Source organism: Coregonus lavaretus (genome assembly GCF_964263955.1).
Source record: "Coregonus lavaretus genome assembly, contig: HAP1_SCAFFOLD_540, whole genome shotgun sequence".
Classification (NCBI taxonomy): Eukaryota; Metazoa; Chordata; class Actinopteri; order Salmoniformes; family Salmonidae; genus Coregonus; species Coregonus lavaretus.
Genome location: NW_028158566.1, coordinates 142,660 through 267,500, shown reverse-complemented (window position 1 = coordinate 267,500; position 124,841 = coordinate 142,660). Strand labels below are relative to the sequence as shown.

Sequence of the window (124,841 nt, the reverse complement as noted above, 5' to 3'; positions counted from 1 at the left end):
CTGTGACTTTTGAAAAATGTTACGTGATTTCCTCACTCTTTCTTAACTGTAAACTATTGCTTACAACATCCAGTGTGGTAGCCGAACAGGACAGAAGAAGATAAAGTTCCTATTTTCTGAAAGAATGCTGTCGGAGTGGTTTTGTTGCTACTTAAGCATTCAGGAAGAAAAAGTCACAATGCTTTCCTTTCAGAGGGGAGCGAGAGAGCAAAACAAGAGGGTCACACAAACCCAAATATGTCTGGGGGCTTTAATGCCACTGAGCATGTCTCCTCGAAAAAAACATACAGAGAATGCACCTCTTTATAGAAGACCAAACACCCCACTTAAACAAATCCCATCCCAAGTCCCAGGGGTGTCCAAAGTCCACCACAACCCTGCCTGAACTACACAATTTCATGTGCAATTTAGGTGAGCGTGTAACAACAGCTGATACTGTATTGTTTTTTGTCTCTAAACTTCTAAAGAACATTTGAAAGAGCACAACTTGGTTATGATTCTATTGCATTTATGGAACTTTAAAAGGCCTGATTGGTGTCATTATATTATACATGTAGGCCTAAATATGTTGTCATTATATGGTAAAATGTCATAGCCCTTAAAAAAGAAGTAGCACGAGCAATATGTCCTCATATTCTCCCAAGACCGTTCTAACACATATTCCTGTAACCCTCTAAAGTTCAAACTGACTTAGTGTGGAGCCTCATTCGGCCTCAGGCACCACCAACAGTCCCTCATTTCAGAAACAGAGTTAGCTATTGTCATGTCTTGTGACATTCTTCCCAAATATGTTTTTATTAAGTTAACCCATACCAAAAGGAAAGAGGAAAAGAGATCACAAGACCTGTTTGAGAGAAAAAAAAGTTTCAGAAACTTTTCAAAAAAGTTAACCCAGTTTATTTACATAGAGAGTAGGCTACTGAGTCAGGCAGAGACACAGTCAAGCAGGAACTTAGTCTGAGAGATACATAAATTACCCAAAACACACATAACAAACACAGTAGTATTTTTGTTTGCAGGCTACATTAGCTACTCTTCTCACTGTGTATGAGAAATAAAAAAGTTATTACAGAAACCATTATACAGTAGGTAGTAAAAATCAAATCTACCTGCATTTTGCCAGTTGAAGCCGTCAGCAGAAGGAAGGAAGAAGTGGAAGACTGCAGTGATTTCCCTTAGCAACCAGACCGAGGAGTCTACCTGACATTTCCATAAGCAAACAGACAGAGGAGTCTACCTGACATTTCCCTTAGCAACCAGACCGAGGAGTCTACCTGACATTCAAATATAAGGTGATGTGGTAAGACCTGTTTACGTGTGCACAATTCTCATTTCCCTACATTTAAATATAAAAGAGCATTGTAAATGACATGTTCTGTGAAAGCCATTGAGTAGCAATATGCTATATTGAAGGCAATGGAATAACAATGGCCTACAATTCTGTGTAACACTAATCTAATTAGACTGCTATGATCTCCATCAAGCAAACTAAAGTGTGTTAAGAACTAAGCTACCCATTGAAGGCTAAATATATCCCAAGCCAAAACAAATCTACAAATTATTTGGAATATCAACAATTTACAGTAAATAGAGTGGCTCAACTGGTTTCTAGAAAGCTCACAGCTACTGACCATCAGTAAATGCCTGCCCTCTTGTGGGAATGAGAACACCATGCAGAACCTGGAAATGGGGAACAAGCACAACAAATTAGTGTTTCTGCTTTGCAATAATCAAAGTCAACGCAACTGATGCTCAGAGTTTCCCCTATATTCATTTAGCAGGGTTGGCCCACTAATGCAAATAATATCATGTAATTTTTTGAAAATATATATATATATATTTGTGCTGAGACGCACTTTTAAATGGATAGTCGTTGGCTCAATGACTGGAAGTCTATGGGAACAGCTAGCATGTCATTATGCTAACGCTAGTAGCAATGCAACCCCCCCCCCCCCCCCCCCCCCCCCCCCCCTATCTGGCACAGGAACAAAGTCATAAAATCTGTGTTTTTTTTACCCTTGCCACCACTGCTGAAAAGAATCCTAGGGGCAACACTGATGCTGTTTTGTTTCTGTTTGGAAAAATAACACTGTCCCCCCTTACAAAGTAATAACTACGTAACATAAAGTACAATCTCATTAGTGGTAGAACTAGAAGTAATAGCCTTGTATCTCTATCAATTTCACAATCTAACTTCCCAAATCTCACCCCAAAAAATCTGATAAGCATATTTAGAATTGAGCAGAATGAGGCAAGACCTGATGTAATAACTTCAGAGTGAGCTATTTCTGAACTTCATCTACACAGTAGGCCTAGCAGATCGTATAGCCATTAGCCCATAGTAAAACTCTTTACAGGTTATGATGCCAAACTGTGTATAGTATGAATGGATGGTAGACCTATGGACAGATTCAGACATGACGTTGTCAAAAAACGTAAAGGTGATAACTGGTGTGTAGGAGAGTAGGCCTCAGTAATAATAACAAAGCCAAATGTTTATGTTTCCCCCCTTCATCTAAACTGTTGCACGTTTAAGCAATAAGGCCCGAGGAGGTGTGGTATATGGCCAATATACCACGGCTAAGGGCTGTTCTTAGGCATGTCTGAATCCGGGCGGCAGGTAGCTTAGTGGTTAAGAGCGTTGTGCCAGTAACCGAAAGGGCGCTGGTTCTAATCCCCGAGCCGACTAGGTGAAAAATCTGCCGATGTGCCCTTGAGCAAGGCACTTAACCCTAATTGCTCTGGATAAGAGCGTCTGCTAAATGACTCAAATGTAAATGTCACAACGCAGAGTCCCTGGATGCAGCCTTTAGCCGTGGTATATTGGCCATATACCACAAACCCCTGAGGTGCCTTATTGCTATAATAAACTGGTTACCAATGTAATTAGAGCAGTAAAAATAAATGTTTTGTCATACCCGTGGTATACGGTCTGATATACCACGGCTGTCAGCCAATAAGCATTCAGGGTTTGAACCAGTTTATAATAAACTGGGTGGTTCGAGCCCTGAATGCTGATTGGCTGAAAGCCGTGGTATGCCATGGGTATGACAAAATATTTATTTTTACTGTTCTAATTACATTGTAACCAGTTTATAATAGCAATAAGGCACCTTGGGGGTTTGTGGTATATGACCAATATGCCACAGCTAAGGGCTATATCCAGGCACTCATGACTAAGAACAGCCCTTAGCCATGGAATATTGGTCAAATACCACACCTCCTCAGGCCTTATTGCTTAATTATAAGACGATGGAGGACGGGTGTTCAGAGAAGGTTGACTCCCTTTCACTATAGTATTCCTATTGGTAAGTGTCTATGCACCTGTTAAACCCGTCCGCCAATCACACGTCCATGTCAATGTACTTCAAGATGGCGACCTCCATCGTTCTGTATTATACGGTATCGGTAATTGCAACAAAATAACATTATTGACACACGTCAAAACTTTGTTGTTGGTCGCTGAAAAGACAATCCGGTTTGGTATATCGAATCTGAAACGCTGAAATCTTCTCCAATGCTTTGTACATTTGTAGAACTGCGCGCGGTGTTAGACTGAGTGGATTTGCATTATCCGAGCATGGCCACCGACAACATAATTAATTTCTGGAGGAAAAACGCAAAGGTTCCAGGAAGGTATGTTTCAGTTCTCCCTCTCGTTAATGATGAAGAATCTCTCGTGATTCTTAAGATTATAAATGTGTATTCTGATAATGAGTTAACTCTGTATTTTATTGGGCATAATAGCGTTGATTTTGCGTAATTACAGTGTCATTAAAATGTTTATAAAACATATGGATAACCTTGTTTGATAGATAGCTAGTTTATGAAGCCTTTATGCGCAGGTTAGCGTTTTTTGTCATGAATCTTGTTCTGGAGGCAGCTGTGCACACTGGTCACTAGCTGGCACAGCCACAAAGTCATAAAATCGGATTTGAAACCTAACCGTAGCCACACTAATACTTAACCCTAAACTTAAATTGTTTGTTTTCATGAATTTTTACAGTATAGCCAATTTTGACTTTGCAGCTGGCCTAAGGGGAAATCGCTCAGTTCTGCCACCAGGACAAGACTCATGACAATAAACGTACACCTTGTCTTTAGGCAATACGGAAGTGGTGGTCTTTGTTGCACATTGGAGCTCATTATGAGGTAATCTTCATGCCTTTGTCTTGGCTACCGCTATGTCCATACAACATGTCAGGTGGTCTGTAATGGGTGAATGTTGACATGTTGAATACGCAGGAAAGACTGAGAAAAGACTTCAGAAACGTCCCCAATACAGTATTACCAAATAGATTGGCATATGGCGTTTCTTTATGGCTGGGAAAATTTACACAAATTGACACAATGTGTCATATCTCTGGAGGCAGGAGCCAAGGTAATGTGAGTGGTCTATAAGGATTGGGTGTTGTCTTCCGTAAGACTCATCTTTTCAATGTATGTATGGTGGGTGGGTGGTAGCCACAATGCAAACACTAGGGCCTAGAACAGGAAGTAACACTGTTCCTAATCCTGACAGAACAAGTTATGTAATGAGCTCTGATGAGATACCAACCAGACATGATAGGGTATTACCATTGTACATATTAATACAGTGTACTAAAAGGTTACTAGATCGTGTCAAGATCCTACACTATCCTCCTAAGATCCAGCTGATGAGCAACTTTACTACAACATGAGCTATTACTGTGTTAAAGAGGCAATCTGCAGTTTTTATTTTTATTTTTTTACTTATACTGTATAGCATTACATTGTATTGCCTCATGGTTAAAATTATAATGTTGATATCATGGATGGTCAGTCCTTGCATCCATAGCGCTGTCTATGAATTTAAGAGTGGTTACATTTCTCCAGCCCCATCCCTCAGCTTTATACCGAAACAGTGGCGGGGAAAGGCTTTGTTCTTGTTTCAACTGCTGATTTTCCCTTTAAAGACCCAGTAACTTGACTAATTTAGTCACCTACAATGTAGTCTTAGATAACATTAGGCTATTTCCTCTCCACCGAGCTTGGTTCACGTCAGAACACAAAGGGAGACAGACACACAGGGGGGCCTTTGGACTGTGTTGCAGGTCACAGCTCTTGTAGCGTCATCAGATCGGTGGTGAGTGCTCAACACGCGTGCCTCCGCTGAACAGGATACTCTCCATGGGGTGGCAGTAAGGCTGTCGTCTCACTCGCCCTGGCAAGCGGTTCACAGAATGTGTTTAAAGCTATACGCCTACTTAACTAACAACCGTTTTCCAAAACCAAAACAAAATATCTTAGGGGTGAGATAGGAATGAAATGAAGTCCTCTGTCTGCCCATAATGGTTGCTCTGGAGAGTCTATGCTTTATGAACCTGTAGAATCCACTGTAATGGCCGACATTGTCAATGAAACATGAAAAGAGGCCTCAATGAGCCCACATGCTCCCAGTGACGCACCAGGTAGGCTACTGCTCTTTGTCTTCTACAGTATACAGCCAGTTTATGGAGCGCAGCATCCTCCACTCGACCCCAGAATACACCGCACGTAAGTGCTCCGCATAGCCAATCTGCATGCAGCCCACAGGGATAATTTTTCACCCTACATTCAACATTGATTTTTGTATGCTTACTTTAGATCGTAGATGTTCGTGTCTTGTCTATATTGCCAAGCCCTTGAACATGTGTGGTATTGTTGGTTTGATTGTTCCACGTCTTTCTTCTTTCACTATTATTTTATTGGACTTTGGGCCAGCTGTTCCTTTTTATATTGTATGTTGCCAATGTATCATCTTGTCTTTACCATGAGAGTGCTGTAGCTAGTCAATGGTATCTTCTTTGTATCAGTGACACGTAGATTACATTTTTTCCCCCCATTTTCTCTCTGCAGGTTTCCTAAAGACACTCCTAAGGGAAACAATCTCAAGTCTAAAAAGGCGTCTAGTTTCCACGAATTTGCCCGTAGCACCAACGATGCCTGGGACATTGATGAGGAGGAGGATGAGGACTTCTTAGCTCCCATTCACCCTTCATCTCTCCCGCCCACCCTGCACTCCCCGCACCAGGTGCCTCCTCTTCCTTCACAACAACCCAGTGACACCACCAGGGAGCCAGACACAGGGCCAGGGCCTGCAGACCAGCTGGCTCCCCCAACAGCAGAGGTCTGTCTTCAGCAGGAGGAGAACACAGACTGTGGACAGATCAATGGCAGAGTGGTGGTGAAGTCCAGCAGTGAGGCCCTGCTCAATACCAATACAGGTAATGTGGACACTGGACACTAACGACAGGGGTGGGGTGGATTTTAGGGAACATGTCTTTGCATTTAGTGTTAATATCCCATGTGGATGTATTAAAGATATTGCTCATTATCAACTCAAAACTGCCTGATATTGTTGATAATCTGCTCTCTGCGATTTGTTCCATGATCCTTCACTCTGGGTCAGTTTCCTCCACAGTGCGCTCCACCCTGCAGAAGCAACAGTCTCTCCCAGTTCGTCCTATCATCCCGTTAGTCGCCAGAATCTCTGACCAAAATTCCTCGGGGGCCCCAATCATGACAGTGCGAGACAAGAGCCGATTGGACAAATTCAAATACCTTCTGTCCTGTCCTAACACCGACCTCGGTGAGAATAAACACCACCTTTATAGATTGAAATAGCTAATACAAGAAGGCCAATGTTGTGTTTACAATGTATGTATTGTCATTCTATCTCCTGGGCCTTGTGATTCACAGAGGCACTCCGGAAGCACAGCTGGTCAGGCATTCCACGAGAAGTGAGGCCCATCACATGGAGGCTCCTCTCTGTAAGTACCATGATGACCTTTGACCTTTGGCTGGAGATCACACACAAAGAGTATGACGATAGACACTGAGTGTACAAAACATTAAGAACACCCCCCCCCCTCCACCCACCTTTTGCCCTCAGAACAGCCTCAATTTGTCAGGGCATGGACTCTACAAGGTGTCGAAAGCATTCCACAGCGATGCTGGCCCCATGTTGACTCCAATGCTTCACACAGTTGTGTCAAGTTGGCTGGATGTCCTTTGGGTGGTGGACCATTTTTGATACACACGGGAAACTGTTGAGCGTAAAAAACCCAGCAGCGTTGCAGTTCTTGACACAAACCGGTGCGCCTGGCACCTACTACCATACCCAAAGGCAGTTCACTTTTCTCTTGCCCATTCACCCTCTGAATGGCACACATACACAATCCATGTCTCAATTGTCTCAAGGCTTAAAAATCATTATTTAACCTGTCTCCTCCCCTTCATCTACACTGATTGAAGTGGATTTAAAACATAATTAATGGATCATAGCTTTCACCTGGTCAGTCTATGCCATGGAAAGAGAGTTCTTAATGTTTCGTACACTCACTGTATTTATATATGACAACTGCAACACACGTTGGTGATATGATCAACATAATCTTGACTGTAGGGTTGACCCTTGACCCTTGGCATATATCACTCTTCTACCCTGCTGTTCCGCTACAGTATCCTCTTTTCTTTACATTGTCGTCCTCTCTGTCATGGCAGGGTTACCTCCCAGCCAACATGGAGCGCAGAGATCTGGTGCTGATGAGGAAGAGAGATGAGTACTTTGGCTTCATTGAACAGTATTACCACTCCAGGACAGACGAGACTTACAAAGACACATATAGACAGGTAATACATGAGTCACCAACGCAATAAATCCTAACAACCAATGCTACCCACTCTGGTGAGTCAGTGTTTTAAGTAGACCTGCCTACTGTAGTGAATCAGTGTTTAAGTAGCCCTGCCTACTGTAGTGAATCAGTGTTTAAGTAGCCCTGCCTACTGTAGTGAGTCAGTGTTTAAGTAGCACATGTCTATTGTAGTGAGTCAGTGATTAAGTAGCCCTGCCTACTGTAGTGAGTCAGTGTTTTAAGTAGCCCTGCCTACTGTAGTGAGTCAGTGTTTAAGTAGCACATGTCTATTGTAGTGAGTCAGTGATTAAGTAGCCCTGCCTACTGTAGTGAGTCAGTGTTTTAAGTAGCCCTGCCTACAGTAGTGAGTCAGTGTTTAAGTAGCACATGTCTATTGTAGTGAGTCAGTGATTAAGTAGCCCTGTCTACTGTAGTGAGTCAGTGTTTTAAGTAGCCCTGCCTACTGTAGTGAGTCGGTGATTAAGTAGCCCTGCCTACTGTAGTGAGTCAGTGATTAAGTAGCTTATGCTTTGTTTCCACAGATCCACATTGATATTCCGAGGACAAACCCGCTAATTCCACTTTTCCAGCAGCCCACGGTGCAAGAGGTGAGCTTCTCTCTCAGCTCTTCATACTAGTTGCCTGGCTTGGATGGACAGTCGCCAATTCCACTTTTTAATATTGTGGAGAGGAGTTTTGTTAGACATGGCATATCACTTTGGATTGAATTCTGTTCTGTCTGTGCCTTCATGTGTTCATTAGGTGTTTGAACGGATCCTCTTCATCTGGGCTATCCGCCATCCAGCCAGTGGCTATGTCCAGGGAATCAACGACTTGGTCACTCCATTCTTTGTGGTCTTCCTCTCCGAATTTGTGGGTAGGTTGGCTGGAGGATAATGTGTGGGTAGGTTGGGTGGAGGATAATGTTTGGGTAGGTTGAATGGAGGATATTTGTGGGTAGGTTGGCTGGAGGATAATGTGTGGGTAGGTTGGCTGGAGGATAATGTGTGGGTAGGTTGGCTGGAGGATAATGTGTTGGTAGGTTGGCTGGAGGATAATGTGTTGGTAGGTTGGCTGGAGGATAATGTGTGGGTAGGTTGGCTGGAGGATAATGTTTGGGTAGGTTGGATGGAGGATATTTGTGGGTAGGTTGGCTGGAGGATAATGTGTGGGTAGGTTGGGTGGAGGATAATGTTTGGGTAGGTTGAATGGAGGATATTTGTGGGTAGGTTGGCTGGAGGATAATGTGTGGGTAGGTTGGGTGGAGGATAATGTTTGGGTAGGTTGGCTGGAGGATAATGTGTGGGTAGGTTGGCTGGAGGATAATGTGTGGGTAGGTTGGCTGGAGGATAATGTGTGGGTAGGTTGGCTGGAGGATAATGTGTTGGTAGGTTGGCTGGAGGATAATGTGTGGGTAGGTTGGCTGGAGGATAATGTGTGGGTAGGTTGGCTGGAGGATAATGTGTTGGTAGGTTGGCTGGAGGATAATGTGTGGGTAGGTTGGCTGGAGGATAATGTGTGGGTAGGTTGGCTGGAGGATAATGTGTGGGTAGGTTGGCTGGAGGATAATGTGTGGGTAGGTTGGCTGGAGGATAATGTGTGGGTAGGTTGGCTGGAGGATAATGTGTGGGTAGGTTGGCTGGAGGATAATGTGTGGGTAGGTCAGCTGGAGGATAATGTGTGGGTAGGTTGGCTGGAGGATAATGTGTGTGTGTGTCAGAGGAGGCTGGTGGGAGGAGCTACAGATGTAGGATCTTAATTTGAGCCAGTTTGCTACAGCAGGAAAATAATTCTGCAGCAACAGGAAATGGGAATTATTATGTGGATTACAATTAATGGGCTTTTTTTGTAGGGGTTGAAAAAAATTTTGTTAGGGCAAATTAGGTCTGACATTTTAAAGTGGAAATTACAAACTTTAGAAGCCATTTTAAACCTCGAATACACTACAAGTTTGCATTTCCTCCTGTGCAGTAAACAATTCTCAGCAACAAAAGTGATCAAATTAAGATCCTACACCTGTAGAGGAGGACGGGCTCATTGTAATGGCTGGAATGGAATGGTATCAAACACATCAAACCCATGGAAACCACGTTTGACTTTGTTTCATTTATTCCATTCCAGCCATTACACTGAGCCTGTCCTCCTATAGCTCCTCCAACCAGCCTCCTCTGGTGTCTGTGTCATAGATTTCTGTCCAACCAGATGAGGCTTGTCCATATGAAAGGAAAATGTCCTCTGAATCCTCTGACAGGGTGTCCAATAATCTTGTCTTATATTACATGCAGAAGGATTAATATACACTACCGTTCAAAAGTTTGGGGTCACTTAGAAATGTCCTTGTTTTCCATGAAAACACACATGAAATGAGTTTGAATAGGAAATATAGCAAAATGCATAGAAAATGTAGTCATTGACAAGGTTAGAAATAATGATTTTTAATATTAATTATGTCCTTCAAACTTCGTCAAAGAATCCTCCATTTGCAGCGATTACAGTCTTGCAGACCTTTGGCATTCTAGTTGTCAATTTGTTGAGGTAATCTGAAGAGATTTCACCCCATGCTTCCTGAAGCACCTCCCACAAGTTGGATTGGCTTGATGGGCATTTCTTACGTACCATACGGTCAAGCTGCTCCCACAACAGCTCAATAGGGTTGAGATCCGGTGACTGTGCTGGCCACTCCATTATAGACAGAATACCAGCTGACTGCTTCTTCCCTAAATAGTTATTGCATAGTTTGGAGCTGTGCTTTGGGTCATTGTCCTGTTGTAGGAGCGCCGTCCACAGGGTATGGCATGGCATTGCAAAATGGAGTGATAGCCTTCCTTCTTCAAGATCCCTTTACCCTGTACAAATCTCCCACTTTACCACTACCAAAGCACCCCCAGACCATCACATTGCCTCCACCATGCTTGATAGATGGCATCAAGCACTCCTCCAGCATCTTTTCATTTCGTCTGCGTCTCACAAATGTTCTTCTTTGTGATCCGAACACCTCAAACTTCGATTCATCTGTCCATAACACTTTTTTCCAATCTTCCTCTGTCCAGTGTCTGTTCTTTTGCCCATCTTAATCTTTTATTTTTATTGGCCAGTCTGAGATATGGCTTTTTCTTTGCAACTCTGCCTAGAAGGTCAGCATCTCGGAGTCGCCTCTTCACTGTTGATGTTGAGACTGGTGTTTTGCGGGTACTATTTAATGAAGCTGCCAGTTGAGGACCTGTGAGGCGTTTCTCAAACTAGTCACTAATGTATTTGTCCTTTTGCTCAGTTGTGCACTGGGGCCTCCCACTCCTCTTTCTATTCTGGTTAGAGCCAGTTTGCACTTTTTTGTGAAGGGAGTAGTACACAGCGTTGTACGAGATCTTCAGTTTCTTGGCAATTTCTCGCATGGAATAGCCTTCATTTCTCAGAACAAGAATAGACTGACGAGTTTCAGAAGAAAGTTATTTGTTTCTGGCCATTTTGAGCCTGTAATCGAACCCACAATTGCTGATGCTCCAGATACTCAACTAGTCTCAAGAAGGCCAGTTTTATTGCTTCTTTAATCAGTACAACAGTTTTCAGCTGTGCTAACATAATTGCAAAAGGGTTTTCTAATGATCAATTAGCCTTTAAAAATAATAAACTTGGATTAGCAAACACAACGTGCCATTGGAACACAGGACTGATGGTTGCTGATATTGGGCCTCTGTACGCCCATGTAGATATTACATTAAAAATCAGCCGTTTCCAGCTACAATAGCCATTTACAACATTAACAATGTCTACACTGTATTTCTGATCAATTTTATGTTATTTTAATGGACAAAAAATGTGCTTTTCTTTCGAAAACAAGGACATTTCTAAGTGACCCCTAACTTTTGAACGGTAGTGTACATGCATTCATTTTTCCTGTCTGGTTATTTGTCAGCATTACAAACCGGCAAGTCTGCTTCCCTTAGTGCAAATGTCAAACAATTTTTTCAAATGTTTAATCAAACCACCCACGGGCTGAATTTAATCAGGTTTGCGTAATACTTTATTTATTTAATTTTTTTCTCCTGGGAAAACGATCTCAATCGACATTGAAATGACTGAAACCAAATGGAAACTGTGTAGAAATAATGGACCTACATGTACAGTCTCTTCACTCTGTCCAGCTTGCTAACAGTGATCGAAACGAAAGCTAGGCAGTCAGGGGAGCATCGAAAATGGCAAAAGCGATGCACATTTTGACGACGAGGAAAAATAATCAACTTGTAAGTGCGGCCCTCAGGACCTCGGTGAAGACCGAATACGGCCCGCAGGGGAAATGAGACACCCCTGCTTTAGTGAACTGGAAGGAGGGTTGTGTTTCGCTGACTGCGCACTGATCGTTTGGGTTTACATCCACAGAGGAGGATGTGGAGAATTTTGACGTAGCGTCCCTGCCTCTTGACACCCAGAGGAACATTGAGGCAGACAGCTTCTGGTGCATGACCAAGCTGCTGGATGGAATACAGGTTGGTATTGTCATTCAGTTCTTTTCTCCATCTGCTCCGATGGTCTTCATTCTGTCACTGTTGTCTCCAGCAGCCCCCCCCCCCCCCCTACAATCACAAATCAAATCCTCCTCATGATGTGTCGTTAATATTAGTGTGGTTTTATCTTTGCAGGACAACTACACCTTTGCTCAGCCAGGGATTCAGAACAAAGTGAAAGCTTTGGAAGAATTGGTCAGCAGAATCGATGGTGAGATATGATCTCCTCATGTTGTTACATTATCTGAGGTAAGACCTTACCTCAAGACACCCTTTTAATTAATATGAAAATAGATATCCATTATTTCAGATGGCCTCAGTGTCAGTTTTCATCTCTCTTGTCTTTTCTCTACTCACTGTGTGGCTGCGTCCTTTTTGTCTCAGAGGACATACACAACTACTTTAAGAGGTATGAGGTGGAGTACCTGCAGTTTGCTTTCCGCTGGATGAACAACCTGCTGATGAGAGAACTGCCTCTGCGCTGCACCATCCGCCTCTGGGACACCTATCAGGTCACACACAAACACATAGATATTTGCATTAAAACCTTTGTGTTTTCGATCTGAATGTTTGTGTGATTTAGAGATGATGTATGTGTTCTTCACGTGCTCACCTGTCATGTATCCCTGCAGGCTGAGCAAGAGGGCTTCTCCCACTTCCACCTGTACGTCTGTGCTGCTTTCCTGATCGAGTGGCGCAAAGAGATCCTCTCCATGGTCGATTTTCAGGTACAATTAATTATATCCTTTCTTTGATTTGTTTGAGTGAACAGTACTCGAGTACTCTGTATTTGGAAATGTGCTACTTTCTTTGTATGACCTGACCCCTCCAGTGAAAAGCTCTCATTAAAAACAAATCTGCATATTTCAGTCTTCATGACACTGCAGATTGTGACTGAGGCCCACGAGGGATTATTCACACACTTCCACCCATCCAGTTCCAAAATGGTGTTCATGTCATAAAATCTGCCTTTCCAGGGTCTTCTCATGTTACTCCAAAACCTTCCCACAATCCACTGGGGGAACGAGGAAGTGGGCCTTCTCCTGGCTGAAGCATACAGACTCAAGTACATGTTTGCTGATGCGCCCAATCACTACAAGAGATAGGCCTCTATGCAACGGTGTAAAACTGATTCTGATATACTGTTAGGAGGAATGTAGGGGTTTATTTCCCTCTCTGATATGACTGACAGACATATAGCTTGCACACAGGTACAGAATAATTCACTCAAAATGGGAACCCTGAACCCTATTTCTATAATATTTTTCTTGTTAAGACTTTGTATTGCCAAGTTTCATTCCACTGAGACTACAGCGTATTATCTCAGAGCCACTGGCTTCGACATCTTAATAGTAGTCTGTTACAATTCATCGAGTAGGGTCTGGACATAAAACACAGCTAACCCTTTAACCTAAGTCCTAAACTTAACCATAACCTTATGTGAGTTCTGGTATTGGAACTCTATACTGTTCTGGTATTGGAACTCTATACTGTTCTGGTATTGGAACTCTATACTGTTCTGGTATTGGAACTCTATACTGTTCTGGTATTGGAACTCTATACTGTTCTGGTATTGGAACTCTATACTGTTCTGGTATTGGAACTCTATACTGTTCTGGTATTGGAACTCTATACTGTTCTGGTATTGGAACTCTATACTGTTCTGGTATTGGAACTCTATACTGTACTACATAAATTAATGGTATTTTAATCTGGAGGGGATAAATACTTGGCCATGGCCTTTTAAATTCAAATTCATACTGGCATTAATCAGCATTGAATGTCTCAGAAGTTTTAACAAACACTGGAAAGCACTCTGAATGGATGATTAATGTTTACGTGATCATCGTTCAAGTTTCAGAGCGAATATATTTGAGTTATGTTGTTTATCCTTTTTATCTAACAGAGTTCTGTGGTAAAGCTAGCCCACATATTTTACTGCTTATTTCCCCCCATATGTTCTCTTCATGGATATATAGAGTCCACTAAAAGGCCAGTCTGAATATCTACTGAAGAAATGGTACAATGTAGTACAACATGGTACAGGATGTGCCACAGCTGTTACTAATAGCCACTCTGTATACCAGGAATAGGTACTCTATTTCAGGGCTTATCTATAGTGGTGCCATATTGAATCCCAAGGCCTCAATGAGAATAGGATGAGAATGGGGACCTTCTATTTTTTTGATGGTGTATTATTGTGAAGTTTCCCCCCTTCTTTAAGTTTGCACTTGTGCAGTTAATCTGGATCTAGGTTAACGTGTATCTCAACTGATTACTAGCTATTTTGCTTTGTAATTCTCAAGCTTAATTTTCACATTCAGATTAGTCACACTTTCTTTTTAGATTATTTAAAACTGTGGCACATATGAAAGTTACTAAATTGGTCCAAAATGAAGTTGTAATTTGCAACTGATGAGACTTGTTTACCCTTCAAGTAGTGTACATCTAAAGGTATCTGACACTTTACCAAATGTATATTTTGTATGTTTGCGGTGTCCATAACATGCGCTGAAGATTTTGCTTAGTCTATTTCCTCTTTCTGAAGAAATATACAAAGCAGCCAGTGCAATCTAAATCAACAGTCTGCAGCACAATGTAACAACCATCCAGGAAGTTATTCAAATAATAGAGAAAATGCCTGAAGAATTGTTGCACTTCCCTGTCTGTTGTTTGCAACATCATCTACTCTTATTCAGTATGGTTAACTTAAACAGTTGTCTGTAAACTTGTGAAAATTGTGTATATTAAGAATTCAAATGTTAAGATTAGTTTTTCAGTAAATGAATGTGTTTTGCCTTGCCTCTGAGGGTTGTCTCCTGATGTTGATATTCAAAGGCAACTTTTAGTAGCCCTCCCGAGTCCCTATACAGTTACTTGGTCTATTGGAAACTGTGACATCAACACAGCTGTATTTCAAGTCTGTAATGATGCCTTTGTTATAAGCATTTGTAATGCACTTTGACTAAGCATAGAAAGCTGAAATGTTATCATTTGCCCTGTTTTGTTTGTACATCATTTGTGTTTCAATTTAAATATTGGGGTAATGTAGTATCCTACCTGCTGTCACCTCAGGTGACGTAAAGCAGGAATAGTAATTACATTTAAGCAATGGAGTGTGAATATTGATGTTATTTCACCAACCTTCATAACCATTTCTCTGCTATGGTACGAAAGATTTGCCAATCATTCATTTAGATTTCACAATTCTTGTATTGGCATTGAGGTTCAGTTTGTGAAATTGACATGTGGATATGGCATTGAACAATATGGAGTAAATTTGTTTTGTCAGGTTTTAGTGACCCAATGACAACCTATCTTTTTGTTAACTGAAGTTCAGTTTTTCAATAATCAGTGCTAGGACAGTGCACCCGGTGGTATTGGACCTGTAATGATATGAATTACCTTCATGATACTGAGGAAACTGAAGTGCCATAACTTCCGTACCAGTATTATTCTCATATTGGTTTTCAAGAACACCATGTCGTTCAATTAGGATTTTTCTGCAATTTAATCATCTAATTGAATCATTCTACTTTTGATTTCTGCTTGTTCCAGGTGCACATTTTACCATGTCTTCTCAATTCAGTTCTCAATTCAGTGTTTTTGTAGAACAAATTCAGATGTCTGTTCTTAGTTGGCATTTGCAAATATATAATGATTTGTTTGTGTATTTGAATATTTGCCTTTCAGCCTTAAAGTAAACTCTCCTCTGTCCTCATTTGCTTATTTGCTCTAAAAAATGTATGACTGTATAATTTCAATTTAATTATACGATTGTATTATTCACTCCATGCCCTGTGTTGTTTTATGGTCATTCAAAGGTTCACTGCATTTTGGTTTTAAAAACAGGATATACAGTAACAGCACTATGAAACCTGAATTCATTGTCTAAATTCATTTACAATCATTCATTTTATTTTCCTTATCTTCAATGCCAAACTATCCGGCCAATAATGTTTTCATTCAGTTCAATGCTTCTGTAGTCAATACTGGTTTTAACCTTAAATGGAGGAAATATTACAGTAATCTGCTGTATATAAATGCTTTGTTTATATTAAACGATTGCTACCCTTTGTTTTGACTGAGTCATGGTGTTGTGCATAAGGGGGGTTAGTGGGAGAGGATGCATACCTCACCTCATTGAAATACACGTGATAAACTCAGATGGATGGAGGCAAGTGGCCAGATAATTTTTTGCATTAAATGCCCACATTGATTTCCACACACAGATCAGAGTTCATTTGAATTTTCATGCTAAATCGGATCCCTTACACTTTGAAACATTTTGAATGTCCATGCTAAATCAGGTGTTTTTATATGCTCCTCTCTGGATAAATCGAATATTTTACTTTCCACTTCATTCTCTAATCATAAACCATGGTGTTCATCTCTACGGTTATCACCAACTTTCGTGAAATAATTTGTGTTCGCGAATGACTCGTTGTCCGAAAAGGAAGTACCAGAATGCAATGTGTTGTAGTCCTTCCAAAGCTCAAAGTACACAAACAACTTGGCTTCACTTTGGAACACATGGCTACGGTGCTGCAGGGAATGAAAACAACGTTTAGGTAGCCAAGTATTTATCTTTTATAAATTGCTTCCATTAACTTGTTGGAAACTGATGTTTCGCCAGTATTCAAATTTGTTTGGCAAAAAAAGGTAGGCTAATTTCGTTGCATGAGTAGCACGTTTAACAGTCTTGTCTTGTTTAGCTAGCTAGCCTAGCCGACTAAACTCCACAATTTACGATGGAGTTGAGACGCTACTAGTGTGGGCGGACTGGAGCTCCGACGTCACAAAATGTTTTTATAAAAAACGACTGATTTCAGCACCTAAAGAATAGCCCGCAATTACGAAGAACAATGTCGTGTGTAATTGCGGGCTATTCTTTTTGCGCTCAAATCAGTCGTTGAATTTTTTTTATTTATATATAACGTCATTTTATGTGACATAGTAAATCGTGGAGTTGAGGTTAATCGGCTATAGTTAGCCTAGTTAACGCAGCTAGTTAGTTACCCATTAGCGATTTTATGCATAATGTTTCATGCTATTTGCTTTATTACTATTTATCACTGCATGTAGCCTGTTTTGCTATTCAGGCAGTAAAGCTTTTCTGTCGTTTTAGAAGTAGGGAAATGCCTACACTCACCTACCACACAGTTAGCCATTGATCATGACTCCGTTCCATGACATTACACATAAGTAATTGGACGAAGGCGTCTTCTGTGCGGGGGGCTTTTTTGTTAAGAGCCCAGACGCTCGGTCTGAACATTAAAACGCATAACTTGCGGTACGGTTTCGGAAGCATAAGGCCCTCATCTTTCATTGCAGCGAGAAATACTTTTCTAAAAACAAAAAGGTTTAATTGATACACACCTTTTTATAGGGTTCCCACACGGCCATATTTCCAGTTTACGGAAACTGACTATCTGCATCTCGAACACCAGTGTGTTAACAGAAGATGGACTTCACAAAGGTGCTGTCGGCTGCAACTGTGTTAAAACAGTGTATAATAAGTGTGTATTTTACGATTGTGAAATTATTTTGATTGGATATGAAAGTAGAAGGATTTATGTTTCTAGAACCGTACCCCAATTGACAAATAGATTGAGTATTTTGAGTAAATTCTCCTTTAAACAAAACAAAACGGCCCTACACTATCAGGAGCAATGTTAGCCTCCTTTAGTCCATTATTGGGCTACAACACAGCTAGCCACATTTGCAGTACATGCTGGGATTCAATTTTACCTTATGACAAACAAAAAAGGTCAGTAGCTACACAACAAATTATTGCTCACTTATACCCTTTAATCATATCTCATTGGAAAGCTTAGATTCAGTTATCAGACACATTTCCAGAATGTTCATGTCAACAGAAATGTGGCCTTTGACCTCTAGGGTACATATCAGAATTACAAGTATAAATGGCTTTAAAACGGAAACCCTGATACATTTTAACTTTGTTTTAGAGGTGGTTCTAACTTCTGAAATTTCATGAAATTACTTTTCAAATGATATATAATATAACCAACTTTGAAAGCACCAGCTACAATTATTGGTTAAAAATCGCCCATGTTGTGACATTAGAATGTTGGAAGCTTAGCCATAGAATTCCATGTAATGGGGTAGCTATGTTTTTGGATTTTAACTTTGGTGATAGAGGCACCAAATTGCACACACGGCTAGGACAGGGTTTTTAAAACGATTTGTAGATAAAGGACCATCACAGAATTCACCCATTAATCCCACAGAAGCCTTTTTCCAATATGGCCGCCAAACAACTCAATGGGGTCTTATTGGACAATTTCGCATGACCATATCTGTATGAAATATAATTGGTTTAATGCCCAGAAATGTCTTAATGTTAATAGTGATGTAGAATTCACAACCACATGGGCCAGGTGTGCCAGATATATAACGTTGTTAAATTATTCACATAATTTGGTTTTCTTTATGAGGACTATAAACCATGCCTTGTACATTCAATTGCAATGTACATAAGTAAAATCCTATGTTGGGCCTGTTGAGGCCAATTATATTACTTTTAGTATTCTAGTAACAGACCAAGCTGCTATGTCCCCATAGTAAGAATACATTTTAATTTAGACTATGTGTAAGGGTTTGCTGCTCTTACAATCAGGTGAAAACGTATTGGCATTACTATGTAATTTTACATTGTAATGTATGCGGCAAGTTTCTAGTCCTCTGCTTTACGAAAACAGTTAATAGGATAACGTATATAATTTTAAATTGGCTGACATCATGAGTATTCACATGTACATATCCATTTGACATGTTTGAAGATGAAATATTGCAATTATTCGTCGTATCTTCAGAAATCAGCGATTCAGACAGCTTTTTGGGCACATTCTTACCCCAATTCTGTGAATAATTTAACATCCTGATATATCTGGCACACCTGGCTCATTTGATTGTGTATTTTACATCACTATTAACATTTTAAAGATATTTCTGGGCACACTACAATTATATTTCATACAGGTATCGCATGTGAAATTATCCAATGAGACCCCATTGAGTTGTTTGGCAGCCATATTGGGAAAAGGCTTCTGTGGGGTTAAGGAGTGAATTCTGTGATGGCCCTATATCTAAAAATATTTTTAAAACCCTGTTCTAGCCGTGTGTGCAATTTGGTACCGATATCACCAAAGTTGATATCCAAAAACATAGCTACCCCATTACATGGAATTCTATGGCTAAGCATCCAACATTCTAATGTCAATGGCACAAAATTGGTGATTTTTAATCAATAGTTGTATCTGGTGCTTTCAAAGTTGGTTATATTATATATCATTTGAAAGGTAATTTCATGACCTTTCAGAACCACTTGTCAAACCAAAATTTAAAATGTATCATGGTTTCCGCTTTAAAGCCATGTACACATGTAATTCTAATATGTACCCTAGAGGTCAAAGTTCTGTTGACCTGAACTTTCTGAAAATGTGTCTGACGGATAACTGTGAATCTAAGCTTTCCAATGAGATATGATTACATAAAAAAAAAAATGTTTGTCATTTAGCAGACGCTTTTATCCAGAGCGACTTACAGTATGTGAGTGCATAAAAAATTGTTCATACTGGCCCCCGTGGGAATCGAACCCACAACCTTGGCGTTGCAAGCGCCATACTCTACCAACATGAGCTACAGGGTATAAGCGAGCAATACCTTTTCATATAATGACATCGTTTGTCATATGGGGAATATTAACAGGATGGAGGGATTAAATAAATAATAATACCACACAAAGCTGCCATCGCTGCACTGCTATCACACATTCCAACTCTAGGGACATACACCTTGAAAAAAGTCACTGAGACAACATTCGTTGGTAGGCACCCGTCAAGGGGAATTTACCATTTAGCAGACGCTTTTATCCAGAACGACTTAGTCGTGCGTGCATAGATTTTACGTATGGGTGGTCCCGGGAATCGAAACCCACTATCCTGTCGTTGCAATAGCAACCGAGCTACAGAGAGTGACAGATATACAGGCAACCATTGTGCTATAAAAAGAGAGACCAAGGAAATGTTTTGTAGGCTATAGCTAAGTTTTCCCTCATCAGGATGAGGAATGTAATATATTTCCTTTATCCATGAACGTGTCTAATAGACTGTCCTCTGTACCTCCAACTAGGTGCCTTGGTTGAAGATGGATGCAGTTCCTTGCACTTGGAACACTACAAGAGTCCAGGAGTCGTTTGCTCGGACTAAGCCTGCATCAGACGCTCTAACAAAGCTGGCAAAACTTGTGGCACAAAAGCAAGAGAGTGAAAGCCAAAACCAACTACTGCCTGATGTGTCCCCATGTGTGTGCGCAGAGTGCGGCCAGGGATTCTCTGACATGGCCGAGTTATTGCACCACCAGCAGGGAGAACATGCCTTACGTAAGCGTCACCGATGCCTTTCCTGTGGCAAGGAGTTTTCTCTCCTATCCTCTCTGCAGTTGCACAAGTGCATTCATGATGCAGCCCCTTGTCAGCTCTGTTGTGGTAAATCTCAGCTAGGTGCTCCATGCAGTGCATGCAAGGCTTCAACCTCAGACTCTCAGAGTGTCCAGAATAAATCCCTTCATCACCAGTCCCACCATCATGAAAGCAGATTATATGCCTGTGCTCCGTGTGGTAAAAGCTTTAGCCAAAAGCAAGCTTTGCTTCACCATCAGCAGGCTGGCTGCAGTAAATCTGCCTCACGAACTTCGAAGGTTGTCAGCCCTCCCGCTGACTCTCCCTCGCCTGAATCTGCCGTCTCAGACTCTCCCCCACCTGACTCTCCCCCACCTGACTCTCCCCCACCTGACTCTCCCCCACCTGACTCTCCCCCACCTGACTCTCCCCCACCTGACTCTCCCCCACCTGACTCTCCCCGACCTGACTCTTCTCCACCTGACTCTCCCCCACCTGATGCCACTAGTTCCCCAGATCCTGACAGGCCAAGCCAATGCCCACTTTGCGTCAAGAGCTTTCGCTCTGGGGCTGGCCTTGCCTGCCATCAGCGATCCACCCATCAGAAGGAGTGGAGCATCTCTAAGTATCTCCCACCAAAAGGAGGATGCACAAATGGGGTCGATAGAATATCCCAGCAGAAGTCTGGGCCATCCCAACCCAAAGGAAGAGGGAGAAAGCAGGTAAATGGAAAATCCAAGCAGAAGAGCCAGCTTCTCTCCTGTCGTTCCTGTGATAGGGTCTTCCTAAGCACTGCCAAGCTGTACTTGCACAGACAAGAGTCTCACAGCAGAGAGAAGGATATCAGAAGAGATCCAAGGCCGCTGATTAGCAAGCGGAGGAAAAGAGAGACTTACCCCTGTGAAGTTTGTGGTAAAGTGTTCTTGCACCACTTGTCACTTAAGGCACACGTCAAGAACCATAGTCAAGAACCACCAAGCCAAGTTCAGCAGGTTGGGAAAGCAGCCAAGGAGCCCAAGTTAGCTGAGAAGACGCCAAAAAAGCCTAAAATCAATCTAGCGCGGAAGGTGGGAAGAACACTGGTCAAGGCTGGCAGAGGGAGACCAAAGAAAATTCCAGAGGAAGAGGGAGAGTTTCCTTGCCCGTCTTGTGCTGAGGTGTTTTCTTTGCAGTCTGCCCTGAAGGAGCATGAGGAGCTGCATCAGCCTACAGGGAGTATGAGACACTGCAGCGTGTGCAGTCAGGGCATGGGCATCTCTAAGAAGCCTGGGGCCAAGCTTCGGAGGGCCTACCACTGTGTGCCCTGCCTGAAGGCTTTTGTAACACTGGACACTTTCTTACAACACTGCCAAGATCACCTCATTGTCAGTGGCGATGAGGAGGGGAGCGATTATGACCCTGACAGCAAAATCTGAGATGATGTACTCCTTCGTTTTTTTTTAACAAGCTGTACTGAGTTCCCGAGATATTATGTGTTCATGTACATTTAAAGTGTGATATATTTAGACCACTCACCAGAATAGCTGTTTGAATGTAATTCATATCAACATGCGATTCAAGTTGCAACCATTTAGTGTTCTATTTTGTTTTTGTTTGGTGTGCTGTCTGATACAATTCATTTTGTGACTGGCCAACAGTGGTATGCTGTGAAAGCAGTGCAGAAACAATCTTAACAGGCCTAAATCCTCGTCATTGTTGATTCTTGATTTAGATATTTTATATTCCATTACAAATGTTGATCGGATCCAACCATCCATTTGTCGATTTTGGTTGAAATGAAATGAATATATGCGAGAACTAATTTAGCATGTTGCTGGAGCATTAAAGGTCCAAAGCAGCTGTTATCTCAATATCAAATCATTTCTGGGTAACAAATTAAGTACCTCACTGTGATTGTTTTAAATTTAAATGGTCAAAAAGAAACAAAAATAGCTTCTTAGCAAAGAGCAATTTCTCTAGCAAGAATTTTGCTAGGACTGTCTGGGGGGCTGAGTGGGGAGGGGAAAACTGAAAGCTGTTATTGGGATCGAGGTTTGGAACTCTTATTTGCTATTAACTGATTTACCCAAAATGTACTCCATCCCACCAAAACAAGCTGAAATCTCAGTCAGTCTTTTCAAACAGCTCTTACACTAAAAGGGCATTATCATCATTTTCACCATTTCACAGTATTATTCCAACCTCATAGTGTGGAAAGATACACTGAGTATACCAAACATTATGAACACCTTCCTAATATTGAGTTGCACCCCCCCCTCCCCTTTTTCCCTCAGAACAGCCTCAATTCATCGGGCCATGGACTGTACAAGGTGTTGAAAGCGTTCCACAGGGATGCTGGCCCATGTTGACTCCAATGCTTCCCACAGTTGTGTCAAGTTGGCTGGATGTCCTTTGGGTGGTGGACCATTCTTGAAACACATGGGAAACTGTTGAGCGTGAAAAACCCAGCAGCGTTGCAGTTCTTGACACAAACCGGTGTGCCTGGCATCTACTACCATTTTGTGACAAAACTATCGGTAGAGTTGAAAATGCGATGGAAACACATTGAACTTTTTAGATGTTTTATTCGGTACGGGAAAATGTGCGTGAAAAAAAGTACATGGTCAGGTTTTGATGACTCATGATGACCATATTTCCATTTAATGGGATTTGTTTTTAGTCTTGATGGCATTGGACTTATATGTAAGTGTGACACTGATTTAGCATTAATTTCATGATTATTTACCTATGCGTCTGCCTTTCTGTCTGTGTGATGCATACTCATGGAGCCAGTTAAGGCCATCTTTAACAATGTGACATAACATAACATTTTCTCTGGAAGAAGATTTGTCTTGGATATTATGCAAAACAAGCAGTGATTGCAACCTTCCTGCTACTGTTGGTTAGAAATTGGTTTACCAGGTTTATTCATTTTCTGCAGTTTTGTAAAAAAAAGACTTAAAGGTAGACGTCGCGCTTCAACACTCTTAGTTGTTTCGGAAATTGACCCACTATGCTGTTTACTTTCTGCATCTACGTCATCGCTGATTCTACCTTTCAAAGAAAGTCATATTTTATTTGAATTTTTTTATTTATTTTTCTACTTCGGAAAAGTGCCTTTTTGTGTTCGAGTTAGCAACCTTTTCTTAGAACATACCTCATTAAAAGGATTCTCCCATTAAGATGTTTTGTGTTTACTCCATTGATCTTGTTACAGAATAAAATATTGCTACATTATTCAATAGACACAATACTATACTATCTATATATACGATATCCATTACAACATAAGAAAGGATCTTGGGCTTGCAGAGTTGTTCAGATGTGGCACTGCCCTGCATTCTAAAATGTGATTTGTTGATTTACATGGCACATTTTTACACTGATGCAGATTGTGAAACTACCCTCAAATCAACAAATAATGTTGATTTATGGAGAGTGAGAAATTTTATATGGCACAGTAAATATGCACACATTTCGAACAAAACTTTTCTGTCAAGGTAGTTCTGCAATTTATGTGAAGAGAGAAAAAAAGCAAGATGCAGTACATCCACTGTTCAATGATCTACTCCCATACAGTAGAGCGGTGACATGCCCGTTTATGTTAGAGGAAGTTGGGGGGGGTCTTTTTGAAATTAATTGGGCTCTTTAATTTTGTAATTTTTTTTAGAAGTACGGAGTTGGGTAGGAGGATTTAGAAATGTGGAGCTAATGGATTACATTGACCACAACCTCCAGCACAGTAGGTGGCGGCATCCACCTTTAACGTTTGTTTGCGGACCGCTATTATATCATAGAAGAAGACGTTTTCCGGCTCTGCTCTTGCATGCTTTCCGCTTTTTTCACAGAAGCAAGTCTTACGAACTGAAGGTCCACAACAAAAAGAAGAAACATGAGTAAAGCACACCCACCAGAGTTGAAAAAGTGAGTTGAAAAAAATTATATATATAGAGATATTTAATCTTCGATCCAGTTTAATCGCTAATATTTCGCTGTTCATTGTATATACTGTGGCTAGCAAGCTAGCATAGGTAATTACGCGCTAGCACAAAGCCACCCGTAGTCGGTAGCTAGCTAACGCTGTTGTGGCTAGTAAAATGTCTAGCTAGCTATTGAATTAAACGGTTAGATATCTAAACCATGCAATCATTGACATTGAATTGATGCACGAATATCATTAAAAGTGTCAGTATTATGAACGAAAGCGATTTGAACAGTTGGGTTCTCAGGTTGACCAAGCTTGTGGCGGGCTAGCTCTGGTCCATCGCTCGACAACAACGAGTTGCCTCTGCGCTCTGTCGCATTAAAATGACCGAGGTAAAGACAGATTGAGGTTGGATATTCGCCTGTAGTTTTCCTTACGTCCACCAACAGCAGTAGGGACCGTCAACATAGTGACAAATCTAATTTTTCAAATTGTAAAAGCTCTTTAACCATTACTCCTAAAACTTTAAAAACGTGTTCTAGTTAACCAGATGGCAGAGACACATATTGCACACTTTTTTTGTTGATTTACATCTCGCACTATTTTAAATTATGTATTATAATTTTTAAAATTCAATAGAGCCTTGGTCATGTGAACCATACACCTCAAACAAGGTTCATAATGTACACTCAGTGGATCTACACATTACACACCCTTTTGTTTGAAAAGTTTCAAATTTCAATAGCTCCTTAGTCATATGACTTACAACCCTCAAACTACTTTCAGAATCTCAACTGAGTAGCCTTATATGTAGCACAACCCTTTGTTTGTCCATTTTCATCTCAGGTGATTTTACATGAATTTTCCTGTTTTTCATTCTTCAATAGCTCTCTGGTCATGTGACCTACTGACCTTTACTTTTACATTTTTAGTCATTTAGCAGACGCTCTTATCCAGAGCGACTTACAGTTAGTGAGTGCATACATTTTCAAACAAGGTTCAGAATGTCCACTGACTACCCTTCTATATTGCACATTTTTGTTTGTCCATTTTCATCTCATGCGGTGTTACGTACATTTTTCATAGTTTTGAATTTCAATAGCTCCTTGGTCATGTCAGTTACACACCTAAGAAGTGTGTAGTGGATATATACCCACATTGCATAACCTAGTTATGTATCTTCTATATTGTTGTACATATTAGAATATTAGTTTGACAATTAGGGGGTTCAGTCCAGTGTTGTGTTTACTCTCTTTTCTTTAATGTTTATCTATAATAATTGGTAGTTCTGAGTACTTATTTTCCCTTTCCTTAAGTCTTCATTTTGCTAAAGTATTTAACAGCGGAACACAATAGGAGAGACAAAGAGAATATCTCCTTTCGTCGTTAATATCAACCATAAAGGAAAAGGGCAAAGTACGAGAGTCACTTTATTCATTGTCCAAAGCAGGGATGGAGAGTGAACTGCACGGATAGGAAGGCAGGCTGCAGTGGGTTCGCTGGTCAATACATACACTGAACATGTAACCACAATAATGGTGGCCAGATAATCAATGAATTAAAATGGAATATTGACAAATTAAACACAAATTGTAGACCTTTAATCTTTTCCAACATGTCAACAGACAGTTTACTTCAAATAATTACAAAACATTTCAGTGTTAACTTTCTCTTTATCCCTGGTTGATGTAAATTTCAGAGCCTCTTCAGCGTGGATGGGGTTTAGCAAAGACAGCACTTCCAGTTTGTGTTCTTCACTCTGTTGAACTATTTTGTATTCATCCCTAGGCACAGCACATGGAACAACTGTTGGCATGCAAAACATTCAATCTAAAACGGAACAAAGCGTAACACATTATAAATATCAATGCAGTATGACAAATTAGCCATCCATTGTGTTATATCATAAATTGTCTTACATGCCGTCACTGTTGTCAAAAGATTATAAACATGTTACATAAAGTTACTAACCCAGTCAGTATCTGGGCCACATCCAGGTTCTTTATCAGTGGCACACATGAAGCAGTTGTTGGCTTTGTTGAACTCGGAAATCATAGGCATGAACTGAACATATGGTTGTCCCACACAACTACATAAAAAAATAAAGAACTGACATTTACTTTGAATAAAATGTCATTTACATACCAGACATTTTTAGTATATCCTCAGCCATTTTATTTTCGCAGTTGCTCCATGTGTTTTTGTGAAGGTTCTATATCCATTTGGGAGGGGATGTTGGAAGTTCTGTGCAACTTCCTTGGCCCTCTACACCAAAAAATCAAATGGAGTTTTTGACCTAATTGTCACATAACAGCTAACCATTCATTATTGAAAATATAACTATCAAACCTGCATTACAAAGACCCCTCAGCTGAAGGTGTCCTGCTGCATGGTGGGAGTTATTTCTCCTCCTTTCCACTCTATGTCCTCCCAGTCGTCTTTTCCATGGCAGGATCTTCTCATTTTGAAGTAGTCTCTTTTTTTAAATGTAAACATAATGGAATTCTGATTTAGTTATAGGCAAATGAATACACAGGCCAAAACTGTATGCTGTTTTCCTTATCAGCATAATCTAGTAGCGGTAATTTCCTTTATGCCCCATTCTACACCATTTACAGGAGAATAATACAAGTAGCATATACTCTCTTTTTTCCCCCCAAATGACTTCTGAGTGTGGGTGTCCACTGTGCAGCAATGTCCACACCTACTGGGTCCCACGCTTACATATTTAAGTCTAATAGCGTTAGATGAAAGTAGACAAACAACAGTGTGTGATATGAAGGCATAGTGAACGGACAATCTAGAGCATGTTTTTTAGGGTGGTAGGTCACATGACCAGGGAACTATTGAAATAAATAAAAGCCATTTTAAAATATTCATGTAAAACCGTGTGAGATGAAAAATGGACAAACCTAAAGGGTGTGCAATATAGAAGGGTAGCCAGTGTACATTCTGTCCCCAACGTGCTATATGGATCTCTTGTGTAAAAAGGGTAATTTCAACAAACTTTTGATGCTTTACCGACAAAACTAGTTCTGGTCCAGGTCCACGCGCATGCAGCTCGTAGTGCAAATCAGACGTATGCGCGTGGACCAGAGCTAGCCTGGTACACACATGCACAGCCAAACCCTCTCTGGTATAGCCATACAATTTGTGGTGTAGCAATCTTTATTTAGCAACTAATAATAACATGTTTTTTTTTTTCATTTCAGGTTCATGGACAAGAAGCTTTCGTGTGAGTACTGATTCTGAATATCCATGGTTCTGCTGAGTTGAATGGACAAACCTCATCTCTTTGGGTGCAGAGACTCTGATTGCATAATGTTGACAAACCCAATTAGGGCTGGATGATGTGGCCTAAAAATCATATCTAGATTTTTTTTCTCAACTTATGGGGCAACTCACGATATACACTACATGACCAAACGTATGTGGACACCTGCTTGTCCAACATCTCATTCCAACATCATGGGCATTAATATAGAGTTGGTCCCCCCCTTTGCTGCTATAACAGCCTCCACTCTTCTGGGAAGGCTTTCCACTAGATGTTGGAACATTGCTGCAGGGGACTTGCTTCCATTCAGCCACAAGAGCATTAGTGATGTTGGGCACTGATGTTGGACGATTACGCCTGGCTCGCAGTCGGCATTCCAATTCATCCCAAAAGTGTTCGATGGGGTTGAGGTCAGGGCTCTGTGCAGGCCAGTCAAGTTCTTCCACACCGATCTTGACAAACCATTTCTGTATGGACCTCGCTTTGTGCACGGGGGCATTGTCATGCTGAAACAGGAAAGGGACGTCCCCAAACAGTGGCCACAAAGTTGGAAGCACAGAATCGTCTAGAATGTCATTGTATGCTGTAGCGCTAAGATATCCCTTCACTGGAACTAAGGGACCTAGCTCGAACCATGAAAAACATCCCAGACAATTATTACTCCTCCACCAAACTTTACAGTAACTACGCATTGGGCAGGTAGAGTTCTCCTGGCATCCGCCAATCCCAGATTCTTACGTCGGAGTGCCAAATGGTGAAGCGTGAGCTTTTGTTGTAGGCACAACGCATCGGAGTAGGATTCTACACAGACCAGTGGGGCATAACCAATCAGAGCTGCAGTAGGCCTATATGCAAATAGACCGTTGCCATATATGGTAGGGCGGCAGGTAGCTTAGTGGGTAAGAGCGTTGTGCCAGTAACCGAAAGGTCGCTGGTTCTAATCCCCGAGCCAACTAGGTGAAAAATCTGTCGATGTGCCCTTGAGCAAGGCACTTAACCCTAATTGCTCCTGTAAGTCGCTCTGGATAAGAGCGTCTGCTAAATGACCAAAAAAAAAAAAAAATAATAATAATAATATGGATCTGTGCCATTCACTCTGAACTGGACTGTGTTTACACCATGAGCGGTCGTGAGTAGAAGCGCTTGTTTTGAGATCAAAGCGAGAGCTGCGTGTAGCCACGTGTGAACATTTTGTTCATATCCTTTGCTAGTAGTGAGTTACTAGACCCAGTTATAGATCATTTGTAGTCAGTAATGGGGGAGTGATAGCTTCCTACAAGAGCACAAAACATGTACGTTTCTAGACCTCTTTGAAAAGCCAGTCAGGTGAAGTGCTTTTCTTATCTTAAAGGGGCAGTGATTTATTTTGAGACAGGCTTGAATAAGCTAAAAATAGGCAGAGGGTACCATAATTTGTCTGATTCTCTGTAATAATGCTATGGGAATAATAATGGATTTTATTTTGTAAAGTGGTTTCTTGCATCAAACACAACATTTTCAGTCACCTCCTTGTCTGAAGGACAAGTGGATAAACAGGTTAATGTCAAGCCCTGCATTCAAAAGTCTCATGGAATGTAGGCCCACATTGAATACCACACATTGGCTGCTACTGTAGGCTGAATGATAGAACAGCCATTTCCATGTTAATGTTATGGGATGCATTTTCTCCATTGTTTTTGATTGAAGTTTGCGCTCAGCAGATCTGAAATCTGCTCAGTGCCGGAAAAAAACTAAAGGGAACAGGCCGTCATATTTCTATTGTTTATCACAGAAAGAATGTAGCCAGCTACATTTCCTAATGTTTTGCTACCGGAGGAAAGTACTGGAGAAAAGATTGCCTACACATCAGTCTGGTGATCCAATGATAAGAGCAAGGATAAGATATTTCATCCGAGTGGAGAGGTGCAACTGAAGAACTAAATGTGTCCTTTTACATTCATGATTTGGAGCGAACCCTGACTGAACCCGAGCAGAATGTACAATAAGAAGCATTTTAGATCTGCCTTTTCTGGTTGGAAAACGCAAAATCCTGTGTTAACGCAACCCCAGGTTTAACCTGCTTTTTGCAATCACTGATCTGGCTTTCAAGTCTATGAAAATGCCCTTTTTGTTACACATTTTACCAGAACTATAACAATGACTAATTTCTGGTACCAGGCATTATAGAACATTAACACTTCTCATAAACAATCTCTCTAGCACAAGTCCACATGCTAGTGAGTAGCCAGCTAATCTTTTATATTTGAAGTCTAGCCTACTTGGATCTATTTGCTTGCTAACAAGGTAGAACAGTTGAACTGTAATGAATCAACATAGCCTGTTCACTTTGTTTAGATGTTGAAATCAAGTGGCCTACCTGGATAAGATGCTTATTGATCAGAATGAGAACGAGTTGTCAATTTCTTATATAAATTAGTCTTTTTATGCTCATTGCACATTTATAAAACACAAACAAGACAGCTAGCACAACAGCATGTGGCTAAAATGCTGCTAGCCGCAATGCCGTGCGCGACAAACTGAACATTAATTTAACACAATCATTTTAATTGATACTCACGTTAAGTGTCTGCTCTGTTAAAAATGTTGGCAGTTGAGACATATGGGTATCGTTAGAAGGAGAATCTAACGATACCAAGTAGCAAGTTGAAACTGCTTGTCAGAGAGGAAGAAGTGATCTTTGTAGTTGTGAGGAGCATGGTGTCTGTGTGCGAGTGGGAAGGTGCACAGAAGGAGCAAAGGAGACCAGAGAAACAAACGCTCATAAAAACATTTTGAAAAACTAGATTCTTGCGATACAGGCATTTGGAACATCGCGCTAAATAATAATAAATAATATGCCATTTAGCAGACGCTTTTATCCAAAGCGACTTAGTCGCTAAAACGTTAATTTGATGCAGTGCATTCAAAGTATTCAGACCCCTTGACTTTCCACATTTTGTTAAGTTAAAGCCTTATTCTAAAATAGATTAAATTGTTTTTTTCTCATCAATCTACACACAATACCCCATAATAACAAAGCAAAAACAGGTTTTAGAAATTCTTGCAAATGTATAAAAAAAAAAAAAAAAAAAACATACCAGACCCTTTGCTATGAGACTTGAAATTGAGCTCCGGTGCATCCTGTTTCCTTTGATCATCCTTGATGTTTCTACAACTTGATTGGAGTCCACCTGTGGTAATTCAATTGATTGGACATGATTTGGAAAGGCACACACCTGTCTATATAAGGTCCCACAGTTGACAGTGCATGTCAGAGCAAAAACCAAGCCATGAGGTCGAAGGAATTGTCTGTAGAGCTCCGAGACAGCATTGTGTCGAGGCACAGAACTGGGGAAGGGTACCAAAAAATGTCTGCAGCATTGAAGGTCCCCAAGAACACAGTGGACTCAATCATTCTTAAATGGAATAAGTTTGGAACCACCAAGACACTTCCTAGAGCTGGCCGCACGGCCAAACTGAGCAATCGGGGGAGAAGGCCTTGGTCAGGGAGGTGAAGGACTGAAATGAAAAGTGTCCAACTTGTTTTGCGTTATTGCAGGGATAATCTTTTATTTTTCTTGAGTGGATGGTCGGGGGGCCGGAACATAATTAAGCAATAAGGCCCGAGAGGTGTGGTATATGGCCAATATACCGCGGCTAAGGGCTGTTCTTATGCGCAACGCGGAGGGCTTGGATTCAGCCCTTAGCTGTGGTATATTGGCCATATACCACAAACCCCTGAGGTGCCTTATTGCTATTATAAACTGGTTACCCACGTAATTAGAGCAGTAAAAATAAATGTTTTGTCATACCCGTGGTATACGGTCTGATATACCACGGCTGTCAACCAATCAGCATTCAGGGCTCGAGCCACCCAGTTTATAATTAAAAATCATTTGTAGACTGCAAGAAGCCCAAACAGATGTTTGACTAAAATATAATTCCAAGCCTTGCTTACATTGGTATACCATTACGCGTCTCATATGCATGGGAATACTTGGGAACAGATTTCTTAAAATTAAAATCACTGAGCTCATTCCCTGGTGTTTTTAGTCTTGTGGCTAACAATGAAAATCGGGGAACCCTGTCTTATTGTTCTTACAGTTGTACATCTTGTCCCTCAGTGAAGCTGAACGGTGGCAGGCAGGTCCAAGGAGTCCTGCGAGGGTTTGACCCCTTCATGAACTTGGTGATGGATGACTGCTTGGAGATGGCCCCAGGGGGGCTACAGAACACGATAGGCATGGTGGTCAGTATCTACAGCGTTGTTAACTACATCCACACTACCTCTGGGGACAGACACATTTAGCTTTTATTCATTTTTTTATTTTATTTTTTTGGTCATTTAGCAGACGCTCTTATCCAGAGCGACTTACAGGAGCAATTAGGGTTAAGTGCCTTGCTCAAGGGCACATCGACAGATTTTTCACCTAGTCGGCTCGGGGATTAGAACCAGCGACCTTTCGGTTACTGGCACAACGCTCTTACCCACTAAGCTACCTGCCGCCCTTCATCAATGTCACCACATACCTTTTTTTTTGTTGTTGTTGCACGTAAATCAATGAATTATGCTATTTCTTTTTATTTTATTTTAACTATCTGTAGGTAATCCGAGGAAACAGTATCATCATGTTGGAGGCCCTTGAGAGAGTATGAGGGGTTGGGATGGCAGAATCGGCTTCAAGAAAGTGGAATAATGGACCGTTTTTTTCTGATACATTTAAACAGATGTTTCATTTGGAAATGTTTTGAATTGTGAAATCTTGTGAATAAACTTGGATATTTGTTTTCTTTATTTTTGCGTAATTGTGTTTTTAGCTCTACATGTTTCAAGCACTTGATTGATTTATTCTTGACAAGGTGTGCATACATAGCCTTTTATTAGAAGTTACATTTAAAAGGGATACTTTGGGATGTTGGCTATGAGGCCCTTTATCTACTTCCCCAGAGTCAGATGAACTCGTGGATACCATTTTTATGTCTCTGTCTCCAGTATGAAGGAAGTTAGAGTACGTTTCGCGAGCCAATGCTAACTAGTGTTCGAGCAATGACTGGAAGTCTATTGTATGTACTAGCATGCTAGCAGTTACCATAGACTTCCAGTCATTGCGCTAACACTAGTTAGCAACTTCCTCCAAACTGCACGCAGAGACATACAAATGGTATCCACAAGTAGAGCTCTGTTACTCGAACCGAGCCCGACATTATGCATTGGGTAGGGGACGTTTTTTCATCAATAATTAGTGTATGGGCAGAGCTCGGGTATCACTAAATTGTTTACTAACATTTTGAAGCTGAGCCATTTGCGGCTCAGCTGCGCAATACAGTTATATCTGACTAAGATAAATCTCAGACGGGAAGTCAAATATAAAACGGGAGAGATAATTACACAGAAAATAACGTTCCTTGATGACGAAAAGTAGCAAACTGCTCTCATGTCTCGTCATTGAGCAGAGGAGCCCAAGCGGAGCCAGCATTGCTATATACATACTCACAGACCCAGAGCCGCCGTAATGGATTTACTAACGGAGTAAATTATTTCTGGTTTCGGGCCGGGCCTTAAATTCGGCAGATGCAATCGGGCCTGGGCCTGAACGTCATGGTAGGGCTCGGGTTTAACATTCATGCCGTGCAGGGCCCTATCCATACGTTCATCTGCCTGGGGAAATATATAAGAAGTATCCCTCTAAAGGCAATTTATAGTTAGGTAGATTATCCACTAGTAAATAACTGCCCTAATTCAACACACACACAGCTAGATAGTGTACACGAGATTGAATGGACACGGAATGGTTTATCAACAGTCAACACAAGGCGTCGCCCTCTCGCCTCACACAGGCTTTCTATGAAATAGGACTTTTATTTTGACAGGTTGATCACGTTGGTGTTGCTTACGCACAGTCGGTGTATTGAGGGTATGTGGAAAGTAGGAATGTCGGAGGAGGTTGGAAAAGCGTTGCAAGCGGTGGTAGACAGGGTAAATCAAGCCGCGGCACGTCGCCTCAAGGTAAATCAAGTGCAGTATTATCTTGGGAAGAACCAGTGTATCTACTTTAGATAGTCTTGTCGTGCGAAATGGTCTTATCGTTTGAGTGTCGGTGGACCAGTTATGAAAGGCAAAACACCAACCTTTGGATTGAGACAGCACACCATAACATGCACATTACATTTTGATACATACTAATTATCTTACGGCAAACTCTCTTTAAAGGCGCACGCTGCATGCAACCAGTTTGCGCGTGGATGGTTCTAGACGATTTGCTAATCTGCTGGTGCTTTAATAATTTTGATGGTAACGTCAACAATGTTTCATAAACGTTGCCAAAAAATGTTTCCATCAACTTCCGTTCACTCCTGATTCGTAAGTGAATTAACGTTTTGATTGGTTCAATTGAAACCATCCCACCACCATTGAAAACAGTAGGTATACTAGAAATTGATAGACTCCAGTTGACATATCAGACCACACATACACAGAAATTAGATGGAGCAACTGTCAATTCCAGACAGGATTCATTCAATTAATCTGGCAAATTCACTGTTGCGCACATCATAATATGGGGACAGACAAAGAAAACCCTTTCAGATTTCTGTCATATTGGTTGTAAGGAAATGCCAGCAGGCTAAAATAATTCCATTTGGACCACTGATTTGGACAGCATATCTGGGTTGTGTTAAGGAGAGCACAATGTTCTAAACGTTGCCAAAAGAGCTAACACAATTCAGTTCTCTACATGACAGAGGCATACCTGCTCTACACAAAATATTTATGTTCTGTATTGTGTCCCCAATATGCCTTCCTGAATGAGCCTCAGATGTCGGCTGGGTTCAGGTTTATCCAAGATGTGACACACTTTTATCATTCATTTATTTACAATATATTTTATTGCTCTTCGTTAACCCACCGCCTCTTCCATCCAAGACGTTGCCTGCGGTGCCGCCCCGCCTGGTAGCTGTAAGTAAGACGAAACCACCTGACATGGTGATCGAGGCTTACCGAAAAGGACATCGCAACTTTGGTGAAAACTATGTGAGTGTTGTACTGAGTATTGTACACTGGTCATCTGTAGTTCAGTTAGTAGAGCATGGTCCCCTGTAGTTCAGTTGGTAGAGCATGGTCCTCTGTAGTTCAGTTGGTAGAGCATGGTCCTCTGTAGTTCAGTTGGTAGAGCATGGTCCTCTGTAGTTCAGTTGGTAGAGCATGGTCCTCTGTAGCTCAGTCAATAATCATCACTCGAAACATATGGCCCTTATCTTTCATCAGCGAGATAGAATCCTTCAAATAATAAAGATACTTACTGTAGCAGTTACAGATCCATACAGCTATGGGTGCCTCCATCCGATGAAACTACACTTCCTCTACACTTCCTGAGTTACACTTCCACACAGGTGTCCGGAGCATGCTAGATAGCTAATTAGCACAGGTGGTCGCCTCTTGTCTTCCGTCTTTTTCCGTAAACAAGCGCTGTAACATGGATATGTAGCCAAGTGGGAACCCTATCAAGGTGTGTATCAATTTAACCTTTTTGATTTTAGAAAATTATTTATTGTTGATATGTAAGATAAGGTCCTTATGCTTCCAGTACAGCAAGCAACGCGTGTTAATGTTCAGATTGAGCGTCGGGGCTCTTTACAAAACACCCTCCTGTACAGAAGACGTCTTCGTTCAATGAGTCTTGTGTAATGTAATGGAACTGAGAGTCGTGATCAAGGGCAAGGAGCTCAGTTGGTAGAGAATGGCGCTTTTAATGCCAGGATAGTGGGTTTGATTTCCGGGACCACCCGTACGTATAATCAATGCACGCGTGATTAAGTCGCTTTGGATAAAATACATCTGCTAAATGATATATATTATTATTATGATAGGAACATGTACAGTATCACATAAAACCTTTACTAGTAGTGGTAAGATCTTTGCGGCTTGACTTTTTTTTGTCATTTTACCCCTCACTTGTAGGTGAATGAACTTGTGGATAAAGCTTCAAATCCTCAGGTTTGTTGAAAGGTTTAAAGTCACATTAATCTTTACTTTATGTAATGTGTCTCTCTATCCAGCAACCAATAAAAATAATATTTCTGTCCTAATCTAGATTTTAGAATCATGCCCAGAAATTGAGTGGCATTTTATTGGCCATTTACAGAAGAACAATGTCAACAAACTTTTGGGTGAGTAACATGTCACTTCTTGTGCAACATGTTATGCCTCCATATCTAAAGCTGTCAACATCAACTTGCATGTCTCCCTATACCCATTGGTCTTTGTCAAAGCTTTGTCAAAAAGCAAGCTTTGAACACCATTCCATAGAAGCCTTTAGTAGCACCGGCAAATCTTAACTCTACTCACACACTTCCCACAGGTGTACCAAACCTGTTCATGGTGGAGACAGTGGACTCTGTCAAGTTGGCCGACAAGGTAAACAGCTCCTGGCAGCGGTTGAGAACAGTTAGCACGCAGACGTTAAAGATCATGGTTCAGATCAACACCAGTGGGGAGGAAAGTAAGTGTTTATTTTCCAATCGTTTTGTTCTGAACAGAACTATAATTTTTTTCATTCCGTTCCACTGTTCCGACCAGCAAAATAAAGTTCTGAACCGGTTCAAACCCCAAAAAAGTACAGGTTTATAAAATTCCTTTCTGTTCCTTTTTAAACCTCTGAAATATACATTTATTTTTACATTAAGCTCGACATTAAATTAAATTACCAATCAGTGCGGATAGAGCAGTTTGCTATGGAGCGGATAACCAATTGAATCTGTATAGGAAAGTCATTAAGATTTTTTCTTGCCATAACAGCATTGTTTAATCCTATAGAAAGACAAACGCACACACTGTGCTGCCAGTCACAGTGTAGGGCGCAAGATGCAACTGAAATTTTGAGGGTGAGGATGGAGGAAGCTTGCCTTGAAGCGCTGGGCATCTTGTTATTACCTGCATTATGTGAATTAGGCCCACTATCTGAATTAGGCCCAAATAATTATACAGTGAGGGGGAATAAAGTATTTGATCCCCTGCTGTTTTTGTACGTTTGCCCACTGACAAAGAAATGATCAGTCTATAATTTTAATGGTAGGTTTATTTGAACAGTGAGAGACAGAATAACAACAAAAAAATCCAGAAAAACACATGTCAAAAATGTTATAAATTGATTTGCATTTTAATGAGGGAAATAAGTATTTGACCCCCTCTCAATCAGAAATATTTCTGGCTCCCAGGTGTCTTTTATACAGGTAATGAGCTGAGATTAGGAGCACACTCTTAAAGGGAGTGCTCCTAATCTCAGTTTGTTACCTGTATAAAAGACACCTGTCCACAGAAGCAATCAATCAATCAGATTCCAAACTCTCCAACATGGCCAAGACCAAAGAGCTCTCCAAGGATGTCAGGGACAAGATTGTAGACCTACACAAGGCTGGAATGGGCTACAAGACCATCGCCAAGCAGCTTGGTGAGAGGGTGACAACAGTTGGTGTGATTATTCGCAAATGGAAGAAACACAAAATAACTGTCAATCTCCCTCGGCCTGGGGCTCCATGCAAGATCTCACCTCGTGGAGTTGCAATGATCATGAGAACGGTGAAGAATCAGCCCAGAACTACACAGGAGGATCTTGTCAATGATCTCAAGGCAGCTGGGACCATAGTCACCAAGAAAACAATTGGTAACACACTACGCCGTGAAGGACTGAAATCCTGTAGCGCCCGCAAGGTCCCCCTGCTCAAGAAAGCACATATACATGCCCGTCTGAAGTTTGCCAATGAACATCTGAATGATTCAGAGGAGAACTGGGTGAAAGTGTTGTGGTCAGATGAGACCAAAATGGAGCTCTTTGGCATCAACTCAACTCGCCGTGTTTGGAGGAGGAGGAATGCTGCCTATGACCCCAAGAACACCATCTCCACCGTCAAACATGGGGGTGTTTTTCTGCTAAGGGGACAGGACAACTTCACCGCATCAAAGGGACGATGGACGGGGCCATGTACCATCAAATCTTGGGTGAGAACCTCCTTCCCTCAGCCAGGGCATTGAAAATGGGTCGTGGATGGGTATTTCAGCATGACAATGACCCAAAACACACGGCCAAGGCAACAAAGGAGTGGCTCAAGAAGAAGCACATTAAGGTCCTGGAGTGGCCTAGCCAGTCTCCAGACCTTAATCCCATAGAAAATCTGTGGAGGGAGCTGAAGGTTCGAGTTGCCAAACGTCAGCCTCGAAACCTTAATGACTTGGAGAAGATCTGCAAAGAGGAGTGGGACAAAATCCCTGCTGAGATGTGTGCAAACCTGGTGGCCAACTACAAGAAACGTCTGACCTCTGTGATTGCCAACAAGGGTTTTGCCACCAAGTACTAAGTCATGTTTTGCAGAGGGGTCAAATACTTATTTCCCTCATTAAAATGCAAATCAATTTATAACATTTTTGACATGCGTTTTTCTGGATTTTTTTGTTGTTATTCTGTCTCTCACTGTTCAAATAAACCTACCATTAAAATTATAAAAGTAAAAATTTTTATAAATTGATTCCTCACCGTTCTCATGATCATTGCAACTCCATGAGGTGAGATCTTGCATGGAGCCCCAGGCCGAGAAAGATTGACAGTTATTTTGTGTGTCTTCCATTTGTGAATAATCGCACCAACTGTTGTCACCTTCTCACCAAGCTGCTTGGCGATGGTCTTGTAGCCCATTCCAGCCTTGTGTAGGTCTACAATCTTGTCCCTGACATCCTTGGAGAGCTCTTTAGTCTTGGCCATGGTGGAGAGTTTGGAATCTGATTGATTGATTGCTTCTGTGGACAGGTGTCTTTTATACAGGTAACAAACTGAGATTAGGAGCACTCCCTTTAAGAGTGTGCTCCTAATCTCAGCTCGTTACCTGTATAAAAGACACCTGGGAGCCAGAAATCTTTCTGATTGAGAGGGGTCAAATACTTATTTCCCTCATTAAAATGCAAATCAATTTATAAAATTTTTGACATGCGTATTTCTGGATTTTGTTGTTGTTATTCTGTCTCTCACTGTTCAAACAAACCTACCATTAAAATTATAGACTGATCATGTCTTTGTCAGTGGGAAAACGTACACAATCAGCAGGGGATCAAATACTTTTTTCCCTCACTGTATGTGTATATACAGTGGGGAAAAATAGTATTTAGTCAGCCACCAATTGTGCAAGTTCTACCACTTAAAAAGAAGAGGCCTGTAATTTTCATCATAGGTACACGTCAACTATGACAGACAAATTGAGATTTTCTTCTCTCCAGAAAATCACATTGTAGGATTTTTAATGAATTTATTTGCAAATTATGGTGGAAAATAAGTATTTGATCAATAACAAAAGTTTCTCAATACTTTGTTATATACCCTTTGTTGGCAATGACACAGGTCAAACGTTTTCTGTAAGTCTTCACAAGGTTTTCACACACTGTTGCTGGTATTTTGGCCCATTCCTCCATGCAGATCTCCTCTAGAGCAGTGATGTTTTGGGGCTGTCGCTGGGCAACACAGACTTTCAACTCCCTCCAAAGATTTTCTATGGGGTTGAGATCTGGAGACTGGCTAGGCCACTCCAGGACTTTGAAATGCTTCTTACGAAGCCACTCCTTCGTTGCCCGGGCGGTGTGTTTGGGATCATTGTCATGCTGAAAGACCCAGCCACGTTTCATCTTCAATGCCCTTGCTGATGGAAGGAGGTTGTCACTCAAAATCTCACGATACATGGCCCCATTCATTCTTTCCTTTACACGGATCAGTCGTCCTGGTCCCTTTGCAGACAAACAGCCCCAAAGCATGATGTTTCCACCCCCATGCTTCACAGTAGGTATGGTGTTCTTTGGATGCAACTCAGCATTCTTTGTCCTCCAAACACGACGAGTTGAGTTTTTACCAAAAAGTTATATTTTGGTTTCATCTGACCATATGACATTCTCCCAATCCTCTTCTGGATCATCCAAATGCACTCTAGCAAACTTCAGACGGGCCTGGACATGTACTGGCTTAAGCAGGGGGACACGTCTGGCACTGCAGGATTTGAGTCCCTGGCGGCGTAGTGTGTTACTGATGGTAGGCTTTGTTACTTTGGTCCCAGCTCTCTGCAGGACATTCACTAGGTCCCCCTGTGTGGTTCTGGGATTTTTGCTCACCGTTCTTGTGGTCATTTTGACCCCACGGGGTGAGATCTTGCGTGGAGCCCCAGATCGAGGGAGATTATCAGTGGTCTTGTATGTCTTCCATTTCCTAATAATTGCTCCCACAGTTGATTTCTTCAAACCAAGCTGCTTACCTATTGCAGATTCAGTCTTCCCAGCCTGGTGCAGGTCTACAATTTTGTTTCTGGTGTCCTTTGACAGCTCTTTGGTCTTGGCCATAGTGGAGTTTGGAGTGTGACTGTTTGAGGTTGTGGACAGGTGTCTTTTATACTGATAACAAGTTCAAACAGGTGCCATTAATATAGGTAACGAGTGGAGGGCAGAGGAGCCTCTTAAAGAAGAAGTTACAGGTCTGTGAGAGCCAGAAATCTTGCTTGTTTGTAGGTGACCAAATACTTATTTTCCACCATAATTTGCAAATAAATTCATAAAAAATCCTACAATGTGATTTTCTGGGAAAAAAATTCTCAATTTGTCTGTCATAGTTGACGTGTACCTATGATGAAAATGACAGGCCTCTCATCTTTTTAAGTGGGAGAACTTGCACAATTGGTGGCTGACTAAATACTTTTTTTCCCCACTGTGTGTATATATATATATATATATATATATACACACACTACCAGTCAAAAGTCTTAGAACACCTACTCATTCAAGGGTTTTTCTTTATTTTTACTATTTTCTACATTGTAGAATAATAGTGAAAACCTCAAAACTATGAAATAAAGCATATGGAATCATGTAGTAACCAAGAAAGTGTTAAACAAATCAAAATATATCTTATATTTGAGATTCTTCAAATAGCCACCCTTTGCCTTGATGACAGCTTTGCACACTCTTGGCATTCTCTCAACCAGCTTCGTGAGGTAGTCACCTGGAAGGCATTTCAATTAACAGGTGTGCCTTCTTAAAAGTTAATTTGTGGAATTTCTTTCCTTCTTAATGGGTTTGAGCCAATCAGTTGTGTTGTGACAAGGTATACAGAAGATAGCCCTATTTGGTAAAAGACTAAGTCCATATTATGGCAAGAACAGCTCAATTAAGCAAAGAGAAACGACAGTCCATCATTACTTTAATACGGAACATTTCAAGAACTTTGAAAGTTTCTTCATTAGAGTTAACAGCCTCAGAAATTGCAGCCCAAATAAATGCTTCACAGAGTTCAAGTAACAGACACATCTCAACATCAACTGTTCAGAGGAGACTGTGTGAATCAGGCCTTCATGGTCGAATTGCTGCAAAAAAAAACACTACTAAAGGACACCAATAATAAGAAGAGACTTGCTTGGGCCAAGAAACACGAGCAATGGATGTTAGACCGGTGGAAATTTGTCCTTTGGTCTGGAGTCCAAATTGGAGATTTTTGGTTCCAACCGCCGTGTCTTTGTGAGACGCGGTGTGGGTGAACGGATGATCTCCACATGTGTATTTCCCACCGTAAAGCATGGAGGAGGAGGTGTTATGGTGTGGGGGTGCTTTGCTGGTGACAGTGTCTGTGATTTATTTAGAATTCAAGGCACACTTAACCAGCATGTCTACCACAGCATTCTGCAGCAATATGCCATCCCATCTGGTTTGGGCTTAGTGGGACTATCATTTGTTTTTCAACAGGACAATGACCCAACACACCTCCAGGCTGTGTAAGGGCTATTTTACCAAGAAGGAGAGTGATGGAGTGCTGCATCAGATGACCTGGCCTCCACAATCCCCCGACCTCAACCAAATTGAGACGTTTGGGATGAGTCGGACCACAGAGTGAGGGAAAAGCAGCCAACAAGTGCTCAGCATATGTGAGAATTCCTTCAAGACTGTTGGAAAAGCATTCCAGCTGAAGCTGGTTGAGAGAATGCCAAGAGTGTGCAAAGCTGTCATCAAGGCAAAGGGTGGCTATTTGAAGAATCTCAAATATTTATTTATTTATTATTTGTTTAACACTTTTTTGGTTACTACATGATTCCATATTTGTTATGTCATAGTTTTGATGTCTTCACTATTATTCTACAATGTAGAAAATAGTAAAAATATAGAAAAAACTTGAATGTTCTAAAACTTTTGACCGGTAGTGTATATTTTTGTATATCTAGCCAATTTCGACTTTGCAGCTGGCCCATCTAGCGGAAATCGCTCAGTTCTGCATCCAGGGCAAGACTTATGACAATAAAGTCAGCCTGCTTCTCTCACACACACACACACACACACACACACACACAGACAGAACATTGCCGTTCTTGACACAAACTGGTGCGCCTGGCACTTACTACCACACCCAAAGGCAGTTAAATATTTTGTCTTGCCCATTCACCCTCTGAATGGCACACATACACAATCCATGTCTCAAGGCTTACAAATCCTTCTTTAACCGGTCTCCTCCCCTTCATCTACACTGATTTGAAGTGGATTTAGCAATTGACATCAATAAGGGATCATAGCTTTCACCTGGATTGGCCTGGTCAGTCTGTCATGGAAAGAGCATGTGTTCTTAATGTTTTGTACACTGTGTATATTGCCTCTAGGTAAACATGGACTGCCTCCTGGTGAGACCGTGACCACAGTGAAACACATTTTATCCAAATGCTCCGCCCTACACTTCTCCGGACTCATGACCATTGGTCGCTATGGCTACGACCTAGCTGATGGTCCTAACCCAGATTTTCAGGTATTTTTCTGTTATGATTACCCTCATTTTTTATTTTACAGATTTTGGTAAAGCTCTATAGGTGTGTGTGTGTGTGTGTGTGTGTGTGTGTGTGTGTGTTACGTCTGTTGTGCATCACCAACCAGGCTTTGCTGAGTCGGCGACAGGAAGTGTGTACCAGTCTACAGCTCCCGCTTGAGGATGTTGAGCTTAGTATGGGCATGTCCACTGACTTTGAACACGCGGTAAGTTCCACTGTCTCAGCCTTGTTAATTGCTAACACAATATGTTCTTAACATATTGAATGATCAGATATTGATTAGGCTACCCATTACTACTCGAATGCTCATGCTGTTTCTATAAGTTTATACCCTTCTGAGGTATATCTCCTCTTTCATTTCCTCCTTTAGATTGAGGTGGGTTCAACCAACGTGCGAGTGGGTAGTACTATTTTTGGTAATAGGGATTATCCCAACACTCCCAGTCCAGAGAAAAAGTCAAAGGTTCGGACAGAAGAGGCAGCTAAGAAGATGGAGCGTCTCACTCTGACAGAACAGTGATGTTTCTCCTTCCTACACTCACACAGGCTGAAAAGGATTTAGTATTTTATGAGATTTTCTGGAAAAAACAACAGCAAGCTTCCACAGTATGTCTTAATGATGTCTTTGGTTGATATAGTACTTTTCTACAGAGCCCGTTCATTTATTTGAGCATTTTTGGATGGCGTTCGATCTTTAAGTTGACATTACAAACTTCTTCTCACATTAGACATAGATTCTCATTAATCAATTGATGATATTGGATATAAGACGTTCCAGACCTCCCATCTTGATCTTGTGCCAACCCTAGGTTCAATAGATACCGTTTAACACGATAACGTAAATAGAGATCATTCGGAGAGTCAAGCGGAGATCGAGTTTATATCTAAACAAGCAAATGTTTTGATGATTTGATATTTTTACAACCTAGAATGAACATGTTCAATATCCCAGTGATTGGGAATCTTACATTGGTAAAATGTCCTATTTTTCTTGCAAAATACTTATGTTTATTAAATCATATCTCACCCCCCCCTCATCATGACATATTTTACATTTTAGTCATTTAGCAGACGCTCTTATCCAGAGCGACTTAGTTAGTGAGTGCATACATATGGTATTGTGAGTAAATTAAATTGTTTTGTATGGTGTCAAATATTTGACGTTTTTTTATAATTGATAAACAAAATTACAAAACGGCAGGTAAAGATCGATTCATACCATATGTTTACGTTGCAGTATTTCATTTTGTGTGATGTCCGTGATTCATTTGGTCTGAATTATTTGTTGGTGCACTAAAAGATTGAACAATTAACCTATGCAAAGAGGAAATAGTTTAGTTTGTTCTGTTATGAGAATTTCTACCCTATAGTTATTATGGAACAATGATGCTGTAGTTACCATCAATGTAAAACTAAATCCATAACTAAAGGTGATAATGCTTACATTGTGAATTGTATTGCTAAACATTCACTTAAACAAGATACAGGGTTATAGTTGATATTAAGGAAGCTGACGAGCAATAAAATATTTATTGAAAATAACTGTTGTTATATTTTTTCCCTATTCAGGAAATGTAAATGATTGTTATATAAACAAAGAACCACAGATGTGAATCAAATCCTTTTTCAATTTTTATTGAGTACATTGAAATGACAGCCAACCAAAAGTAAAACCCTTAATAATGACAAATGAAGACCTTGTGACTTTATTCCTCATCATACCACTACAGTATTGTCATTAAACATTGTATTCGCAGCTTACTGATATCTAGATTGTAACCTAAACCTTGTTCAGTTTTGAATAACTTCATGGTATTTTATCATGGGCATTAATTTCACAACATTCAAATGTAATTTACACCTGATTTAATGATTTAGTTGGTCTTTTAAAAAAAACGTGTCTGTTTGGACCTCTAGAAACAAATAATGATGTTTCCTGGAATGGTACTCTTCAACAGAAACTAAGGATGTGGATGCCATTCGGCTTGTGAACTGCTGTTTGGGAGTGAACAAGTTAGTCATTAAGATATCCCTATTATTAGCTATGTTACAATCATGTTAGTAGACTAAATCACAATCTAGTCCAAATACAAGTGTGTAAACCAAAAGTGTACAGTTTGCAGAAAGACCAAGATCTACAAAATACTAGTCATGCGGATCTGTGACTGCTTAGTCCAAAGTGACAAATGAAAGTTAACTTGGGTACATTTGCCACTGCTTATATGTACAGTCCAACAAAGTTTATAAAACAAAAACTATACAACAGTAGACATAATAAAACAAAATGGACACAGGTGCTGCTTACTCCTTATCACAATAATTCAAATCACTGAATAATAATGGACAATACATAACACACTGGATGGTCTCAATTAATTTGCTTCCCAGGTTTAAAGGGGCAATCTGCAGTTGCTACATACATTTTTAGACTTAGAACTAATATGTACCCATTGATTCTTGAAGAATATAACTTTTATAAATGCCTCATGAGTTTAGTTTCTGTCGTACCCCATCAGAACCCAAAATAGAAGCTTATTTTACTCCAGTGTTTGTAAACAAAGTAAATGTAAACAAACACTAGCCTCAGAACATGGTTAAAACTATCATTTTGATCTCATAGTTGGTCAGGCCTTGAATTTATAGCTGTCTAAAAATGTGAGTTTTTTTTTTTTTTTTTTTTTTTAAACGGCCCCATCCCTCAGCTGCAGATTACCCCTTTAAAGGGCAATTCTACCACTTGTCAACCTCATTCATTATCTCCAGCACAATACCAGTGTCAACATATGTGAAACGGCACATTTCTACATTTTGTAGAAAAAAAATTAAGTAAAGTTCTACCCGATGACATCAAAAGTTAAAACATTTTAAAAACAGTGATTTTCAAACTATGAGATTTGCGGTGACATGGGGAGCAAGAAAATACCCTCCCTTGGGCTAGAAACTCGTTGCAGGTTTGGAAAATCACTTTTTTACTTTTAATCCTAGTCACAGAGAAGCGTTATTATAGGACCTTATCTTTTTAACTACAAATGCACTGTTTTTGAATAATTGACGTTGAAAGTGGCGGAATTGCCCTTTTAAGCATCTCTACTAATCACATCAACACCATGTCTCTCTGCCAGTCAGCTCTGTATGGCTGTGACGTCTGTCTTGAACTCAATCAGTGATGTCCTGTGGGCACTACACCAACTTCTTGGCCTCAAAGAAGCTCTTGAGGTGCTTCATCTGCCATATGCCAGTGGTGAGGAGAATAAGTGTCTGAGCTATAGACCACCAAAGCACACGCTGGTTAGTGCTCTCACTCGTCATGCGGAACCGCTCCTCACGATACTGTGAAGAGACAGACAGTCACTAGAACACTGAAAGACAAGGTGAAGTCCTCACGATACTGTGAAGAGACAGACAGTCACTAGAACACTGAAAGACAAGGTGAAGTCCTCACTATACTGTGAAGAGAGACAGACAGTCACTAGAACACTGAAAGACAAGGTGAAGTCCTCACGATACTGTGAAGAGACAGACATTCTACAACACTGCTTTGTATGACATGTTTAAATACATTTCAATATTTATTATCACATATGTTGTGGCTTTAGTTATTCAACTGAAAATGTAGACTTTATCTTTCAACTCACCCGCTGATAGTTTTGCTCTTTCTGGATTTGTTCTACTTGGTCCAGTAATTGTCGAGCTCTTAATTGCAGCTCTGTGAGCTTGTCTTTTGCTGCGATTTCGGGGTAGTTGTTGGTATGCTCACCGACCTGAATATCTAGGTGCACTCTCTGTAAGATAGAACACAAGGATAGAATGCCAGACTTGTGTATGTGTGCCATTCAGAGGGTGAATGGGCAAGACAAAAGATGTAAGTGCCTTTGAACGGGGCATGGTAGTAGGTGCCAGGCGCACCGGTTTGAGTGAAGAACGGCAACGCTGCTGGGTTTTTCATGCTCAACAGTTTCCCATGTGTATCAAGAATGGTCCACCACCCAAATGACATCCTGCTAACTTGACACAACTATGGGAAGCATTGGAGTCAACATAGGCCAGCATCACAGTGGAACGCTTTCGACACCATGTAGAGTCCATGCCCTGATGAATTGAGGCTGTTCTAAGGGCAAAGGGAGGGGGGGGGGGGGGGTGCAACTCAATATTAGGAAGGTGTTCTTAAAGTTTGGTATACTCAGTGTATTTTGTACTTTATGGAAGGTTTTTGTGAGCAGAATATTTTCTGAACAACCCATTCTGTATGAACAACAACATCCCACTCATACCAGTTTGCCACCAGCAAAGAGGGCCATCTTGGTGGAGTTGGAGTGCAGGCAGATCTGATGCTCGCCTGGTGTATGGGACGTAAAGGTGAACCGTCCATCAGACCCATACTGACGAGACAGGATTATCTAGAATAGAGGGTTGGAAAGCAATAAGAGACATGCCGATGAAACACTTGGAGGCGTGTGCATGAAAGATGTGATTTTAGATTTTGTCTATGTATTGTGTGATGCAAAATGAATTGCCTCATTGAGGTCATTCAGGTTTTCTGAACATACAAACTGTAGTGACTGTACACATTTGAGTGTGTGTTAACTTTATATCTTAATCTCTCATGGACTGACAACGTAAATTACGCATTTTTGTTCTGGGTTAACCGAGATTATTTTACATCTAATCTCTTTTCTCATTGATGGACTGACCTTAGTATCCGGATCCTTGATCTCCACATGCATTCCAAGGCCAGGGGTGGCTGGGAGGAAGGATCCGGTCTGCTTGTCCCACAGCTGGGTCCTGTATTTCCCTAATGATAGAGAGGTATAAATAATCTTATGAAAGGCTATTCCTCATATCGTCAATAGATGGCATAATTTACTCCATCTCAAATAACAATACACTACACTGGCTCACCCCATATTAGCGTTTATCATCTTCTCATCTTTTGAAGCTAGCTAGAAAACATTTATTTATTAAGACCCATGTGATAGATATTTTTCATCCATCAAATCTACATCAGTCAGGAAATAAAAGACATGCATGCACTGACTGACTGGCTTAATAAAAATAGCCTATGGGCCAGAAGCAGCTAGCTAACTAGGTAGCTAACGTTAACCAGCAATAGCTAACGCTAAAACCATAGCTAACTAACTTACCAATAACCATAGTCTCATCTGGAATTTCCTCTATAAAGCATTTTTTCTCTGTCTCCCCAATGTGAAAATAGAGAGAGTAACTTGGAGAGAGCCAAGCAAATAATATGATAATTCCGGCGCCAGGTACAGTGAGCATCATGTTAAATCAGCTTTGTTGTCACCATCAGCAGAGTCAGTGCAGTAGATGCTAGTGATGGGTCGTTCGCGAACAAACGGCTCTTTTTGAACGGATCTTTTTGGTGAACGTTGGGAACCGAATCGCATCGGTGAAAGAGCCGTTCATTTGGTTCCCTGATTTGCATACGGCTACTACTGCTTTCTGAGCTCAAAACAACGTTTTTCTGCAGATAAGTTACAAAATAATGATCTAAAGAGGATGAATCCTCACTGCAGAAACAATAAAAGTGGGGAGAGCGCGTCAATCTGGTCCGTTTGGGAGCCAAATGAGCCGGCTCTTTTACTTGAACTGAGCTAAATGAACCGGCTCATCGAAAAGAGTCCGAATGTCCATCACTAGGAGATGCAAGCAGCTGCTGCTGTACTTTTATTTTGAAACCCCGTCGGAAGTGTTTTTTTTGTTACAGGATCGCACACTGCCCAGAATGCACTTCACCGGGACCGTTTTTGGTGGTGTTGTGATGCTAGGGTATCTCAGCATCTACAATAGCGGTTCGCTGTAAACTGTTAGCGGTTCGCTCTACACTGTTATAAAACGGTGTTTGGTTGTTGTGAAGACAATTTGTCTGTGGCATTTAGCTACTTTTTCAGATTATCGCTGTTTGATTCTCAAAGATATCGTCATGGCGCAGTACAAAGGAGCAGCAAGCGAAGCTGGAAGAGCCATGCAGCTGATAAAAAAGCGTGAAAAGGAAAGAGAACAACTTTCACAGCTAAAGGAGAAAATTGCTCAGGTCAGTTAACTTGTTAGTTAGCAAGCTAAGTAATATTATTGCATATTCTATGCTTTCCAGTTACTGAAAGCCTTCAACGTTACAGCATTACCTATTTCCCCCCTCTTAACTATCTGAATGTCTCCTGCAGGACAACATGGTCAAGTCCAACATCGATAAGAAGTTCTCAGCTCATTATGATGCGGTGGAAGCAGAGCTCAAATCCAGCACTGTTGGTAAGTATTGTAGCTAGCTAGGCAAGTTATAAGAAAATAATGGTATTTTTGCATGTCAGGCACTTCTTTATTACTAGGATGAATGTTTCAATACGTAATTGTTAAGAACACAATCTTACTGCGATACTGTGTTACCTTGTCAGGTCTGGTGACACTCAATGATATGAAGGCCAGGCAGGAGGCACTTGTGAAAGAACGAGAAAAGCAACTGGCCAAGAAGGAGCAATCAAAGGAGTTGATGCTGTGAGTTACTGTATTCCCTGAGTTACTGTATTCCCTGACACTTTTGTCTGCTATGATCTCTCAATGACTCATGATTATGGACGAAGTCTTCTGGTCTTCTGTCGAAAGCTGTTGTCAGTGTCTCTCTTTCTGTCTACCTTCAGGAAGCTGTTGTCAGTGTCTCGTCTCTTTCTGTCTACCTTCAGGAAGCTGTTGTCAGTGTCTCGTCTCTCTTTCTGTCTACCTTCAGGAAGCTGTTGTCAGTGTCTCGTCTCTCTTTCTGTCTACCTTCAGGAAGCTGTTGAGTGTCTCGTCTCTCTTTCTGTCTACCTTCAGGAAGCTGTTGTCAGTGTCTCGTCTCTCTTTCTGTCTACCTTCAGGAATCTGTTGTCAGTGTCTCGTCTCTCTTTCTGTCTACCTTCAGGAAGCTGGAGAAGCAGAAGGAGAAGAAGAGAAAGGAAGAGCAGAAGAGAAAGATAGCCAGTTTATCCTTTAATCCGGAAGATGAAGAGGAGGAGGAAGAGGAGAAAGAGGAGAAAGAGGAGACCGATGAAGAGGAAGAGGAAGAGGACTGTGAGTGGTGTTAATAATAAATCAGTTGTTTATATCCACAAGACTTATGTATTGTAATGAAACAGGCAGGGAGCAGGTCTTGAACCCTCAACCTTCTAGCCCGAAGTCCAGAGCGCCATCGACTGTGCCCCAAAAGCATGCTCGCGTGGCAGAGTTGATCTCCGCGCTTATAAACCCAGGGTCGTTACACAACTCCCTCCTTTCAAAGTGAACGTCCTCGCGCTAACCTACAACTCAACGTCTTACAGGAACGCGCTCACCGGCCAAGCACACGCACGTTCGTGGATGCAAGGTCCGATCCCACTTCTGACACCAATGTAATGAAAAAGGCAGGGAGCAGGTCTCGAACCCTCAACCTTCTAGCCCGAAGTCCAGTGCGCCATCGACTGTGCCCCAAAAGCATGCTCCCGTGGCAGAGTCGATATCCGCGCTTATAAACCCAGGGTCGTTACAGTATATTATTCTTGTCTAAGAACAATCAATGAATACTGACTTTTATCTTCTAAAGATTTCCCTGCTAAGAAGAAGAAGCTAGGGAAGAACCCAGATGTGGACACCAGTTTCCTGCCTGACCGGGACCGAGAGGTGAGCCTTATGCATGCCCACTATTCATAACGAGTCACACTCATTTTCTAAAAATCTAACCTCTCACATTGAAATCTGGCCTGCGTGTAAATCAAGAGTTCTTTGACTACTGTCCAGCATGCACAGGGAATACACTATATACAGTGGGGAAAAAAAGTATTTAGTCAGCCACCAATTGTGCAAATTCTCCCACTTAAAAAGATGAGAGAGGCCTGTACTTTTCATCATAGGTACACGTCAACTATGACAGACAAAATGAGGGGAAAAAATCCAGAAAATCACATTGTAGGATTTTTAATGAATTTATTTGCAAATTATGGTGGAAAATAAGTATTTGGTCAATAACAAAAGTTTCTCAATGCTTTGTTATATACCCTTTGTTGGCAATGACACAGGTCAAACGTTTTCTGTAAGTCTTCACAAGGTTTTCACACACTGTTGCTGGTATTTTGACACCCAAACGAGGACATTGCGTTCATCCACCTCTGGCCTGCTGGCTCCCCTTCCTCTGCGGAAGCACAGCTCCCCCTCAGCCCAGTCAAAACTGTTCGCTGCTCTGGCACCCCAATGGTGGAACAAGCTCCCTCACGACGCCAGGACAGCGGAGTCACTCACCACCTTCCGGAGACAATTGAAACCCCACCTCTTTAAGGAATACCTGGGATAGGCTAAAGTATTCCTTCTAACCCCCCCCCCCCCCCCAAATTGTAAAGTGGTTATCCCACTGGCTATAGGGTGAACGCACCAATTTGTGAGTCGCTCTGGCTAAGAGCGTCTGCTAAATGACGTTAATGTGCCCTTGAGCAAGGCACTTAACCCTAATTGCTCCTGTAAGTCGCTCTGGTTAAGAGCGTCTGCTAAATGACTAAAATGTAAATGTAAATTTTGGCCCATTCCTCCATGCAGATCTCCTCTAGAGCAGTGATGTTTTGGGGCTGTCGCTGGGCAACACGGACTTTCAACTCCCTCCAAAGATTTTCTATGGGGTTGAGATCTGGAGACTGGCTAGGCCACTCCAGGACCTTGAAATGCTTCTTACGAAGCCACTCCTTCGTTGCCCGGGCGGTGTGTTTGGGATCATTGTCATGCTGAAAGACCCAGCCACGTTTCATCTTCAATGCCCTTGCTGATGGAAGGAGGTTTTCACTCAAAATCTCACGATACATGGCCCCATTCATTCTTTCCTTTACACGGATCAGTCGTCCTGGTCCCTTTGCAGAAAAACAGCCCCAAAGCATGATGTTTCCACCCCCATGCTTCACAGTAGGTATGGTGTTCTTTGGATGCAACTCAGCATTCTTTGTCCTCCAAACACGACAAGTTGAGTTTTTACCAAAAAGTAATATTTTGGTTTCATCTGACCATATGACATTCTCCCAATCCTCTTCTGGATCATCCAAATGCACTCTAGCAAACTTCAGACGGGCCTGGACATGTACTGGCTTAAGCAGGGGGACACGTCTGGCACTGCAGGATTTGAGTCCCTGGCGGCGTAGTGTGTTACTGATGGTAGGCTTTGTTACTTTGGTCCCAGCTCTCTGCAGGTCATTCACTAGGTCCCCCCGTGTGGTTCTGGGATTTTTGCTCACCGTTCTTGTGATCATTTTGACCCCACGGGGTGAGATCTTGCGTGGAGCCCCAGATCGAGGGAGATTATCAGTGGTCTTGTATGTCTTCCATTTCCTAATAATTGCTCCCACAGTTGATTTCTTCAAACCAAGCTGCTTACCTATTGCAGATTCAGTCTTCCCAGCCTGGTGCAGGTCTACAATTTTGTTTCTGGTGTCCTTTGACAGCTCTTTGGTCTTGGCCATAGTGGAGTTTGGAGTGTGACTGTTTGAGGTTGTGGACAGGTGTCTTTTATACTGATAACAAGTTCAAACAGGTGCCATTAATAGAGGTAACGAGTGGAGGACAGAGGAGCCTCTTAAAGAAGAAGTTACAGGTCTGTGAGAGCCAGGAATCTTGCTTGTTTGTAGGTGACCAAATACTTATTTTCCACCATAATTTGCAAATAAATTCATAAAAAATCCTACAATGTGATTTTCTGGATTTTTTTCCCTCAATTTGTCTGTCATAGTTGACGTGTACCTATGATGAAAATTACAGGCCTCTCTCATCTTTTTAAGTGGGAGAACTTGCACAATTGGTGGCTGACTAAATACTTTTTTCCCCCACTGTACATGTCCTATGCTGTATATACACAGAGCTCAAGCTTAAAATGTGTTATTGTGAGTTTAGGAGGAGGAGAATCGTCTTCGAGAGGAACTGCGCCAGGAGTGGGAGGGAAAGCAAGAAAAGATTAAGAGTAGGTGTGATAATAAATATCCATGACGATGACATCCACTGCCCTTCTATATTGGTCCCTATGGTACATCCACTGCCCTTCTATATTGGTCCCTATGGTACATCCACTGCCCTTCTATATTGGTCCCTATGGTACATCCACTGCCCTTCTATATTGGTCCCTATGGTACATCCACTGCCCTTATATATTGGTCCCTATGGTACATCCACTGCCCTTCTATATTGGTCCCTATGGTACATCCACTGCCCTTCTATATTGGTCCCTATGGTACATCCACTGCCCTTCTATATTGGTCCCTATGGTACATCCACTGCCCTTCTGTTGGTCCCTATGGTACATCCACTGCCCTTCTATATTGGTCCCTATGGTACATCCACTGCCCTTCTATATTGGTCCCTATGGTACATCCACTGCCCTTCTATATTGGTCCCTATGGTACATCCACTGCCCTTCTATATTGGTCCCTATGGTACATCCACTGCCCTTCTATATTGGTCCCTATGGTACATCCACTGCCCTTCTGTTGGTCCCTATGGTACATCCACTGCCCTTCTATATTGGTCCCTATGGTACATCCACTGTCCTTCTATATTGGTCCCTATGGTACATCCACTGCCCTTCTATATTGGTCCCTATGGTACATCCACTGCCCTTCTATATTGGTCCCTATGGTACATCCACTGCCCTTCTGTTGGTCCCTATGGTACATCCACTGCCCTTCTATATTGGTCCCTATGGTACATCCACTGCCCTTCTATATTGGTCCCTATGGTACATCCACTGCCCTTCTATATTGGTCCCTATGGTACATCCACTGCCCTTCTATATTGGTCCCTATGGTACATCCACTGTCCTTCTATATTGGTCCCTATGGTACATCCACTGCCCTTCTATATTGGTCCCTATGGTACATCCACTGCCCTTCTATATTGGTCCCTATGGTACATCCACTGCCCTTCTGTTGGTCCCTATGGTACATCCACTGCCCTTCTATATTGGTCCCTATGGTACATCCACTGTCCTTCTATATTGGTCCCTATGGTACATCCACTGCCCTTCTATATTGGTCCCTATGGTACATCCACTGCCCTTCTGTTGGTCCCTATGGTACATCCACTGCCCTTCTATATTGGTCCCTATGGTACATCCACTGTCCTTCTATATTGGTCCCTATGGTACATTCACTGCCCTTCTATATTGGTCCCTATGGTACATCCACTGCCCTTCTATATTGGTCCCTATGGTACATCCACTGCCCTTCTATATTGGTCCCTATGGTACATCCACTGCCCTTCTATATTGGTCCCTATGGTACATCCACTGCCCTTCTATATTGGTCCCTATGGTACATCCACTGCCCTTCTGTTGGTCCCTATGGTACATCCACTGCCCTTCTATATTGGTCCTTATGGTACATCCACTGCCCTTCTATATTGGTCCCTATGGTACATCCACTGCCCTTCTATATTGGTCCCTATGGTACATCCACTGCCCTTCTATATTGGTCCCTATGGTACATCCACTGCCCTTCTATATTGGTCCCTATGGTACATCCACTGCCCTTCTATATTGGTCCCTATGGTACATCCACTGCCCTTCTATATTGGTCCCTATGGTACATCCACTGCCCTTCTATATTGGTCCCTATGGTACATCCACTGCCCTTCTATATTGGTCCCTATGGTACATCCACTGCCCTTCTATATTGGTCTCTATGGTACATCCACTGCCCTTCTATATTGGTCCCTATGGTACATCCACTGCCCTTCTTTATTGGTCCCTATGGTACATCCACTGCCCTTCTATATTGGTCCCTATGGTACATCCACTGCCCTTCTATATTGGTCCCTATGGTACATCCACTGTCCTTCTATATTGGTCCCTATGTTACATCCACTGCCCTTCTATATTGGTCCCTATGGTACATCCACTGCCCTTCTATATTGGTCCCTATGGTACATCCACTGCCCTTCTATATTGGTCCCTATGGTACATCCACTGCCCTTCTATATTGGTCCCTATGGTACATCCACTGCCCTTCTATATTGGTCCCTATGGTACATCCACTGCCCTTCTATATTGGTCCCTATGGTACATCCACTGCCCTTCTATATTGGTCCCTATGGTACATCCACTGCCCTTCTATATTGGTCCCTATGGTACATCCACTGCCCTTTTATATTGGTCCCTATGGTACATCCACTGCCCTTCTATATTGGTCCCTATGGTACATCCACTGCCCTTCTATATTGGTCCCTATGGTACATCCACTGCCCTTCTATATTGGTCCCTATGGTACATCCACTGCCCTTCTATATTGGTCCCTATGGTACATCCACTGCCCTTCTATATTGGTCCCTATGGTACATCCACTGCCCTTCTATATTGGTCCCTATGGTACATCCACTGCCCTTCTATATTGGTCCCTATGGTACATCCACTGCCCTTCTATATTGGTCCCTATGGTACATCCACTGCCCTTCTATATTGGTCCCTATGGTACATCCACTGCCCTTCTATATTGGTCCCTATGGTACATCCACTGCCCTTCTATATTGGTCCCTATGGTATATCCACTGCCCTTCTATATTGGTCCCTATTGTACATCCACTGCCCTTCTATATTGGTCCCTATGGTACATCCACTGCCCTTCTATATTGGTCTCTATGGTACATCCACTGCCCTTCTATATTGGTCCCTATGGTACATCCACTGCCCTTCTATATTGGTCCCTATGGTACATCCACAGCCCTTCTATATTGGTCCCTATGGTACATCCACTGCCCTTCTATATTGGTCCCTATGGTACATCCACAGCCCTTCTATATTGGTCCCTATGGTACATCCACTGCCCTTCTATATTGGTCCCTATGGTACATCCACTGCCCTTCTATATTGGTCCCTATGGTACATCCACTGCCCTTCTATATTGGTCCCTATGGTACATCCACTGCCCTTCTATATTGGTCCCTATGGTACATCCACCACCCTTCTATATTGGTCCCTATGGTACATCCACTGCCCTTCTATTAGTCCCTATGGTACATCCACAGCCCTTCTATATTGGTCTCTATGGTAAAGATAAATAAATAAATAGGTCATTTAGCAGACGCTCTTATCCAGAGCGACTTACAGGAGCAATTAGGGTTAAGTGCCTTGCTCAAGTGCACATCGACAGATTTTTCACCTAGTCAGCTCGGGGATTAGAACCAGCGACCTTTCGGTTACTGGCACAACGCTCTTAACCACTAAGCTACCTGCCGCCCTAAGATGAGTTTAAATGAATAGTTCACCACCCTGCTAATTACAACCTTGTCATGATAATGACACTCATTAATCTTCTGTGCAGGTGAAGAAATTGAGATCACATTCTCCTACTGGGATGGATCGGGGCATCGTAAGACTGTCAAGGTACAGTGAGACAAAACAGGTTTCTGCCGGAAAGCAAATCCATTGTTGGAGCTATACATGAACTTTCCGTCCATGTACAGTTGATGTCGGAAATTTACATACACCTTAGCCAAATACATTTAAACTCGTGTTTCACAATTCCTGACATTTAATCCTAGTAAAAATTCCCTGTCTTAGGTCAGTTAGGATCACCAATTTATTTTAAGAATGTGAAATGTCAGAATAATAGTAGAGAGAATTATTTATTTCAGCTTTTATTTCTTTCATCACATTTCCAGTGGGGTCAGAAGATTAAATACACTCAATTAGTATTTGGTAGCATTGCCTTTAAATTGTTTAACTTGGGTCAAATGTTTCGGGTAGCCTTCCACAAGCTTTCCACAATAAGTTGGGTGAATTTTGGCCCATTCCTCCTGACAGAGCTGGTGTAACTGAATCAGGTTTGCAGGCCTCCTTGCTCGCACACGCTTTTTCAGTTCTGCCCACACATTTTCTATAGGATTGAGGTCAGGGCTTTGTGATGGCCATTTTGCCACAACTTTGGAAGTATGCTTGGGGTCATTGTCCATTTGGAAGACCCATTTGCGACCAAGCTTTAACTTCCTGACTGATGTCTTGAGATGTTGCTTCAATATATCCACATCATTTTCCTTCCTCATGATGCCATCTATTTTGTGAAGTGCACCAGTCCCTCCTGCAGCAAAGCTCCCCCACAGCATGATGCTGCCACCCCCGTGCTTCACGGTTGGGTTGGTGTTCTTCGGATTGCAAGCCACCCCCTTTATCCTCCAAACATAACGATGGTCATTATGGCCAAACAGTTCAACTTTTGTTTCATCAGACCAGAGGACATTTCTCCAAAAAGTAAGATCTTTGACCCCATGTGAAGTTGCAAACTGTAATCTGGCTTTTTTATGGCGGTTTTGGAGCAGTGGCTTCTTCCTTGCTGAGCTGCCTTTCAGGTTATGTCGATATAGGACTTGTTTTACTGTGGATATAGATACTTTTGTACCTCTTTCCTCCAGCATCTTCACAAGGTCCTTTGCTGTTGTTCTGGGATTGATTTGCACTTTTCGTACCAAAGTACGTTCATCTCTAGGAGACAGAACGCGTATCCTTCCTGAGCGGTATGACGGCTGCGTGGTCCCATGGTGTTTATACTTGCGTACTATTGTTTATACAGATGAACGTGGTATCTTCAGGCGTTAGGAAATTGCTCCCAAGGATGAACCAGACTTGTGGAGGTCTACAATTTCTTTCCTGAGGTCTTGGCTGATTTCTTTTGATTTTCCCATGATGTCAAGCAAAGAGGCACTGAGTTTGATGGTAGGCCTTCAAATACATCCACAGGTACACCTCCAATTTACTCAAATGATGTCAATTAGCCTATCAGAAGCTTCTAAAGCCATGACATCATTTTCTGGAATTTTCCAAGCTGTTTAAAGGCACAGTCAACTTAGTGTATGTAAACTTCTGACCCACTGGAATTGTGATACAGTGAATTATAAGTGAAATAATCTGTCTGTAAACAATTGTTGGAAAAATTACTTGTGTCATGCACAAAGTAGATGTCCTAACCGACTTGCCAAAACTCTAGTTTCTTAACAAGAAATGTGTGGAGTGGTTGAAAAACGAGTTTTAATGACTCCAACCTAAGTGTATGTAAACTTCCGACTTCAACTGTACCTACCTGTACACTATAGCATGTATCAGTCTACACTGTTGTTTACTACAGATGAAGAAAGGCAACACCATGCAGCAGTTCCTTCAGAAAGCACTGGAGGTCCTGAGGAAAGATTTCAGTGAGCTCAGGTAAGAGGTGATGAGTGACTGAAGCGGTGGCTTTGGTTTTATATAGGAGGTATTCACTAGAAAACAGAATGAAACTGGGAGGGACCTACCTGAATTTTTTCCAATAGAAACTCTTTTTCGTTTCAAAACGTTTTCCATTTGCAGTAAACTATTTCCTTAGTAAAATGTTTTGCAACTGTTTGCTACAGTCTTCGTCTAATGAATACACCCTAGGTTTATAGTGTCCTGCAGCGAGTGCCCACGGGCACTAACATTATAGCATTACCATTGATTTGATCCTTTTTTATAATTTATTACATTTGTAAAGCGTTTTTCATTATACAACAATATCAAAGTGCATAAAATAAAATATATATTAGAAAAATAGTTAAGTTTAAATATATATATATATATACACACACACACACACAGTACCAGTCAAAAGTTTGGACACACCTACTCATTCCAGGGTTTTTCTTTATTTTTACTATTTTCTATTTTTACTATTTTGTAATAGTGAAGACATCAAAACTATGAAATAACACATGTATCATGTAGTAAACAAAAAAGTGTTAAACAAATCAAAATATATTTTATATTTGAGATTCTTAAATTAGCCACCCTTTGCCTTGATGACAGCTTTGCACATTCTTGGCATTCTCTCAACCAGCTTCATGAGGTAGTCACCTGGAATGCATTTCAATTAACAGCTGTGCCTTCTTAAAAGTTAATTTGTGAAATGTATTTCCTTCTTAATGCGTTTGAGCCAATCAGTTGTGTTGTGACAAGATAGGGGGGGTATACAGAAGATAGCCCTATTTGGTACAAGACCATGTTCATATTATGGCAGGAACAGCTCAAATAAGCAAAGAGAAACGACAGTCCATCATTACTTTAAGACATGAAGGTCAGTCAATCCGGAAAATGTCAAGAACTTTGAAAGTTTCTTCATGTGCAGTCGCAAAAACCATCAAGCGCTATGATGAAACTGGCTCTCATGAGGTCTGCGACAGGAATGGAAGACCCAGAGTTAACTCTGCTGCAGAGGATAAGTTAATTGGAGTTACCAGACTCAGAAATTGCAGGCCAAATAAATGCTTCACAAAGTTCAAGTAACAGACACATCTCAACATCAACTGTTCAGAGGGAACCGTGTGAATCAGGCCTTCATGGTCGAATTGCCGCAAAGAAACCACTACTAAAAGACACCAATAATAAGAAGAGACCTGCTTGGGCCAAGAAACACGAGCAATGGACATTAGACCGGTGGAAATGTGTCCTTTGGTCTGGAGTCCAAATTGGAGATTTTGGGTTCCAACCGCCGCGGCTTTGTGAGACGCGGTGTGGGTGAACGGATGATCTCCACATGTGTATTTCCCACCGTAAAGCATGGAGGAGGAGGTGTTATGGTGTGGGGGTGCTTTGCTGGTGACACTGTCTGTGATTTATTTAGAATTCAAGGCACACTTAACCAGTATGGCTACCACAGCATTCTACAGCTATACGCCATCCCATCTGGTTTGGGCTTAGTGGGACTATCATTTGTTTTTCTACAGGACAATGACCCAACACACCTCCAGGCTGTGGAAGGGCTATTTTACCAAGAAGGAGAGTGATGGAGTGCTGCATCAGATGACCTGGCCTCCACAATCCCCCGACCTCAACCCAATTGAGATGGTTTGGGATGAGTCAGACCGCAGAGTGAAGGAAAAGCAGCCAACAAGTGCTCAGCATATGTGGGAACTCTTTCAAGACTGTTGGAAAAGCATTCCAGGTGAAGCTGGTTGAGAGAATGCCAAGAGTGTGCAAATTTGTCATCAAGGCAAAGGGTGGCTATTTCAAGATTCTCAAATATAAAATATATTTTGATTTGTTTAACACTTTTTTTGTTTACTACATGATTCCATATTTGTTATTTAATAGTTTTGATGTCTTCACTATTATTCTACAATGTAAAAATAAAGAAAAACCTGTGAATGAGTAGATGTGTCCAAACTTTTGACCGGTAGTACACAGTATATACAGTATATACCATGGAATTGTTGAGTACTCATTTCTGATTGGCTTTAAGGACATTCTAGAGCATGTATTATTTCCTATAATGCACAGTATAATTCAATGGCTATGAAGTTAATTCTTACATGATCTATGTTTGAGCTGCTTTTGAAAGCAAAACTTCAATTTAAAACATTATTGGCATTGTTTAATTCGATTTTCATAATAGCAAACTAGGACTGATGGTTTGGTTCATATAAATATAATGAATAGAACAGGCTTGGAAGCTTGGAAACCGGGCGATTTGACTGGTAAACTCATGGGTACACTGGTATTGTGATGCAATAATATCCATGGTATTTTGGAATGGTCTATCAACTGACATGGATTGCCATGGTAATGTAGAATGTTCATTCAACTGATGTGGCTCATGTAATGTATTTTTTGTAATGTCAGTTGAGTTGAAACAACAAATCACAGCACAGATTGAACATCATGTCTAGAGGGGATCCGTCTTTTGTAAAGTTTACGTCAAAAGTGTATCTTTTTTTTTGGGGGGGGGGGGGGGCGCATTTTAGCTAACCCTAACCCTTTTTCTAACCTTAATTAGCCTAATTCTCTAACCTGCCACGTTTATTCTCCTAACCTGTCGCGCAGGTTCTCCTAAGCCTGCTACGAAAAGTCAATTCTGTCAGAAGCTGGATCCCTTCTAGCCATGACCCAGATTGAAGAGGACACTTCCTGCTTTTACTCTAGGTTCAAAATATACAGGTTAAGAAAACAGGATTCTAATATCACATGACTCCTTGCACCACTATTTAACAAGGGACCAGCTTCCGCATTTGGAATGACTGGGAGTGAATGGTAGCAGCACAGAAAGTTAACCATCAGAGTGAAAAAGAAACACAATCATAGTGAATTTCAGCTAACTACTCAGTGAAAACATAGCATAACTGCTTTACTGTCATTCTATTCATTTAGACCAGGGGTGTCAAACTCATTTTAGCTCAGGGGCCACATGGAGGAAAATCTATTCCCAAGTGGGCCGGACCGGAAAAATCATGGTGTATATATAACTTAAAAACAACAACTTCAGATTGTTTTCTTTGTTTTAATACGATCAACATACAACATAAAGCTGGAGCCTGAGGACAGTGTGTCCAAAATAGTACAAGCCCAACATCACTATTAATCATAAAACACCTCAAGTTTATTTGAAAATTCTAAAGAAAAAGAACACACAAACACACAATACCTCAGTGATTAACAGAACTGTTTCACAGATCACAGAACTATATCAGGGTGTCATTTCTCAGGCAGAAATGTAGATTAAAATAATGAAATCCTGTTCCCCAAACAAGTGCAAGAACCACAGAGTCAAGAATAGGTTAAATATACAAATAAAATAAAATCAATTAAAAACAATAGCACATCAACATAAAAACATATAAACATAAAGCTGGAGCCTGAGGACAGTGTCCAAAAGCACAACATCACTATTAATCATAAAACACCTCAAGTTATTTGAAAGTTCTGAGGACAAAGAACACACAAACACACAATGCCTCAGTGATTCACAGAAGTATATCACAGATCACAGAACTATATCAGGGTGTCATTTCTCAGGCAGAAATGTAGATAAAAATAATGAAATCCTGTTCCCCAAACAAGTGCAAGAACCACATAGTCAAGAATAGGTTAAATATACAAATAAAATAAATTAAAAACAATAGCACATCAACATATAAACATAAATCTGAAAGCGTTGCTCAAACTCCCGTAACAGTCCCGTTATTTTATCTTTGAACCGCTTCATGTCTGCCACATGTTGGGTCGTGCACACATTTTTCAGACAGGGGAAGTGAGCTGCATCACCACCGGCAAGTTGCGTCTCCCACAATGACAGCTTCAACTTGAAAGAACGTATGCTGTCATAATACTGCGTGACAACTTTGTTGCGCCCTTGCAGCTGTTTGTTCAAGTTATTCAGGTGCTCTGTAACATCCACCATAAATGCAAGGTCCGGCATCCATTCTGCGGAATGAAATTCTAACACTGGTTTGCCCTTTTCTTCCATGAACTGTTCAATTTCTTCTCGTAAATCAAAGAAACGCCTCAGCACAGCACCTCGGCTTAACCATCTTACCTCAGTGTGGTATGGCAGGCCATAGATGTGGTCTTTCTCTCTGAGAAGGCTGTCAAACTGACGGTGATTCAGGCTTCTGGATCGGATGAAATTAACAGTTTGGATGACCACCTTCATGACGTTATCCATCTTTAATGACTTGCAACACAAAGCCTCCTGGTGCAAAATACAGTGAAAAGTCAAAAAATCACGTCCTCCATTTGCAGATTGCACTTTCTCTCTGAACTTTGTCACAACGCCTGCTTTTTTCCCGATAATAATAATAATAATAATAATATAATATGCCATTTAGCAGACGCTTTTATCCAAAGCGACTTACAGTCATGCGTGCATACATTTTTTTTTTGTTGTGTATGGGTGGTCCCGGGGATCGAACCCACTACCTTGGCGTTACAAGCGCCGTGCTCTACCAGCTGAGCTACAGAGGACCACCGATCATTGAGGGCGCACCATCTGTAGCCAGGCTGACAGCACGGGACCAGTCCACTCCGACCCTGTCCAGCGCGCCGACGAGTGCGGTAAAAATATCAGCTGCTGTCGTTGTATCTGTCATCGGCACCAACTCCACGAACTCCTCGGTGACGGTCAATGTGTCATCAACTCCGCGGATGAAAAAATGGCCAGTTGTGCAACATCTGTAATGTCCGTGCTTTCATCAATTGCAACCGAAAACGCAATAAATTACTTTACTTTTTGCTTCAACTGGCTGTCCAAATCCACTGAAAGATCGGAAATCCTGTCTGCAACTGTGTTTCTTGTCAGGCTGATATTTGCAAAAGCCTGCCGCTTTTCAGGGCACACAATCTCCGCTGCCTTCATCATGCATGTTTTTACAAATTCACCCTCACTAAATGGTTTTGAAACCACTGCGATTTCATTAGCAATGAGGTAGCTAGCCTTCACTGCAGCGTCACTGATGTCTCGGCTGTGAGTAAACACAGACTGCTGTTTCTTCAGACCCGCCAACAGTTCATTCACCTTCTCTCATCTCCGCTGTCCTTGAAAGTTGTCATATTTGTCGGCATGAAGACTCACATAGTGGCGACGAAGGTTATATTCTTTCAGCACTGCAACATGCTCTGAACACACCAAACATACAGCTTTCCCATTCAATTCCGTGATTAAATAGGATGACCATTTTTCTTGGAACACTCTGCACTCTGCGTCCACTTTTCTCTTTTTTGACAGAGACATACTGGGGCAATGAGGGTGCCAAAGCACATAATGTTAAAAGTAGAAGCCGTAATAAATATTGCGGGCAAAACAAAGTAGCTCATTGGCTGCACGTGCTTGACCTACTTGCTCTGCCCCGGTATAAACAGTTTGCGTGCTTAACACAATTGCTATTGCGCCACCCAGTGGACGCAATTGGAACAGCAGTTTATTTTGTTGAAAAATTGTAGTGCATTTTTATACTTTACAAAAAAAAAAATATTTTTATTTTTCAAAATCATCTCGTTTGCGGGCCTGATCCGGCCCGCGGGCCGTACGTTTGACACCCCTGATTTAGACGTTTAAACAATTATTTACAGACACTTTATTAGTGGATTTCCCGACTGCTGTTCACGGTTTCACTGCTAATCCTGTACAATCCAGCAACAGCGCTGGTCCCATTAATTTGTTTTCGAACTTTATAGTTTTAACCATGTTTTGAGGCTATACAGTGTTTATTACATTTACTTTGTTTACAAACAAGCTTTTGTTTTGGGTTCTGATGGGTACCACAGTTGGAACTAGTCTCATGAGGCATTTATAAGCTTTATTCTTCAAGAATCAATGGATACATATTATTAAGTTATAAGTCCAGAAATGGATGTTGCAACTGCTGATTTCCCCTTCAACCTTCCCATCTTTTACCTAGGTTTTACTCTAGGTTGAAGATGGGTATATTTTAAACCTAGCTTTTACTTCCTGGCATGAGTATACTCAAAATGGCTGCCAGTCCACCCGTTATACCATCGTTTGACTTGAATAGAGATGCTCCTTCTATTCATTCTATTTCTATGGTTCGGTTAGCTAAAGTCTGTTTGGTTACCAAGGCAACTACTGTAGCTATCTAGTCAACTTGCTAGCTACTTCAGTGGATGTTGAACACATTTCTAGAGGGAAATGTGTCAATTATAGCCGCGGTATAAGCAAGATAATCAACTCTCGGTTCTGTGTTCTCTGCGAAATAATGCAACTCTGTGGAAGGTTGGTGCTACTCGGCTAGAACAATTACATTTTACATTTTAGTCATTTAGCAGACGCTCTTATCCAGAGCGACTTACAGTTAGTGAATACATATTTTTTTCATATATTTTTTTTATACTGGCCCCCCGTGGGAAACGAACCCACAACCCTGGCGTTGCAAACGCCATGCTCTATCAACTGAGCTACATCCCTGCCGGCCATTCCCTCCCCTACCCTGGACGACGCTGGGCCAATTGTGCACCGCCCCATGAGTCTCCCGGTCGCGGCCGGCTGCGACAGAGCCTGGATTCGAACCAGGATCTCTAGTGGCACAGTTAGCACTGCGATGAGCCAGATATTTCACTGGATGTGTAAATGTGAAGCATCCGGTAGGCATTTCCACTCACTACCAAATATGGTGGTGAGAGGAAGGCCTGTGGGAGGAATTTGTCCGACATTCTGCTAATTTTCTCATCGATTAAACATTTGATGTCCATACAGTTGTTTTTGTTTCCAAAACTAGAATCTGTAACAAAGAGTGGACTGCGTTTTGTAGACTACCCTTTGCCAAAGTAAAAAAAATATATTATGTTGTTTAGAAAGAGTGCAAGGGCGAATTTAGTTATTGCACATGTGCACTTCAGAGTAGGCGCTTCCTAATGGAAATATGCAAATAAATGCTAGAACGCGCCAATAGGATTTCACTAGCTCGTGTTTGGCTCTGCCCACCTCCTTGCTTGTTCTGCCCACTATGATTAATTTGCTCCCATTGGAAAACGACAGGTTTAGTATTCCAATGTCTTGGGTTAGTTCAAAAAATAAATATTTGGCATCGTGGCACATACCTCCCACATGGTCTATTATTTTCCATAGAATGCATAGCCCCTCGTTGATTATCCCTTACATATATCTATGAAGGAAGGTTGTCAAATGTTGGTTGTTGTTCGTAGGGCTGCTGGTGTGGAACAGCTGATGTATATCAAAGAGGATTTGATCATCCCACATGTAAGTGCTACTAGACTGATTTATCCCATTATACATTTATAGCTCTTCTTGATCTTTAAATTGAACAGTTATCTCTCTGTTTTCTCGTACATCACAGTTAATTATCTCAGTTTTCTCTTACATCACAGTTAATTATCTCTGTGTTTTTTACATTTTAGTCATTTAGCAGACGCTCTTATCCAGAGCGACTTACAGTTATTGAGTGCATACATTTTCATTCTGGCTCCCCCGTGGGAAACGAACCCACAACCCTGGCGTTGCAAGCGCCATGCTCTACCAACTGAGCTACAGGGGACTACTGTTTTCTCATACATCACAGTTAATTATCTCTGTGTTTTCTCATACATCACAGTTAATTATCTCTGTGTTTTCTCATACATCACAGTTAATTATCTCTGTGTTTTCTCATACATCACAGTTAATTATCTCTGTGTTTTCTCATACATCACAGTTAATTATATCTGTTTTCTCATACATCACAGTTAATTATCTCTGTGTTTTCTCATACATCACAGTTAATTATCTCTGTGTTTTCTCTTTTAGCATCATAGTTAATTATATCTGTTTTCTCTTCTAGAATCAGTTAATTATCTCTGTTTTCTCTTCTAGAATCACAGTTAGTTATCTATGTTTTCTCTTCTAGAATCACAGTTAGTTATCTATGTTTTCTCTTCTAGAATCACAGTTAGTTATCTCTGTTTTCTCTTCTAGCATCACAGTTTCTATGACTTCATTGTGACGAAAGCTCGAGGCAAATCTGGTGAGTGGAAACCTCAAAGTTCTTCTAAAATGTACAGCATATTGAAATATGTATGGAAGTTCACTGATGGCATGTATTTAACTTTATTCTACCACAGGCCCACTCTTCAGCTTTGACGTCCACGATGACATTCGGCTGGTGAACGACGCCACGGTTGAAAAAGACGAGGTTAGGAGATCCGTATTGTTTAATCACAATTAATATACTGTTCAATTTCCAAGTGTGTTTTGATACTTTTTAGAATCAAAAGGTAATTTGTCAGTGCAGCTTTAACACCGGTGAGCCTCCTTGGTGTGTCGTAGTCTCACGCAGGTAAAGTGGTGCTGAGGTGCTGGTATGAAAAGAACAAGCACATCTTCCCCGCCAGCCGCTGGGAGCCCTACGACCCGGAGAAGAAATGGGACAAATATACTGTGAGTAGTATGTCTAACTTTAACACACTGCCAATATCTACATTGGAATATTGTAATTGCTTCCTTAGTTTTATCAAACTATGTGATTTTGTATTGTGGGTTTTTATTTCGAGTGTGACGTCATGTCGTCCTCCACAGCACTTCCTCCTGTGGCCAATCACACGTCCAAATAAATCATCAAAGGAATGTAGCGTCAATGGCTAGATAGATTGTTATCGTGCCTAGTGGCTCATGATTTATAGCCTTTTCAAACTGCAACAACGGGATGGTTTCATAAGTAGGCAACACATGACACTGTATGAGTGTCTGTGTTTAAAGCGTTGCATGCATGGTCCTGTTCACTTTCAGTTGTAGGTTCATTAAACATGTCAGAAATGGCTATCTGAGGCAACTCGAAAATAGACCTATTAATAATTGAATAATTATAGTGAAAATGTTATTATTCGGTAAAGCATGGATATGAAGTTGGGAGGTTGATCGTAAAATGTGCAGATGTTGCAACATAAATGAAATATTCTTCTTAATTTCTTGTTTTTCAGATCCGGTGAAAATATTGTCTTCAAGATCATTCTGGACACAAATTTTATTTCTGTGTTTTACTATGAATGTATTGTCAGAAGCATTCTCCTTTCAGATGTAATAAATTGTATTCACTTTAAAACATTATGTTACTCTTCATTGTTACTCCTCAACTTTTTATGTCAATCCCCCAAAGTGTTGTTTTATGAAACCATAGTGATCTCTTTAGCAATAAGATAACAGTTCTGTTTAATAAATATTCCAACTTTAATTTCTATGAAAATATGTGATCCTATTTTTGAAATACAAATAAACCTACACTTGGATGCTGTCCACTGTGTTGATTTAAATTAGATTAGATCAACATGATTAATTCATATTATTATTTTAATTTGGCCTTGTTCATGAATGAGTGTGGTTTGGTTGGCTCCATTATATAATCGTAAGACTCGGCTCTTGGAGATAATTAAAAAACTGGAACACATCTGTTAAAAGTTGGCAGGTTGAGCTGCCTGTGTTTTGTGTACACCTTTTTAGCCTGAAGACACCACTCCCTTGTCTCTCGCTCTCTCTCTCTCTCTCACGCTCTCTCTCTCTCTCACGCTCTCTCTCTCTCTCACGCACTCACCCTGAGATGTCAACACTTCACAGCGTTCTTCAAAACTGTACATACAAGGACCAGACAACACCTATTGTGTTACAGAAAACGGATATACAGTCCCGATTTGGGAGCTGTTTTGAGTCCAGGTACTTGGGGCACTGCGATGTGTATTTCGGCAGGATGTGGAGAGCCAATCTCATCTTACTCCAGGCTCTGACTCTGAGTCAGTACCTCTGGGCCCAGGAGGACCTAACAGCCATCTCACCACAGAACTGCAGTCTGGAATGTGTCCTGCAGGTGAGCCTCCACACACGTAGTAATTAAGCCTCTCTCTGTCACTCTACCTGACTTTCTATGTTGTTCACAAAATGTTTTGGCTCATTTTTTCACTGCTTTTGTTGAACACGCTGAAGGGAAGGAATCAGACTGGGTTATTAGGTATACGACTTGTACCAACAAAGTTGAGTTGATTTGTGTTTTCGAGGAAATATTTTGGAAGCTGCAAAAAAAAAATCCTGCACCTCAGATGAGGAATACTGAAAGGTAAAATGCTTTGATTTCTGGCGCTGTACCACTTATTTTACAAATCGTGTTGTCAAGATTTCTAGACAAACCCGATATGTCCTGTTTACCAAATGCATAATATAAATTTTCTGGTTTTAAAAAATGCCAAAATATTACAAAAGGTAACAGTGACCAGCGAAGGACAGTGACATGCAGGATAATTTAAAAAACCTGGATAAATCAAGGACAAAAACATCTTGAAGTGGATTACAGAAGTACGAAATTATTAATCCCAGTAAATAGTCACTGTAGAGTCGATTTAAAGTAGTACAGTTATTGACAGTAGTACAGTGATTGATTTAGGAAGTGATATATGCTATTAATAAGCAAATTATTTTATCCAAAGCGATTTACAGTCATGCATGCAAAGGTTCTGTTTAAGAAATATTCCAAGATGGAGGCTTTTAACCTACCTACTATACTAGCTACCTGACAGGTGAGAGCCTGGGTTCTCTGGCTGTTCCTGTTTTCTCACTCTCATTTCCTCCAGCTGTGTTTTGTTCTCTCTTAGACTAACAATAAACTTCAAGATGACCGAGCGTACATCCTGAAGGAAAGGATTAGAACATTGGGCTCCACCTCTGGGTTTACCTGTTCACTGTGTCACATACAAGTACTTTATGCATACAGTGGGGGAAAAAAGTATTTAGTCAGCCACCAATTGTGCAAGTTCTCCCACTTAAAAAGATGAGAGGCCTGTAATTTTCATCATAGGTACACATCAACTATGACAGACAAAATGAGAAAAAAAATCCAGAAAATCACATTGTAGGATTTTTAATGAATTTATTTGCAAATTATGGTGGAAAATAAGTATTTGGTCAATAACAACAGTTTCTCAATACTTTGTTATATACCCTTTGTTGGCAATGACACAGGTCAAACGTTTTCTGTAAGTCTTCACAAGGTTTTCACACACTGTTGCTGGTATTTTGGCCCATTCCTCCATGCAGATCTCCTCTAGAGCAGTGATGTTTTGGGGCTGTCGCTGGGCAACACGGACTTTCAACTCCCTCCAAAGATTTGCTATGGGGTTGAGATCTGGAGACTGGCTAGGCCACTCCAGGACCTTGAAATGCTTCTTACGAAGCCACTCCTTCGTTGCCCGGGCGGTGTGTTTGGGATCATTGTCATGCTGAAAGACCCAGCCACGTTTCATCTTCAATGCCCTTGCTGATGGAAGGAGGTTTTCACTCAAAATCTCACGATACATGGCCCCATTCATTCTTTCCTTTACACGGATCAGTCGTCCTGGTCCCTTTGCAGAAAAACAGCCCCAAAGCATGATGTTTCCACCCCCATGCTTCACAGTAGGTATGGTGTTCTTTGGATGCAACTCAGCATTCTTTGTCCTCCAAACACGACGAGTTGAGTTTTTACCAAAAAGTTATATTTTGGTTTCATCTGATCATATGACATTCTCCCAATCCTCTTCTGGATCATCCAAATGCACTCTAGCAAACTTCAGATGGGCCTGGACATGTACTGGCTTAAGCAGGGGGACACGTCTGGCACTGCAGGATTTGAGTCCCTGGCGGCGTCGTGTGTTACTGATGGTAGGCTTTGATACTTTGGTCCCAGCTCTCTGCAGGTCATTCACTAGGTCCCCCCGTGTGGTTCTGGGATTTTTGCTCACCGTTCTTGTGATCATTTTGACCCCACAGGGTGAGATCTTGCGTGGAGCCCCAGATCGAGGGAGATTATCAGTGGTCTTGTATGTCTTCCATTTCCTAATAATTGCTCCCACAGTTGATTTCTTCAAACCAAGCTGCTTACCTATTGCAGATTCAGTCTTCCCAGCCTGGTGCAGATCTACAATTTTGTTTCTGGTGTCCTTTGACAGCTCTTTGGTCTTGGCCATAGTGGAGTTTGGAGTGTGACTGTTTGAGGTTGTGGACAGGTGTCTTTTATACTGATAACAAGTTCAAACAGGTGCCATTAATACAGGTAGCGAGTGGAGGACAGAGGAGCCTCTTAAAGAAGAAGTTACAGGTCTGTGAGAGCCAGAAATATTGCTTGTTTGTAGGTGACCAAATACTTATTTTCCACCATAATTTGCAAATAAATTCATTAAAAATCCTACAATGTGATTTTCTGGATTTTTTTACTCAATTTGTCTGTCATAGGTGTGACGTGTACCTATGATGAAAATTACAGGACTCTCTCATCTTTTTAAATGGGAGAACTTGCACAATTGGTGGCTGACTAAATACATTTTTCCCCCCACTGTATCCTGTCTTTCTCGTGCACCATCTCAGGGGAGTCCAGGATGCGAATACTGCAGAATCAACAGAGAAGATGTTGGAAGAACCCTAGGCATTCCCTCTGTCGAGGCATTTGGAAGTAAGTTTGTTTCAGACCGAAAGTATTCACACCTCTTTTTACTTTTCCACATTTTTGTTGTTGTTGTTGTTGTTGTGTTACAGCCTGAATTTAAAATGGTTTAAATTGAGATTTTGTGTCACTGATCTACACACAATACCCCCATAAGGTCAAAGTGGAATTTTGTATGTAGAAATTAATAACATTTAAACTGATATGTCTAGTGTCAATAAATATTCAAACCCTTTGTTGTGGCAAGCCTAAATAAGTTCAGAAGTAAAAATTAGCTCAAATCGCTTAATAATTTGTTGCATAGACTCATTCCGTGTTCAATAATAGTGGTTAACATGAATTTTGAATGACTACCCCATCTCTGTACCCCCACACATACAATTATCTGTAAGGTCCCTCAATCGAGTAGTGAATTTCAAGCACAGATTCAACCACAAAGACCAAGGAGGTTTTCCAATGCCTCTAAAAGAAGGGCACTGATTGGTAAACATAAATTTAAAAAAACAGACGCTGAATATCACTTTGAGCATGGTAAAGTTATTAATTACACTTTGGATGGTATATCAATACACCCAGTCACTGCAAAGATACAGGCGTTCTTCTTAACTCAGTGGCTGGAGAGGAAGGAAACCGCTCAGGGATTTCACTCTTAGGTCAATGGTGATTTTAAAAATGTTACATACACTGCTCAAAAAAATAAAGGGAACACTTAAACAACACAATGTAACTCCAAGTCAATCACACTTCTGTGAAATCAAACTGTCCACTTAGGAAGCAACACTGATTGACAATACATTTCACATGCTGTTGTGCAAATGGAATAGACAACAGGTGGAAATTATAGGCAATTAGCAAGACACCCCCAATAAAGAAGTGGTTCTGCAGGTGGTGACCACAGACCACTTCTCAGTTCCTATGCTTCCTGGCTGATGTTTTGGTCACTTATGAATGCTGGCGGTGCTTTCACTCTAGTGGTAGCATGAGACGGAGTCTACAACCCACACAAGTGGCTCAGGTAGTGCAGCTCATCCAGGATGGCACATCAATGCGAGCTGTGGCAAGAAGGTTTGCTGTGTCTGTCAGCGTAGTGTCCAGAGCATGGAGGCGCTACCAGGAGACAGGCCAGTACATCAGGAGACGTGGAGGAGGCCGTAGGAGGGCAACAACCCAGCAGCAGGACCGCTACCTCCGCCTTTGTGCAAGGAGGAGCAGGAGGAGCACTGCCAGAGCCCTGCAAAATGATCTCCAGCAGGCCACAAATGTGCATGCGTCTGCTCAAACGGTCAGAAACAGACTCCATGAGGGTGGTATGAGGGCCCGACGTCCACAGGTGGGGGTTGTGCTTACAGCCCAACACCGTGCAGGATGTTTGGCATTTGCCAGAGAACACCAAGATTGGCAAATTCGCCACTGGCGCCCTGTGTTCTTCACAGATGAAAGCAGGTTCACACTGACCACATGTGACAGACGTGACAGAGTCTGGAGACGCCGTGGAGAACGTTCTGCTGCCTGCAACATCCTCCAGCATGACCGGTTTGGCGGTGGGTCAGTCATGGTGTGGGGTGGCATTTCTTTGGGGGGCCGCACAGCCCTCCATGTGCTCGCCAGAGGTAGCCTGACTGCCATTAGGTACCAAGATGAGATCCTCAGACCCCTTGTGAGACCATATGCTGGTGCGATTGGCCCTGGGTTCCTCCTAATGCAAGACAATGCTAGACCTCATGTGGCTGGAGTGTGTCAGCAGTTCCTGCAAGAGGAAGGCATTGATGCTATGGACTGGCCCGCTCGTTCCCCAGACCTGAATCCAATTGAGCACATCTGGCACATCATGTCTCGCTCCATCCACCAACGCCACGTTACACCACAGACTGTCCAGGAGTTGGCGGATGCTTTAGTCCAGGTCTGGGAGGAGATCCCTCAGGAGACCATCCGCCACCTCATCAGGAGCATGCCCAGGCGTTGTAGGGAGGTCATACAGGCACGTGGAGGCCACACACACTACTGAGCCTCATTTTGACTTGTTTTAAGGACATTACATCAAAGTTGGATCAGCCTGTAGTGTGGTTTTCCACTTTAATTTTGAGGGTGACTCTAAATCCAGACCTCCATGGGTTGATACATTTGATTTCCATTGATAATTTTTGTGTGATTTTGTTGTTAGCACATTCAACTATGTAAAGAAAAAAAGTATTTAATAAGATTATTTCATTCATTCAGATCTAGGATGTGTTATTTTAGTGTTCCCTTTATTTTTTTGAGCAGTGTAGTTTAATGGTTGTGATATGAGAACTGAGGAACACTAAACGCTCAACAACATTGTAGTTACTCCACAATACTAACCTAAATGCCAGAGTGAAAATGAGGAAGCCTGTACAGAATAAAAATATGCCAAAACATACATCCTGTTTGCAACAAGGTAATGTAATACTGCAAAAAATGTGACTAAGAAATTAACTTTTTGTCCTGAATACAAAGTGTTATGTTTGGCGCAAATACAACACATCACTGAGAACCACTCTTCATATTTTCAAGCATGGTGGTGGCTGCATCATGTTATGGGTACACTTGCCATCGGCAAGGACTAGGGAGTGTTTTGGGCTAAAAAGAACCGGAATACAGCTTTAAGCACAGACAAAATCCTAGAGGAAAACCTGGTTCAGTCTGCTTTCCAACAGTCACTGGGAAACAAATGCACCTTTCAGCAGGACAATACCCTAAAACACAAGGACAAATATACACTGCAGTTGCTTTCCAAGACGACATTGAATGTTCCTGAGTGGCCTAATTGCGGTTTTGACTTAAATCGGCTTGAAAATCTATGGCAAGACTTGAAAATGGCTGTTTTTCCCCATTCACCCTCTGAATGGCACACATACATAATCCATGTCTAAATTGTTTCAAGGCTTAAAAATAATTTTGTAACCTGACTCCTCCCCTTCATGTACACTGATTTTGAAGTGTATTTAACAGGTGACATCAATAAGGGATCATTGCTTTCACTTGGATTCACCTGGTCAGTCTATGTCATGGAAAGAGCAGGCGTTCCTAATGTTTTGTATACTCAGTGGAGACAGTATATTCAGAAAGTATTCAGACCCCTTCTCTTTTTCCACATAAATAGCCTTCCTCAACCAGTAGACCCCAAGACTAAAAAGGTTCAACATGTATTAAGGACATCATTACAGTATATACAGGGGTGGAAATTGAGATTTTGACATGTACAAATTAATTTTTCAAGGTGGGTTTCGCACTTCGCAGTAACCTTTTCCCATTTCCACCCCTGAACATTAGAGCACACTCTCATCCTATGGACCAATAACACACAGTGCCATTAAACAGCTGATGGACATGCATACGAAAGATCTTGCACACTTCTTCCAAATGCTTTATTAAAACACTACCTAAATCATTTTAGCTAAGACCGTAAGGTGTGTCCCAAATAGCACCCTATTTCCCATGCATTCGGAAATTATTCAGACCCCTTGACTTCATCCACATTTTGTTACGTTACAGCCTTATTCTAAAATTGATTAAATAAATGTTTTTCCTTATTAATCTACACACCATACCCCGTAATGACAAAGTGAAAACAGGTTTTCAGAAATGTTTGCAAATTTATAAAAAAAATAAAAAAACAGAAATACCTTATTTACATAAGTATTCAGACCCTTTGCTATGAGACTCGAAATTGAGCTCAGGTGCATCATGTTTCCATTGATCATCCTTGAGATGTTTCTACAACTTGATTGGAGTCCACCTGTGGTAAATTCAATTGATTGGACATGATTTGGAAAGGCACACACCGGTCTATATAAGGTCCCACAGTTGACAGTGCATGTCAGAGCAAAAACCTAGCCATGAAGTTGAAGGAATTGTCCGTAGAGCTCCGAGACAGGATTGTGCCGAGGCACAGATCTGGGGAAGGGTACCAAAATATTTCTGCAGCATTGAAGGTCTCCAAGAACACAGTGGCCTCCATCATTCTTAAATGGAAGAAGTTTGGAACCACCAAGACTCTTCCTAGAGCTGGCCTCCGGCCAAACTGAGCAATCGTGGGAGAAGGTCTTTGGTCAGGGAGGTGACCAAGAACTCGATGGTCACTCTGACAGAGCTCCAGAGTTCCTCTATGGAGATGGGAGAACCTTCCAGAAGGACAAACATCTCTGCAGCACTCCACCAATCAGGCCGTTATGGTAGAGTGGCCAAACGGAAGCCACTCCTCAGTAAAAGGCACATTACAGCCCGCTTGGAGTTTGCCAAAAGGCACCTAAAGGACTCTGACCATGAAAAACAAGATTGAACTCTTTGGCCTGAATGCCAAGCGTCACGCCTAGAGGAAACCTGGCACCATATCTACAGTGAAGCATGGTGGTGGCAGCATCATGCTGTGGGGATGTTTTTCAGTGGCAGGGAATGGGAGGCTCGTCAGGATCGAGGGAAAGATGAACGGAGCAAAGTACAGAGAGATCCTTGAAGAAACCCTGCTCCAGAGCGATCAGGAAATCAGATTGGGGTGAAGGTTCACCTTCCAACAAGACAACGACTCTAAGCACACAGCCAAAACAATGCAGGAGTGGCTTCGGGACAAGTCTCTGAATGTCCTTGAGCGGCCCAGCCAGAGCCCGGACTTGAACCCGATTGATCATCTCTGCAGATATATATATATATGTCCTTAAAACAAGTCAAAATGAGGCTCAGTAGTGTGTGTGGCCTCCACGTGCCTGTATGACCTCCCTACAACGCCTGGGCATGCTCCTGATGAGGTGGCGGATGGTCTCCTGAGGGATCTCCTCCCAGACCTGGATTAAAGCATCCGCCAACTCCTGGACAGTCTGTGGGGCAACGTGGCGTTGGTGGATGGAGCGAGACATGATGTCCCAGATGTGCTCAATTGGATTCAGGTCTGGGGAACGGGCGGGCCAGTCCATAGCATCAATGCCTTCCTCTTGCAGGAACTGCTGACACACTCCAGCCACATGAGGTCTAGCATTGTCTTGCATTAGGAGGAACCCAGGGCCAACCGCACCAGCATATGGTCTCACAAGGGGTCTGAGGATCTCATCTCGGTACCTAATGACAGTCAGGCTACCTCTGGCGAGCACATGGAGGGCTGTGCGGCCCCCCAAAGAAATGCCACCCCACACCATGACTGACCCACCGCCAAACCGGTCATGCTGGAGGATGTTGCAGGCAGCAGAACGTTCTCCACGGCGTCTCCAGACTCTGTCACGTCTGTCACATGCTCAGTGTGAACCTGCTTTCATCTGTGAAGAGCACAGGGCATCAGTGGCGAATTTGCCAATCTTGGTGTTCTCTGGCAAATGCCAAACGTCCTGCACGGTGTTGGGCTGTGAGCACAACCCCCACCTGTGGACGTCGGGCCCTCATACCACCCTCATGGAGTCTGTTTCTGACCGTTTGAGCAGACACATGCACATTTGTGGCCTGCTGGAGGTCATTTTGCAGGGCTCTGGCAGTGCTCCTCCTGCTCCTCCTTGCACAAAGGTGGAGGTAGCGGTCTTGCTGCTGGGTTGTTGCCCTCCTACGGCCTCCTCCACGTCTCCTGATGTACTGGCCTGTCTCCTGGTAGCGCCTCCATGCTCTGGACACTACGCTAACAGACACAGCAAACCTTCTTGCCACAGCTCGCATTGATGTGCCATCCTGGATGAGCTGCACTACCTGAGCCACTTGTGTGGGTTGTAGACTCCGTCTCATGCTACCACTAGAGTGAAAGCACCGCCAGCATTCAAAAGTGACCAAAACATCAGCCAGGAAGCATAGGAACTGAGAAGTGGTCTGTGGTCACCACCTGCAGAACCACTCCTTTATTGGGGGTGTCTTGCTAATTGCCTATAATTTCCACCTGTTGTCTATTCCATTTGCACAACAGCATGTGAAATGTATTGTCAATCAGTGTTGCTTCCTAAGTGGACAGTTTGATTTTACAGAAGTGTGATTGACTTGGAGTTACATTGTGTTGTTTAAGTGTCCCTTTATTTTTTTGAGCAGTGTATATATACTGTACATACACACACTACCGGTCAAAAGTTTTAGAACACCTACTCATTCAAGGGTTTTTCTTTATTTTTACGATTTTCTACATTGTATAATAATAGTGAAGACATCAAAACTATGAAATAACAAATATGGAATCATGTAGTAACCAAAAAAGTGTTAAACAAATCAAAATATAGTTTATATTTGAGATTCTTCAAAGTAGCCACCCTTTGCCTTGATGACAGCTTTGCACACTCTTGGCATTCTCTCAACCAGCTTCAGCTGGAATGCTTTTCCAACAGTCTTGAAGGAATTCTCACATATGCTGAGCACTTGTTGGCTGCTTTTCCCTCACTCTGTGGTCCGACTCATCCCAAACGTCTCAATTTGGTTGAGGTCGGGGGATTGTGGAGGCCAGGACATCTGATGCAGCACTCCATCACTCTCCTTCTTGGTAAAATAGCCCTTCCACAGCCTGGAGGTGTGTTGGGTCATTGTCCTGTTGAAAACAGGACAAATGAATGATGGACTGTCGTTTCTCTTTGCTTATTTGACATGTTCTTGCCATAATATGGACTTGGTCTTGTACCAAATAGCGCTATCTTCTGTATAAGGGGGCGACCTTGTCACAACACAACTGATTGGCTCAAATGCATTAAGAAGGAAAGAAATTCCACAAATTAACTTTTAAGGCGGCACAGCTGTTAATTTAAATGTATTCCAGGTGACTAACTCATGAAGCTGGTTGAGAGAATGACAAGTGTGCAAAGCTGTCATCAAGGCAAAGGGTGGCTATTTGAAGAATCTCAAATATAAAATATATTTTGATTTGTTTAACACTTTTTTGGTTACTAGATGATTCCATATGCGTTATTTCATAGTTTTGATGTCTTCACTATTATTATACAATGTAGAAAATAGTTAATATAAACAAAACCCTTGAATGAGTAGGTGTTCTAAGACTTTTGACCGGTAGAGTGTATGTATGTATGTATGTATGTATGTATGTATGTATGTATGTATGTATGTATGTATGTATGTATGTATGTATGTATGTATGTATGTATGTATGTATGTATGTATGTATGTATGTATGTATGTATGTATGTATGTATGTATGTATGTATGTATGTATGTATGTATGTATGTATGTATGTATGTATGTATGTATGTATGTATGTATGTATGTATGTATGTATGTATGTATGTATGTATGTATGTATGTATGTATGTATGTATGTATGTATGTATGTACGTACGTACAGTGGGGGAAAAAAGTATTTAGTCAGCCACCAATTGTGCAAGTTCTCCCACTTAAAAAGATGAGAGAGGCCTGTAATTTTCATCATAGGTACACGTAACTATGACAGACAAATTGAGAAATTTTTATCCAGAAAATCACATTGTAGGAATTTTAATGAATTTATTTGCAAATGATGGTGGAAAATAAGTATTTATTTAGTCACCGACAAACAAGCAAGATTTCTGGCTCTCACAGACCTGTAACTTCTTCTTTAAGAGGCTCCTCTGCCCTCCACTCGTTACCTGTATTAATGGCACCTGTTTGAACTTGTTATCAGTATAAAAGACACCTGTCCACAACCTCAAACAGTCACACTCCAAACTCCACTATGGCCAAGACCAAAGAGCTGTCAAAGGACACCAGAAACAAAATTGTAGACCTGCACCAGGCTGGGAAGACTGAATCTGCAATAGGTAAGCAGCTTGGTTTTAAGAAATCAACTGTGGGAGCAATTATTAGGAAATGGAAGACATACAAGACCACTGATAATCTCCCTCGATCTGGGGCTCCACGCAAGATCTCACCCCGTGGGGTCAAAATGATCACAAGAACGGTGAGCAAAAATCCCAGAACCACACGGGGGGACCTAGTGAATGACCTGCAGAGAGCTGGGACCAAAGTAACAAAGCCTACCATCAGTAACACACTACGCCGCCAGGGACTCAAATCCTGCAGTGCCAGACGTGTCCCCCTGCTTAAGCCAGTACATGTCCAGGCCCATCTGAAGTTTGCTAGAGTGCATTTGGATGATCCAGAAGAGGATTGGGAGAATGTCATATGGTCAGATGAAACCAAAATAGAACTTTTTGGTAAAAACTCAACTCGTCGTGTTTGGAGGACAAAGAATGATGAGTTGCATCCAAAGAACACCATACCTACTGTGAAGCATGGGGGTGGAAACATCATGCTTTGGGGCTGTTTTTCTGCAAAGGGACCAGGACGACTGATCCGTGTAAAGGAAAGAATGAATGGGGCCATGTATCGTGAGATTTTGAGTGAAAACCTCCTTCCATCAGTAAGGGCATTGAAGATGAAACGTGGCTGGGTCTTTCAGCATGACAATGATCCCAAACACACCGCCCGGGCAACGAAGGAGTGGCTTCGTAAGAAGCATTTCAAGGTCCTGGAGTGGCCTAGCCAGTCTCCAGATCTCAACCCCATAGAAAATCTTTGGAGGGAGTTGAAAGTCTGTGTTGCCCAGCGACAGCCCCAAAACATCACTGCTCTAGAGGAGATCTGCATGGAGGAATGGGCCAAAATACCAGCAACAGTGTGTGAAAACCTTGTGAAGACTTACAGAAAACGTTTGACCTGTGTCATTGCCAACAAAGGGTATATAACAAAGTATTGAGAAACTTTTGTTATTGACCAAATACTTATTTTCCACCATAATTTGCAAATAAATTCATTAAAACTCCTACAATGTGATTTTCTGGATATTTTTTTCTCATTTTGTCTGTCATAGTTGACGTGTACCTATGATGAAAATTACAGGCCTCTCTCATCTTTTTAAGTGGGAGAACTTGCACAATTGGTGGCTGACTAAATACTTTTTTTCCCCACTGTATGTATGTATGTATGTATGTATGTATGTATGTATGTATGTATGTATGTATGTATGTATGTATGTATGTATGTATGTATGTATATATATATATATATATATATATATATATATATATATATATATATATATATATATATATATATATATATATATATATATATATATATATACACACACACACAGTGGGGAGAACAAGTATTTGATACACTGCCGATTTTGCAGGTTTTCCTACTTACAAAGCATGTAGAGGTCTGTAATTTTTATCATAGGTACACTTCAACTGTGAGAGATGGAATCTAAAACAAAAATCCAGAAAATCACATTGTATGATTTTAAGTAATTAATTTGCATTTTATTGCATGACATAAGTATTTGATACATCAGAAAAGCAGAACTTAATATTTGGTACAGAAACCTTTGTCTGCAATTACAGAGATCATACGTTTCCTGTAGGTCTTGACCAGGTTTGCACACACTGCAGCAGGGATTTTGGCCCACTCCTCCATACAGACCTTCTCCAGATCCTTCAGGTTTCGGGGCTGTCGCTGGGCAATACGGACTTTCAGCTCCCTCCAAAGATTTTCTATTGGGTTCAGGTCTGGAGACTGGCTAGGCCACTCCAGGACCTGGAGATGCTTCTTACGGAGCCACCCCTTAGTTGCCCTGGCTGTGTGTTTCGGGTCGTTGTCATGCTGGAAGACCCAGCCATGACCCATCTTCAATGCTCTTACTGAGGGAAGGAGGTTGTTGGCCAAGATCTCGCGATACATGGCCCCATACATCCTCCCCTCAATACGGTGCAGTCGTCCTGTCCCCTTTGCAGAAAAGCATCCCCAAAGAATGATGTTTCCACCTCCATGCTTCACGGTTGGGATGGTGTTCTTGGGGTTGTACTCATCCTTCTTCTTCCTCCAAACACGGCGAGTGGAGTTTAGACCAAAAAGCTATATTTTTGTCTCATCAGACCACATGACCTTCTCCCATTCCTCCTCTGGATCATCCAGATGGTCATTGGCAAACTTCAGACGGGCCTGGACATGTGCTGGCTTGAGCAGGGGGACCTTGCGTGCGCTGCAGGATTTGAATCCATGACGGCATAGTGTGTTACTAATGGTTTTCTTTGAGACTGTGGTCCCAGCTCTCTTCAGGTCATTGACCAGGTCCTGCCGCGTAGTTCTGGGCTGATCCCTCACCTTCCTCATGATTATTGATGCCCCACGAGGTGAGATCTTGCATGGAGCCCCAGACCGAGGGTGATTGACCATCATCTTGAACTTCTTCCATTTTCTAAAAATTGTACCAACAGTTGTTGCCTTCTCACCAAGCTGCTTGCCTATTGTCCTGTAGCCCATCCCAGCCTTGTGGAGGTCTACAATTTTATCCCTGATGTCCTTACACAGCTCTCTGGTCTTGGCCATTGTGGAGAGGATGGAGTCTGTTTGATTGAGTGTGTGGACAGGTGTCTTTTATACAGGTAAGGAGTTCAAACAGGTGCAGTTAATACAGGTAATGAGTGGAGAACAGGAGGGCTTCTTAAAGAAAAACTAACAGGTCTGTGAGAGCCGGAATTCTTACTGGTTGGTAGGTGATCAAATACTTATGTCATGCAATAAAATGCAAATTAATTACTTAAAAATCATACAATGTGATTTTCTGGATTTTTGTTTTAGATTCCGTCTCTCACAGTTGAAGTGTACCTATGATAAAAATTACAGACCTCTACATGCTTTGTAAGTAGGAAAACCTACAAAATCGGCAGTGTATCAAATACTTGTTCTCCCCACTGTATATACCTCACTGTATAATAAATAGAGCTTTAAAATACAGCGCTAAAATGGTCATGGCAGAAATGTAAAAAATGGATAAGGTGGATGTATATGTATATCCATTAGTCCATTTTTGCATTTCTGCTATTACCATTTTAGCGCTGTGTGTTAAATGTTAATCATTACTATTATTATAATCCTGTTATTATCATCAATTTCCCCAGGTTGTGTTCCATGGCCATGTTTTGTCTTTCTGGGTGGACAGAGCTCTGACGTGTGCCAACATTATGTCCATGCGCCTCACGATGTGACTGTAGAGTTTGTAGCTGACGAGAATCCTAAATATGACACTGTAGTTGTCTCCTGGCAACCCAGCCAGTTTGGTAAGGGCAAACATAAGACACAAACATTTTCCTGTAATCATCAATCATATACTGTAGATCCAATGTAGGGGTCATTATAATTTACGGAATATGAATTCAGAGAAAAGGCTACTGGCCTAGAGGGTACCAATCTGAATATACAGTAATAATGGTGACTTTCATCCTGTATTGCCATAAAAATGATTTTGTACAATACATGCATTCATGTTAATGACTAGTATTATCATGCATGTTAACTCGCTCACTCTTTACCGGCCTTGTCCCTTTGTGTTTGTTCCAGGGATCTCCTTCCTCAGAGGGTTCCAGGTCTCCCTTCAGGCCTTGGGAGGATCTCATATTGCCTGTCAGCTCTTTCTCTTTCAAAGCAATATTTCTCTCTCTGCCGCATATGCCCAAAGGGTAGGACACTTTGCTGATATGACCCCATTCCCCAAATTTGTCTGAATTAGTTTTGAAAACACATCTATGAAAAGGTGGATAAAACCCAGTACAACCTCAATACCAAGTTCTTACAGAACTTGTATATACTATTTTCACTGAAAGGTAGTGAAAAGGAAAGCTACTGTAAAGTGAAAACTGTTTAAAGTAAAAAATGATAGATGTTATTGGGCCAATAAAGCAGGGTTTTGTCTTGTCAAGATTCCCACGACATCTAACAGTGTTTTTATTGGCTGTTGTAGGTGTACCAGTCAGACTCCTTCTCCCGTCTAGACCTGGGTGCCCAGTATGCTGTCACTGTGATGGCCCTGCCAGTTCCTGAGTTGTGGGATCAATTCTACCACAGTACAATGTTCACCACACGCAGTAAATCTTCCTCACACTATACAGTACCACATAAATGGAACACAGGAACATTGGGGCGGCAGGTGGCTTAGTGGTTAAGAGCGTTGTGCCAGTAACCGAAAGGTCGCTGGTTCTAATCCCCGAGCCGACTAGGTGAAAAATCTGTCGATGTGCCCTTGAGCAAGGCACTTAACCCTAATTGCTCCTGTAAGTCGCTCTGGATAAGAGCGTCTGCTAAATGACTAAAATGTAAAATGTTCACTAACACTGTTTGCTTCCACTATGACATAAATGTTTTTTATTTTTTTTATTTATTTTGTAAATTTACAATCAAACATAATCCAGTCAATAAAAATGCAATCTATTGTAAATAATGTGTGAATTTCCTGGCTGTTTTGCAGCATGCCCAGAGAAAAATGGACTTGAGCATTGCAAGAAAGGTGAGTAATACTACTTTGTTGAGTTAATGTTGACAATCTTATGAATCACTCTCTGTACAGCATTGGTTAATTTGTTTGTCAATGTTTTTTTTCTTTCTTCCTTTTATAGATTGGTACCCAAAACATATAGAAGTTCAGCAGGAAGGGTCTGACATTATTGTGACATTCAACCTTGCTCCCCCACATTTTGGAATCAACCGCTACTTCTCATTATGTTATGGAGGGGGGCTGAAGAGATACATCATTAAACCTGTGAGTGAGAGAGCTTTTGATCGACTATTTACATGTCTATGTGGAGAATGATTTACTGTCATTATTAGTCTGCCGTGTATAATGATTTCTACCTTTTTTATTGCTACCGTCTTTAGAATTCCACAAAAAACAGAACTCACTACAGTTATCATCTCCAAGGGCTGGTGGAAGGGTCCAACTACACATGTGAGGTGAGTCATTGAAAATGTGGCACAACTCAAACTCTAACTATACAAACAAAAACTTGTAGTTTCAGCCCATGTTTCCATAAATCTGTACTTTTTTTTTATCTCAGATCGCAGTTGATGAGGTAGACGCTGTAAGAAAAACATTCAATGTTCAAGTGATGCAGATTAAGCACGGTATGTTCCAATCAAGACCAACGTTTATACAACTTATACAAATGCTTGTAGATATTTTTTGCTGTGTACTTAGCATAGGTATATGATAGATTTTTTTTATTGGGTTATTTTATTTCATGTCATAGACCAATTGGTGCCCAGCCCGTACGACCTTATAAGACACTACTTATTTAAGTGCGTGTGCACAAAACGCAAAACAAAATTCCATTACCTGCAGAATTTATCATAAAAATGTCAATCAATCACCACACTTCTCCTTCTCCCCCAGGCTTTTAAAATAAATTGTGCAATGTCAAAAACTCCCTTTCTGAAAATGAGAAACAGTATAGAGTGTATAACAGCTTATCTAGCTATTTATACTGAACAAAAATATAAACGCAACATGTAAAGTGTTGGTCCCATGTTTGATGAGCTGAAATAAAAGATCCCAGACATTTTCCATAAGCACAAAGAGCTTATTTCTCTCAATTTTCTTGCACAAATGTGTTTACATCCCTGTTAGTGAGCATTTGTCCTTTGCCAAGATAATCCATCCACCTGACAAGTGTGCCATATCAACAAGCTGTTTAAACAGCATGACCATTACACAGGTGCACCTTGTGCTGGGGACAATAAAAGGACACTTTAAAAATGTGCAGTTTTGTCAAACAACACAATGCCACAGATGTCTCATGTTTTGAGGGAGCGTGCAATTGGCATGCTGACTGCAGGAATGTCCACCAGAGCTGTTGCCAGAGAATTGAATGTTGTTTTAGAGAATTTGACAGTACGTCCAACCGGCCTCACAACCGCACACCACTTGTAACCACTTCAGCCCAGGACCTTCACATCCGGCTTCTTCAACTGCGGGATTGTCTGAGACCAGCCACCCAGAGAGCTGATGAAACTGTGGGTTTGCACAACCAAATAATTTCTGCACAAACTGTCAGAAACCATCTCAGGGAAGTTCATCTGCTTGCTCGTCGTCCTCACCAGGGTCTTGACCTGACTGCAGTTCTGCGTCGTAACCGACTTCAGTGGGCAAATGCTCACCTTCGATGACCACTGGCACGCTGGAGAAGTATGCTCTTCACGGATGAATCCCGTTTCAACTGTACCGGGCAGATGGCAGACAGCATGTATGGTGTTGTGTGGGTGAGCGGTTTGCTGATGTCAATGTTGTGAACAGAGTGCCCCATGGTGGCGGTGGGGTTTATGGTATGAGCAGGCATAAGCTATGAACAACTAACACAATTGCATTTTATCAATGGCAATTTGAATGCACAGAGATACCGTAACGAGATCCTGAGGCCCATTGTCGTGCCATTCATCCACCGCCATAACCTCATGTTTCAGCATGATAATGCACGGCCCCATGTCGCAAGGATCTGTACACAATTCCTGGAAGCTGAAAACGTCCCAGTTCTTCCATTGCCTGCATACTCACCAGACATGTCACCCATTGAGCATGTTTGGGACGCTCTGGATCGATGTGTACGACAGCGTGTTCCAGTTTCCGGCAATATCCAGCAACTTCACACAACCATTGAAGAGGAGTGGGACAACATTCCCCAGGCCACAATCAACAGCCTGATCAACTCTATGCAAAGGTGATGTGTCGCACTGCATGAGGCAAATTGTGGTCACACCAGTTACTGACTGGTTTTCTGATCCACCTTTTTTTAAAGCTATCTGTGACCAACAGATGCATATCTGTATTCCCAGTCATGTGAAATCCATAGATTAGGGCCTAATGGTTTTATTTCCATTGACTGATTTCCTTACATGAACTGTAACTCAGTAAAACCTTTGAAATTGTTGCATGTTGAGTTTATATTTTGGTTCAGTGTATATAGTCTACCTTGCTCCCCGCAGAGCCACCTCCCACAGCCACTCCATCCCTGACCCTGCTGCTGCCTGTTGGCGTTGCCCTGGCAGCCATGTTAGTGGTGTTATTACTGGCTGTCATCTGGAAGAATCCCAGGCAGAACACGAGGAAGACAGAGATAAATCACGGTCGGCATCTTTACATTTCACTAACGATACCAATGCTTTCTTTGCATGTGCAGGTCAGACAGACAAAACGTTTTCCTCTAACAAGAATTTGGCAATACAATACATTTCATACACTTTGTTTTGTGCTTTTCAGAAATAATCGAGCAACATCTAGGCAAGAATGGGAATGAGGAACATGTGTCACTGACCAGCACGTTAACTCCGCCTCGATTACTAATTTGCTACAGCAGCGATGACGGCATTGCCCATGTCCGAGCAGTCATGCAATTAGCAGTCTTCCTGCAGCAGCACATGGCTACACAGGTAACACTGGGATGAGAATATCAGTACGACAGAACAGTGTGCAACGTTTAATTCAACAGAAACGGTACTGTACTTAACGACCAGTTGAAGAATGTTGTGATTATAGTGGCCCCAGAGAGCGATTGTGTATGCCGCGCTGCACGTCATTTCCAAATGGTCACACCCAAATTGATCAGGCCACACCCACCAAAACAGGAGCAAACGTTCCTCAAAAGGCTGTTGAAGAATGCTACACACCGTTTTGGGTGGAAACGTGTTATTCAGTGCAAACCGTCATGCAACATAGCAATCGTTGAAACCGAACTGAACGCACCTGGTCTTCTTGGTTGTAATTGAAAATTGCATTTTAAAGGGCCAAATGTAAATGTTATTTATAATACCTTGTTATATCACTTGTATTATTATTTATTGTTGTCTGTTGCGCCAGGTGTATCTGGACCTGTGGGATTCTCTAAGCTTGGCAGAGGAGGGACCCATGGGATGGCACTGCAGGAGGATCCAGGAGAGTGACTTTGTTCTGGTCATCTGTTCCCGGGGACTACAGAGGCGGCCATCTCAGAGCGACGAGGCACAAAGCCGAAGCTCGGCAGCAGCCGTAGTAGCTCTGGTGGGAGAAGAGCTTGGCAGTGCCAAAGCCAAGGGGAGAGACATCTCCAAGTACATGGCTGCCATATTTGAGTACTCTGAGGAGAAGGACATTCCTGCCCAGCTAGGGTTTGTGTCGCGCTACACCCTAACTAGAGACTTGCCTTTGCTCTTCTCCCACCTCCACGGTGTGGCCCTACATAGGCCTGGGGGGTATCTGAGAATAGAACACATTACAGAGGAAGGTTACACCAAGCTGCCAGCCGGTGCTGCTCTACAATGGTCTATACAGGAAGCTGGCATGGCGTTGAGTAATCATCAGGAATCATCTGATGCAGGGGGGGATAAAGAGCATGACAAACATGTGGAATGTGTGTGAGCGTGAGCATCCCAGTTGGGCCCTGCACTGCAAACTCCGGGACAATTGACTTATGATGACTGTATTCCCACGGGGGGCCAGTATAAAAAAAATATATGTATTCACTAACTGTAAGTTGCTCTGGATAAGAGCGTCTGCTAAATGACTAAAATGTAATGTAAATGTATTCCCAGAGGATAGCACTTAAAAGTATTAATTAAAACACTTCTTTCCAAAGTGGTCCTCGATGGGAAACTATTCTGTGACTGTTGAGCCCAGGCAAGCTTTTTAAAAAATGGCCTTCCTTATACAAGATGTTAGGAGGATTATATTATTGGTGTGGTTAGGGTTGACCATGGGCTATGTTGGATCATTTTAGATTCCCTACAAATAGTCTCGGAGTATTTGTAGCTCAGTTGGTAGAGCAAGGCGCTTGCAACGCCAGGGTTGTGGGTTCGTTTCCCACGGGGGGGCAAGTATGAAAATGTATGCACTCACTAACTGTAAGTCGCTCTGGATAAGAGCGTCTGGTAAATTACTAAAATGTAAATGTAATGATCTGTATGTACAATGCTTTAGCTATAGCCTGAACAGCCGCTAGTAGTCGCAGTTTACTTGTCTTGATGGTCTCACTATCTGCAGGCTAGGATATAAACAAATTTGACCATCAGTTCATTCAGTCCAGAATAAAGTATGAATCAAATGAATATAGCTTTTCTTTGCAATAGGCTACATTTGATGTTATTCCATATATGTTATTTAATTAAGAAAGCTGCGGAATGGAAAACAGGATTTTGATTGCCTTGACAGTTGAATAGGTTTTCTCATCTCCGTTATGCTAGCAGCAGGAAATTATGCTCGATATTATGCTGGCAGCACAGACGCGGATTTGTTTCTAAAAATAATAGTCCCCCTGCAAAGACATGCTAAACTTTGGGAAAGTCGATTTTTGAAGCATTCTAGTGCAGTAAAACGTGTTGCACGGCATTGCAACCACCTAGGAAAAATAGATATACCAGCATTTATTTTGAAAGTTTACACACATACTGGTATGTTCAAACCTATTTAAATACAGAGGGTGGAGTATGAAGTGCTGCTCGATATGTACGAGAGTCCCCCTCTAAACATATTTGGTTAGTAGAGACCCTACTGAGTATTTTCCATCCCACTTTAGCTCAGCTTTGTTTTGTTGTTATAGCCCAATATGTAATATACTGTATTGCATTGGGGGCAATGGAGGGGTAGGAGTAAAAAGCAAGCAGCAGGTCATGTGACACAGACCCCCTCAGACCTTAGTGAATGATTTCCAGCCACCAAGCTGAGACAGGTTGTAAGGCAGGGGTGTCAAACTCATTTTAGCTCAGGGGCCACATGGAGGAAAATCTATTCCCAAGTGGGCCGGACCGGAAAAATCATGGTATATATAACTTAAAAACAACAACTTCAGATTGTTTTCTTTGTTTTAATACGATCAATATACAACATAAAGCTGGAGCCTGAGGACAGTGTGTCCAAAATAGTACAAGCACAACATCACTATTAATCATAAAACACGTCAAGTTTATTTGAAAATTCTAAAGAAAAAGAACACACAAACACACAATGCCTCAGTGATTAACAGAACTGTTTCACAGATCACAGAACTATATCAGGGTGTCATTTCTCAGGCAGAAATGTAGATAAAAATAATGAAATCCTGTTCCCCAAACAAGTGCAAGAACCACAGAGTCAAGAATAGGTTAAATATACAAATAAAATAAAAACAATTAAAAACAATAGCACATCAACATAAAAACATATAAACATAAAGCTGGAGCCTGAAGACAGTGTCCAAAAGCACAACATCACAATTAATCATAAAACACCTCAAGTTATTTGAAAGTTCTGAGGACAAAGAACACACAAACACACAATGCCTCAGTGATTAACAGAACTGTTTCACAGATCACATAACTATATCAGGGTGTCATTTCTCAGGCAGAAATGTAGATAAAAATAATGAAATCCTGTTCCCCAAACAAGTGCAAGAACCACAGAGTCAAGAATAGGTTAAATATACAAATAAAATAAAATCAATTAAAAACAATAGCACATCAACATAAAAACATATAAACATAAAGCTGGAGCCTGAGGACAGTGTCCAAAAGCACAACATCACTATTAATCATAAAACACCTCAAGTTATTTGAAAGTTCTGAGGACAAAGAACACACAAACACACAATGCCTCAGTGATTCACAGAAGTATATCACAGATCACAGAACTATATCAGGGTGTCATTTCTCAGGCAGAAATGTAGATAAAAATAATGAAATCCTGTTCCCCAAACAAGTGCAAGAACCACAGAGTCAAGAATAGGTTAAATATACAAATAAAATAAAAACAATTAAAAACAATAGCACATCAACATAAAAACATATAAACATAAATCTGAAAGCGTTGCTCAAACTCCCGTAACAGTCCCGTTATTTGATCTTTGAACTGCTTCATGTCTGCCACATGTTGGGTCGCGCACACATTTTTCAGACAGGGGAAGTGAGCTGCATCACCACCGGCAAGTTGCGTCTCCCACAATGACAGCTTCAACTTGAAAGAACGTAAGCTGTCATAATACTGCGTGACAACTTTGTTGCGCCCTTGCAGCTGTTTGTTCAAGTTATTCAGGTGCTCTGTAACATCCACCATAAATGCAAGGTCCTGCATCCATTCTGCGGAATGAAATTCTAACACTGGTTTGCCCTTTTCTTCCATGAACTGTTCAATTTCTTCTCGTAAATCAAAGAAACGCCTCAGCACAGCACCTCGGCTTAACCATTTTACCTCAGTGTGGTATGGCAGGCCATAGATGTGGTCTTTCTCTCTGAGAAGGCTGTCAAACTGATGGTGATTCAGGCTTCTGGATCGGATGAAATTAACAGTTTGGATGACCACCTTCATGACGTTATCCATCTTTAATGACTTGCAACACAAAGCCTCCTGGTGCAAAATACAGTGAAAAGTCAAAAAATCACGTCCTCCATTTGCAGATTGCACTTTCTCTCTGAACTTTGTCACAACGCCTGCTTTTTTCCCGATCATTGAGGGCGCACCATCTGTAGCCAGGCTGACAGCGCGGGACCAGTCCACTCCGACCCTGTCCAGCGCGCCGACGAGTGCGGTAAAAATATCAGCTGCTGTCGTTGTATCTGTCATCGGCACCAACTCCACGAACTCCTCGGTGACGGTCAATGTGTCATCAACTCCGCGGATGAAAATGGCCAGTTGTGCAACATCTGTAATGTCCGTGCTTTCATCAATTGCAACCGAAAACGCAATAAATGACTTTACTTTTTGCTTCAACTGGCTGTCCAAATCCACTGAAAGATCGGAAATCCTGTCTGCAACTGTGTTTCTTGTCAGGCTGATATTTGCAAAAGCCTGCCGCTTTTCAGGGCACACAATCTCCGCTGCCTTCATCATGCATGTTTTTACAAATTCACCCTCACTAAATGGTTTTGAAGCCACTGCGATTTCATTAGCAATGAGGTAGCTAGCTTTCACTGCAGCATCACTGATGTCTCGGCTGTGAGTAAACACAGACTGCTGTTTCTTCAGACCCGCCAACAGTTCATTCACCTTCTCTCATCTCCGCTGTCCTTGAAAGTTGTCATATTTGTCGGCATGAAGACTCACATAGTGGCGACGAAGGTTATATTCTTTCAGCACTGCAACATGCTCTGAACACACCAAACATACAGCTTTCCCATTCAATTCCGTGAATAAATAGGATGACAATTTTTCTTGGAACACTCTGCACTCTGCGTCCACTTTTCTCTTTTTTGACAGAGACATATTGGGGCAATGAGGGTGCCAAAGCACATAATGTTAAAAGTAGAAGCCGTAATAAATATCGCGGGCAAAACAAAGTAGCTCATTGGCTGCACGTGCTTGACCTACTTGCTCTGCCCCGGTATAAACAGTTTGCTTGCTTAACACAATTGCTATTGCGCCATCCAGTGGACTCAATTGGAACAGCAGTTTTTTTTATAGAAAAATTGCAGCGCATTTTTATACTTTACAAAAATAAATATTTTTTGTTTGTTTTTTTCCTAAATAATTTTTTCTTTTCTTTTTTTTCAAAATCATCTCGCGGGCCGGATTAAACCCGTTTGCGGGCCTGATCCGGCCCGCGGGCCGGACGTTTGACACCCCTGTTGTAAGGTTTTTTCTCTACAGACCAATGTTTTTAACATATCAGTCTCAACATTGTAATTTTCATTATTGGTCTTAAAGGCCTAATGTGTTTGTTTTTTATACCAATTTCAAATAATTTCTGGGTAACAATTAAGTACCTTACTGTAATAGATTTCCATTAAAAATTGACAAAAATAGCTTTTTTAGCAAAAAACAATTTATCAAGCAAGAATTTTGCTTGGACTGTCAGAGTGGGCTGAGTGGGGAGGGGAAAACTGAAAACGAGCATGTTATTGGCAGAGATTTGGAACTCTGTGTTATTGGTCTATTAACCAATTTACCACATGTAGATGTCACCATGTAAAGCTGAAACTACCACCCATGCAAACCTGCTGATTTAGAAGGTCCTGTGTTGATTGTATTTTCAACCTGCAACCACTGTATTAGGAAATAACACTGATCAACTTTTTTTTCACACTTTTACAGTGTTAGTTTCGTCAGCTGGTGTACAATATGACATAAAACACAGGAAAAACAGAATTTTGACTCCACTGGGCCTTTTTTAAATCATATTTTTTGGTTTTGATAAAATACTTGATTAAAGTTAAAAATATTTAAATCAGTTATTGATATTGAAATAGTGAAACGCGGGCTTTTAATTTGAAGGTTTCCTCATTGCCATACGAGAGTGACATCCTCGTTTGTGCTACTGGCAGAACGAACGTCTGAACTACCCGACCAACATGGAGAGAAAAGGTAATCTTCATAAAGATACAAAAGATTAATCAGTAAGCAATTGTTTGTTAATATAATATATTATTAACAAACGTAAATTGATGTCGTTTTTAAAGTTACAGTTCATTATATCAACGTAATCTTATGTACGAAATGTTTTGTGGAACTGCATCTCCTGCTAAACTGAACGCCAGGCACGTATTGGCGCAGCTAGCTAGTATTAACTAGTTAGCACCATCAACCTTGCCCCTACAGACCATTCCTAACTGTGTCCATTTCCTGTGCTATCCATGAAAAAATAATTGAGTAAACGTGGCCGGAATAATGCAACATTTGTACGATTTGCATTAACAGATCTTCAGTGAGTGGTGGTTGCACGAAAGCTGGCTAGCTAACGTTAGCTGGCCAAACATCGCAGTGGCTCTTACTGTTTTTAAAAGAGGACGTTACTGAATATCTTCAACCAGTATCTCACTTATGTAATACGGCCACAATTTGATTCGTGTCTGTTTCCTGCGACAATAGCTAGCTAGCTAACAACTGTGGCTAACGTTAATTTATTTGCTACCTTGGCCAGCTTTCAAATGTCTTTGGCTAACTAACTTAGCTAGCTAGCACATAACGTTCCATCCAGTGAGTCACGACATGGAAACATAGCTTCTAAAAGACTAGTTAACCAGTAATGGGATAGTTAGCTAGATATTGAATAAATGTGTTCTTCATTGCATTACAGTTCTAGCACTTCAAGCAAGGAAGAAGAGGGCGAAAGCGAAGAAGTCGAGCAAGAAGTGAGTAATTCTGTAGTGTACTGTTACATAGTTAGCATGTCTCGCTGCACAACCCGTGGCTACATCTGACACAGGTATTTAATTTGACCATAAGCATTGAATGAAGTTTCCGTAGGGTCCTAAAACGGACTGACTTACTGCGTTGTGGTACAGTATGTCGATGACAGCCACATTACTACTAGACTGCACCTGCGGCAGTTGTACTGATGTCGCAGTACCCGTGATGTCTTATATTTCCCTTTTGTTAAGGTATTGTCAGTTGCCTGTCAGTCAGTACATCCGTTTTCTACCACATACATAAAACCCAGTTAATTATTTATGTAGGCTCAAAGTATATGATATGTTGTAGAAAATGCAATGCATGCATTTGTGTGAAGTTTCTAGAAAGACTTTAGATTGCACCTGTCCTTTGTTTCATGCAGCAGTTGATTCATTATTTGCTTTTGAGTGTGTGTGTGAACTATAACAGCCTCTGGTTTATCTATTCTCTGTAGTCATAGAAGGAATGCAACATATCTGGAAATGTCATGAGCTAATAACATCAATGTTTACATAGTGACACAAACTGCCATCACACCAGTGTATGGTAGCGTGTGCATGTGACCATGGCACATCCAAGGTAGATATGGACATCTGAATGCATAGAGCAGAGCTACTCCTGGGGCGCCAAAGCACTTCTGGGTTTTGTTTCCATCGGATAGTTAATTGGTGTCCCAGGTCTACAGTAAATCAGAAGTGTAACTGGTCTCAAGGGCCAGATTTGAATAGACCCGGCACAGAGTTAAATACAAGTGTTGGTGATTCTTGGGCCTGCCCGGAACAACAGTATACCTCAAAGAATCCTTTAACGCCCATTTTACATGTTATGAATGATGTACATTATTTGAGTAAATCCAGTTATAGAAAGGATTGCGATTTGTTGTGATTTAACCCAACAACAGCCAAGCCAACCCACACTATGCCGTCACACATGGCAGACATCCTTCTGTAGGCCCGGTGTTATGTAATGCCTAGCTTCTGTGCTGCTATTTTAAAACAACAGGAGAATGAAGAAGTCCTCAGCACTGGCCAGCTGAAACATGACATTATGGATGAGGAAAATGCCCTGCCCTTTAAGTTATTATTAGTTAGTCAGTTCCCGCTTTTGCTCAACCTAAACAATGATAAATCGTATAATTAAAAAAATAAACAAAAAATAGTAATACATTTTAAGAGCACCTCTCATCAGACATATATTGTCAACATAGAAGTGTTTGGCCTCTTTCACAATAATAAATCACATTTTAAACATTACATGAGCAAAATGACTTCGAAATTAATGTTGTCCTTCCAAACAATGGGTTAGCACACTGTACTCATCCTATGTATATGTGTGAATAACGTTATTTATAGAGGATTGTACAACGGGGTGGGTCTAATCCTGAATGCTGATTGGTTAAAACCGCATTCCAGCCGGTGTCTATTGGCTAAATCTATGACGTTAAAATGCCTATTTCCATCTGACTGCGCAATCCACTGTCTCATCAGTCCAGCCAGGAAATGTATAAACTTGATCTCTACTATAAAAAGCATCTTGACATTATCTCACATTTCTTTTAGACTTACATTTAGTTTTCAACTGTGGAGATTTGTATAAACCTTGCTGTCTGTCTCTCTGACATTTGCAACATTGTTTCTATTGAAATTCGATCTCCAGCTGTCCCATAGTAATGAACGTGTTGGGAGTCGGGACGAGACCGACAGGCATGCAGCTTTTTCTCAGCCAGTCGAAATGAATCAGCATAGTTTTTATGGATATATACAAAGAACTATCAATAGAAAACAGGTAAAAAATGAACTAAGTGCAGCTAGTTTACTGTCTTTCCAGCTTCCGTTTGAAGTGATTGTGTTAACTGTGTTGTTGGCTAGCTCCGCTGAACAACAGTGTCCTGACGAGTGAGCACATTTTCTATGCCAGGCGAAATCATGCATCATTAGCTCATTGTTATGGATGTATCCAAATAATTGTCACTAGAAAACAGCTTAAACAAACGCAAATGCAGCTACTTTGCTGTTATTCTGGCTGCACTTTTTGACGTGACTGTGAGTTAGCTGTAGTTGGCTAGCTAGCCAGCAAGGGATAAGAACGTTGCCAGCCAGTATGGCAATGGAACATTAGAACGAACGACTGGGTCGCGTCTCTGGCAACCGAACCGATAGAACGAACGACCAGCTGGCTTGGGTAGCAACCTTAGATTTGTGTCGGGACTAAATGTTGTGGAAGGATGAAATGGTATGAATAAAATAATAAAAATAAAGTTTTTAATGAAAATATGTAAATCATTATTTGAATACAGTTTAAGTCGGAAGTTTACATACACCTTAGCCAAATACATTTAAACTCAGTTTTTCACAATTCCTGACATTTAATCCTAGTAAAAATTCCCTGTTTTAGGTCAGTTAGGATCACCACTTTATTTTAAGAATGTGAAATAACAGAATAATAGTAGAGAATGATTTATTTAAGCTTTTATTTCTTTCATCACGTTCCCAGTGGGTCAGAAGTTTACATACACTCAATTAGTATTTGGTAGCATTGCCTTTAAATTGTTTAACTTGAGTCTATAGGATTGAGGTCAGGGCTTTGTGATGGCCACTCCAATACCTTGACTTTGTTGTCCTTAAGCCATTTTGGCACAACTTTGGAAGTATGCTTGGGGTCATTGTCCATTTGAAAGACCCATTTGTGACCAAGCTTTAACTTCCTGACTGATGTCTTGAGATGTTGCTTCAATATATCCACATAATTTTCCTTCCTCATGATGCCTTCTATTTTGTGAAGTGCACCAGTCCCTCCTGCAGCAAAGCACCCCCACAGCATGATGCTGTCAGGTTATGTCGATATAGGACTCATTTTACTGTGGCTATAGATAATTTTGTACCTGTTTCCTCCAGCATCTTCACAAGGTCCTTTGCTGTTGTTCTGGGATTGATTTGCACTTTTCGCACCAAAGTACGTTAATCTCTAGGAGACAGAACGCGTCCCCTTCCTGAGCGGTATGACGGCTGCGTGGTCCCATGGTGTTTATACTTGCGTACTATTGTTTGTACAGATGAACGTGGTACCTTCAGGCGTTTGGAAATTGCTCCCAAGGATGAACCAGACTTGTGGAGGTCTACAATTTCTTTTCTGAGGTCTTGGCTGATTTTTCTTTTGATTTTCCCATGATGCCAAGCAAAGAGGCACTGAGTAAGGTAGGCCTTGAAATACATCCACAGGTACACCTCCAATTGACTCAAATGATGTCAATTAGCCTATCAGAAGCTTCTAAAGCCATGGCATCATTTTCTGGAATTTTCCAAGCTGTTTAAAGGCACTGTCAACTTAGTGTATGTAAACTTCTGACTTCAACTGTATGTTGGTAACCCGTTGTATAAAAGTGGGAGTGCCCTCGATGCCGGTGTTTGGAGGATATGTTGGCACGGTTTGCCGGCCCGAGACGAATATATCCTCAACACCAGCTTCTCGGGCATTATCACTTAATCATACCATAGCATTGTTGAATACTCGTTTCTGATTGGCTTGAAGGGCATTCTAGAGCGTGCATTATTTCCCTATAACGCACATTATATTTCACGGTAGAATTCAATGGCTATAGTTCATTCTTACATGTTCTATGTTTGAGCTGCTTTTGAAAGCAAAAGTCCAATTGAAAATGTTATTGGCATTGTTGAATTCGATTTTCATAATAGCAAGCTAAGAGTGATGGGTTGGTTAGCTAAAGGAGCAAGTCTGTTTGTTTGGTTACCAAGGCAACTACTGTAGCTATTCTAGTAAACTTGCTAGCTACTTCAGTGGATGTTGATCACATTTCTAGAGGGAAATGGGGTGGCAGGTAGCTTAGTGGTTAAGAGCGTTGTGCTAGTAACCGAAAGGTCGCTGGTTCTAATCCCTGAGCCGACTAGGTGAAAAATCTGCCGACGTGCCCTTGAGCAAGGCACTTAAACCTAATTGCTCCTTTAAGTCGCTCTGGATAAGAGCGTCTGCTAAATGACTTAAATGTAAATTTATAGCCATGGTATTAAAGGGTTATCAACTTGGGGCTCTATGCGTTCTCTGGAAAATAATGCAACTCATTGGAAGGTCGTTAATTATTTTCCATAGAACGCATTATCCCTTACGTAAGGCTGTCACTCTACTGTGAGACGTCTTGAATGGAAAGGCTAATAGTCCTGGATCGATCAATAATATAATACTTTTAGCAAAAATGTTTATTTACAATTTACAATCTGTAGAAACAATGAGAATAGAAAGGTTCAGAACTTTTGTAAAACTTCACAGTACAGTTGAAAAATATATGGCAAATAGAAATCCTATATGGATGGTGTTAAGAGATCGATGGGAGGTGTTGAATGAAGCTGAAGGATGGGACTATTAACAACTAACAATAATAACAACAAGATAACTAATAATGTAAAGCATAAGGTGTCCATAATAAGTATATAGAATATAGGTTGAGAGCTTTTGTGAAAGAGCACAGTTAGAAAGATATGGCATATAGAAGCAAACCGGATGGACATCATGAAAATGATCGGAGAGGTTGAGGGTAGAGGAAGTTCAGGAGTAAAAACAAACAAAATAGAATTATTGTAAAATTGACTGTGTCCATAAAATTTATATAGTATGTATAAGCTGGAAGTAGAGGCCTAAGTGTTCACTAGTTTACTCCAATTAGGGAAGGGGTGGTGGGGTTGGAAAGTAATAAAGGGAAATATATATTTTTAAAGAATGTATGTATATGTGTGTGTGTGTGTGTATATGTACAGTGGTGTGAAAAAGTGTTTGCCCCCTTCCTGATTTGTTATTTGTTTGCATGTTTGTCACACTTAAATGTTTCAGATCATTAAACAAATTTAAATATTAGTCAAAGATAACACAAGTAAACACAAAATGCAGTTTTGAAATGAAGGTTGTTATTATTAAGGGAAAACTAAATCCAAACCTACATGGCCCTGTGTGAAAAAGTGTTTGCCCCCCCTGTTATAACACAACTCAACTGTGGTTTATCACACCTGAGTTCAATTCCTCTAGCCACACCCAGGCCTGATTACTGCCACACCTGTTCTCAATCAAGGAGTCACTTAAATAGGACCTGCCTGACAAAGTGAAGTAGACCAAAAGATCCTCAAAAGCTAGACATCATGCCGAGATCCAAAGAAATTCAGGAACAAATGAGAGAGAAAATAATTGAGATCCATCAGTCTGGAAAAGGTTATAAAGCCATTTCTAAAGCTTTGGGGCTCCAGCGAACCACAGTGAGAGCCATTATCCACAAATGGCGAAAACATGGAACAGTGGTGAACCTTCCCTGGAGTGGCCGGCCGACCAAATTTACCCTAAGAGCGTAGCGACGACTCATCCAAGAGGTCACAAAAGACCCCACAACAACATCCAAAGAGCTGCAGGTCTCACTTGCCTCAGTTAAGGTCAGTGTTCATGACTCCACCTAAAGAAAGAGACTGGGCAAAAATGGCCTGCATGGCAGAGTTCCAAAACGAATACCACTGCTGAGCAAAAATAACATTAAGGCTCGTCTCATTTTTGCCAGAAAACATCTTGATGATCCCCAAGACCTTTGGGAAAATACTCTGTGGACTGACGAGACAAAAGTTGAACTTTTTGGAAGTTGTGTGTCCCATTACATCTAGCGTAAAAGTTACACCGCATTTCAGAAAAAGAACATCATACCAACAGTAAAATATGGTGGCGGTAGTGTGATGGTCTGGGCCTGTTTTGCTGTTTCAGGACCTGGAAGACTTGCTGTGATAAACGGAACCATGAATTCTGCTGTCTACCAAAAAATCCTGAAGGAGAATGTCCAGCCATCTGTTCGTGACCTCAAGCTGAAGCGAACTTGGGTTCTGCAGCAGGACAATGATCCAAAACACACCAGCAAGTCCACCTCTGAATGGCTGAAGAAAAACAAAATGAAGACTTTGGAGTGGCCTAGTCAAAGTCCTGACCTGAATCCTATTGAGATGCTGTGGCATGACCTTAAAAAGGCAGTTCATGCTCGAAAACCCTCCAATGTGGCTGAATTACAACAATTCTGCAAAGATGAGTGGGCCAAAATTCCTCCACAGCGCTGTAAAAGACTCATTGCAAGTTATCGCAAACGCTTGATTGCAGTTGTTGCTGCTAAGGGTGGCCCAACCAGTTATTAGGTTGTAGGGGGAAATCACTTTTTCACACAGGGCCATGTAGGTTTGGATTTTGTTTTCCCTTAATAATAACAACCCTCATTTCAAAACTGCATTTTGTTTTTATTTGTGTTATCTTTGACTAATATTAAAATTTGTTTGATCTGAAACATTTAAGTGTGACAAACATGCAAACAAATAAGAAATCAGGAAGGGGGCAAACACTTTTTCACACCACTATATGTGTGTGTATATATACGTGTGTGTGTGTGTACACAGTTGGGAGAACAAGTATTTGATACACTGCTGATTTTGTAGGTTTTCCTACTTACAAGACCTGTAATTTTTATCATAGGTACACTTCAACTGTGAGAGACGGAATCTAATAAAATGCAAATTAATTACTTAAAAATCATACAATGTGATTTTCTGGATTTTTGATCTTAATTTTGATAAAAATTACAGACCTCTACATGCTTTGTAAGTAGGAAAACCTGCAAAATCGGCAGTGTATCAAATACTTGTTCTCCCAACTGTATCTATTTACATAAAAATGGATGTCTTTGTAGGTGTGTGTGTGCGAGGGGAAAAAAAACATATGGGGCATTGCAGACAATTACGTTGATGGAAGTTACAATCTATCTGCAGTGCTAAAGCTGATCTACCCCCAAAAACAAATAATGAAAAATGTTAGTGTAAATCCCATGCAAGTCTCACTCATTTCTGGAAAAAAGTTTTATGTAATGTTATCCCTGGAATTATGGTTATGGAATGCCTAATACTGTGCTGTTTTACAACAAGGGATCATCTTAGTGCTGTTAGTAATATACATTAGTAATAGGTCTACCAGAAATACCAGAATGTTTTTTCTTGTACTATTCTCTGTGAATAAAAATCTATTATTGAAAATAGTTATTCTAATGATTTAAGGAAAGAGAGAAAAGTTGAACACTAAACAGTATCGGTAAATATTGTCAAAGCCTGTGCCAAGTGCTCACGAGAAGGCCTCTAACCATTGTTGTACTTGTCCTCCATCCAGACAGCCAGCCCACCCCAGGGGGTCAGTACCCCTGCAGCAGCCCCAGCCAGAGACCACTCCCCAGGAGCCAGATGAGCCTGAGGAGATCCTAGGCTCTGATGATGAGGAGCAGGAGGACCCCAATGACTACTGCAAGGGTGAGGGGATGACTGCTGCAAGGGTGAGGGGGGGGGTGACTGGTGCACGGGTGACTGGCGCACGGGTGAGGGGGATGACTACTGCAATGGTGGGGGGGGGGGGGGGTGCTGCTAGTTCGCAAAGTCAAGCAACTCATTGTATGATTTTTGTAAAAGTAGAATGTTATTTCATTATTAGTCCTAATAATTGTAATATATTAACTTGGGAGCCTACAATAATCGACATGCTTATTTAGGTTGTTTTGGACTTCAAGGGTGAGCCAATGACTCCTTTGAATGATGTTTGCTTTCCTGCTGTCACTAATCTCCCTCTCCTGTGTGTAGGTGGCTATCACCATGTAAAGATAGGAGATCTGTTCAACGGGAGGTACCATGTGATCAGGAAGCTGGGCTGGGGACACTTCTCCACTGTGTGGCTGGCCTGGGACATCCAGTAAGATCACTTCTCATGTCATTGTCTGTGAAGGCCTGAGACTGCGTCACACCAGATTCTGATCAACAGATCTTCACAATGCCAGAAGCAGTATTTGTTAAACCTAATTAGTTTGCTGTAATAATCCTATATTGCACAGAATCTTAACATACACTGTCAGCTTGACTGACTGTCGGTCTGTTTTGTAGGGTGAAGAGGTTTGTGGCTATGAAGGTGGTGAAGAGTGCAGAGCACTACACAGAGACGGCTGTGGATGAGATCAAACTGCTGAGATCTGTGAGTGCTAACTCCGAGTCAATCATACTGATCGGCCTGACATCAGCCTGATATTTCATTTTCTTCCCTCCCTTTGTTCTCCTTTCAGACATTTGTTCTGATACATTTTTTTATTTCCTGGGTTTTTGTGGTTCGTAGGTGAGAAACACAGACCCTGACGACCCCAAGAGGGAAATGGTGGTCCAGCTACTGGATGACTTCAAGATCTCCGGCATCAACGGGACTCATGTGTGCATGGTGTTTGAGGTGCTGGGGTACCACCTACTGAAGTGGATCATCAAGTCCAACTACCAGGGCCTTCCTCTGCCCTGCGTCAAGAGCATTATAAGACAGGTAATGACACATGGCGTAGTCCTCATACCTTGGCTATCCAAACCTAATCCTATGTCTTGTTGCTGATCAGGATTGGGGTCAATTCCATATCAATTCAGCAAGTAAACTGAGATTCCTTATTTCCTAATTGAAAAGCAATGAATTAAAATGGAATTGGCCCCAACCCTGCTACTGATCCTTCACCTCATTGACCTTGCAAAGATTAATTAAAAAAACTTTCAGTCCCATTAAAAAAAAAAAAAAAAAAAAGTCTTACTAATCTACTTAAACTATCCCAGGGTGTCTGGCTAAAGTGACATTGATGTCCAGACTTCTTTGACTAATGAACAAGATGGATGGCAATATGGCACTAGTGTTACCCCGGGTGTTTCTGCAGGTCCTCCAGGGGCTGGACTATCTTCACACCAAGTGTAAAATCATCCACACAGACATCAAGCCAGAGAACATCCTGTTGACGGTGAATGAGCCGTACGTGAGGAGGCTGGCCGCGGAGGCTACAGAGTGGCAGAAAGCAGGGGCTCCCCCCCCCTCAGGGTCCGCAGGTAGGGGTTAAGTCCATGCACTGCGCCCATACACGCCGCGTGCAGATGCAGACACGGCGCGACACCAGCACTCGTGAAAAAGTTCACCAAAATATGAATTGTGGTGTACAGCAGAATGTTGACTTGGCTCTGTTCTCTCTTCAGTCAGCACAGCTCCAGCTCCAAAAGCAGTAAGTCTCTCCTTTTCACTCATTGTCTCTGCTAACAATTTTAGCCATTCAGTGTTGCTGTGCTGCTGCAGCCACAACCAGTAGTGTTGTATTCAGTAAACCCTGTTGACTCCTGTCTGGCCTGCTTCCTCTTCCTCTCCAGACGACCAAAATGTCCAAGAACAAGAAGAAGAAGTTAAAGAAGAAGCAGAAGCGTCAGGCGGAGCTGTTGGAGAAATGCATTCTGGATCTGGAGGAGATGGAGAAGGCTCCGGGGAGGGAGGAGGAGGAGGAGGAGGATGAAGAGGAGGAGGACCCAGAGTCTCCCGTCTCTCCCAAGTCGGAGCGGCAATATTGTGCTCCTCTCAGACAGATCTCCTTACAGGAAGTAGCCATCCAAGACACAGCAGGTGATTTTCTGGAATTCTATTCAATACAACTTTATTGTCCCTCAAGGGGACGTTAGTATTTTTTAATCATGGGCCTGGAGATCCACACTGGGTTGTACAGCTTTTTCCTCAACACAGCACTGATGCACCTGATTCAACTAATCTACTAATTATCAAGTGTTTGATTAGTTGAACCAGCTGAGCTGGGACCAAAGCCTACACACCCAGTGGGTCTCCAAGATTAGGATTAAGAACAACACAGAATTAGACTAATTAGAAGGAAACTACTAGTCCAGCCTCCTACTAGATCTAATGTTATTTTCTCATATACCCAGAGTGCATTGCGGGTGCGGAGGTGAACTGTAACGGCCTTCATCCTGAGGAAGAGGAGGATGAAACGGAAGAGAAGAAAGCAGAGTGGAGAGAGCATGACCAACACAACGGTAACGCAGACCAAACAGTGGATCGCTCTCTTCTTCAGCCCGTGTGTAACGGCCTGGTGTCCCCGGGAACAGAGGAGCCTGACACCCCAGAGAGTGGAGCTCTGACCAGGAAGATGGCTGAGACTGAAATAAAGACAAAAGCGTCCGAGACTGAGACAACAAGCTTTAGTGGCCGGGAGGAGGGGGAGCTATCGCCAGAGGAGGAGGAGAAGAATCAGGAAAGGAGTCAAGTGGAAGTCACAGAGGAGGCGCAGGACAGGAGTCGTGGGGAGAAGGAGGCCACAGAGGAGGTGTTGGAGAACGTCCAGTATGGAGGAGAACAGGAGAGTCTGAAGGATGGTGAGTAGACAGGACGGTGAGTACACAGTCATGATGTTGAGAACACGGGTATCAGATATCTCTGTCTTAAACAGGTGGATTTTGTTGGGGATTTTGGATGATTATGCTAATTAGATGTAGGTGCGGGCGTCGACTCTAGTGCAGTACGTTGTTGTATTCCTTTTATTTGACAGTCAGATCAGTGTTGAAATGGTTGGTTGCTGAGTTTCTCTCTCTCTCTCTCTCGCTCTCGATGCAGCCAAACTAGCAGCAGGGAACCTCCTGGTGAACCCCCTGGAGCCACTCAACGCAGACAGACTGAAGGTCAAGATAGCAGACCTGGGGAACGCCTGCTGGGTGGTGAGTATCTGTGTGCAGATGACCTAAGGGATTTCCTGCTTAAGTCTTCCCGGCATTCATGTCGCCCACCTGCTTGGTTGAGCTTGCCAATGGAATAATCCCAAAAGTCTAAACTCCGCCCCAGCTGCCACTCCATGCAGGCTCAATCAAACGTGGAAAGTATTCAAAAAGAAAAACACTATTTGAACCCAGTTCTGCAATAGCAGTGTCATTGACCTGTCTCCATCTCACCCCTTTCTCTCTCCTCCGCAGCACAAGCACTTTACAGAAGACATCCAGACGAGACAGTACCGTTCTGTAGAGGTGCTCATAGGGTCGGGCTACAATACACCAGCCGACATATGGAGCACAGCCTGCATGGTAATCCTGGACAACAGAGAACCACTTACACACTTTACATTCAAATAAAACCAACATTTTAAAACCAGTAAATAAAGGAACGTAGAAGGGATTCAAAAAGGAGATCCTGTTTAGAATGCCTGACAAGATCCTCCTCCCTACAGTACAGTGTCTGCTTCCTTCCTTTGTTGTTTATTGTCCTTTCCTTCTCTGCAGGCATTTGAGCTAGCCACAGGGGACTACTTGTTTGAGCCCCATTCCGGGGAAGATTACGCCAGGGACGAAGGTAGTTATGCATCCGCTTGTTCTTCTGCTTGATTTGAATATATGTATAGTAGTCTACTTTTAGAAGGTTGCCTCTGTTCTAATCTTGCGTACTTGATTCTAATAATTAGCTGGTTGGTTGATCAGCTGAATCAGTTTAGTTACAACTGGGGTTGGAGTGAAAACCTACGGGAGGGTAGCTCTCCAGGAACAGGGTTGGAGTGAACCTACGGGAGGGTAGCTCTCCAGGAACAGGGTTGGAGTGAACCTACGGGAGGGTAGCTCTCCAGGAACAGGGTTGGAGTGAACCTACGGGAGGGTAGCTCTCCAGGAACAGGGTTGGAGTGAACCTACGGGAGGGTAGCTGTCCAGGAACATGGTTGGAGTGAACCTACAGGAGGGCCTCCTGAGTGGCACAGCAGTCTAAGGCACTGCATCGCAGTGTCGCGGCGTCACTACAGCCTGGGGTTCGATCCCAGGCTGTGTCATTACCGGCCGTGACCGTGAGTCCAGTAGGGCGGCGCACAATTGGCCCAGCGTCGTCCGGTTTATGGGAGGGTTTGGCCGGGGGTGCTTTACTTGGCTCATCGCGCTCTAGCGACTCCTTGTGGCGGGCCGGGCGCCTGCAGGCTGACTGCGGTCGTCAGTTGAACAGTGTTTCCTCCGACACATTGGTGCGGCTGGCTTCCGGGTTAAGCGAGCTGGTGTTAAGAAGCACGGTTTGGCGTGTCATGTTTCGGAGGACGCGTGACTCGACCTTCGCCTCTCCCGAGCCTGTTGGGGAGTTCCAGTGATGAGACAAGGTCATGATCACGTAATTGGGTAAAATGACAATATAAAAACTACGGGAGTGTGGCTCTCCAGGAACAGGTTTGGAGAGCACTGGCCTACAGAGAAGAGCTATTTTGGATTGGTGACGTTAACCGTTTGCATACTGTGAAAAACCTCTCTTATCACTTTTGGGTTTGAGTTGGTCCTAAATATTTATAAATGTATTAATGATTAAAAACCAACAGTTATGCTTTTTGCAGTAGGCGGTGTGTGCATTCGATGGTACAATACTGTGCAATGTGTTTGATGGTACAATATTGATTAGTAGTCTAGTTGACAATAAACGGTGCAGTCTGTGCTACTCCATTACAGTGATTTTAATTACCGTATTTTCCGCACTATAAGGCGCACTTAAAAGCCTTTAATTTTCTCAAAAAACGACAGTGCGCCTTATAATCCGGAGCACCTTATATATGGATCAATTGGTTAATTGGTTGATCCATACTGGTTGTACACGGCGCTCAAGGCGCTCTGTCAAAATGTTTCAGTATGAAAAACCAATAAAAACAATGTAATAATAATGAAATGTTTCAGTTCGACTGGTAAACTACAAAGCCGCACCGCTTGCAGCATTACAGCTACCGTAGTCAGTAAACACTGGTACTGTGCTTACTCACAGTCCCACACCACTTGTGTGTGTATAAAGACCCCAAAATTGTTGTCAGAACGCTTAATAAAGTTTGACTTTATCTGACTGTTTTGTTGACATTCCCTTTAGCACAGCTCCATCTAGTGGATGCATAACGTAACCCCAGTCAAACGTTTGACTGCAGTATCTTCTATTCTATGCGCCTTATAATCCGGTGCGCCCTATATATGAAAACAGTTCTAAAATAGGCCATTCATTGAAGGTGCGCCTTATAATCCGGTGCGCCTTATAGTGCGGAAAATACGGTAGTTTAATAGCCATCTGGATACACTATGTTATAGCATATGTCAGCTAACCTGGGCCTATGTATTACTGTAGCCAACTGTTCTGTCATTGTCATGCCATACATTAATAGAAGAGAAGGAATTGTTGGCTTACAGCACGTCGTACAGTATGCTACCTGCCTATATGTCAGCTATAGTCAATCTTCAAGGGCCAGTTTCCCGGATATTTTAAGCCTAGTCTTGGACTGAAAAGAATGTTCAGCTGAGATTTTCCATTGAAAGTGCTTTGTAGTCCAAAGGAAACCTGCTAGGAGATTTTATTGTATTAATATTTTTATTAACCAGAAGAGGTACGCTAATCTGTGTCTGTGGCCTGCCCTGGGGGACGTGGGGAGGTAGAGCAGGCAAGGTCCTCTGACAGCACCAGGAGTCCCAACACCCAGCTGCTACGTTCCAATGTCAACACTAGCATACTACGTAGAATCAGAACCACATTTAATCCAGTCTCTGTCATGTCTGGGTGTTCTCTACTTAGTTTTAGGCGGGTGTCTTTGTATTGTTTTACAGGTGAAGTTAAAGGGGTTGTACACCCCAAAATAAAAGTGATTATACACCCCGAAATAAAGGGATTATACACCCAAAATAAAAGGGATTATACACCCCAAAATAAAAGGGATTATACCCTCCAAATAAAAGGGATTATACACTCCAAATAAAATGGATTATACACCCAAAATAAAAGGGATTATACACTCCAAATAAAAGGGATTATACACTCCAAATAAAAGGGATTATACACTCCAAATAAAAGGGATTATACACTCCAAATAAAAGGGGTTATACACTCCAAATAAAAGGGATTATACACTCCAAATAAAAGGGATTATACACTCTAAATAAAAGGGATTATACACTCCAAATAAAAGGGATTATACACTCCAAATAAAAGGGATTATACACTCCAAATAAAAGGGATTATACACTCCAAATAAAAGGGGTCGTACACTCCAAATAAAAGGGGTTATACACTCCAAATAAAAGGGGTTATACACTCCAAATAAAAGGGATTATACACCCCAAATAAAATGGTTTATAAACCCAAAATAAAAGGGGTTATACACTCCAAATAAAAGGGATTATACACTCCAAATAAAAGGGGTTATACACCCAAAATAAAAGGGGTCGTACACTCCAAATAAAAGGGATTATACACCCCAAATAAAAGGGGTCGTACACCCCAAAATAAAAAGGGTTGTACACCCCAAAATAAAAGGCGGGTTCCTCTAAGTGCTGTCAGATTGACCCCTACACCCAGGGGGGGCTTGTGATTGCCGCACGAAGTCTGATGAATCTGTCGTTTGTCTCGTCCTCCCCTCTTCTCTTCTCCCTCTTTTTTTGCTCTTGTTTTTTTGTCTGAGCAGACCATATTGCATTGATCATTGAGCTGCTGGGGCAAGTCCCACACAAACTCATAACGGCTGGGAAATATTCCAAGGATTTTTTCACCAAGAAAGGTAAAGCAATGTGGTTATGTAAAGTTTTTAAATGAAGACCTATCACACCTTTTGTTGTAAACACAAACATCTGTGCGTGTATTTCACAGTGCCAATCTTTTTTATTTTCTTGTATGCTGTCATTTAAAGGAAAGCTTTAGTAACAGTCTTGAGTGATGTGTGTGTGTGTCATGGTGGTGAGTCTTGTCATGTTAGTGTGCTGTGGTGATGTGAAACGCTGTCTCTGACTGACTGACTGCCATCTGTCTCTCTGTCTAACCCTTCTACCTTTCTCTGTGAGGCTGACTGTGCCGTCTGTCTCTAACACTTCTCTTCCCTAGGTGACCTGAAGCACATCACCAAGCTGAAGCCGTGGGGGTTACTAGAGGTGCTGCAGGATAAGTACGAGTGGCCCAAAGAGGAGGCTGATTGTTTCGCTGACTTCCTCCTCCCCATGCTGGAGCTGGTACCAGAGAAGAGGGCCACGGCCGCAGACTGCCTGCGCCACCCCTGGATCGCCCCACAGTGACTGCCTCCAGTACCGCAATGCAAAACACCTGGAGCCTGTTCAGTAGGCAAACGTTTTTGAATGTTGCAGCTAATTTGAATGACTGGAGCTGACATGACTAGTTTTTCTACTTGTCATAGAGGCATGTTTGTTCTACAGTAAGGAGTTCTATCTGAACGTTCCGTAACGTTTTGCCCTGCTGAATGCGGCCCGTGATGGAACAGTCCAACCGCTGCGACGTAAAACCCTGGGGCTATGTTCAGGAGCATGTAATGTTACTGAACGTTCAGATGAAAATGTATGGTGTCGAACAGATATATGATCATCTGTCAGATAGAATAGGGAATCGTGTCGGCTCTTTTCATTACATTTCTATCTGCAATGTTACATTTGACATTTTAGTCGTTTAGCAGACATTGTTATCCAGAGCGACTGTAAGAGTGTCTGCTAAACCAGTGTTTCCCAACTCCAGTCCTCCAGTACCCCTAACAGCACACGTTATTATTGTAGCCCTGGACAAACACACCTGGTGCAACTCTTTGAGGGCTTGATGATTTAGTTGAATCAGGTGTGCTTACCTGGGGCTACAACAAGAATGTGTACAGTTGTGGATACTGGAGGACTGGAGTTGGGGAAACACTGTGCTAAATGACTAAAATGTAAAAGTAGTGTTTCACGTCCCTGAATTACATCCCTAGATGTATGCCCTCCAGTGGCGGCATCCGGCCACTGCGACGCAAATTTAAACATCTTACAAGAGACTTGTTGCAACAGATCACTTTCCAATTGAAGCGTCTGAGATGATTATTTATTTCTGTTTTGGTTTGTGTTCTTACATTTTTGTCATCATCCATCATCATCATCAAGGAGGAATATGTCTTTGTTTCTCCTTTTTATTTCATTGTTGATGGTGTTTAAAGAAGCTACTAGGCAACATTGGTTTATGGTCAATCATTTTGGTGGTCCATAATTCTGTGCTCCGTACACTTCTCACCCATATACACTATATATACCAAGTATGTGGACCCACCACTTCAAATTAGTGGATTGGTCTTATTTCAGCCACACCCGTTGTTGACCGGTGTATAAAGTCGAGGACAGACAAACATTGGCAGTAGAATGGCCTTACTGAAGAGCTCAGTGACTTTCAATGTGGCACCGTCATAGGATGCCACCTTTCCAACAAGTCAGTTCGTCAAATTTCTGCCATGCTAGAGCTGCCCCGGTCAACTGTAAGTGTTGTTATTGTGAAGTGGAAACATCTAGGAGCAACAACAGCTCAGCTGCTAAGTGGTAGGCCACACAAGCTCACAGAACGGGACCACTGAGTGCTGAAGCGCGTAAAAATTGTCCTCGGTTGCAACACTCACTACCGAGTTCCAAACTGCCTCTGGAAGCAACGTCCGCACAATAACTGTTAGTCGGGAGCTTCGTGAAATGGGGTTTCCATGGCCGAGCAGCTGCACACAAGCCTAAGATCACCGAGCGCAATGCCAAGCGTCTGCTGGAGTGGTGTAAAGCTCGCCGCCATTGGACTCGAGCAGTGTTCTCTGGAGTGATGAATCACGCTTCACCATCTGGCAGTCTGATTGACAAATCATGGTTTGGCGGATGCCAGGAGAACGCTACCTGCCCCAATGCATAGTGCCAACTGTCAAGTTTGGTGGAGGAGGAATAATGGTTTGGGCACGGCCCCTTAGTTCCAGTGAAGGGAAATCTTATTGCTACAGCATACAATTACATTGTAGACGATTCTGTGCTTCCAACTTTGTGGCAACAGTTTGGGAAAGGCCCTTTCCTGTTTCAGCATGACAATGCCCCAGTGCACAAAGCGAGGTCCATACAGAAAGGGTTTGTCGAGATCGGTGTGGAAGAACTTGACTGGCCTGCACAGAGTCCTGACCTCAACCCCATCGAACACCTTTTGAGGATGAATTGGAACGCCGACTGCGAGCCAGGCCTAATCGCCCAACATCAGTGCCCGACCTCACTAATGCTTTTGTGGCTGAATGGAAGCAAGTCCCCGCAGCAATGTTCCAACATCTAGTGGAAAGCCTTCCCAGAAGAGTGGAGGCTGTTATAGCAGCAAAGGGGAGGACCAACTCCATATTAATGCCCATGATTTTGGAATGAGATGTTGGACAAGCAGGTGTCCACATACTTTTGGTTATGTAGTGTAAGATGACTTGTTGTTATTGTGATTCCCACCACCATCTTGTTTTGTTCTACCTCTGTAGTCTCTAGTACCCTCTACCACTTTTAAAATCTCTGTCATATAACTTGATACAACTTGGTTTTTCTCTTGATAAATGTAATTAGTGTGTCTGTGTTCACTTTAAGGCGAAGAGTACTTCTGTGTTACACCTTCACTCGTAAGGCTTTTTTGTTTGTTTTGTATTAGGAAGTTGCACATAGGGCAAACGGACTTGTAGGTGGCACTCCACTCTCTTTCCTGACGGAACTATTTCTAGGTGTCCACAGGAAAATGCATTAGAGGACTGTCTTGCCGTTCGGATCAGTAAAACCCATATCACCTGACACTTTGTTCAGAATCCGTTGAATCACTCATCGGATAGGAGACTGGTTTTCTCATGTTTTGTGGGTTTCATTAAGTAATATTATGTTTGAAAAACATTCAACACAAATCTGTTCATAAGAGCCCCATTCAAAAAGAAGAAGTTGTGAAAAAATAAAGTATTCTGTGTAAATACCAAAGAGTTTGCCTTGCTCTATATTACAGCCATGTACTGTTAACTGATCCTAGGGTGTGGCCGAAATGGCGCACGCTTCCCTATACGTTGCATTCTGAAAGTATTCATACCTTTTTCCCTTGTTCCACATTTTTGTTAAGTTACAGCCTTATTCTAAAATGGATTCAATTGTTTTTTTTTCACCTCATCAATCCACACCCAATACCCCATAATGACAAAGTGAAAACAGGTTTTTAGAAATGTTTTCAAATTTATATAAAAAAACCCCGGAAATATTACATTTACGTAAGTATTACTCCAGTATTTTGTTGAATCACCTTTGGCAGCGATTACAGACTCGAGTCTTCTTGGGTGTGACACTACAAGCTTGGCACCCATTTCTCCCATTCTTCACTGCAGATCCTCTCAAGCCCTGTCAGGTTGGATGGGTAGCGTTGCTACACAGCTATTTTCAGGTCTCTCCAGAGATGTTCAAGTCCGGGCTCTGGCTGGGCCACTCAAGGACATTCAGAGACTTGTCCCGAAGCCACTCCTGCGTTGTCTTGGCTGTGTGCTTAGGGTCATTGTCCTGTTGGAAGGTGAACCTTCACCCCAGTCTGAAGTCCTGAGTGCTCTGGAGCAGGTTGTCATCAAGGATCTCTCTGTACTTTGCTCCATTAATCTTTGCCTCGATCCTGACTAGTCTCCCAGTCCCTGCCACTGAAAAACACCCCCACAGCATGATGCTGCCACCACCAGGCTTCCTCCAGACGTGACGCTTGGCATTCAGGCCAAAGAGTTCAATCTTGGTTTCATCATACCAGAGAATCTTGTTTCTCGTGGTCTGAGAGTCCTTTAGGTGCCTTTTGGCAAACTCAAAGCGTCTGTCGTGCCTTTTACTGAGGAGTGGCTTCCGTCTGGCCACTCTACCATAAAGGCCTCATTGGTGGAGTGCTGCAGAGATGGTTGTCCTTATGGAAGGTTCTCCCATCTCCACAGTGGAACTCTGGAGCTCTGTCAGAGTGACCATCGGGTTCTTGGTCACCTCCCTGACCATGGCTCTAATACCCAGATTGCTCAGTTTGGCCGGGCTGCCAGCTCTAGGAAGAGTCTTGGTGTTTCAAACTTATTCCATTTAAGAATGATGGAGGTCACTGTGTTGTTGGGGACCTTCAATGCTGCAGACATTTCATTTTTTTTGTACCCTATTTTTAAAAAAATATATATTATTATTTATTTTTGTAATTTATCAGACGCTCTTATCCAGAGCGACTTACATGAGCAATTAGGGTTAAGTGCCTTGCTCAAAGGGCACATCGACAGATTTTTCACCTAGTCGGCTCGGGGATTAGAACCAGCAACCTTTCGGTTACTGGCACAACGCTCTTAACCACTAGGCTAGGTTTTTGCTCTGACATGCACTGTCAACTTTGGGACCTTATATAGACCGGTGTGTGCCTTTCCAAATCATGTCCAATCAATTGAATTTACCACAGGTGGACTCCAATCAAGTTGTAGAAACATCTCAAGGATGATCAATGGAAACATGATGCACCTGAGCTCAAATTTAAGTCTCATAGCAAAGGGTCTGAATACTTATGTAAATAAGGCATTTCTGTTTTATTTTTAGCACATTTGCAAAAAATTCTAAACCTGTTTAAGCTTTGTCATTATGGGGTATTGTGTGTAGATTGATTAAATGTTTTTAAATCAATCTTAAAATAAGGCTGTAACGTAACAAAATGTGGATAAAGTCAAGGGGGCTGAATAATTTCCGAATGCACTGTGGAATAGGGTGCCATTTGGGACGGACCTTACGGTCTTAGCTAAAATGATTTAGGTAGTAATGTTTTAATAAAGCATTTGGAAGAAGTGTGCAAGATCTTTCGTATGCATGTCCATCAGCTGTTTAATGGCACTGTGTGTTATTGGTCCATAGGATGAGAGGGTGCTCTAATGTTCAGGGGTGGAAATGGGAAAAGGTTACTGCGAAGTGCGAAACCCACCTTGAAAAACTAATTTGTACCTGTCAAAATCTCAATTTCCACCCCTGTATATACTGTAATGATGTCCTTAATACATGTTGAACCTTTTTAGTCTTGGGTCTACTGGGTGAGGAAGGTCATTTTATATCAAGCTCCATTTTGCCAATCAGGGTTTATCACACACATATTAGAAATGTCCATTTACATTTACGTCATTTAGCAGATGCTCTTATCCAGAGCGACTTACAAATTGGTGCATTCAACTTATGATAGCAAGTGGGACAACCACTGTTGGGTGGGGGAAGAAGGATTACTTTATACTATTCCAGGTATTCCTTAGAGGTAGGGTTAAAATTGGACACTATAAAATGGTATACTACACCACACCATACAATAAAACAAAAGTTATTCACATTATGAAATGTAATCTAGTCTAGCTTGATTCTTTACCCAGCTACTGTTGATAGGACAGTTTTTTAAAAATGAGAAATACAAGGAACAGAAAACTTTAACTCAGAAAATAAAATGTGTATTGATGATTTATACAGTTATTGTATACAGAAGACATTGCAAAATATCAACATAATAAAGTAAAACTGAGTTCAATTACCAAGGCTCGAAAAAGGGGGAAACGCCACATGAAAACGGGGTCCCATTGGTTACAGTAAGGTCCAAACAACTGCCCTCTTAGTGTAAGGAGTAATAAAACTGCCCTCTTAGTGTAAGGAGTAATAAAACTGCCCTCTTAGTGTAAGGAGTAATAAAACTGCCCTCTAGCGTAACGAGTAATAAAACTGCCCACTAGCGTAACGAGTAACAAAACTGCCCTCTAGCGTAACGAGTAATAAAACTGCCCTCTAGCGTAACGAGTAATAAAACTGCCCTCCTAGCGTAACGAGTAATAAAACTGCCCACTAGCGTAACGAGTAACAAAACTGCCCTCTAGCGTAACGAGTAACAAAACTGCCCTCCTAGCGTAACGAGTAATAAAACTGCCCTCCTAGCGTAACGAGTAATAAAACTGCCCTCTAGCGTAACGAGTAACAAAACTGCCCTCTAGCGTAACGAGTAACAAAACTGCCCTCTAGCGTAACGAGTAATAAAACTGCCCTCCTAGCGTAACGAGTAATAAAACTGCCCTCTAGCGTAACGAGTAATAAAACTGCCCTCTAGCGTAACGAGTAATAAAACTGCCCTCCTAGCGTAACGAGTAATAAAACTGCCCTCTAGCGTAACGAGTAATAAAACTGCCCTCTAGCGAAAGGAGTAATAAAACTGCCCACTAGCGTAACGAGTAATAAAACTGCCCTCTAGCGTAACGAGTAATAAAACTGCCCTCTAGCGTAACGAGTAATAAAACTGCCCACTAGCGTAACGAGTAATAAAACTGCCCTCTAGCGTAAAGAGTAATAAAACTGCCCTCCTAGCGTAACGAGTAATAAAACTGCCCTCCTAGCGTAACGAGTAATAAAACTGCCCTCCTAGCGTAACGAGTAATAAAACTGCCCTCTAGCGTAAAGAGTAATAAAACTGCCCTCCTAGCGTAACGAGTAATAAAACTGCCCTCCTAGCGTAACGAGTAATAAAACTGCCCTCTAGCGTAACGTGTAATAAAACTGCCCTCTAGCGTAACGAGTAATAAAACTGCCCTCTAGCGAAAGGAGTAATAAAACTGCCCACTAGCGTAACGAGTAATAAAACTGCCCTCTAGCGTAACGAGTAATAAAACTGCCCTCTAGCGTAACGAGTAATAAAACTGCCCTCTAGCGTAACGAGTAATAAACTGCCCACTAGCGTAACGAGTAATAAAACTGCCCTCTAGCGTAACGAGTAATAAAACTGCCCTCTAGCGTAACGAGTAATAAAACTGCCCTCTAGCGTAACGAGTAATAAAACTGCCCTCTAGCGTAACGAGTAATAAAACTGCCCTCCTAGCGTAACGAGTAATAAACTGCCCTCCTAGCGTAACGAGTAATAAAACTGCCCTCCTAGCGTAACGAGTAATAAAACTGCCCTCCTAGCGTAACGAGTAATAAAACTGCCCTCTAGCGTAACGAGTAATAAAACTGCCCTCTAGCGTAACGAGTAATAAAACTGCCCACTAGCGTAACGAGTAATAAAACTGCCCTCTAGCGTAACGAGTAATAAAACTGCCCTCTAGCGTAACGAGTAATAAAACTGCCCTCCTAGCATAACGAGTAATAAAACTGCCCTCCTAGCATAACGAGTAATAAAACTGCCCTCCTAGCATAACGAGTAATAAAACTGCCCTCCTAGCATAACGAGTAATAAAACTGAATAAATAAATGTTGAGGAAAGGACGCCTTAGTGTCTATTGTAATAACACTAACCATAGAGGCCTTGCTGCATCCCGGGCCCGGTCGTCATAAGCGTCAGAATTATGTTAATGATCATAATATAATATGCCATTTAGCAGACGCTTTTATCCTAAGCGACTTACAGTCATGTGTGCTTACATTTTTACGTATGGGTGGTCCCGGGGATCGAACCCACTACCATGGCGTTACAAGTGCCGTGCTCTACCAGCTGAGCTGTTTTAAGACGTGGTCTCTTCTTACTCCAGTGCCTCATTGCTTTTCTGTAATGGAAACAGGATGAGTTAAAATAAGATAAATGAAAAAGTAGGGCTATGTTTTAAACATTGAGATAATCCCAGTGTCCCACACTCCAAGCTCTTTAATTTTCTGAATCCCTCAGTCTACAAAAACGTGTTTTATCACATCATTACAACTGCATCAACACCCCCTTTTTTTGCTTCTTCCCACCTAATAAAATAAAATGGAATTGTATACTTTCATATCCACTAGGGAAATGTGCTATGCAGCATGCCCCCCCCCCCCCAAACCCCTTAGCTATTTTTGAATGAATCCCTCATGCAACAAATATCTCCTAATTTTGTCCCCTCACCTTTCCCCTCCACCTCGAAGTCATCCGGCAGCGGTTTGTCCCGTCTGTTACCCAGTGTGAAGGCTAGGAAGGCCAGGATGAGAGAGTCCAGGACACAGCTGATAGCCAGGATGTAGGTCCACCTCACCGTACAGTTCCCCAGGGTGTACTCGTCTTTCCTCTCACCACACATCCTCTTCACCTCCGGGGCGTCTCGTACAACCCATCACCATCAGAATGGCTGGGGAAAGACCAAGGATATTATACACTGACTTGACCTCCATATGTATTTGGACAGTGAAGGTAACATTTTACTCCAGCATTTTGGATTTAAGATAAAATGTACCTGTTGGGCAGAATATAATCTGAAACAACCAAAACAAACTGCAAATGCATACAAGTTTGTAGAGTCACAAGCTTGATGTAGTCATTGAGTGCAAGGAATATGGGACCAAATACTACACTTTTGACTACTTTAGTACACTATATCTGAATTTGTTGAAAATACATACGACTTCTTCAAATGGGGGGACTAGATACATAAAGTGCTTTTATTCCTGAACTATGTATGAAAATACCCTCAAATGAAAGGTGGCATTCTGTACTGTCGCCTCATAAAACATTTTATCTCAAATCCAAAATGCTGGAGTATAGAGCCAAATTTACATTTTTAGCTTCACTGTCCAATTACATCTGGAGGTGAGTATATAAATACGATGAATGAATGAGTGAATATGTATGTCTAGGGGTGAGATGGACACAGTGGAGGCTATCCACAACGGTTGTGTAAACATTTTTTGTGCAGACAAACTCATTGAAAATATCTGATGTGTCACAACCGTTGTGTGAAATGCCTTTTACACCAGTTGTAAAACCTGAGTGTGTACGGAGCCTTGGATATAGAAGTCTGCTAAGAGACATAACAACATGTATTGTGTTATGTAATCCATCCACCCCTGAAGGAAGGTGTGAACGTAGGTGTCAGAATCTGGACTGAAACAGAATCCCTTTGGGCTGGAGCCCACAGTGTTGTTGTCACTAGTGACAATAGCACTGGACACATGCCACCACTGAAACAGGAGAGATTTCACTGGGGTTTCACTGACTGGACAGGATAGGTTTGTCATCTCACCTCTCCTGGACAACAGGGATGACAACTTCTGTCACTGGGGGTGGCAGCCAGGGGCCTGTATGACTGTACATACCATGTTCATCAGCCAAGGTTGCCTAGAGACAGGATAGAGAAGAGGGCCAGCAAGTGTTTTTTTTTAAATGTCCTCTAGGTTCCGCCCCTGGCTATACATGTTGGTTCAGCAAACACTGGATGCTATACATGAAAATGTACAGGTTAGTTAGGCTAGACTGTCTTCTAATCTCACCTGATGCAAACTGCATCCTCCCACAGACCGTGTATACACTCCTGGTGTTAAAACCAGAACAGAGTGAAATACAGCAAACAGCAGCATGGACGTACCCACGAAGAAGAGGGCTGTTCTAAAGACCCCCGAAGAAGAGGACTGTTCTAAAAGGCTGGGGACGGGATGGACGTTTAGTCCAGAGCACTTCCTTTATGAAGAAGAAGAAGGAGGGAAAGGAGGATGAGGGAAAGGAGAAGAAGAAGATGAGGAAGAAGCTTTTCAGCGCTTACTGTCAGTCGCTGTCTGTTTGTGTTTCACTTCACTGCCATCTTGTTTTCAGTGAACGCTCCGTTTGGTCGTCTACCAGACAATTCCAAGCAGTAGGAATTAACTTGTCATATGAAGTTATAACTGAATGAAGAAAAGTCACACTTAAATCCACAAAACGAATCCTTTCTAATTCAAGACCCCCATCTATTGAGCGCTGAGGTCGTTCCCACTGGGTACACACTGGTTGAATTAACGTTGTTTCCACGTAGTTTCAATGAAATTACGTTGAACCAAGGTGGAAAAGAGGTTGAATTGACGTCTGTGCCCAGTGGGTTCTCTCTGCTTACCTTTGGCTCGTGCTGAAGTCATTGAGAAGATCAATGATCTGCTGGAGCTGGACAGCGGTTCAACATTTCAGAACCAAGGACAGCGCGCCTTCACGGCGATGGTGGATAAATGAAGATGTCTTACTCAGGCTTTTACTATGGACATTGTAAAAAAAATCAATGTGCATCCCATGTGCATCAGAGTCGCGTCTTCCTCTGGCATTTTACCCACACCCATAGCGACGGGTGTGGGTAAAATGCCAGAGGAAGATGCGACTCTGATGCACATGGGATGCACATTGATTTGGCTCTTTGACATTCAGAAGCTGAGCTACGACCCAAAGTCGAGGAGTCCATGAAATTGGACTTTGCTTGGGAAGTAATATTATACAATGTCTGACTCTGTCGCTATGGATTGATCTGTTCACTTCCTGTAAAAGAGAATATGTATTCATGGATTGCACCTCTGTCACGTCGTTGTCAACGTCCTACAGATGCCGCAGAATATTGATGTCCGACTGAAGGTTAATGCGAAACTCTCTGAACAGGGGCTAATGACTGTTTCATCAAAATTACGCTATAGTTGCCTGTAAATATGATGACATTGCTAAAGTTGACACATAATAAGTAGAGAACAACTTTTCCACCCTTTTGATGTTGTCAAGTTTACTTTAGAGAGATGGCAATGTTGCCATGAGCTAGCAAAGTTCGCCAGAAATAGCTAGCAGTGCTAACTTGAGCTAGCTTAAATGTTGGCGCTCTCCCCTCAATTTTAGCAAGCTAGCTAAAGTTATACTGCATCTAAAGTCAATCTGGTGACATCACAATGATGACAGTCCTACTAATTATTTGCCTCCTTTTCAAATGTCATCTTGTTTCCCAGACACAGTAATGCACTTCAGACAAACTTTTATGTATTTATTTTTATTTATTTTATGTCATTTAGCAGACGCTCTTATCCAGAGCGATTTACAGGAGCAATTAGGGTTAAGTGCCTTGCTCAAGGGCACACCGACAGATTTTTCACCTAGTTGGCTCAGGGATTAGAACCAGCGACCTTTCGGTTACTGGCACAACGCTCTTAACCACTAAGCTACCTGCCGCCCACCTGCCGCTTTTCATCAGCACCTATTGATACTGCATTGAGTAGAATGTTTAGCTGGGCCATCAGTCCTAAAACGAATGTTCGAAACAATATTGTGAGGAAACGTACAAACCATGAATAATTAAATTGAGAGTTAATCTACATTATCATAATAAAACATATTTGCTAGTGGAGTAACATTTGGAGAAATCGGGTCTATCATTTATTTTCCCAGTGGTGTAAAGTACTTAAGTAAAAAAAACGTTAAAGTACTACTTAAGTAGTTTTTGGGGGGTATCTGTACGTTACATTACTATTTATATTTTTGACAACTTTTAATTTTACTTCACTACATTCCTAAAGAAAATGTACTTTTTACTCCATACATTTTCCCTGACACCCAAAAGTACTCCTTACATTTTGAATGACTTTCACTTTTACATGAGTCATTTTCTATTAAGGTATCTTTACTTTTACTCAAGTATGAGAATTGAGTACTTTTTCCACTACTATATTTTCATTACCCATTATTATTATAATTAAATAGCCTTCCTAAAATATGTCAAAAGTAGAATTAAGCTACATAGAATTGCAGGAAATTAGCTTCAAAACAGCCACACTTTCCTAGTAGGTCCCTTAAATTAAACAAAATCAAGCTGGTGGTGTATTTAATATAGTGACATTTTTTTAAATGTGAAAAACGGGGCCCTGGGGAAAAAAGGTTGGGAACCCAGTCAACTGGGTGGGACTTGCTATTGGTTAATGACATAATTCCATCCAGGTCACCAGGAGGGATGAGCCAATTAATTATACTCATAAGGAAACATTCCATTACTGCAGGTGGCAGTAAATCGCCAACCTTTGCTTTATACATGTTCAAACAACACACTCCAGGTGGCAGTATGCACCATTCCAGTTTGTTTACCAACTCATTGAAGTAGCAGTAGAAGAAAATGAAATACTTTCAAATGAGATGGCCTTAATGGCGCTGCCCATGCTCTCACAGGCGTCATAATGGGACAGATACAATGACGCGATATCTGTCGAGGTCTATGGTCTAGTCTGTTTAGTTCATTGACTGACCGGAAAAAAAGGAGCGCGTGAGATGTCTCGCTTCCTCTGCCGTCTCTGGCCTTTACCCGCCTGATGACGCAATGTCTCTGGTCAGGCTGTCAATCAAAGTAACTCTTAAGATCTCCTAAACAAACTTGCAAGCGTGATGATGATGATTATGATGATGTTCGCATGATTTACAACAAGTAATGGTAGTTTAAAACAGTTTTATAAAACTGTATGTTTCCTAGGTTTAATCATGCTAAATGCTAATTGTTAAGATTTGGTGTGTCTCCTGTGTTTGAGACAACCCTTGTGCCAGCACAGGTGTGAGGTATTGAATTATTCAAGATAAGGAGATGAGAGGCGTTAGGAGTAAGGTGACAGAACATGTTGCATAGTGGAACCAGATACACCCAGCTAGGTGTTATTCTTTTGATTGATTTATAAGACTTCTGACTAAGTATTAAACATGTCAATTCTCCAATGTGATGTAATAACCTCAACATTGTTTACAAATGCAAAAAGTAGTCGTTTTTAACCATAACTGTTACAATATTACATTTTTCCTTCTTCTGTGCTTGTGCATTAATTTATTTGGGTTTGTCCTTGTGCTTCTCATACAGTTAGACATTCAATGAACCCATAACCACATCTCACCACTACCAACACATGGACCAGATATAACTGTAGTCTAGTCAGGAATCTCACACTTGAAGATGTAATGAACGAATCTGATCTGTGTAATGGATCTATGTAATGGATCTGTGTAATGGATAGAATGTTTTGTGTGTGGAATCATGTCCATAATTTTTTTTGTTGCTGTAGCTGTTTAAAAAAGACCTAGTGGTCCGACTAAAGTCACGTGTAGCTTATACTGCCCTTTATGTCCCTGGGTGTTATATTGAGGATGTGATTATATTTCACTATCTGATATAATATGTGTACTTGTACTGTATGTTCATTTTCCCACCTCTACAGAAGAACGGGGAGGAGATATGTGCCATCAGTAGTTGGCAGCCACCGACCCAAAGGCACCAGTCTGCCTCTCTGTGTCCCCCCCTACCTGCCGAGAATCAGAAGTGCCTCCAAACTGGCACACAGTGTTTACATGCATGGTTGGACACACACACACACACACACACACACACACACACACACACACACACACACACACACACACACACACACAAAATATAGTTTTTTTTTGCTGTAGCCTACTGGAATGAGAGGACCATGTGAACAAGACATGGACAACAGCCCCCTCCAGTGGACAGTTGTGGTAGCACGACTACTACTAATAGACATAGAGGGAAGGATTTTGATGTCTTCTCTAGCACCTGCTCCGAATGATATCCTAACTGACCATGTCCATGTTGATAGTGATGATAGGGTGTCATAGACATTTATTAGCCATTTGGTCCCAGATCTTTTTGATTTGTCTTGCCAAATCCTATGGTGAATAGCAATGACAACAACCATAGGAGTTGTCAAGACAGCACAAACAGATCTGGGACTAAGCTTATAGTCCTTGGTGAAAATAGTTCCACTGATAATTGAGATAGTGTTTTGATCTATCTCTGTCCTTAACACTCTTCTCTCTTCAAAGCCTATATGCCACCTACTACCAATGTAAGCGAGAAAGTGGTCTGAAGTGTAAGGTAGACATGTCCATCGGGGGGGTCCATCACCAACTCCAACTTTGCCAGCTGAGAAGACCCCAACGCCAAGAAGCCCAACACCAACTGAGACGAGCATCAACTGAGACCAGCATCAAGATGACTTCCTGGTTAAATAAAAACATTTTTTAAATCTGAAGTCACACGTCCGACTGTGACCAGTGACCACAGACGGGGGAGTCAGGCCACAACCTACGGAGGGAGACGGGGGAGACGCGTAACACCCAGCGCTGGTGCCTACAGGGGGAGGGTCTGGCTGGTGCCTACAGGGGGAGGGTCTGGCACCTCCGAGGAGATCCAGGGGCGGAGGATCCAGGCAGCGGTAGCCTGGAGAGCGTGTACCCAGCAGCTGCCCTCACCCTGGGGACACTGTGCTGGGCGAGGGGCCTGAGGGCCTGGAGGTACGGAGTGGGCCAGGAGTAGAGCAGGGTGTGCAAGGAGGCCTCGTTGTACTTCTGCCCCAGGGCTCCCCCTAGTGGCTCCCTGCAGAATACAACAACATTTATTTATAAATCCCCTTTCTACAACAGCAGTTGTCGCAAAGTAGCCTGGCAGTGGAGGAGAGTGTCTCTGGGGCTGTAGGGGTGCAGCACAGACAGAAACCATGGGTCCATCTGGGGGAGAGGATGGATGGTTGGATGGATGGATGGATAGATGAATTTATGGATGGATGAACGGATGAGATTGGGTTTGCTACCATAGCAATACAACAGAGACATGAGAACAGCACTGATGGCTGGTGGAATAAGTTCTAAAACAAGTATCAAAATATTTTTTTAAAAAGGTGGCTGCACAAGAGAAAAGTGGGAAGGAAGTGACCCAGATCCGCCTGCAGTATTCAGACCACAAACAAATCAGCTGCTTTGATGGCACTGTAAAGACGGTTAGGCCTTGACTCACCCTGCTACAACTCACTCACCCTGCTACAACTCACTCACCCTGCTACAACTCACTCACCCTGCTACAACTCACTCACCCTGCTACAACTCACTCACCCTGCTACAACTCACTCACCCTGCTACAACTCACTCACCCTGCTACAACTCACTCAACCTGCTACAACTCACTCAACCTGCTGCGACTCACTCACCCTGCTACAACTCACTCACCCTGCTACAACTCACTCACCCTGCTACAACTCACTCACCCTGCTACAACTCACTCACCCTGCTACAACTCACTCACCCTGCTACGACTCACTCACTCACACTACTACGACTCCACCACTCACCCTGCTACGAGTCATTCACTCACCCTGCTACAACTCACTCACCCTGCTGCGACTCACTCAACCTGCTGCGACTCACTCACCCTGCTGCAACTCACTCACTCACACTACTACGACTCCACCACTCACCCTGCTACAACTCACTCACCCTGCTACAACTCACTCACCCTGCTACAACTCACTCACCCTGCTACAACTCACTCACCCTGCTACAACTCACTCACCCTGCTACGACTCACTCACCTTGCTATGATTCACTCACCCTGCTGCGACTCACTCACTCACACTACTACGACTCCACCACTCACCCTGCTACGAGTCATTCACTCACCCTGCTACCATTCACTCACCCTATAATGACTCACTCACTCTCCCTGGTACGACTCACTCAATCACCCTGCTACGACTCTCTCACTCACCCTGCTACGACTCACCCTTTACTGGCTCAAATAGCCGACCAATTAGCCTATTACCAACCCTTAGTAAACTATTGGAAAAAATTGTGTTTGACCAGATACAATGCTATTTTACAGTAAACAAATTGATAACAAACATTCAGCATGCTTATAGAGAAGGACATTCATCAAGCACAGCACTTGCACAAATGACTGATGATTAGCTGAGAGAAATTGATGATAAAAAATATTGTGTGGGCTGTTTTGTTAGATTTCAGTGCGGCTTTTGACATTATTGATCATAGTCTGCTGCTGGACACATTGATACAACAGTAGCTAAGATGGGGAGAAGTCTGTCCATAATAAAGTGCTGCTCTACCTTCTTAACAGCACTATCAACAAGGCAGGTCCTACAGGCTCTAGTGTTTTCGCACCTGGCCTACTGTTCAGTCATGTGGTCAGGTGCCACAAAGAGGGACTTAGGAAAATTGCAATTGGCTCAAAACAAGGCAGCACGGCTGGCCCTTGGATGTACACAGAGAGCAAACATTAATAATATGCATGTCAATCTCTCCTGGCTCAAAGTGGAGGAGAGATTGACTTCATCACTGCTTGTGTTTGTGAGAGGTGTTGACATGTTGAAAGCACCGAGCTGTCTGTTTGAACTACTGGCACACAGCTCAGACACCCATGCATACCCCACAAGACATGCCACCAGAGGTCTCTTCACAGTCCACAAGTCCAGAACAGACTATGGGAGGCGCACAGTACTACATAGAGCCATGACTACATGGAACTCTATTCCACATCAGGTAACTGATGCAAGCAGTAGAATCAGATTTAAAAAACAGATAAAAATACACCTTATGGAACAACGGAGACTGTGAAGCAACACAAACATAGGCACAGACACATGCATACACACACATGATAACATACGCACTATACACACACGTACACATGGATTTTGTGTTGTAGATATGTGGTAGTGGAGTAGGGGCCTGAGGGCACATACTTAGTGTGCTGTGAAATCTGTTATGAATGTATTGTAAAGTGTTTTAAACGTATAACTGCCTTAGTTTTGCTGGACCCCAGGAAGAGTAGCTGCTGCTACCACTCACTCACCCTAATACGACTCACCCTGCTACCACTCACTCACCCTAATACGACTCACCCTGCTACCACTCACTCACCCTACTACGACTCACCCTGCCCCCACTCACTCACCCTAATACGACTCACTCACTCACCCTATTACGCTCACTCACTCACCCTGCTACCACTCACTCACCCTGATACCACTCACTCACCCTATTATGACTCACTCACTCACCCTGCTACCACTCACTCACCCTGATACCACTCACTCACCCTATTATGACTCACTCACTCACCCTGCTACCACTCACTCACCCTGATACCACTCACTCACCCTATTATGACTCACTCACTCACCCTGCTACCACTCACTCACCCTGATACCACTCACTCACCCTATTATGACTCACTCACTCACCCTGCTACCACTCACTCACCCTAATACGACTCACTCAATCACCCTATTACGCTCACTCACTCACCCTGCTACCACTCACTCACCCTGCTACCACTCACTCACCCTAATACGACTCACTCACTCACCCTGCTACCACTAACTCACCCTGCTGTGACCCAGTTCTCCTTTTTGACACCTTCATTGAATGTATTGAGAATAACACTCTCAAGCCCACTTTGAAACAAGGTATAATTACATTACTACCCAAACCTAGAAAATACTGTAGATATATTGATAACCTTAGACCTATAACTTTACTAAATAATGATTATAAACTAGTTTCACATGTGTTTGCCAACAGATTAAGAGAAGGCAAGAGACTCAATCTGGCCTTTTGTAAAATAGGTCCATACAAAATAATATCCGATTAGTCCTGGACCTGATAGACTATGGTGAAATGATAGAGGATGATAGTTTTATTTTATTTTTAGATTTTCTAAAGGAAGAGGATATACCACTCTTTTCTTAAGGACAAAGAACAGATCCCTTAGCTATCAATTTAGTTAATCTCTTCTCAGATGCATCACGTTTGAGGCTAAATATGAGTAAATGTGAGCTTATGGCCATACATGACCATCCATTAATAATGTTACATAATATCCCTCGAAAGTACAATTTAATAACTGGGAGTTGTTGTCACAAAGGACAGAGATGCAAGTGTGAAATCAAATCTTGAAAACAGTTTATTGAAAGCCAAAGCTATTCTTAACAGTTGGTTTGAAAGAGATGTATCTATACCCCCCCCCCCCCCCATCCCCCAACATGTAAAGTGTTCCCATGTTTCATGAACAGAAATAAAAGATCCCAGAAATGTTCCATACGCACAAAAAGCTTATTTCTCTCAAATGTTGTGAACACATTTGTTTACGTGTTCCTCCCTGAACACGTGCCTCAGGCAATTCTATGAATTAGTCTTCATTATTGCCTCTGTCTCTTTGGATGGTAGGATGCTCTTTTGATTCTAATCTGATCCCAGATCTGTTTGAGTTTGACAACCAATTAGAACTGATTCACCCTGGCTGCATTTACACAGGTAGCACAATTCTGACCGTCAAAAGACCAATTACTGGAAAAATATCAGAATTGGGCTGCCTGCGTAAACGCAGCCCCTTTGTCTTTTGTTTTATAGTGGTTTAATAATTTTAATTAGGCTGCTAATGAAGTAGATCTTTAGCCATTAATAAGCTATCAGATGATAATTGAAATCTGTGAATAAAGGCCAATTTCATACACCTTCACTGCACAAGTGATGCATTTATAGCTTTGTCAAGGCTTCTTGTCACAGCACATGTTTTAGATCTAGATGTATAACACCAAATAAAAGTTTAAGAATCAAACATTTATGAACAGACTAAATCATGTCATTAAACTGTCTCTCTGACATTGATTTCTTGGAACTGGACA

The 124,841-nt window shown here is 41.9% G+C and overlaps 8 protein-coding genes across 10 annotated transcripts; 7 read left to right on the top strand and 1 right to left on the bottom strand.

Annotated features, from left to right (window-relative positions):
- The first annotated feature begins 3,412 nt into the window (after nt 1-3,412).
- On the top strand, nt 3,413-13,693 carry LOC311123820 (TBC1 domain family member 22B-like). 2 transcript variants are annotated; one of them, XM_084198047.1, is made up of 13 exons: nt 3,413-3,636; nt 5,461-5,517; nt 5,860-6,227; nt 6,425-6,592; nt 6,703-6,773; nt 7,507-7,635; nt 8,180-8,245; nt 8,400-8,514; nt 12,015-12,121; nt 12,275-12,350; nt 12,524-12,651; nt 12,772-12,867; nt 13,117-13,693. In XM_084198047.1, the coding sequence occupies exons 1-13, from the start codon at nt 3,581-3,583 to the stop codon at nt 13,243-13,245; spliced, it is 1,566 nt and encodes a 521-aa protein (XP_084054173.1). In that variant the 5' UTR covers nt 3,413-3,580; the 3' UTR covers nt 13,246-13,693. The 2 variants fall into 2 exon arrangements, with proteins under 2 accessions (XP_084054173.1, XP_084054174.1); XM_084198048.1 differs by lacking the exon at nt 5,461-5,517.
- A 2,948-nt stretch (nt 13,694-16,641) lies between these two features.
- On the top strand, nt 16,642-23,717 carry LOC311123815 (uncharacterized protein). Its single transcript, XM_084198042.1, has 2 exons — nt 16,642-16,710; nt 20,297-23,717. The coding sequence occupies exon 2, from the start codon at nt 20,312-20,314 to the stop codon at nt 21,977-21,979; it is 1,668 nt and encodes a 555-aa protein (XP_084054168.1). The 5' UTR covers nt 16,642-16,710; nt 20,297-20,311; the 3' UTR covers nt 21,980-23,717.
- Nucleotides 23,718-24,360: 643 nt separating this feature from the next.
- On the top strand, nt 24,361-32,516 carry LOC311123814 (small nuclear ribonucleoprotein G). The gene is made up of 4 exons (XM_084198041.1): nt 24,361-24,467; nt 27,681-27,703; nt 31,846-31,970; nt 32,327-32,516. The coding sequence occupies exons 1-4, from the start codon at nt 24,436-24,438 to the stop codon at nt 32,375-32,377; spliced, it is 231 nt and encodes a 76-aa protein (XP_084054167.1). The 5' UTR covers nt 24,361-24,435; the 3' UTR covers nt 32,378-32,516.
- A 1,104-nt stretch (nt 32,517-33,620) lies between these two features.
- Nucleotides 33,621-44,083, top strand: LOC311123818 (pyridoxal phosphate homeostasis protein-like). The gene is made up of 8 exons (XM_084198045.1): nt 33,621-33,728; nt 34,644-34,751; nt 35,679-35,714; nt 35,812-35,887; nt 36,079-36,219; nt 42,380-42,522; nt 42,648-42,746; nt 42,912-44,083. The coding sequence occupies exons 1-8, from the start codon at nt 33,639-33,641 to the stop codon at nt 43,059-43,061; spliced, it is 843 nt and encodes a 280-aa protein (XP_084054171.1). The 5' UTR covers nt 33,621-33,638; the 3' UTR covers nt 43,062-44,083.
- A 77-nt stretch (nt 44,084-44,160) lies between these two features.
- On the bottom strand, nt 44,161-47,859 carry LOC311123819 (transmembrane emp24 domain-containing protein 4-like). Of its 2 annotated transcripts, XR_014612639.1 has the most exons (6): nt 47,683-47,859; nt 47,233-47,333; nt 46,813-46,938; nt 46,177-46,323; nt 45,633-45,871; nt 44,161-45,277 (listed from the first exon to the last, which is right to left on the bottom strand). XR_014612639.1 is itself a non-coding variant. In XM_084198046.1 (5 exons), the coding sequence occupies exons 1-5, from the start codon at nt 47,819-47,821 to the stop codon at nt 45,722-45,724; spliced, it is 663 nt and encodes a 220-aa protein (XP_084054172.1). In that variant the 5' UTR covers nt 47,822-47,856; the 3' UTR covers nt 44,161-45,721. The 2 variants fall into 2 exon arrangements, 1 of the variants encoding a protein (XP_084054172.1); XM_084198046.1 differs by having other exon boundaries at nt 44,161-45,871; nt 47,683-47,856.
- Nucleotides 47,860-48,277: 418 nt separating this feature from the next.
- Nucleotides 48,278-67,034, top strand: LOC311123817 (protein FAM50A-like). Its single transcript, XM_084198044.1, has 13 exons — nt 48,278-48,593; nt 48,724-48,808; nt 48,952-49,051; nt 49,455-49,603; nt 50,112-50,188; nt 52,430-52,496; nt 55,846-55,907; nt 57,643-57,719; nt 64,962-65,016; nt 65,728-65,776; nt 65,874-65,944; nt 66,079-66,189; nt 66,729-67,034. The coding sequence occupies exons 1-13, from the start codon at nt 48,483-48,485 to the stop codon at nt 66,735-66,737; spliced, it is 1,023 nt and encodes a 340-aa protein (XP_084054170.1). The 5' UTR covers nt 48,278-48,482; the 3' UTR covers nt 66,738-67,034.
- Nucleotides 67,035-67,334: 300 nt separating this feature from the next.
- Nucleotides 67,335-87,009, top strand: LOC311123816 (interleukin-17 receptor D-like). Its single transcript, XM_084198043.1, has 12 exons — nt 67,335-67,606; nt 70,132-70,216; nt 81,068-81,226; nt 81,507-81,625; nt 81,907-82,030; nt 82,411-82,449; nt 82,559-82,701; nt 82,818-82,892; nt 82,997-83,063; nt 84,918-85,058; nt 85,192-85,361; nt 85,789-87,009. Exons 1-12 carry the CDS (start codon nt 67,343-67,345, stop codon nt 86,323-86,325), a joined length of 1,923 nt encoding a protein of 640 aa, XP_084054169.1. The 5' UTR covers nt 67,335-67,342; the 3' UTR covers nt 86,326-87,009.
- A 4,185-nt stretch (nt 87,010-91,194) lies between these two features.
- On the top strand, nt 91,195-109,230 carry LOC311123811 (SRSF protein kinase 1-like). Its single transcript, XM_084198040.1, has 15 exons — nt 91,195-91,233; nt 91,946-92,000; nt 99,220-99,356; nt 99,681-99,789; nt 99,978-100,065; nt 100,204-100,398; nt 100,775-100,940; nt 101,085-101,110; nt 101,253-101,499; nt 101,814-102,260; nt 102,499-102,599; nt 102,852-102,959; nt 103,155-103,224; nt 106,328-106,420; nt 106,741-109,230. Exons 1-15 carry the CDS (start codon nt 91,221-91,223, stop codon nt 106,926-106,928), a joined length of 2,043 nt encoding a protein of 680 aa, XP_084054166.1. The 5' UTR covers nt 91,195-91,220; the 3' UTR covers nt 106,929-109,230.
- Nucleotides 109,231-124,841: the final 15,611 nt, after the last annotated feature.

Coding starts and splice junctions, on each gene's coding strand:
- LOC311123815 (XM_084198042.1), top strand. CDS start 20,312: ATGGATGCAGTTCCTTGCACTTGGAACACTACAAGAGTCCAGGAGTCG.
- LOC311123816 (XM_084198043.1), top strand. CDS start 67,343: ATGTCAACACTTCACAGCGTTCTTCAAAACTGTACATACAAGGACCAG. Junction 81,626..81,906: donor CTGCCGCATATGCCCAAAGG/GTAGGACACTTT, acceptor TGGCTGTTGTAG/GTGTACCAGTCAGACTCCTT. Junction 85,362..85,788: donor AGCAGCACATGGCTACACAG/GTAACACTGGGA, acceptor CTGTTGCGCCAG/GTGTATCTGGACCTGTGGGA.
- LOC311123820 (XM_084198047.1), top strand. CDS start 3,581: ATGGCCACCGACAACATAATTAATTTCTGGAGGAAAAACGCAAAGGTT. Junction 3,637..5,460: donor AACGCAAAGGTTCCAGGAAG/GTATGTTTCAGT, acceptor TGTCTTCTACAG/TATACAGCCAGTTTATGGAG. Junction 8,246..8,399: donor AGCAGCCCACGGTGCAAGAG/GTGAGCTTCTCT, acceptor TGTGTTCATTAG/GTGTTTGAACGGATCCTCTT.
- LOC311123817 (XM_084198044.1), top strand. CDS start 48,483: ATGGCGCAGTACAAAGGAGCAGCAAGCGAAGCTGGAAGAGCCATGCAG. Junction 49,052..49,454: donor CAATCAAAGGAGTTGATGCT/GTGAGTTACTGT, acceptor GTCTACCTTCAG/GAAGCTGGAGAAGCAGAAGG. Junction 65,017..65,727: donor AGGATTTGATCATCCCACAT/GTAAGTGCTACT, acceptor TTTCTCTTCTAG/CATCACAGTTTCTATGACTT.
- LOC311123811 (XM_084198040.1), top strand. Junction 102,960..103,154: donor TATGGAGCACAGCCTGCATG/GTAATCCTGGAC, acceptor CCTTCTCTGCAG/GCATTTGAGCTAGCCACAGG. Junction 103,225..106,327: donor AGATTACGCCAGGGACGAAG/GTAGTTATGCAT, acceptor TTGTCTGAGCAG/ACCATATTGCATTGATCATT.
- LOC311123814 (XM_084198041.1), top strand. CDS start 24,436: ATGAGTAAAGCACACCCACCAGAGTTGAAAAA. Junction 24,468..27,680: donor CACCCACCAGAGTTGAAAAA/GTGAGTTGAAAA, acceptor TTTTCATTTCAG/GTTCATGGACAAGAAGCTTT. Junction 27,704..31,845: donor CATGGACAAGAAGCTTTCGT/GTGAGTACTGAT, acceptor CTTGTCCCTCAG/TGAAGCTGAACGGTGGCAGG.
- LOC311123818 (XM_084198045.1), top strand. CDS start 33,639: ATGTGGAAAGTAGGAATGTCGGAGGAGGTTGGAAAAGCGTTGCAAGCG. Junction 34,752..35,678: donor GCAACTTTGGTGAAAACTAT/GTGAGTGTTGTA, acceptor CCTCACTTGTAG/GTGAATGAACTTGTGGATAA. Junction 36,220..42,379: donor CAACACCAGTGGGGAGGAAA/GTAAGTGTTTAT, acceptor TATTGCCTCTAG/GTAAACATGGACTGCCTCCT.
- LOC311123819 (XM_084198046.1), bottom strand. CDS start 47,821: ATGATGCTCACTGTACCTGGCGCCGGAATTATCATATTATTTGCTTGG. Junction 46,939..47,232: donor TCAAGGATCCGGATACTAAG/GTCAGTCCATCA, acceptor CCTCTATTCTAG/ATAATCCTGTCTCGTCAGTA. Junction 46,324..46,812: donor TCTTTGCTGGTGGCAAACTG/GTATGAGTGGGA, acceptor TCTATCTTACAG/AGAGTGCACCTAGATATTCA.